Source organism: Acomys minous (genome assembly GCF_964271855.1).
Source record: "Acomys minous genome assembly, chromosome: 12".
Taxonomy (NCBI): domain Eukaryota; kingdom Metazoa; phylum Chordata; class Mammalia; order Rodentia; family Muridae; genus Acomys; species Acomys minous.
Genome location: NC_140493.1, coordinates 17,065,138 through 17,187,033, shown reverse-complemented (window position 1 = coordinate 17,187,033; position 121,896 = coordinate 17,065,138). Strand labels below are relative to the sequence as shown.

Sequence of the window (121,896 nt, the reverse complement as noted above, 5' to 3'; positions counted from 1 at the left end):
TCTCCGATCCTTTCTTCTAAAAGCCTCCTTGTTTGGATGGCAAATATTTGTTGAATTGACATGTGGGGCAGTGGCTGCTTCCTGCTCCTTCTGCCTTTCTTCCTCATTTCATCAGGTGTAAGGTGCCTCTGTCACTTCCTTCCCTCCTTCACAGGCCCTTCCCCAGGTTCCCTCCTCCATCCCTTCAGGTCTCTAATCTTCCCTCCCTCTCCCACCCTCCTGGATCTGTAACCCTCCCTTCCCAACAGAGCTCATCTGGCCAGGGCCCTGGGGTCACCAGAGGGTCGGGCCTGGTGGAGCCAAGAGCTACAGTGTGAGAAGACCTGAGTCCAGTGGACCCTCCTCCTATTGCCTGCCTGTTGGAGGGCCACACAGATGAACCCCCAGCTTCCCAAGCCTTGGTCCTATTTCATCTCTTCCTGGATGGATCCCCCAGGGTCTAGTCGTAGTTTGGAACCAGAGTTGCTTGGAGAACAGCTCGTCTAGGCTTCTGGCTGTGGACAAGGCTATCAGACCGTGATGAGTAGTGGGTAGGGCCCATGGCAGCCTATCTATACTCTAAGGAGTACCTAAGACTTGTTGAAGTTGAAAGACAGGAGACCAAAGTGACAGGGAGGGAGGGAGGGAGGGAGGGAGGGAGGGAGGGAGGCCCGGACCTCTGGAGAGAGGTGTAAGGAGGGGGAGGAGGGGCCTGGACTGGCCAGACCTCCTCAGAGAAGGGAACCGCAGCTTCTTGTAAAAACTGACGAAAAGCTGCCTCTGAACCGGTTTGGCCAGTTTTAATGTCCTGGGGAACCTGAGTTCTTTCCACCTGACAGATGACTATCCTGGGCCTACTGTGTGCCACCTTGCCGCCCTTGTGGGGAGGAGTAAGGGAACTCTATTTTGGGCTACATCTCTGCAGCCACTGAAAGCCCTGTGTCCAGTGTCCTGAGATCTGGCCTGGACCTAACCTCTGGAGACAGAAACCAAGAGCGTCCCTAGCTCCCTGTCCCTTACCCATCAGAGGATCTGGTTTAGCCTCACTGTGCTGGTGAGAGATGCGTAGCTTTCTCCTGGTCAAGGGAATGGATATTCTGGGAGGGACTTGAAGGAGCAGAGGACCAGTCTGTCCCATCTGAGTGAACCCCCTCCACTCCTACCATCCCCCACCCCGAACCCATCCCCAGTACAGGAGCCATTCATGGCTTACCGTTGCCCAGAATCCAAATTCCCATGTCTCGAGCTTACAACATCTGATCTCTTAAACTTGTGTGCGTGTGTGTGCGTGTGTGTGTGTGTGTGTGTGTGTGTGTGTGTGTGTGTGTGTGTGTGTACATGAGTTCAGATATCCACAGAGGCCATAAGAAGGCATTGAGTCACCAGGAACAGGAGTTGCAGGCAGTGGTGAGCCTGTGGGGATAGTTCATATCCAAATCCCACCCCTCCTACATGGGTGCTAGGAAGTGAACTAGGTCCTCTGTAATAACAGTACATGCTTTTAGCCACTGAGCCATCTCTCCAGCCCCCATCCTTTCTGCCCTCTGATAGTTTCTTTTGTTGTTGTTGTTGTTGTTGTTGTTGTTATAATAAAATACCACCCACAAGTAACTTAAAAGAAGAAAGGCTTATTCCAGCTCATGGTTTCAGAGGATCTTATCCACAGCTGCTTGGCCCCGTGCCCTTGGGCAAACATCATGGCTGCAGCAGCTTGTGGCCAATGGGGCTGTCTACCGCATGGTGAACAGGAAGCAGAAAGCAGAACAGACCTTGTGTAACCTTTGAAGGCAGCCCCCGACCTCGTGACCAGTGGTTGGGACCAAGCCTCCAACGTGAGTCTGTAGGGATGTTTCCTATCCAAGTCACACCCCCTCCTCTAGCCCAGTGCCTCAGCTCTAGGCTGACCAAGGTCCTTTCTTGAAGGATAGGAGCTCTTGATTCTGGGGTGGTCAGGCTAGCATGAGATATGTCTGCTCAGTAGACTCCTGTCTAGAGATAAGGATGGCAGGTGATCTGAGCGCTTGCTTCTGGGGGAGCCCAGGCTGTGAGGTGGGGCCCTGCATTCACTCCCTTCCCCAATCATCTCTGATAGCATGGCCTGGCCAACTTCTCCTTCAAGGTTGTTACCTATATCCACCCCAGGGTTGGCAACAAGATGGCCCTGCATACACCACTGGCAAATATTATAGGCAAAACGCTGGGGAGGTTCAGTGTAGGGCAGACAGAAGAGATCCCATTTCTCCACTGCCCCGGATCAAAATCCCTAGTGGATGCAATGGCCGGGTCTGATGCACCTGAGCCACATAGGCCTGCCCTAGGGGTGATATAGACAGGCTGGTGATGTAATGACTCAACAGGGTAGGCCAGGCAGGGTCACGGGGATATTTCCTATTTTGAATGACTTCTGCATACTCTTCAACGCAGGGGATTCAGTTGCTGGGACAGAGGTGCAAGGTCAGTGCAGTGCAGGGGTGACATCTGGGAAGTCAGTAGGGACTCATAGGCCGGTTCAGGCTGGGTCTCTGCTACCCCTGAGGGTAGCTACCCTGCTACTCTGCTACCCTGGCTGAGAGTCTAGCCAGGGAAGGTGTGTGCGCACATGCGCGCGCGCGCGCACGCGCGCGCACGCACACACACACACACACACACACACACACATATGCATGCACGCACATGCACACATGCAAACATTTGGGCTATACAGCCACATTTTAGTCAGTGGCCAGCTGCATATGTAACAAGCTTCCCCAAGACTGGGATAAAGTGGGAAATTCCTGTCATTTAGTGATGTCACTGTAGCTATCATGATGTCATAGCTCAGTAGATCCCTCAGTGTTTGGGGCAACACCATACAAACAAGTCCTGTGCTGTCACTGGGATAAAAGCTCAGTGTGTGTGTGTGTGTATGTGTATGTGCGCGCGTGCGCTCTGCTCAGTGGTAGTTGCACACCAGGCTGTTGTATGTTCCTGTCTCACTGAGCTAAAGACAACCCTCATCAGGCTTGTGTTTACAGCACCTCTGGGTGGCATCGAAAGTCCATGTGGAGTGACAGAATGACCTAGTGCCATCTAGGCCAGTGGGAGATGTCTGCTTCAGGGCTCACAGCCACCAGGCCTGATGGAAAGGTTCACGTTCAAGCCACAGCAAGATACCCTCAGTTCTGCCCTGTCAAGGGCATGCATTCACCTGGCCCTGGAACAAGCCTCATTCAAAGGGGAGGAGCGGACCTGTCCTCTCCGCCTGACCCCGCTGCTGCCCAGGAGCAGAGGCCCCCTGGGGCCTAGAAAGGATGTTGGGGAGTTCAAGGCTGCAGGGAGCTATAGGCAGAGGCCCTCCAACCACACTTTTAAAAAAATGGTGTTGACAGTTTCTCATAGCTATCTAGAGGTGGTGGGGCTACACAGAGAAGCCCAGTCTTGAAAAACAAAACAAATCAAAAATGACTTCCTAGAAAGAACTGAACATAAGGCATTAAGAACAGGGGAAGTGATGCTGGGACTTGCTATTGGGATTCCAGGTGAGAGAGTTAAGGGAGAATGGGGAAATAGTATGACCCAGAGGGTCCAGGAACCCTACAAGACCATCACAACTTGCAGATCTGGACCCGGGGAAGGAGGGGTCTGCTCAAACTACTGTTCCAACCAAGGACAACACATGCAGTAAACCTAGACAGATCTAGGCAATAGACAGTGCATTCTCCACAGTTGTGTAGAGAGCAGGGACTGACTCTGACATGAACACTGGTGCCCCATATTTGACCACCTCCCCTTGGTCGGAAGGCCTGGTGGCACTCAGAGGAAAGGTAAGCAGGCTATCCAGATGAGACCTGATAGGCTGTGATCATATGGTGTGGGGGGGGGGGGAAGGTCCATTTCTGTCACAGACCTAGGGGAGGGGAACAGGGTGAAAGAGGGAGGGAGCGGGGAATGGGAAGATACAAGTGAGGCGATAACAATCGAGATGTAATGTGAATAAATTATTTAAATAAAAAATTAAAAAAGAACAGGGGATATTGGGGGTATTTTGGGACTCTGCTTTCTTCTCATCCTCTCTGCAAAGTCAAGGCTACTCTAAGGAGAAGTTGGCTTTAAAAAGTAAAAAAAACTTGAGATTTATCTGCCACAGAACAGCATGAAGGACCCACACAGGTGCCATACCTGGCAACACCGATAGACATTCCTGAGATGGGGTGCATGGGTCCAGGGGGAGGTAGGAAGGCAGTGGCAGATGAAAAGGAGGCCATTTCAGGCATGACAAGGGGTCAGTGGCCAGAGAGTATATAGGCTTTGGGTGCTGTCCACTTTCCGGGTGGATGCTAACACAGAAGATCTGGTTTCTGAAATCTCTTTGGGCTGTCCACTGTGTTCACTTCCCTGTGGGTTCCATGACCTTAAAAACATATAGGAAAAAATAGGGTTGGTGGAAGAAAACTGGAGATTTCAGACAGGACAAGACGGCTTGCCTCATCTGTGTGTTCCTCACTAAAGAGGACTTTGTCCCCTACTACTGGGGCCCAACTGCAGATGATGACCTGAGTCTGGCTGGGGGGAAGGGTCTCTATGCTCACAAAGATAGCTGACTTTGGGGTCCGCAACTCTCCAAGGATGAATCACAGTGTCTCCGATGGTCGCCTTCTGATTCAGGAAACACCCCCTCCACGCAGTCTCAGCCCAGCCCAGAAGGCAGGGAGATGTCACCCCTGCTGTACACCAAAATGAATGGCCTCAGCTAATAGGAGGGCCAGGGGCGAGCACCTGAATTCTTCCTGAGCACCTCTTCCGGGCAGCTCTGAGCTCCCCCCCAAGACATGCTGTATTCCCTCCCTGGTGGTGACAGGGCTGGGGCTGGGCCAGGCCAGGGCAGAGCCGGTGACATCATAAAAAGAGCTTTGCCAGTACTTTCCCGACCTCGGAAACCCCAGCATCCCGCTCCAGGAACTGGCCTGCGGCACTGGCTTTGGCTGGCTGCCCCAGGAGTGTGGCAGGGAGGCCCGGAGGCACACCCCCCTGCCCTTGGTGCAGTGTCTGCTCCTGAGGTCTCTTCCTTTCCAGGGCCTTCCAGGGATCCTGGGCCAGTGTGAGAACCAGCAGGGTCATCGGCTCTTCCATCCCACCCTTGCCCTCTCCTTTACAGCAAGAAAAATAAACAGCTGTCCTGCCTCTGAGACTGGAAACCCCGCCACAGTGTGGCCTCCGCTGAGCCCAGCTGTGGGCTGACTCATAGCCTGCCTGGGTGGGGGCAGCACACCAGGACCCAGGGCTGCCCCAGGAGCCCCCAGTGGAGACCTTGGGCCAGGCCCATGCCTCTCCGAGCCCCACAATCTTGCCTATGCCTGGCAGGCAAGAGGATGTGTCCATTCCAGGACACCTGGGCTGAACCACACACATTTTGTGTCCTCTCCCGCCAGGCTCTGACCTCTTCTTTCTCCAGTGGCATCCTGGGATGAAGCCAGAGGCCGGTGCTACACCTCTGACTGTCTATGGTGTGGTCAGGAAGGAAAGCTGGAAGAAGGGGAGGGCTGGTGTGGTTCAAGGTCTCCTGAAGGCCACAGCCGAGCCTCACATGGGACAGGAAAACAAATGAGACATAACGCTGGTTAGCGAGGGTGGGAACGGAGCCAGAGCTGTGGGGAAGCCCTGAGTATCCACCATCAGGTCATGCTCTCTATTCGTTGCTCAGATCAGCAGTCTCTCTCCAGCCTTTCCTCCTACCTTCCTGCCTTCCTCTCCTTTACTGTAACCTTTAGTCTCTCTAGCTAGCAAGATGCAATGGCAGCTTGTGCCACCTCTCTCGGGGCAACTCTTGTCTCTCAAATCACCGGGAGAACTCTTGACCCTCAAGTCAGTGGTCAGCCAACCCATGTGCCCACTATGCATTATGGGAGAAAGAGGAGGAGAAGGAGACATGTTCTGCATCTGAGAGAGAGGAGAGAGAGAGAGAGAGAGAGAGAGAGAGAGAGAGAGAGAGAGAGAGAAGAAGAAGAAGAAGAAGAAGAAGAAGAAGAAGAAGAAGAAGAAGAGGAGGAGGAGGAGGAGGAGGAGGAGGAGGAGGAGGAGGAGGAGGAGGACGAGGAGGAGGAGGAGGAGGAGGAGGAGAGGGAAAGAGGGGGTGGGGGCTTGGCAGGCAGTGATGCCAAGCACAGAAGAGCATGCCTCCTTGGGACAATGCTGTTACTGCTGTCCTGAGGGGGGGACCTGTGGAGAGCTCCAGGGCTCCCCCAGCTGATGGAGGAGCTGGAGGCTCAGCAGAGGGCCTAGTGGGGCAGGGGCCCCCGGAGCAGAGGGCGACCGAAGCTCCCCGCTGGGTTCCCACGCTGGACAGCAGGGCAGGTGTGGCCTCGGGGTCATCGAACGGCAGGAGGCGCGGGAAAGCCCGGTGTCTGGCCTGGCGGGCAGGAACGTCAACCAATTAACCTGTAATCGCCCAGGGAGAAGCTAAGAGGATTTGCCTTTTGTCTGGCTAATTATTCTGCACCAACACTTTCCCTTTCCTGGGAGCTCCGGCCCCTTTTCAGAACTTTAATTAAAAAGAAGCCGCTTTCTCAATGGCTCCCGGGGCAGAGCTGCCCGCCTCCAGCTTTTGCGGATGGTCTGGGCACCTTCTCTTAGGCCCCGCCCCCAGGACCCTCTTGCCTACCCCAACCCTTCCCCCACCCTCACGCCCGCCCTTGTGCTTTCAGACCCTTTAGGTCCTCTCTAGCCTTATAGCTCCCAGAGTGGAACTCATCCACTAATGGCTGTGTGATCTGATGAGGAGATGGGATCTTAAGGCATCTCCTGGGTCCCCACGCTCCCTGACAGCAGGACCCCTGCTTCCCGGGCACCTGGAGTTTAACAAATGATGCTGAGGTCTATGCATGGTCCCAGACCTGAGCAGACCCCATAAGCCCTCACCCCCCACCAGTCCCCAGTCCTGCTGAACACCCAGAGGATTGAAGGTCCATCGCCCCCAGAGGGATGGCACACACTTTGCTCCCTGTGAGCAAGGCTGCGCTGGGTTCCCAAGCCTCAGGACCTCCTGCAACCCCGAAGATACCCCAAAAAGGAGAGGCATAAGCACTTGTGCCCCACTTAGGAAAAGACAAGTCCTCGTCAGTATAAGCCTGTTTCTCAATGTGTCTGCATGTGTACCTCATGAGGGTTAATTTGTTTGGGAGATAACCCCACCTTATAGATGAAGAAACATAACATAATGTATGTTTATATTATATATAAATAATGTATTATTATTTGTGCCTCTGTGTGTATGTACATGGGTACTTGTGCCACAGGGAGGCCAAAGGAAGATGTGGAATCTCTGGTTCTATTCCTTTCTGTCTTCTTCTTTTGAGACGACTGAACCTGAAGCTAAGAGGGTCACCAGCCTCCGTGACCGCCCCGTCTCCCTTCCAGACAGTGCTGAGGTTACTGACATGCACACATCACATCTGGCTTTTAATTTAGGTTCTGAGCATCCATTGCTTACACAACAAGCATTCCTACTGGCTGAGACATTGCTTTAGGCCATTGGTGGTTGCTGTTTTTTTGAGACAGGCTGTAGCTACGAAATCCAGGTTGGCCTTGAACTCTTGGTGATCTTTCCTGCCTCAGCCTCCCGAGTGCCAGGCTTAGAGGTGGGCACCCATGCCTGGCTCATCCTTTCATTCACTGGGAGGCCTGGGGTATTTGCTGCTGTGACCTTCTAGGAGAGACCTTCCCACAAAGGAAGCCATGAGTGGTTCTTCTTGAGGTTTAGTTTGCCGTTAGATACATTTGCTTTCCGGGATCCACAGTTGAACCAATGTGTGGAAAACACCGTGCATTGCCTCAATATCCCACATTCCTGCTGTGCCTTACACTTGATCCTGGCCAACAGTGATGATGAACCAGCCACCAGCCCCAGCCCCAGCCCATCAGAGATGATGGCTTTGGGAGAGGCCTGTGGAGAAAGAGGACAGCTACAGAAGGAGAGTCCCAGGCAGAGGGTGAGGTAGACAGGCCAGAAAAAAAAGAGTCTTGTCCAGTGGCAACTGAAAGGGGCAGAGGGTAAGTACAGGCCTGAAGGTGTCAGGACTCAAGGTGGTGGCTCGGCCCCAGCTTCTACGTTCTTGTGGTCTTCCTGAGTGGCAGCAGGGACAGGGTGGGATGAAGTGCAGAGACTAGGGACAGCTGATGGCATTTGGGTGGCAGAGATGGGAGCAACTGTGCCTCGATTCTTTCCAGGGAATAGCATGAGAGGTAATCACAACCTCCCCTGCTCCATGGGTTAGTAAGGATGGAGGACTAGTAGCAGTCCTTGATGGAGGTCAGACAGTCTTCCTGCAGGAGAGTAGGACAGAGCCACTATTTATTGGCCACACCCATGATAAAGGCGACTTGGCTTACAGCTGCACCATTCGCTAGCCTAAAGGCCCAGCACTGTTCGTCCAGCTCCACCCTTCCTTCAGTGTGACAGGCTCTATTTAGCCTCATCAAACCCCTGCCATCCCATTTGCCAGGCTGCGAGGCTCGGCCGTGAGCCTTAATTTCCTCCCAAACCCCAAACTGTGGAGGAAGGAACCACTAGTGATTGACAGACACTCTAAGCCATTAGAGAAGGGAGAACCCAGGTGTAGGAAGCCTTGGAAAGTCTGTAGGAAGCCGAAAGTCACAGCCTTCAGAGACGCACTGGGCCTGAGCCCCTGGATGGTACATGCGGTTCTGTTCAGGATGCCGAGAGAATTATCCTGCATTTCCTATGTGGTTCCTGTTGTGATCTTATGGACTCCTAGGAGGAAGACCAGGGACAAGCTCAGGACAGGACAAGCAATGGCAGAAGCAGCCATGTAGGGGGATAAAGGGATGAGTGTAGATGTCCTTTGAAGATTGCACCAGTGCAGCCACAGCCAGGGACCTTAGTTCCGGAGCTAGACAGGGTTGACACACCGTTAGAGCGATGGATTTCTTGACATCTTGACATCATGCGTCTGTCCCTAGAGGAACAACTGGTGCTTTGAGACCCTGAATTGTCGTCATTTATCCCAGGGCTCCAGGGAGCAAAGGCTTTGTCCTGGAAGTGGTCCTTACGTGGGTCTGCATTGTTCTCCTATATGGAGGCTCATCTAAACTTCTCACACCCTCCCCAAAGCCAGAGCTCCTTGACATCCCGGTCTGGACTGGATCCTAGAAAAGATACAGGGCGATCCTCATTATCAACACTCATCTGACCCTCATTTTCCTCAACTATAGCTCAGGGGCAGTGGGACAACATGCCCCCTGGATGCAGCATGCAGAAAGGATGTCTGCATTCCTGTAATGCACAATAGCCCTGCACTGTAGGATGCTCCCAAAAGGCAGGCTCTACAGAGGATGCCTGGTCAACTTCGGGACACAACCAGAGGAAGAAGAGGTGCTGGAGCAGGAGGGGCAGGGCCGAGGGAAGGTGGAGAGCAAGCTGCCTGACTGCTTTAGGAAAAATTGGCCCTCCAGTGGTCCTCCCTGGCCTCCCTGAAATGAGGCTATGCCAGGCAGGCAGCGTTGGGTAAAGTGAGGCTTCTTCTGAGTCCCTGTATTCAAGTAGGGACTCCCATCAGTCCCCAAACGAGCCATCTGCCATCCAAACCCTTTTAAGAATAAAAACAAATATTTGTTAGGCGTGTTGTATGTACTGGGGTTGAGTTTTTCTTTTCTTTTCTTTTTTTTCTTGAGGCTAAAAATAGAAGCGTCTTGGGTCCCATCCCTGTGGGGAGCCCTCCCAACCCGCTGCCTGGTGCAAGGTCTGGTTTTGCCTCTGTAGCATGCCAAGCTTTGACTTCACTGTCAGTTGGGGGAGGAGAGGTTTTGGAAAATGGTGACAGTCTGAGGTTGCCCATCTGGATGGGTCACAGGGGAGATTTAGTTCTACAGGGCTGTGCACACCCAAATGTGTAAAGGGCAGAGGGGCCCAGGGAAAGGCTTGGATACCGTCTCCCAACATCCCTAGCAAGGCTAGAAGGATGAGCTGGTGAAGAGGAGCGGCTCAGAGGGTGCAGCAAAAGCTATCAGTCACGCTAGGCTGGTGTGCGTCCTCAGCACACAAAGCCTGGGGAGAAATTGGGATGCTGTGGCCCAGTTGCCTAGAAGGGTCTGGCCCTACGTCCTCAGGTTGGACCCAGTGGCTCTGGCACACAGTCCAGAGACTACACAGAGGTCCTGTGAGGGTGGGGTGTCTTAGGAAGTGGCCCCAGGGAGTCCCCTTAGTGGAAGGGGCTTGAGCTTGCTGTTTTAAAGAGGCACTGTGGTATACTGGGGACGCAAAGCCTTAAGGGGGTTAGACAAGAGCCAAAAGGACACGTGTAAACTATAAAGTTCTAGGGACACACTCTCAGCTGCTCATCTTCCAGCCATCCCCACTGCCGCCCCAGCCGCAGGGTCTCCAGAGACAGCGCGGCCCTCACTCGGACACCATCCCAGGTCACGTCCCTCCACCATGACCTCGGCCTGAAGAAGACATGCTAACAGAAGAGGAAGCTGAGGCAAAGTGGCGCCAGTGCCACATAGCCAGCCAACATGAAGCCTGACTCAAAGCTCCATCCAACTCAGTCCCAGGCTCAATCTGTCTCCAAGGCCAAGGCAGGCCCTCTCCCCGAAGATCTCAGTGGTTGAAAGAGGTCACGCGTCTCCAGGCCCAAGCCTATCTCTGAGCCCTCACCCTGGCTCTTCTGCATCCCCGGAAGATGATACACATGTCTGAGGGACGTCTGGGGAGCCAGCCTAGGGCAGGTTTACCATCAGCCTCCCCTGACCTTGTCCTCTCTTGGACTCTTCCAGAGCCTGCCTACACTGCTCTTGGAAATTGCTCCGCCTGCAAAATATGCATGGAATCCCGCCGAATCCCCTGTGGCCGCACCGCACCTGAAAGCCATTGCAGAAGACTCTACTCTCTCGCTGCTGTCTCACCACTCCCTTAGACCCTTCCTGAAGAAAAGCTAGAGGGTCTCACAGGTCACTTTCTTGCCCTTCTAGTCCAGCCACTAGGAGGAAAAAAAAGCCAAGCCTTGAGCTGGAACCTCCTGCCATCTAACTGCACGTCTACCAGCCCCCTTCCCCAGGCCTGCCTGGTCCCTCTGCCTGGTATGCCATCCACTCCCTCCCCCACCTCATTTCCTCCAAGCATGTGCTCCGCCAAAGGCTTGCAGCCTGTCCCCAGCCCTCCCAGGTCTACATAATCTGTCTACACATTCATCCCCTAGGCCCCTGGCAATGCTGAACTGCATTGACTACCTGTGAGTTCATGGGTAAGGAAGGGGAAGGCATGGAGCTTCTGCTGCAGAGAAACCTTGCCAGGTCAGAGGCAGGGGCCATGGTCAGACTGATCTCCCCAGGGCCTCTCAGCACTGTCTTCCTGACCTAGCCCTTTTATGCCTCACAGGAATGAGATTGCCAGTGCCTTGTGTCTGAGCACGTAGCCTCACAGGACCTCAGAACCATACGATCAGAACATCTCTCTCCTTTCCTATAGAGGTCAAACTATACTTGAATTCCTCTAGTGGCAGGGAGTGTATTCCTTCAAGCTCAGCAGACCTGGGAATTGTGGCTTGAGGTCATCCCCAGGCCCTGACTAGACCCCCTGGTCCATCCTAAGGTCTCCAAATTGAGAGGGGGATCCTACAAACCCTGATGTCACAATCCTTCCCAGTAGAATGGGACCTTAACATGGGGGAGTGCCACTCCTTGCAGAAGCATGCCCTGTTCCAATGATGTCCCAGTGACTCAGATGTCCCTGCGGCTGCCATCCCCTCCACAGTATTTGTCATTGAGATGGAATAGATCCCTGTTTTCTGGGAACCAGGGAGGGGACATGGGAGTGGGTCACCCCTTTTGTGTCAGAGACACTGGTGGGTTGGCAGGTACCATTCCATCCTTCAGCTTGGTTCACGAAGAGGTCACAGCCTTTGACAGTGGCCTTGTTAGTGTAAAGGGGCACAAAGGGCCAGCCAGGGCAGGCTGCTCAGTGCTCTACCAGGTTCAGAGAGTCCTATGGGTTAAGGAGATACCCAGGGCAAGCAAAGGCCCCCTTGGTCAGAAAATTGAGGCATAAGGAGCAGCATGAAGGCTATTTCTTTATGGTCCATGGGAGCTTGTGGAGCACTCTGTATGAAAAAACATAACAGAACAAACAACAACAACAAAAAACAAAACACACACACACACACACACACACACACACACACACAAACAAAAAACAAAAGCCCACAATACTCTAGGCCACCCTGCAGCCCAGGAGCCTTCACCCTCAAAGTCTGGTGGCTCTTGGCCTGTGGACCCCATTCTCGGTCATGATGGAAGTCCATGGGCAGCCTGGGGTATAGGGCAGTGAGAAACTGGCCCTTTGTCCAGAGGCTCACCAAGCTGCAAGCTACCAGGGGATGCAGCAAGCCTTTCTGCCGAATCTTACTTCATGGGGCTCAAAAAGCTAGGTTCTCTTCTATACTTATGGAACTTTCTAGAACTTCATCAGCTCAGAGTGTCTCTATAACTCTCCAAATTCCAGTCCCTTCACCGCACTGATTCCCAGTTCACTTCAGCTCTTTCTCCCTGCCCCTATGCTTCCCTCTTTCCACTTTTGCTTCTGGCCTCAGCTTCCACGCCCCCGCCCCGCCGCCCCCCCCCCACGCCCATGCTCCACAGTCTTCCTGCTGCTGTGGAAGGCTCTTCACTCTCAGGGACCACAGGAACAACACTCTTGCCTACCTCTCCCCAGCCTGAGGTTCTCTGAGGGAACATGCCCACCTCAGACTCAGCTCTGAGCCCTCACTCACAGAGACCCACTGAGCTCCAGGTACCAAAGACGTCACTGACAGGCAAATGAAGGCATGAAAGACTTGAGACCTCACGGATACTGAGTCCCATGCCTCTCAGAACCAGAAGCCAGGCAGGGCTCCTAGCCTGCTCTTCGGTCCGCACTGAGGAAACTGGCAGAACATCCAACAAAACGCAGCTTCTGCAGGGAGAACTATTGCCAAGGGACTTCCAGAGAGTTCAGCAAAGGCTCTTTACAGGGCTCATCACAAAAGATCAGGGTCCTTAGGTCACCCTTGGACCTCAGGTGGACAGGCTGCTCACCCAAGAGGGACCAGCTCTTTAGGCAGGACATCTGTTTCTGACCCCTGGAGGTGAGCCAGCCCTGCTGCCCTGCTGCTGAACCTCTGCCTGTAGGTGGAGTGAGAGAGCTCCCAATCCCCCACCTGCAGCCTTCTCGCAAAGGCCACGTGGGGCTCCCGTAATGCTCACAAAGGTAAGGGCCCAACAAAAGAGGACACTAGGCAGCTTCCCCAACATAGGCTCCTTGTGTCCAGAGGTAGGGTAGGGCAGTCTCCAGCTTAGCTCCTCATCAGTGTCTTCTTCAGACAACATGCCTCCAGGCCCTTTCCTGGCCATTGCTGTGGCATCAAGCCTATGGCCCCCTGGGGCTCTGGACTCGAGTTCTGTCCTGAAATACCCAGTTCAGTGGCCCTCAGTCACGGGGTCCTTCAAGTTGAAGGACTTGATTGACAGACAGGTCCGGTCGCAGTGGTAGACTAAGGAGGAGAGAGGTATCCGCTCCTCTACCGCTCTGCTCAGGCACTCCTGATAACAGAGACACATTTCCACTCACCTCTCTCATTGCCTTCCCCTCTGCCCGCTCGCCACTCCAGGCCCTAGACCACAGCCCTACCCACCCACTCACCCAGACTACCTCTTCTTCCTCCCTTCATTAGAGACGGTGACCCACAGCTGCTCCCTCTTGAGTTCACTGAGAACTCTAACCCAGATCTCCCCTGCTGCTCCTTAACCTGGTCTTTATTGCTCTGCTCTTAGAGATGACGTTATTGGTATCTCCTCTGAGACCTGCCTCAGCCATTTCCTTCCCATTGTTTGGTCTTAGAGGAAGTCTTTGACCTTGCATTTCCCCGGTTGGGAGAATATGAGTCAGAAAGACAGAAGACCCCAGAAGACCCGAGTTTAAATCCTGGCTCTGGCTTTCACTGAGATGTCTCCCCATAATTCCTTGGTTAACCCATTTGCAAATGAGAGCTTGCACGGGAAGGGGTATTGTAAAGATCAAGGGTAACAGCAGACCACCCAAGAAAGGCCTAGCCTGGGAGATGCGTTCCATCTTCCATGGACTACTTGGCTTAGGGGGGGGGCTTGGTACCCCCTTTTACCCACCATGGGACAAGAGTGAAGACAAGGAATTGAGCTTGCTTGGGTGACCTGGAAAGGAAGCTTTGGGTGTAAGATGGGAGAAAACTAGGAGTAAGAATGTCCCGGTGCAACACAGTGGGGGAGAAGGAAGTGTGCAGGCAGCCCTGAGCTGGCAGGGCCACCGTGCCCATGGCCAGGGTGTCCTCAGAGGGAGGAAGAAAGAGCATGGCAGTTGGTGCTGTGGAACATTTGTCCTCTGACGCCCGAGTAGGGGAGCTCTCTCAGGTTTCTTCTCTCTGCAGGCTGCCTCCACTAGCTGTGAGCACCTCTTCTGGGGCTTCCTCCTGCCCTGGAATTGTGGGTACCACCTGGAGTGGATAATGGGGTACCCCCTCCCCCATGGCTGGAATCCTATGTCAGAGCTCATCCTTGCCAGGGCAGGACTGCAGGTGTGAGGGAGCAGAGGTAATGAAGGGCGGGGAGTGGGCTGACTTTTCCCACAACTCCAGTCTCCCAAAATCCCTTCTGGGGTCCACGCGATTCCTGTTGCCTGGGAGACTCCATGTTCTTGGGGTACAGAAGGCAGGCCATTCTAGGAAGGGAAGTGTTAGGCACGCAGAGAAGAAAGGCCCCTGGAGTGAGCAGTACCCAACAAGGCACAGGATTGGATAGAGCTCAGGGAAGGGGGGGGTGTCACTTGAAGGGTAACAAAAAGCCACTGGGGGACACCTGGGCTGGCCCAGGTGAATGCTCTCACAGTGCCTTAAGGTAAGGCCTGGGGCCAGGCCAGGCAATGAGGACTCCACGCCTCAGGCAGGGCCCCCAAGGATGCGTGCCCTGGCCCTGGGAGGCCGGGCTGGGATTGAATCACAGCCAAGAAATAAGTACAGTCTGGGCACTGGGGCTGGGGCATTCTCAGGGCTCTTTCCTCATTCCTGGCCCTGTGGGAGTAGCCGGACCCTGAGCTCCACTGCAGCCGCCACTGAGGATTTGATGACTGCCTCATGGGGACCCAGGGCCTCCTGCCAGCCTGCCCAGCCCTAGCCCGGGCCCCAGGCATGCAGATCACCAAGCCCCAGCTTTGGACTACCACTTTTCTTGCTCTCGGTCAGGGAGACTGAGACCATGCCATGGGGAGGATCATCTCAAGGTTTTCCATGGGTCAGGAAGGGACAAGGATCAGATGCAGGGTCCTGCCTGTCCCTAGAGGGGTGAACCCCTTTTTGAAAAGCACAGCTGGAGGCCTCCTGCAGGAGACTCTGATCTAAGGCATGTTCTGTGGGTGCCTAGCAGAGAGCTAGATGTTGGATCAGCAGTTCCAGCTGATGCCAGGCTTCCCCAGGACAGCGGGCAGTGGCCAAACCAGCCCCGCCACATGCCTTCTGACCCTGGGTTACGAATGCCATCGTAGGCAGTGCATGGTCACTACAGGTTGTGGCCAGGCAAGCAGTCGGGGTTGCCAATGCCCCACCTCCACCCTGGGGACTCTGGGCTCAGGCCCGGTGAAAATAAGAGAGGCCCTAGAAGTTTGTCACAAACAGTTGGGGTGGGGGGAGGAGGAGACCCAAATCCTCAGGCCTAGGAATATGAAGTCAGAGGGGAGGGGAGGCAGAGACAGGGCCTTCTATCCCGCTTCCAGCTGAGGGCACATTGAACCCTGACCTGTGGTTAGTTCCTGGGTACCAGACCATTAGGCCTTGTGTCCCTGCAGCCTGAACCCCGTATTATCCAGAGAAGCACACACGCAGGGACTCTTGCTGCCCGTTAAAGGCAGGCAAGCCTGATGATCCCAGTGGGGCCTGACCAAGGGCCTCAGCAGAGGAAGTGAAGGAAGTGGAAAAGACCAAAGGCCTCGGCCTCAGTAGGCAAGTGTGTGTCCCCACCCTCAGGGCACAGGGGTGTCCCATGGAGACTCTAGACACACACACACACACACTCTTTTCTGATTCCAGCTTTTATTGGGGCCAAGTGCTCCCCTCCAGAGGAGGCAAGAACACAGCCCATCAGAAGTAGGGCACTTCAAGGACATGTGGTGCCCGGCCACCTCCACCCCAGCACACAGCATTGGGACAGCCAGTGCCTTGCCTGGGTCCACTAACCACCTCTCTCCCCCAAGGCAAGGTCTGCGGCTGACCTAGTGCAGGCGCAGGTGCCTGGCAGCCCAGGGACAGTGCGAATTGCCTCAGTGGCATCAGGGGCCCCCCCCCCGAGGGTCCATTTCAAGCAGACGGAGGAGCCTGGCTTGGGAAGGCAGCAGCAGAAGCCATCCCCCATCCCCTCCGGTACCCAGTGTAGGTCACAATAACTTAAGAGACATGACAGACGGGGACGCTATATAACAATATAAGTTAACCAGGCTCCTAACAGGGACACTGGGCTATGGACTTGGGCATCCCAGGACTTGGGGCGAGATGGGGCCAGGATCAGGGTGGGATGTCTCCAGTGGCCCAGAGGCTTGGAACATCCTGATATGACAGGGACACACAGCTGGATGCAAGGCAAGGGTAAACAGGGGTCATTTTCCCCAGGTCAATGTCCAGGCCACCTGGCATGTGGCCACCAAACCTCTCATTCCCATAGACTTCTGCTGTGAATCACCACCTTAGTGTGGGGAAGGCTGTAGGCAGTGGTGTTATCAGCCCTGGCAATTCCTTACCCCTGCCATGTCTTGGGGGGGGGAGGGAGGGTGGGATATGTCCAGGCCTGAGCTCTTATGTCCCCATCTGGAAGGTCCTGAGGAAATAGGACGTCAAGCCTCCCACAGACCCCTGCTAGAGGGTCCCATGTCCTCATGATATAAGGACCCTCTAGCAGGTGTCAGTGGACAGTGGGCAGGTGGCCTGGCAGATACAGCCCTACATTCTGGATGCCAGTTCTATGGCATCAGGGTCAGAGTAGAAGGACATTGAGAAGGGGATGCCACCTCCCCATCGCCCTGGCTACTTCCGGATTTGGGCTGCATGGGGGCCGTGGCGGTATATAGTTCACAGAGCCATGGGGTCTCCAGTAAATCTCCAGATTGCCCTGTGTCCATCTGTCATGCGGGGCAACTGTTGCTGACTTCTGAACCTTTGGGGGGGGGCAGTCCTGGGGGGGGTGTCAGGTTGGCTCCAGAATAGAAGGGGATTTGTAAACTGGAGGTGTAAGGCTGGGAGCAGGCTGGGAAGGGATGAAGGCCCAGGAGGAGGAAGAGGCATGCCTGGAACCTGCCTGGAACAAGCCACATTCGATTTGCATGACAGTTTCCAAGTGGAATGCAATATGTCCTCTGAGGCAATCCCTGGCCTTGTTGGGCCACCAAGTCCCTCTCAGGGTGCTGTGCTAGGAGTCGCCCTTCATACCCCACCACCACCAGCCAGCCTTCGTGCCCACTCTGACATCCCTGGGTTCGGCAGGGACCCTCGAGGAAGGGGCCAGGAGAAGTGAGGGGAAAGAGATGGAGGTGGGGGGGGCAACCTCGAATAGGGTTAGGTCTGGCTACCCGGTCGTTAGTACTGAGTCCTCATCTGTTGCTAAGAAAACATAAATAATTTTGTCAACATCCATCCACACTACCCCGGGGCCGGCAGGACACAGCCCAGGAAAACGATTTTGAGTGTGACTGGTGGGTGTGGCCTTTCTGTGTCCGGCCACCAGGCATGGAGGTGACCCTCAGTGTCTCGTGGTCTCTTTGAGGTTCACTTTCTTAAAAAAAAAAAAAAAGTAAAGGAATTTGTCTCCATTGGGTACCAGACCACTGCATCGGCCTTGGATGCCGGGCGGGTTAGGTCACAGCTGTGCCTCTGGTCAGGACAGAGCAGGTAGGAAGGAGCCTGGACTGTCCTGAGCTCCCGACTCCCGTCTCCACCCTGCTGTGACGGCAGCTGGCAGCTCCTGAAGCAAAAAAAAAAAAAAAAAAAAAAAAAGGATGTGCAAAATGGCTAGGGCCGCAGGGTAGGCAGGCGCCCTGTGCGCCTGTGCCATAGCCTCACTTGCAGGTGAAGACCTCGGTGCGCTCGCTGCACGTGTTGCACTTGACAAAGCAACACCAGTGGAATTTGCAGTTGCACTGCCACACCTTGGTGTACTGGTGCGTGTTGTAGCCCCGGCCGCAGCACATGGTGTCACAGCCGTCGGCACCCGGCGAGGTGCGGTTGCACAGGCGGCCCTGCGTGCCTACGCTGCCTGTGGCGGCGTCCTCTTCGCAGTAGTTGGGCGACTTCTCGATGTACACCAGGTCCGTCTCCATGGGCTTCTGGTAGCTGCGCAGCTGCTTGATGCGCAGAAAGGTGGGCTGGCGCAGGCGGCTGGCACGCACCACCTCCACCTGCACGGCTGCGTTGTACTTCTCTTTGAGCAGGTGGCCAACCTCACGGAACTTGGGCAGCGTGGTCCAGCAGGTTTTGGTGGTACACGAGCCTGACACACCGTGACACTTACATTCCAGCTTCATGCGGTCCTCCAGAACCTACAGGAGACAGAGTAGAGGCTCAGCAGGGAATGGAGGAGGCAGGGTGCCATCCGGAGTTCCCTGTGTTTCCTCTCTGAGCTCATTCGTGTAAGCTGCTAAGGATGGGTTGTCATGCGCGCACTCTGGTAGAGTGTGGTGTATTTGATCAGACTTGGTTAAATCCAGCCCCAATTGGGGGCCACTTGCAGGGGCAGCAGGTAGTGATGCTGTGCTGGGAGAGAGAGGCCCAGCACCAGCAGGTGATTAATAAGCACAGGGTGTCCATGTCTCCGTCTCCCAGAGACTGCCTTCATGCCTGGTGCAGGGCCTGGCATGCAGTCAGAGCTTAACAGCCAGCTGCTTAATGACAGCCTGGCGTGCCAGTGATGGAGGGAACAGGGAGGGTGAGGGCACGGGTCAGCGAGGCCCAGTCGTGCCATCCTCTGGGAAGCGGACAGCCAGGCCCAGCCGGTTGTTGTTCTTTCTCTCTGCTGCATGTGGGCCCTGGATGGGTGCGACCCTGTGTTTTCCTTGGGCCTCCCTCTCGCCTGGGAAGGCCAGTTCCCAGAGCCAGCCCTGACCCCAGGTACTCATTTACCCAGATCGAAAGAGCCCTGCCAGCCGGCCTCATGAAAGATGGGGAGTTACTGTTAGCCGCCGTCCTGTGGCTGCTGAGGGGCCATTCGTCAGCTGTCCTGGCTTTACCGGCCTCACCTCCATAGCCTGGGACTTCCGGCATTTGGCCTGTTCCTCCACCCTCAGGCTAGAACCCACTGTCAAGGACACCTGTTGTCAGCCCCCAGCTCTGCTTTAGATAAGAAGCCTCAGCCAAGTGAGTGAATGAATGAATGAATGAATGAATGAGTGAATGAATGAATGAGTGAATGAGTGAATGAATGAAGAATGAATAAATGAATGAATACAAGAGTCAACTGCCTCTGCCTCAGCACCTTCCCTGGAGCTCACAGAGGACCCTACAGGGCACATGGTCCAGTGTAAGAAACAGGAAGAGCCAGGTGTGGTGGCACCCACCTTTAATCCCAGCACTTGGGAGGCAGTTGGCAGGTGGATTTCTGAGTTCAAGTCCTGCCTGGTCTATAGAGCAAGTTCCAGAACAGCCAGGGCTACACAGAAAAGCCCTGTCTTGAAGCAACAAACAAAAACAAGAAAAAAGGAAAGAAACAGAAAAAGAAAGAAAGAAAGAAAGAAAGAAAGGAAGAAAGAAAAAGAAACAGACATGCTGTAATTCCCAGGGCCTGTGGGAGCTCACAGCTTGTCAAGGGTGATGAGACCTGTGAGGGCTTCCTGGAGAAGGTGATACTTATGGCGGGAATTGATGGAGGGGTAGGAGCTCACCAGATAAGCGCAGGAGCATCCCAAGAGGGCCTACCAAAAGACACGACAGCACCATCGGCCATTCAGGGGAAGATGGGCTGTATGCCCCTCATGGCCGCCGGGTGGACCCTGGGCAGGTGTCCCTGTTATGGTTTTCCGGCTATGTGAATGGTGGCAAGGACTAGAGAAGCGGGTAGCCTAGAAAGGCCTGAGCGTTGGGCCAGAGTGGTCTCAGGCATACTTGGACCTGTTCCCTGCATCCCTATGCCTCACCCATCCTTGTGACTCTCCTGGCCCTGGTTCAGCTTTGTTTGGCCATATCCCCTTCTACCAGTCTTCATTGAGCTTGGAAAGTTCCCTGTTCTGGCTAACCTGCTTGGCAGATAGCTAGACTGGCCTTTCTGGGCCCCAGGCAGGAACAGCTGGTCACCCAGGGCCTGGCTGACAACTCTGCTGAGATCAGTGAGGCCCAGGTTGGGGCCATTACAGGCCAGTAGTCAGCTACCAGTGTCACTGTGGCCTGCTGGACACCTTTCACCCAGGCTGTAGCTCCTGGGCCTCCTCTGTAGCCTGCTGCGCTCGCGCTCTCTCTCTCTCTCTCTCTCTCTCTCTCTCTCTCTCTCTCTCTCTCTCTCTCTCTCTCTCTCTCTCTCTCTCTTCTACCCGATCCTGCCTGAGGACATCAGATCCCGGGCAGCCCTGCCGGTGACAAGGGCATGATGAAGTTGATTGGGCAGGTGTTTGCAGAGTGAGGGGCTGAATCCTCGCTTGGCTGGGTCCCCTGAGCTGGAGCCTCGCCGCCGGGAAGTGATCACAGAACTCAAGAATGTGCCGGTTCCTTCTCCAGAGCCCTCGCCCCCGTCAGAGCGACAGCAGCCGTGGCGCCAGGGGCAGCCAGGAGCGTGGGGCACTGAGACCAGCCCAGGCACCCAGGAGACACCTGGGAGGTTTGCAGAATGGTGCCTCCTGCCTGAGGGGCTGGGGCTGAGGCTGTGGGCCCTGCAGGCCTGGTTCCCTCCAACACACAGGTGCATGGTGTCAAAACGCACCCAAGGGACGGGCTAACATGGAGGGTCCAGGACCTTTTGGGCCAGGTCAGGGGTGTCATTAGACTGGGGACCAAAGCCTTTCAGAAGAAGGTTAGGTAAGCCCAGGGGAGTCTGGTATCCCTCTAATCTACCAGGGCAGAAATGGGTGGGGAAGCGGCTGAGGTCTTGGAGAAAGGCTCCGTGGACTCTCAGGCCCTTAGCTTCCTGAGCCTGCAGGTGGCCTGGCCTCTGCAGGGACCTGGGAGCCGCTGGGAACATCGCCTCTGCTTGCAGCTCTTTCTGACTCTGGGTCCAGGAATGGCTGTGGGTCTTTCTGGTCTCAGGACAGCCCCCACAGTCTGGGCTCCATATGGGTTTCCCTCCCAGAGCCATACAAGGAGAATAATAAGACCCCCCCAAATGTCACTGTCAGGAATCCTTGGTCAGGACACAGCTTGCAGCTGGCTGATAGGGTGCCACCTCCCACCCCCCACCCCAAGCTCCCAGCAACATCTTCCAGCCTGGTGAGTATCCGTAGGAGGACCTGAGCACAGCACCCGATCCTCTCATAGGAACAGCCCTAGTTATCACTATGTCTGGATAGAAGACATTAAATATCCCACCAGATTGGGCATCCATCCCATCTGCCTATTGCCCACGTTCCACACTGTGGTGGGGGACCACAAAGGGACAGAACTGTCCGCCAGGCTCCTTCCTGTCTGAGTACTCTTTGGAATAGGTCTCTTTCTGCCCAGACACTAGAGGGCACCACTCTCTAATGATGAGCACAGCCCATGAAGTGTCTGGGGGGAAGTGAAGCAGGGCTGGGTTGGTGGCCATGGTAAGCTCTTGGCCTCTGGGCTCTGAGCTCAGCCCACCTCACCTCAGTTCATCCAGGATGCCTGTCTGCGAGCATAGCACCGAGGAGAAAGACTGGAAAGTGAGGCAGCTGGAGGCTGCTGCCTATGACTCACGTCACTGAAAAAAATCTCAGAAGTGGACCTCACTGGGACGAGATGAAGGTAAAATGGGACCGTGTCCATCTGGAATAGGGTGGGCCACAAGCCACTGAGTGCCTCATATGAGACAGAAGAAACAACAGCCCAGTAGAGACCACACAGTCAGCAGCAAGGGCTGGGACAACATAGACACAGGCAACAAATGCTGGGGACTCTAGAAACTGGTCAAGGCAAGTAGGGCCCCCGCCCCATACTCCACCTCCCACGGCCTCACCACAGCTTGGCGCCAGGTTCCAATGCTGTGGGAGAACATGTGTCTGCCTTGTTTGTGCTGGGCATCTGAGGTGCTCTGCTGAGGCATCTGTCTGAATGCCCAGGGTAACAGCAGACGGAGAGCGGGAGCCGCGTGGTAACCTCAGGCTCTCGGCCCATCACCAAAACTAGTTCTAGCACCGAGCTGTGTGAAAGAAAAGGCCCACAGGCAGCCGCCAGCTGGCTTTCAGGGGTTCAGGCCTAAGTGTGCTCACAGCTTCAAGGGGGTAGGGCTACTAGAGGCAAAGCGTCTATTGGGCAGGTGGGGGAGACTGAGGCTCAGCAGAGGGACAGGGTCAACTCCCACACAACTGAGGCCAGAGCTGGTCTGAGGGCATTGACCTTTAGTTGCTGTTTTCTTTCGGTGGAGCGAGGCAGGGTCTTACTGGGTAGCCCTGGCTGGCCTGGAACTTACTCTGTAGGCCAGGTTAGCTTCAAGATCCCAGAGATCTGTCTGCCTCTGCCTATTGAGTGCTGGGATTAAAGGCATGCACCACCATGTCTGGCTCTTTCTCTTTCTTTCTTTCTTTCTTTTTCTTTTTTTAAGAGTTATTTATTATGTATACAGATCTCAATATAGATGGTTGTGAGTCAACATATGGTTGCTGGGATTTGAACTCATGACCTTTGGAAGAGCAGTCAGTGCTCCTAACCTCTGAGCCATCTCTCCAGCCCCCTCTTTCTCTTTCTGAGACAGGGTCTTGTTATGTAGCTCAGGCTACCCTAAACCTCACAACCCATGTCTGCCTCAGTGAACGTGCTGCTGTGCCTCGTTACAACTGACTCTTTAACAACCCTTTCCTATGGCTCCTGGCCAGCCTCCACATATCCTACTTTCCCATAGTCTGTTCTCCATCGTGGCTCACGGTGCTGCTTTCTTTCAAACCCCTAGCATGGTGTCTGGGCTCTTTGTACACCCTCACCCCCTCAGCCAACAGCTGCCATGACTCACCCCTTATCCTTTATTTTGCTCCCTAGTCCCATTACCAGCCTCTATGTTCCCATATCCCCAGGGAGCAATCCTGCCTTAACCCTTTATACCAGATCTTTACCAGATCAATCCCAGACCTAAACTGGAGATAAGCCTAACTGGTTCTCGGATGGCCCTTTGCCTGGAATCCTCCCCTTAATGAACAGCGACCAGAACTCAGGCCTGAAGGGATCACTTAGCCAGCTCTGCAGCAGCTCGCCCTGGGGCTCACTGTTCTTATCAGCAAACTGGGATCAGCGAAATCTTCCTTTCAAAAGTGAAAAAAAAAATCTGTTAAAAAACAAGCCACAGGCCAGGTGTGGTGGCGCACGCCTTTAATCCCAGCACTCTGAAGGCAGAGGCAGGTGGATCATTGTGAGTTCGAGGCTAGCCTGGTCTACAAAGCGAATCCACTACAGCCAAGGCTACACAGAGAAACCTTGTCTCTAAAAACCCAAAAACAAAACAAACAAACAAACAAAAAGCCACTGAAGGGACTCCTGTGAGGGTCCAGCCTTGTCTATCCTCCACGTCAGTGGGTCTTCTCTTTGGCCTCCCTGGCAAGTGAGCTATAATCATGTGCTATGAATTGGTCTTTGCCTGGAGATGTGGGGCTCTATGTGAGCCCAGTGGAGGCCATACGATCACTATTTCCTCATGTTTGCCACCATACTCTAACAGTCCCCTTTAGGGGACACCCCATACCAAGTTAACTCTCCTGTTTTGTGCCAGCTCCTGCTTCCTTGGGCCTGACCCATCGACTTCTCCTTACTCCTAATAGCTGGAATTGCTTGCAGCCATTCCCCAGCATCAGCCTTCTCAACCTTTCCCTGCATGTCCTTCCAGACCCTCCTCCTATACCACCTCCTCCAGGAAGCTCCTCTGCTTTTCCTCTGGGCTCCTATGCCCTTTTATACCCTTTGGTGATATCCCAGAACCCCCTAGCCAAGTTAGACTCCTTCTCTACGGCCTGGCACAGGGGGAAAAAAAAAAGGCAGAGTGTTAACTGAATAAATGAATAAGATACTGGTCTTGGCCATATTCCCTGAGGTGCAGAGATTCATTTGGTGCTTCTTTGCCTGGAAAGGCAGTTCATTGCAGGCCCAAGAAGCCCCCAGGCCCTGCAGGCATGGGTGCAGCTCTTAGGGCCGAGGAGCCAGATCCAGCCCGTGTTCTGCTCGGCTGGCTGCCCTATCTCGGGCCATCTTGCCGCCGTGGCAGCCGCTCCTCCTAGCACAGTATCTGGGGCCCTCATCTCCCTGTGGTGGCCGGGCTCACCCTGACTTCTTCCCTAGTGTGTCCTGACCTGATTTCCCTCCATTACAGCCCTCACGCTATCCCACCCAGATGCAAACCTGGCTATCCCTCGAGCTGACTGGACCTGCCCATCTCGAGACAATAAATCTCCCTTCTATCTCGCTCCTTGGCTGAGTGTTTTCCTTGGCTGGTTGGTTGTGCTACCTTCCTGCCTGCCTCGTTGTTGTGAAGGTTCATGAGGCGCCTGGCGTTCTTCTTGATCTCACGAGCATCCACGAAGCGCCGGGAAAAGTCGATGCCATAGCGCACGTCGGCTGAGCAGCCTCCCCACTTCCAGCCCTCTGCCTGGTTGTAGTAGCCTTGTTTCTCACGGTCGCAGCCACAGTTGCTCAGGTTGCCCTGGCTGCAGGCAGCGGTGACGGCGTGTGCCACGCCTGCCGCGGTGATGGCGTAGGTGAAGGCGGCCTCACGACTCCCTGTGGAGAGAGACGATAGGTATGGGTGCTGAGGCCTTCAGTTTCTCACGGGGGGGGGGGGGGGAGGGGGGAGGGCGACTGGGATGTCGTCCACCTGCTGAGGGGACCCGGGCCTCCTCACCTGCCCTCTCTGAACTTGCAACTTACTAAAGTGAGGTGTGGGGCTGACGAACCCCACTGTGAAGGGATATAGCAAGGACATTTGAGTGTCATTTGTGTACACTGTGACCTAACAGCACATACTACTGTCTCTGTGTTCCCAAGGGACAGGCCATCTGTGATCTGGGCAGAAGGTGTGTTCCGGGTCATGAGGAAGTCCAGAGGCACTGTACCCAAGTCAGGAACCCACGCAGCTCAGAAGCCTTCCTCCCTCTCTATTCGCCTTCAGTCCGTTTCAGGCCTTGGGCACCCAGGTGTCTCCTTCCTTCCAACCTCTGGGCAGCACGTACCCATCACTAGTCTCCACCCAGGTCTTCCCAAATGTAGTCTAGGCAGGGCACCCGTCCACCCCAGCATGTTCCCTGGCTCTCCTCTTCTGCAGAGCCAAGCCTACGGCCAACCGACAGAGCTGGACAGGGAAGCCATCCCCCACCTCACTCTGCTGACACTCTGCCTGGCTACCTCAGCCCTCTCCCCATCCTCTGTCAGGGATGATGACTCAAGCCTCCTGGGTGTGGCTCACACCCCTTGTAGATTTACAGGTCTTTAGGGTAAGTTCCCGTCCCCTTCTTGGGCCTGTCCCTAATGGCTCCTTCTTTAGGCAGCTTTCTTATTACTCCGATGGGGACCCTGTCCACCAGGTTAGCCCTACAAGGGGCTCCCTAAGTTCTTCTGGTCCAAAGGCTCCTCAAGTGGGTAAGACCTGTTCTGTTTTCTTCTCTATCTGCCACAGCCTCGGGCTGGGCCGTGCAAGCTTTGCATTTTCAATGCATCTATCTCTTGGGTCCCTCCCTGCTCACCCACTGTCTGTTTCCTTCAGGACTCCAGCTCATGTCAGTGTGTGGGTGCCCAGAAGGCTCATGAAGGGACACCCCAGGAACCTAGGGTGAGCTGTAGTCATGGGTGGCTCCTTACCAGCTCATCTGTGGACAATAGGGCCTGTGGTCAGATGTGGCTACAGTGGTGGGAAACACAAGACCTAGCCTTAGCAAGGCCCCATGCCAGCACCTTCCTGTCCCAGCCTGTCCTGGGTACCTGGCTGCAGGCCCTACTGTTGGAGCCTGTATCTGCTGTGACCCACCACTACAGAATAATGGTTCAGAGTCAAGCCAGGGCCATAAACCATGCCAAGAATCAACTCTATGCCTGGCCTAAGCCTACCTATCTACTTACCTACTAACTAGCTAGGGTGTACTGGAGGGCGTCTTAGTTCCTAGGGAGAGATTAATTACTGGGGGACCCTCTCACCTCAAGGGGGAGAACAAGTGTCTCATGGCTACAGCAGCCTCCACCTCACCCTGCTGCCCCACTGGGCCACCCTCACCCACACCAGCACCTCTCTTGCCACAATACAGTGTCAGAGTCTTTGGGCTCTGGGGGTCCATGTATGACAGGAGATAGGAGAGAAGGGAGACAGCCCCTAAGCCCCGTGGACTCTGCACAGAGTATGTGGCCAGCATTGTTCTCAGAGGACCCAGAGCATAGGCCAACTCCTGGTGTGTGCTGAGGTGGGAACGGCATGGAAGCTGTGGGGTGTGTGGGGATCAGGCGAGTGTGCAGTGCTGTGAGTATGTGATATGGGTCGGGGTGTGAGGTGTGGCGTGCATGCTGTGGTGTGGGTGTGTGTGTGTGTGTGTGTGTGTGTGTGTGTGTGTGTGTGTGTGCGCGCTCACGCATGCGCACTCGCCTTCCAATGGAACACAGCAGCTGTCAAGACACCATGAGACACAGCAGAGGTCACTGTGACCACACAAGTGACAGGATGTTTTGTTGTTGTTGTTGTTGTTGGGTTTTGTTGTTGTTGTTGTTGGTGGTGGTTTTTTGAGTTTTGTTTTGTGTGTGTGTGTGTGTGTGTGTATGTGTGTGTGTGTGTGTGTGTGTGTGTGTGTGTGTGTGTGTGTGACAGGATTCTGAACCCTTCAAAAGCAGCTCAGTGTCTTCATCACTGCCAGCACTCACCATGCACCCAGCTCCTTTCCGACCATTCCTTGTTCTCACAGACCTCTCCTGACAGTGAGATGAGGCTGGTTTTACTCACATTTTCCAGAGGAGACTGAGGCATGAGGAGAGTATAAAATTGGGCATTAGTAACTGAGATGGGATTTGAATGTGGCCATGGATGCAAAGCCCGGAAAGGCTAGGAAGGGGCTGAGGTCCCGAACATAAGGTCTCAGGGACCCATTCTGCCCCAGTTTGGCTTGTATATAGCCTGTGGCTGTGGGAGAAGAAAGAAGAACGGAAAAAATCCTAGTACCCTGTGGAGGTGCCTTTGGCTGAACTGTGGGTCTTAAGGTGCAAGGGGACTAGACAGCCACTGACCCCTGAATGGGGGCTCCTTGGATGCCAAGCGACTTCGTAGCGAACACAGGTTGCAAGCACCCAATGCAGGGGTCTAGAAAACTAAAATAACTGTGCAGTTCTGCAATAGGGGCAGACGGCTTAGGTGTCATCCACCACCCACCACCCACCACCCACCACCACGCAGGCCAAGGCAGCCACCGGAGACTGTTCAACCTCTTCCAGTCTGACCAGGGATCCTATCTGGAAGCCCCAGGCAAGGAGGCAGGTGCCCTGGCCGGCAGGTGTGTTTCAGGACGACCCGAGGCATCTCACACGCATCCCGCTTCGGGCCTCAGCTCTCACCTGCTTATGCCCACACTTGCTCTGACTCAGTTAGTCAGCAGTTACTCATCAGGCTGCCACTCCTGCTAGGGCCGTTTTTTATTTGGTTTTAATGAGCCAAGCCCTCCGTCTGTTGCCATAGAGACGGGGGGCGGGGGGGGGGGGGGGAGGCCGACAAGAGGTAAGGGGTAGTTTGTGGAGAAGAACAACCCATGTAAGGTCAAACGAGAGGGGTAAGGGTCATGGGCTGAGGGTCCCTGCCACTAGCACAGTACATTTGTTCTCTTAGATGTCCTGAAAATGTCCTGGATGCTGGCTCTGTGGGCTTGGTCATTCGGCCCAGGCTATGACATGCCTAGGTGTTGAGTGGGGAGGGAGGAGTGAGCCTTCCCCGTCCTTCCTGCAGCCTTGGCTGGGGCTGCCCAAGGCCCTACTTTGCTCCCTCCAGGAGAGAACGAGAGAGAACTGACTCAGAAGAGCTTATCCTTTGCAGATGCAGACAGTGTGGGCTCAAGGACCTAGTTCAACAACCACCGATGGCTCCCAAGATCTCCGACATGGATTCCAGTGTCCTGCCCTGGTCTCCAAAGTCTCCGAGGCCTGAAAGCCTAGCCCCCTCCCACCATGAACTGCAGACTAACAAGGCCAGGGTGAATGGTGGCTCGTCTGCTGATAAGTATAGTCCCCTTCAGTGCAGAGGGACTCTGTGTAAAGAAAGGAGCCCTCCCCCCTCCCCCAGTTCCCTGCCTCCTGCCTGGCAGGCAGTTGACAACTCTTATCCTTAATGACTCTCAGTTGTCCCCATGTCACAGGCTCTGGATGCAGCTAGGACTCCTCCTGTCCCAGAGTGTGTCCTCTGGGCAACATTGAGGTCAGTTTTTTCATGCATCCCATAACCAAGGCCCAAATCCTCAGACATGGGTGAATCCGGGCACTTAAGTTTATCTTCCCAGAATTCCCAAGAATGGATCATTTAATTTCTTACATAGGAAAACCAGGCCTCCTGGTGTTAAACTATTTGCTCCAGACAGTGGCTGCTGCCTGGGCTCTGGCTGTTCCAGGTGGTGGTGGTGGCAGGGAGGGAGACAAAGGGAATTGTGACAGCATGCTCGGGTCTGTACAGGCACCAGCTGTGCTGAGAGGACACTTGGCTCACATAGACCTAGAAGTTCTTTGGGACCTGAGACTTAGTCCCACGCGGGTCTGTGACATTAAGCACTGGAGGCCCTGCCTTCCTGGAAAACACCAGAAACGAGTGGAGAGTAGGGTTTACAGTGGCCACTCCTTCTTCCTGGCTCCCCAGGGTCCCTGGATGGGTTTCTGAGTCTTGATGGTCCTCGGGGGATCAGTTTGATACACATCCCCCTGTCTATACCATTTCGATACACAAAAGCGAGCACCATTAGCTAAGGGGCCCTGGCCAATAAAGGGAAAAGCAGAGAGGGGCATGCAGAGAGGCTTGGAGCAGTGAAGGCAAGAACACTAGGCTTGAAGTTACTGGTGGGGGTGGGGGGGGTGAGGGTGGGGTAGGCAAACCACAGCCCCTCTAGAAGCCTGCATCCTCATTTGCCATGTGGGAGCACAGTGCTCCCCGGCCCCTTGGCCAGGAACCAGCTCTGGGAGCAAACACAACCAGCCACGCTAGCCCATCAATAAGAAGGAGAAAGAATGGCTAAGGCTGACTAGTAGCGGGACCACAGGATGGCCAGGCACTTCTCAGGGTTCACTGAGGCTGGCCTGGAACACTCTTCCCCCAAGACTGGCACTTTCAGCATTGCCGGAAGTCTCCCCTGTCTTCATCCTAAGTAGGCTGATTAGAGGAGCAGATTCTGAGACCACAGCTGTAGAGCTGAGGCTAGCCCAGCCATAGGGGGATGGCCCAGGTCAGTGATCTCCTTGGGTCATTCAATTTTTCCTCTTCACCGAGCCCGTGGGCTCCCCACCCAGCTGGGCTCACGGGACAACAGATACAGCCCCTGCCTGCCCCGTGCCTACAGTGTCAGACTAGAGCTGAGTCTCAACTGCCTGCGGCCCCCTCACACTGACCCCAAGAGAACCCCACTGGGCAGAGCCAATGGGCCTGCCGCCCAAAGCAGAGGCAGGACAGCACCACCACCCTCCTACGCACCTCAGGGCAGAGTTGGGACTAAGCCTACCCCGAGACCTATCACTCAACTACCTGCCATTTCCTGACATCTACATGGGGCCACCCACTATTTTTAGAATACTATAAAAGCCTGAATTGAGCTCACCGTGACCCCATGAGCTACACTGGGGAGGGAAGGCTACAAAAGCCATTGCCTGTCTCTCAGAAGAGGAACTGGAGACCACAAACTTGGTTCTGGGGAGGGCCTTGAGGACTTCCTGGTGACATACCTTAAGCAAGGAGACCCAGTGTGGCCCAGAAAAGGATAGCCTACTGCCCAATATCACACAGCCACTCAGGACATGGTGGAGCCAGGGCTCACAGGCCAAAGTCACTGAGGTCAGAGGTCAGAGGACAGAGGTCTGGAGTCACCCAGGGCCTAGAGTCATTCTACAATCCTAAAATCGGTTACTTGGATGATGATGGCCTAGCCAAGGACCCTTCCTGTGTCCCTGTGACCACACGCAGACCCTCGGATAGGCTGGCCTAAGCTTCATACCTACATATGGTACATACATGAGGTCACTTGTGGTATGCGCATGCTTAAGCAGCCGTGTGTGTGTGTGTGTGTGTGTGTGTGTGTGTGTGTGTGTGTGTGCATACGATGTGTCGACACACATGGATTTGGGTGTTCATGGGTTTCTGTTTGAACTCAGCACCTGGGAGTGTGCATGAGGCAGGAGCCTGTGTAACATGCGCTCAGAACCAAGGCAGGCTCTCCCACCTCCTCACTGTCTTCAAGTTGCTAAAAAAAAAAAAAAAAAAAAGCAACTACAGAGCCGGGCATGATGGCACACACCTTTAATCCCAGCACTCTGAAAGGCAAGCTGATTACTGTGAGTTCGAGGCCAGCCTGGTCTACAAAGCAAGTCCAGGACAGCCAACGCTAACACAGAGAGACCTTGTCTTGAAAAAAAAAAGGCAACCAACCAATTAAACACAGGAGGCAGTGGGCATGGCCCAGTGGCAGAGCACTTGCCTAGCCTGCAGGCCTTGGTTTCATCCCCAGGCCTGAAAAAAAAAAAAAGGCAGTGATAATGGGGCATGGCCACACTGAGGAGACTCCAGACCTGTGCACCATGCACAGTACTAAATGGCTGCAGCCTGCTAGAAAAATGCAGCATTTGAAAGTCTAACACACAGCCTGTCCTGCTCAGTGTGAGTCCTCATGGGACTCTATCAGCCCCAGCTAGGTCCCCAGGAAGCTGAAAAGAAGCCAGTGACTAGCCCGAGGCCACAGAGCAGGGGAGCCACTGGACTGGAGTCTGACTCGGGAACCCTGAGTCTCACTGCCCCTGAGGCCTAAGTGCCAGACTGGAAAACCCGCACATTCTATCTCTTGCCTCAGACCAGGGACCCCGTCTTCCTATGTCGGTCCAACATCTCTCCCTCATATACTTCGTCACGGCCTGTGTGTCCTGTGCCACCGAGGTCAGCCCTGCTCCTGGCCAGACCACGGAGAGCTCTGAGGAGACAGCTATATGTCCCCTACCTGGCAAAACTTTCAAAAAGCCAGGCACACCTCGGGACAGCATAGCGGCAGGGGATGCAGATCCAGGGCAGACAGGTTAGACGGGGCTCCTAGCTGCTGAGGCAGAGGGCGGTGGTCAGATGGTGCAGGGGTCAGCTAGAGGGCCAGCAGTGGAGGGGCTGGGAGAGATAAGTCCTAAATGGTAGGGAAGGAAGGTGAGCAAAAACACAGAGAACTCTGTTTCAGGCAGGGGGACCATCCGGGCCGAAGTCCTGAGGAGAAATGACTAGACTGCCTAAAGTTTATCCCAAGAAAGCAGTGATGGTCCTCAGGGGCCCTTACTATCATTCCTGGAAGAGAGTGGGGGAAGATTCAGGGCTTTCTTCTGAGAAGAGATGACATCCTTGGAGGTGTGGCTCTGACCTAAGATGAGGGAACCCTCAGGCCAACTGTAGGGGTTTGGAGGCAGCAAGGAAAGGCAGGTGCAAGGGTCCCTGTGAGTGAGCCAATGAGATCAGCACTGGGCGGGGGGCGGGGGGGGGGGTGAGGGGAGCCGTAGACAATTCCAGAAGGCCTCCTATGTGGTACTGGAGCCGCTGGTGGAGGACATCACCAAGGGAGAGATGAAGCCTTGGGGAATCAAAGGACACCTTACCTGTGGGGAGTTTAAGGGGTCTGAAGACAGGAAGGGAAGAAGGACAAACAGCACACAGGCTTAGTCCCAAGACAGATCCCGCTGTGCCCACCACCAAAGCCAACCCCAGGGAGCATTGGGTCTGTGCTATGTGGCCCTGTCCAGGCCTGTCACTCTTAGACTTCAGTGTTCCCGGGTGCAAGGGGTCCCCTTTAAAATCTCCTTCAAACATGTAGCTGTATTCTTCTGGCAGGGACTTGAGACAGTGGGCCTGGACCGGGGGCATGGCTGATGATCTCCCTGTTCCCTGTTCACCCAGGAGCCCTTCCCCAACCCCAGTCCCTAGATTCCTCTTAAGTCTAGAACTGAGCAGGGAGTTACTGTCTCCAGCAGGATTAACTGAGAAATTTAGACTCAGAGATAATGACATCACTGGACCTGTGAGTAGCTCTCGATGTCCCTGGCCAATAGGTGTAGTGCTTACATCCAGGGGGACTTCAGTCTGGACAGGGCTCTGAGTGGCTACTGGGCACAGACGTTGGGAAGGGGAAGGCTAGGGAGCCAGAGCAGTGCCCAGTATGTCTCTTATGGCAGCCCATGATCCAGCCTGGACATTCAGCCCCAGAGTGGACTCAGTCACCAGGGACGAGGGGCAAACCTTGCCTAAGCAGATCTTGGGCCTGCATCCCAACACACGGAGCCTCAGGCTAGGGGAAATCTGTGTGCAGCAGGGGGCAGGTGGGAGACAGGGAAGTGAGGTGGGCCAACACAGAGATAACTCTGACCCCATGGGGAATCTCCAGGATCTGCCCAGGACAGGTTAGGCAGGCTGCCTCGCAGTGTGCCTACTTCTACCCCAGTAAAGTGAAGTGGTACCAAACACCCCTTGAAAAGGCTTCAGCTAGCAAAGTAGTGCTGGGGAGACATCACATGTGCCGGGACTTGAGTTCCATGTAGGAAACAGGTGACATACTCCATGTACTGCAGGTACCATGACCCTGGGCCTGCATAGGTACTGTGTATCCCATGTGTGAGTGAGAAGCATGCATGTGTGTGTATGTGTGTACATGTGCGTGTGTATGTGTGCCACATGTGCATGTGTACACACTTGTATATATGTAAACAAATAATTATTAAGATCCTGTGTGCATACATGTGTACAAAGGTGTATAGCTGAATCTGTGTGTTTGTACATGTATACATCTATGAACATATACAGATGCATTTGTATAGACATGTATGATGTGTGTGTGTGTGTGTGCGCGTGCATGTGTGTGTGCGCGCGTTTCCATGTGCCTATCTGTCCTTCTCTATCTCTCTGTGTCCCTCTGTCCCCTCTGGCTCCCACCCCACCCGGCCCCACCCGGCTTGGCTGAGTCAGTGTCTCCACTCTAAGCTCTTCCCTGCCGTTGTCATAAACAGAGCACCAGGGAAAGGCCTGCCAGGTCCGAACATGCAGGCCCGCCTGCGCCCCAGGCTTTTGTTCCGATCCAGGGTGGCCCGCACATGCTGCTGTGCAGCCCTGTAGATAGTGCCCCAATTGGGGGCATTGAGCCCAGAGGACAGGATCTGGCTATACGACAAGGGAACATAAGGGCCTGTATCTCCTTTGGGTCCTGTAGAGATTCTGAGGGAAGACAGAAGGCCCTTGGACAGCCAGGTCCGCGGGTCCATGCTGCCTTGGGATAGGGCTGGCCGCCCTCCATTTCTTCTTCCCTCAGGGCTGCTGACAAAAATCACCTCTAGGAGAAGTGGGGTTTTAGCTTCAGCCTCTTCTGGAACAGGAGGGAAAACTGTAGCCCTAAGGACACAAGGACACAAGGTCACTTAGGTGAGCTAGACCACTGGCCCGGGAGAGATCTCCTCTTCTAGGCCTTACCCTGACCATATTCCTGACAAGGCCTGCCAATGAAGTAAAAATTCCAGTTCTGGACAAGTTCCAGGTGGCCTCTGAGGGGTTGAAGGATGGCCCAGGCCACCACACCCAGCCACTAGAGGCTGTGGAGCTCAGCGACAGTGACAGAGCGGTCTTCGGGGAACTGCCCTCCCATCTGCCAGCTGCCTTCCAAGAAGGGATAGAGTCCAGGCTGTAGCCTGGGGCTTCACCACATCCCAAGCCAGCAACTGACTTTCAAGGTCCCAACAGTCCCTAGAGCCCTGGCAACCGGGACCCTGGGCATAAGAAATGTCTGCTCTGCTGCCTTGGCTGGCCCTGGTGACAGGGTCCATGGGACAGTAATATGAGATGCTCAATCCAGGAGTCTGAAAACCTCAAGGCTAGGGTCCCTTTAGCACTGCCACCTCTGGCCATCCACCCCAGTTCACTTGGGGTGGCCTGGGCAGAGCCCTGGCCTAGAGTACGGTAGGTATTGGATGCTAATACATGGTACTACCACAGGGCCTGATAATAGCAGCCAGTGCCCTTCACGCTGCCCCTCACACTGTACTCTGGGAAAGGATCATCAGTTCTAAGTTCAAATGTTCCTTTTGCCCTGGCCAGGTAGGCCAGGTCACTCTCATCCCTTCTGAGAACGGTGACACACAACAGAAATCTCAAGCAAGCCACAGGAGTCTCCTGAGGGGTTCCAATGGTCACATTAAGAAAAAAAAATGCGGGAGGCAGAGGCAGGCGGATCGCTGTGAGTTCGAGGCCCGCCTGGTCTACAGAGTGAGTCCAGGACAGCCAAGGCTACACAGAGAAACCCTGTCTCAAAAGACCAAAAAAAAAAAAAAAAAAAAAAAAGGAAATAACATGGGGTGTGACCAAGGGTGATGTTTTATGTAGCCAATATTTCAAAATAGTACATTCTAATATACGGCAGGACAAAGAGATACTTGTTTCCGGGGTCTGAGACCTGGTGTGCCTAATACTACTGTTCACTTGGTGGAAGCACAGCTGCCGGCAGAGGCCTACAGCCACCAAGAAGTTAGGGTGGCCAGTGTCCTTCTAAGGACAATGCTCCCTGCCCCACAGGGGCCTGCTTGCAAAAGTCCTGGTAGTAATGCCCAGTAAATGTGATGAGGAGCCACCCTCCCTCCCCAAGGGCCCTTGATTCTCAGATGACCTAAAACAAAAAACAAAAAACAAAACAAAACAAAAAAAAAAACACGGGTCAATCTACGCCCTTCCAGGGGGCCTCAGCAGCCCCACTGCTGTTAATGCAAGTGTGTCTGGCTATAGGGCTGCTGTTTCCTGTAGCAAAGCTTACTGGTAAAGCCAGCAGGAGTAAACCTTGGTCGGCTCACGTGAGCTCAGATTAGGGGTAGCCATTATGCTTGGTCATGTCTGAGACCAGCACATGATGGGCAGGACTCTGCATTCTGGAGCTCAGGACTGTACAAACCGCAGGCCAGGCCAGGTGAGTGGGTCAGAGGCTCCGGGCTCAGGAGAGGAACTGGGGTTCATGCATGCTCAAGGGGAGACCCTGCCTGCTCGGGATCTTCTGGATGCTCTGAGCTCTTTGGAGGCTCGCGGCATCCTATCAGTGTCTTTACCTCCAACCTCCACTCTCCTACACCGATCCTCCCCGAGCTCGCACCTCAAAGCATCGCCCTTCAAGAAAACCACTTCCTGCTTCCTGGCCTCAGGTCCTTGGCACATTCTGTCCTCTGGCTATCCTTCCCCGGGCTCCGCTCACGGGAAGACTTTGCTGAAAGTCCAAGCTTGGTTATGGTGGCTGTTAGCAGCTCCCCCACTTTGCAACGGAACTCAAATTTCTCTCAGGCTTCCCTGGAATATACGGGTATCTCCACACATAGACTCTCACGCCTCACCTCTGTCCCTCCCCCATCTCAGGGCAGAGATGGGATGCACTTACAATGGATGCAACACCCCACCCCCCAGTTCATTCTCCATCAATGGAAGAGACTAGCTAAAAGAGCTCTGGACCGCCTCTCTCAGTGGAGCCTTGTGGAAACAGTACTGGACAGGCTAGAGAGTAGAGTTCCACGCACGGACTACAACATCAGCTTGGGAAAAATCTATAGACTGTCTTGACCTTTTCCAAAGAACGGAGCCACCATCACTCTCAGTGTGCCAGACAAGGCTGGTGTGGTGGTCATCATGGGAATACTGCCCACGTCATGCCTGGAAGTATACGAGCACCTGCCAGGGTGTTGAAGGAGTGCAGCTTTGCAGAGGGGCTTTATTGTCTTAAGGAGGTTTCCCTTTAACATTTACATTTTAGGATTGGTCCAAGGTCACAGGCAAGGCCTAAAGGGGGGCTGTCCCACTACCCAGAGCATTGCCCCTCTCGGGGACAATCATTAATTGGCCCCGCTTGAAAGGCTGCTCCCAGGAGAGCACCCCGGCTGCCTGCCAGCTCGCAGACGGGCTTCCGGGCATGTTCAGGCATCCAGGAAGCCTCTCAAAGTGGCCAGCTCACAGTACAGCCTGCCTGCTGCTTCTGACTCCCAGCCACTGAGAAAGGAGAAGGAGCCTTCTCATACAGGCAAAAGCCCCTGCGGTTCCTGCCCTTGCTCCATCAGCTCGGCCTGTGGCCAGAGCTTCCCTGCTTGAGTGCAGCAGGAAGCCACAGGAGGCGAAGGCAGGGCAGCAAGACCCAGGCTGGGCTCCAGAAAGCCTGCCCATCCCGGGGCCAGGGAGGGCTAGGGACAGGCACAGACTGACCCAGCTTGAGGGTGTGGAACCCCCCTCCGCCCCCCGCCCCGGGGGAAGGGGGGATAAGCTGTAGAGGGGTATAGCAAAGGGGAGAGGCCTCTCCGGTTGAGAAATGAGGCTTAGGCAGACAGATGTGGCTAGGGGCTGGTTGGAGGGAGGCAAGGTGAGGGGCTCAAGGCCAAGAAGTTAACCTGACCATAAGGCAGTAGAGAGCTACTGCAAAGATTACATGTTGCTGGGTTTTGTAGTCTCAGATAGACTAGGTGGGCCAGTGGCTGGCAAAGGTGGGGATGACAGGCCTCAACTGCAGCACCGTGGTTTTAGGAGGTGCTGGGGAATCAAACCCAAATCCTTTGTTGTACTAGGCTGAATGTGTCTACCTGTAGAACAGAAAGGAAAGGGTATAGGGTGGCTTCTGTCTGACGCAGTAACCGGGGCTGTGGAGGGCAGGAGGCATTCAAAGCTTCCAGGGGAGGGACCAGAGGGAGAAGCAGCAGCCCTGGCTAGCATCAAGGCGTAGAGTAGAGGGATAGAGAGCGGAAAGGACACCAAATGGTCAGGTGGGTCGGGGGAGCTGGGGACAGCGCATCTGAGAAGCCAAATGCCATGCAGAAAAGCCAAGGTGTGTGTGGGGGTCAGTGAGAATCAACATCAGGTGACAATGAGCTGTCAGCTAGGTTTCTGTGGAAAGAGTCGCCCATGTGTGCCTGGGGATAGGGCATGCCTTACCTGGGGCTAAGCAAAGAGCAGCTATAGACAGAAAAGAACCCAAGTCGCTGAGTCAAGATGGAAGCCAGGGAGTGGGGACAAGCAGCAACATCAAGGCCACTAATGACCTGGACAAGAAGCTATTTGGAGCGGACAGTTAAGAAGCCTGCCAAGGGCCCTGACATGTTCTTGAAGTGCCAGGTTCTCCCCAGGAGGAGCACCTGAGGCAAGAACAGTTCACTCAAGAGCAGGGGCCGCAAACAAGAGGAAACACAAACTGTTGAGCAGCATCCATGTTAGCGCGGTCTGGTCCCCAAGGGAGCCAAGGGGCAGGAAGGGTACACAGGGTAGCCCTGCCTCAGTGGCCTCCTTATTGTGAGCAGAGCTGTGGCCCTCCCAAGCTGCTGGTGAGCCCACGGCCATTTCCCAAGGACTATCAATGATGTTCTTTGAAAGGTGACTCTGTGAGGTAAGGGGACAACTGTGGGGCCAGCACTGCTCCTGAGAGGAGAGTCTGTAGAAAGTCACTGGGACACTGGGGAGTCTCAAGGCTGTCACATGTCCCTCCCCTTATGTCTTGTGTTCCCAAAGTTCAAGCTCCTACTTCTCTGAAGCTGAAGCTGGTTGCCAGATGAGGTGACAGGCTCTGGGTTGACACCCTGAGCAGCTGACCTTGCAACACCTTATAACATCAGTTTCTTCACTGTGGGTCTGATACTCACAGATGCCTCCAAACATGGCACCTGGGGAGTGGGTGGGAAGCCACACAAGGCGGATACCTCTGCCCACTACTGCCCTCCCCACCATCCCCCCCCCAGCTGGCACCTGGAGGGAGCAATCTGCACTTGGGTGGCACAGCCCCGGGGAGGGGGCGGTGCCACGCTCCTGGCTGCACTAGGTGCCACCCACAGGCTGCTCACCGCAAAGGGGCCCATGAGAGTTTTCCTCTACACCATCGCCAGCCTTACAGTGTTTGCAGCCCTGTAAAGCCAGCTCTGCCCTGAGTCTTGTGGCAACTGCAGCCCCCTGGAGTACGGGGGTGAGGGGGGGACCCCATGCACCTGAAGACTAGGCAGCTAGCAAGCCTTGCACTGTTCCCCTATCTTACCTAGAAAAGGCAGCCAGAGTCACTATCTCTGCCCACATGTAGCCCACAGCATTTGTTGACGACCTGTGATCTCTGGTGTTGAGCCTTGGACAGGAGCCTACTGGCTCAGAGCTCACACCACAAATAGGGAAACCAAGGCTCAGAGTAGCCCTGAGGGACACAGCCAAGTTCACACAGCTGGATTCAGATGCAGATTCTTTCTGGAAGTTTCCTTTAAGCCTCTTTCTAGCCCTAAATAGGGTCTTCCCTGGGCTTTGCTCTTGAACTGTTGTGAACTGGGCACCGTGTGGGCCACGCTTCAAGGGCTAGCTTCACCGCGCATCCCCCAAGGGCTGTGCCATCAGCAGCCACCCCCACACACACACACATGGCCTGTTCTAGTTACTGACCACTGTCCTCAAATGGAAGCCCACCCCTGCTTCGCCCAGATCCACCCCTGCACACGGCATCCTTCTTGCAGGGTCAGAGTCATCACATCTGAGCGCCCTACAGCCTCTGTCTGCCAGGATCCCTCAACAAGAAGCAGGTGGCATGGTCTCATAGTCTCCTCTGGGTGAGCTACAGCTCCCATGCCATGTCCAAAGCCTCACACATTCCCCCTGCTTCCCAAATGACAGCCACAGAAAGTGGAGCAGGGGCCTAGCTGCCTGAAGCTATAGAGTAGGCCCACCCACCTCACAGCCCAGAGCTAGCTAGGACACTCATCCATACACACAGGCTGTGTGGGCTGTCTGTCCCGGACAAGGGCTGGCTGGTGGGTAACCTGGCTCCCAGCCCACAGGCCCAGAGACGCCCTTACCTACTCGGAGCTCTTGCCCGAAGACGGTCTTCTCGCCCAGGGCGGAGCAGTTCCATCGGCCGAATCGGAACTGGTGCTGGCACTCATCAATGCCCATCTGCGCCCCCTCCCCGATCACAATGATGGCATCGGGTCGGCTCTGGCAGATGGCACGCTGCCGTGGGGCCAGGCCAGGAATCTTGTTGCAGATGATGTTGGCTCCTAGGGCCACCACGGATGACAGTGCTCTACAGGGGCAGAGAGAAGGGAAGTGTTGAGAACCCCTCAGGCAGCCTGCTGTCCCCCACTGGCACCAAACACCTCCCTCTACTGATCCTTACCAGCTCTGAAAGTGTTAGAACCACAGATCAGTTCACACCTACAGGACCCCCCCCCCCTATCCCCAGGCCTGAGTCAGACACACAGATCACAGATCAGTGTCCCACCTGGGATCTGACAGTCTTGGCACAGTGTGACCACTGGGAGTCCCTAGCTCCTCCTTCTGAGCTCAGAGGACGTGTCCTCCAGCTCACCTTGACAAGACACTCTGAGCCTGTTTCACATTCAGGGAATGGGTATTGATGCCTGCTGCCCCCAGGATGCAAGCACAGACACACACCTGAAACAGCCCCCTCATGTCTAGATTAGTGGGTGCACTGGGAGGGGACAGCAGCGGACCCGAGGTAAGCACCTACTGTGTGCTGGGCTGGGCCCCCTGAGCCCGTGGTTGCCTTTGTAATGACTCCTGGCAACTCCCAGGGAGGAAGCTTCTTGCCAAGTTCACTCCGAGCTTGGAGTATTATCAACACAGTTGTTTGTTTTTGTAATGAGGGGAAATTCGCATAACATAACATTAACCATTTTTAAATGCACAGCCCCCGTGGCCTTTAGCACACACACAGTATTGTGCTGCCTCCGCCTCTATCAAGTTCCAAGCTTTTCTCAACATCCCAAAAGGAAACCCTGTACCCATGAGCAGGCACTCCCAGCCCCTGGCAGCCACTAATCTGCCTCTGTTCCCACGGGGCTGCCGCTCGCTCAGACAGTCTGTGGAATCTTACAATACGTGTGCTCTTTGGGGCCAGATTCCTTCCACTCAGTGAAATGCTTTCAAAGTTTATCCGAGCCGCAGCATGCACCAGTGCCTCCTTCCTTTTAAAGGCTGAATAATATTCCATTTGCACAGCGGGCCCTCGCTTGTTGATCCACTCTCCGTGGATGGACACCTGGCCCCGCCTCTCAGCTGTGACCATGAAAGTGCGTATGCCTGTCATTGTCTGAGTCCCTGTTTTCAATCTTCCGAGCACCCACTGTTGGGGATGGATTTCCAGAGTCATCTGGTGACTCTTTGAGCCCCTGAAGTGTTGCTAAAAGGTTTTGTACGGACATTGTACTGATCTTTTGGTTCTAGGCAATCAGAGAGCAGAGAGCCAGTTTCCAGGTTAATGGCCCCAGCTTGGGTTCAGTTGGTGGAAATCTGGCCTTCCATACAAAGCCCTAGGCTTAATACATAGCAACATATAAACTATATTTGGTGGCCAGTGCCTGTCATCTCAACACACCAGAAGTGGAGGCGGGAGAATCAGGAGTTCAAGGTCATTCTCAGCTACTTAAAGTTTGAAGTCAGTCTGGGCTATAGGAGATTCAGCCGCAAAAACAACAGTCTCTGGCTTTAAAACAACAGACTAAGCCAGGTGGGCCAGTGGTGGTGTCAAGCCTTTAATCCCAGCACTCGGGAGACAGAGAGAGGCAGGTGGATCTCTGAGCTTGCGGCCAGCCTGGTCTACAAGAATGAATTCCAGGACAGCGAGGGCTACACAGAGAAACCTTTCTTGAAATAAAACCAATCATCATCATCATCTTCTTCTTTATCATCTTCAGCATCATCATAGGTTTGCTTAGCAAGGGCGCATCAGTGAAGAGGACCTGCCAGAGGTCCCCAAAGCTGATAATTAAGCCTGTGGCAGTTCTTTGAGAATTCTGTGTTTTTCCAGGCCATCCTACTCCCCAGGCAGCTGGGCAGTCTCCATGTGGCCTGAGCCCCCAGCATGTGCTGCAGCCTTGTGACACTCAATCTCTGCGGGCCCGCCTGCCTGCTCTACCTGCTAATCTGGCCAAGACACCCCCTGCGTCTCCCATGACACAATGGGGGTGAACACGCCCCAGGCTGGCGTTGAGGAAGGGCATCTGGGCGGGTGGGGCTGGGAGCGGACTGGAATCTGGGGAATCCAGCCCAAAGTAACTGTAGAATCCTCAGAAACCGAGCTGGGGGAAACAAGATGGATGGGAACACTACCGGGCACTACCACCACAGCGAAGCAGTCACTTTCCTACCCAGACCTCAAGGCCTCTCCCTGCTCCCAAGTTCCTCCAATGGGCTTGGACCTCATAGCTCAACTGCCTACCTGGGAAAGCACACAGACCAACAGGCTAAACTGTGGGGACCATAATAGGACACAGGGTGAACTGGGGACAGCCAGAAATCATTGCAGTGGCTCCCGGGCCCCCTCTCTCCCATCTGTAGACAGCTACAGCTCCCTCTACCACCCAGATGGGACCCAGTCACTCCCCTGCTCAGAAGTCACCCACAGCTCCCCATTTCCCTCTGCCTAGAAACAGAAGCCTCGGGGACTAGCTCTGAGGACCACTTCCCTTCTCCCTCCACTGTCCATGTTGACTGTGTCCATAGATGCCTCTGTTAGCCTGCTGTTCCTCCTCTCTGGCTCCGTCTGGAAAACTCTACCCTTCCAGGCTCATCCCTTCCAGAAGCCCTGGCATGGAGAAAAGGAGCCCCGAGCGTCCGTTCTGAGAGTCTAACCTCATCCCTTGGTACCCTGCCGTTACTGTCTTTATGCCATCTCTGAATGGTAGGTGCCCCAAGAGCAGTGCCAAGTCCAAGCTAAGTTTGGGGCCCAAGAGTGGCTGTGTAGGGGAAGAGTCCTCTCCGGCTCCCATAGAATGAATCAAGCACACAGAAAACCCCTGTTGGATGTCAATGATCAGACAGCAACCCAATTGTGTAGAGGATTCCCTGAAGACAGGGGAAAAGCTGCAAGTAGCTCGTGCGGTGAGGCGTGACCCGACCCATCCTTCCAGGAACACAAACTACCCGCACACCCCACCAGGACCCCTGTGAGCAAAACTGAGAAGCTGTAAAACACCAAGTGTGGGTGGGGAGGCAGGGGAGCAGAGTCCTCCCTCACCACAGCCACTGTGGGCAGCAGCTTGGCAGAGAGTTAAAAGTCACACACAAAGCTGCCCGGAAATTCCATTTCTTGGCATAGATCCAAGAGAACTGAAGACAGGTGTTGAAACAAAACCTTCTGTACAAATGCTCCCAGCAACACTATTCACAGTAGCCAGAGGATGGAAATAACCCAATTCTCCATCGACGGATGAGTGGCTGAAAACAAAATGTGGTATGTCCACGCCATGGAATATTATTCAGCCATTAAAAAGGAAGGAAGCATGCATTCATGGCCCAGTATGGAAAAAGCTCAAAAAGATTATGCCATGAGAAAGAAGGCAAACACAGAATCCCAGATGTCACCTGAATCCATTTAAAGGTAATGTCCAGAATGGGCAAATCCACTGAGACAGAAGAAAGAAGACATGTGAGGAGGAGGGGACGGTGACTGACTGACTGTTAAATTCCCATCTGGGTGATGGAGCTATGTAAGCTGACGGCCCTGTGTGCTGTTATGAAAACACAAAATGGCACCGCCTTGTGCTTTAAGATGGACAGAGCAGTAAATTTCATTTTATGTGCCTTTCAACCACTTTAAAAAAAAAAAACAACTCCAATTCACAGGACTCTATACACCTCAGTGTAAGAGATCCATCAGAAGTAGGCTTTCACTAAATGCGGGTGTTGGTGCTGCTAAGACCAGAATTCTGTTCCCCCGCAGCCAAGTGGCTGAGGCTACAAGAGACACATGCAAAGTGACCAGGTACAGTCACCAATTTGAAGATGACATCACACTTGTCTTCCTTTGCACTAGAGGGAATCTCCCTGACAGTACTCAACACTCCCCTCTGAGGCCGGCCTAGGTGGGGTCTCCCTTCACCCCAACCCTGCAAGGACTCTGCTCTGTAGGGATGTGGGGCAGCTGGGTGGGGGGTGAGAACTCAGGGAGGCTGGGGCGGGGGCGGGGGGGGGCTTGGTAGGCCTAGAGTTCCATTAGAGCCAGCACTTCACTGTCCAAGCCCAGGGGTGGAGGCTGAGCTGTGCTTTGGGAAAGCGGGAAGAGCTGGTAAGCCCAGAGAGAGGTGGTGGGGTGAGGGGTGGGGCCGGAGTGGGGGGGGGGGAGCAGGGGTTAGTCCTTCCGCCTTTCTTCTTTTAAAGGATGTATTTATTCATTTATTATTTACTTAGCATGTGCATATGTGTGGGGGCGCCAATGCACTGACCCACGATTTCCACGTGCTTTTCTTTTTTTCTTTTATTTCTTTCTCTTTTTTTTTTGGGCAGGGTCTTACTCTGTAACCCAAGCTGACCTTGAACTCACTCTATAATCCTGCCTCAACCTCCTTCAGTTGGGATTGTTGGAGCGTAAACTATCCCAATTAGACTAGGACTGTTTGGGTTTTGTTTTGTTGTATTCAAAACCCAATCTCAGTCACTTCCTTGCTGAGAAGCATTCATTCATTCATTCATTCGTTCGTTCGTTCGTTCGTTCATCTGGGCTTACAGTGTAGAGGTCTGGTTGCAGTTCTCTATATGCTAACTCTCAGACACCAATCTCCTAGATCAGGCTAGACCACGACCAACCCAAGCCTTTGGGACAGGGGAGTGGACTGAACACAGAGCCTGTGAGCAGGAGAAAGGGTTAAAATTCTAAAATCTAAGTAACTGTGCCAGCAGGAGGCTGGTGGCATGTGGGGCCTTGCCGGGGTTGTTGGCACTAGGATGGGAGCACGCCTGGCACCCTCATCAGGCCACCCTGCAGGTGGGCCCCGGCTCTCATCCCACATAGGGAAAACCCTCTTCCTAGCCAGCAGCTGCCTGTTCAGGTGTCCAAGTGACCAGACCAGGGAGGTCTATGAGCAGAGAAGCCTGGTAGGGGTGTGTGCCTTTGTGGCTGACTTTTTTTTCCGTGGAAAAATTCTGTTCTGGGCTTGTCCCTCAAACTGTTCAGGGGCCCTAGGACATGGGCAAAGTGCCAGGAACAGTGGGCTATGCTGTGAACCTACACAGCCTCCTAACCTCTGGCCTAGATCAGGCTCCTAAACAGATCTCAGAGGGGCTGGGGCTGTGGACAAGACTTCCTGGCTCACACCAGAGGCCAGCAGAGACCAGAGGCACCTGAATCTTGTGATACTCAGCTCTGGGTTTAGGCTGGGCACTGCAACAGTGGGGGTGGGGGGCGGGCGGGCAGGGGGACGGGACCTCTCTGGATAGCAAGAAGATCTTTCTACCTACCAGAAGCTTAAGGGAATGGGTCTCCCTTCATGACGAGAGGTATGAGGAGGGAGTGAAGGCCAGAGGAGAACATCTCAGCCTTGCTGGTACTGCCCAGTGGTACATACCAGGCCCTCTAATGCAGTGGCTAGGGCCACAAATCCAGGTGCTGGCAAGCTCCATGGGCACCCTGAACATGCCTCTTGACGGCTGAGTGGGGAAGCCTCAGGCACATACCCTAACCTCTCTGTGCTTCGGTTTCCTCCTCCCTAAAAGGGGTGTGAAAGTATCTTGGACAAATGACAGAGTTTACAGCAGGAGGTGACTCACAGTGGCACATATGCATTTCCATCAGAGCTAGCGTGAGGTGACATTTTGTGTGTGAGGACCAGCTCTAGCCTCCAGGCCTGGAGGCTGGGCTCACTCTGGTCCTGCATTCATTGGGCACACATGGTTGCTGCCCTCTTGGCTCCACCCCACCCCCACCCCCACCCCTGGAACCAGTAAGGCATCATGCCTACAGTGGGACTCTGAGCCAGTGAGTGCCCACTGCCATCTCCATGCCTACCCAAGGGGCTTGGTCTCTTCCTCCCTCCAACCTAGCCAACTCTGGGTCTGAGAAACAAAGGAAAATAGTATTAGTGACCCCAGCCAGTACAGTATCCAACCACCAGCTGAGCTGTGGGGCTTCAGGCCAGGCCTCACCCTGGGATCTCCTCCAAGTAACCCCCCGCCACCCAATCTCCAACATCTTTGGGGAGCACCAGGTCATGTGAAAGCCTGGCAGAAGAGAGTTCCCTATGTCCAGGACTGAGGTTGTCCTAGCTTTACTTGGGATGGAGGACACTCTTACTTCCTTCAGGAAGTAAGCCCTCCAAAGCCTGCCCTGAGGGGATAGGAATCTAACCTAAGTCCTTCATGCTGCTAGTGTTTCCAGGGCTTGAGTCAGAGAAAACCTGCTGTGTGTTAGGCTGAGCTCAAGGTCCACATAATGTCCTTATGTGAAAATGTGTGATAAGAATTATTATTCTAAGCCAGGTGTGGTGGTGCACTTGGGGAGGTAGAGGCAGATGGATCTCTGTGAGTTCGAGGCCAGCCTGGTCTACAAAAAGTCCAGGACAGCCAAAGCCATACAGAGAAGCCCTGTCTTGAAAAACAAACAAACAAAGAAGAAGTGTTATTCCTCTCCACAGAGGCCCTGAGAGGCTTGGCTGCCTAGGGTTGACAAGTAGGCAAGGAGCAGAGACTGCAGCCCACTGTGCCACCCCTCCTTGGGTGAACAAATGGAGGCCCCTAGTCAGGAAGCTCAGACTCACTGAAACAGAGCAGAAGAGATCCCTCACAGGACACATGACCAGGCTCTAGGCTCACATGCCCAGCGAGCAAAACCCAGGCACCTTCAAGGTAGTAGCACAGCAGGTTTCTTCTCTTCATCCTGGGTGACAGGTCAGTGAAAATCATGTCAGGTGTCTTGTCCTTTTCCACTTAAATGGCCAGTGAGAGATGCTGTCATTGCTGGCTGCAGAGGTGACCAGTGGAGCAGTCTCTCCCACCCAGAGGAAGCCCCCAGCTGCCTCAAAATGCACATATGTGTCCTATGGCCACAGAGCCAAGCATCTGCACCCCAATATTCTCTTTAAATCTCTATCCACAAGAGCAAATGGCCCCAGAATAGCACTGGCCTCTGCCAGCTCTTTTCTCTGGCCTGAGCCCTTTGCATGTGGCACCAGGCTGCCCCCAGGCTGCTGGGTTGGGACAAACACATGTGAGAGGAGTCTGCAAAGACTAGGACAGGAGCCAAAGACTGTTTCGAACTAGAACTGAGCTCATCCTGGCCTGGAAGCAGATTCAGGGACACGAGCCGTCCTCTGAAAAGCAGGTTCCAACCGGGCGTGGTGGCGCACGCCTTTAATCCCAGTACTCGGGAGGCAGAGGCAGGCGGATTGCTGTGAGTTCGAGGCCAGCCTGGTCTACAAAGAGAGTCCAGGACAGCCAAGGCAACACAGAGAAACCCTGTCTCGAAAAAAAAAAAAGAAAGAAAGAAAGAAAGAAAAGAAAAGAAAAGCAGGTTCCTCTCAAGAAGCCTTTCCCCAGGATGGATCCTTTAGCCCTCTGCTCCCACCACCGTACCTGCTCCAGCTCCTGGCCTAGCTGCACCCCCTGCAGAAGGGGGGCAGTCTGCACTGCACCCAGCCTGCCCCACCTCAGGGTGTGCCCTAGCCCTCCCAGCCTCAGATGCAACCTCTTGAACAGCCATCTTTGCAACGTCCTACCTAACCCTACCCCGTAGCAGCAGGATTATGCCTTTCTCTCTCTTCTCCTTCCTGTGCTCTGCCCTAAGATCTGCTCTCCCACTGTAGATACACCTCCTCAGAGGGACTGGCTTTCCCAGCCCTCTTGGAGGCCCCGGACTCAGTGTGTGACCCTCAGTCCTATCCAAAGGCCTTTTGCAGTAGGCTTTGCCTCTCGCTGCAGCGGACTCCACAGGGTAAAGAGTCCCTAATCATTGCTAGGTAACTGACTAGTCCTAAAAATGGCACAGGGTCTCCTGCCCCAGTTCCAGCTCTGGAAGGTGAGGACAGGCTGGCCTAGGCTTCGCTCTGGGCCCCCCAGCCTTGGCCCCGGCCAGCTACCCAGCTGCCCAACAACTCCAGCCCACGCTCCTGGCCCAAGGCGCTTTGTAATTCTTCCTTCTTGGGCATCCTCCGGCAAAATATTTGAAGAATGTTCTAATTATCTATGATCGGCCAGGAAGGCGGCCTGGGTCCACTCATCCAGGAAGTAACTCAGCAAATCCCCTGGAGGGTGGCGCTGAGCTCTCCCTCGGGTGGGCAGGTGTGTCCAGGACTTTTCCAGTCACTGGGGGCCCCAAGGGCTCTTCCCAGGCACTGGAGCGCAATGGGGGCACTCGGGGTGGGCGGTGGGAGACAGGACTAGACGAACCTCAATGTTCTTGCCAGGTTAGTGGGGATAGAAATGTCTCCGCAGTGCAGACTGGCCTGCGCCTCCAGATCACAGTCCCCCCACTCCCCGACTCCCACACACAGACATTAGCTACACTCTGAATTAGGTAAGACTGACCCGAGGAGAGCTCAGCCAGGCCAGAACTGAACACAGCAGGTCCACTTGGCAAGTTGGTGGAACAGAACTGGTCAGAGTGGAACGCCCCTCCCCTCGGGCTACCTGTCCTCCCCTTGGTCCTCCTTTAGACTTCTTCCCTCTGCTGGTAACCCCAACTCAGAAACATGGGCAGAGCACAGCACCTCTAGAGCTGTGTTTTATTTCCATCCCTCCCTCCCTCCCTCCCTCCCTCCCTCCCTCCCTCCCTCCCTCTTTCAGGGTCTCATGTAGCCCAGGCTAATCCCAAAACTACTAAGTAGCCAAGGATGACGATGAACTGATCCTCCCGCTCAGACCTCAGAGTGCTGGCACTGCAGGTGTCCGTCACCTGGACAGTAAGTACCTGGACTCAGGTGAGGCCCTTGGAGGGCCTATCCAGCCTGGCCATCCAACTTGCCCTTTAGCATGCCTGACACAGCACCATAGACAAAGAGCCAAAGGGGCCACCTAGTTTAGTTCCCTCCTGCTCTACCCATCCCCACAGTGGCTGCTCATGGTGGACCTTGAAGCCTAAACTTACAAAGGGGAAAAGAGACTAAGAGATACCTGAAAGGGTCTAGAGGCATCCAGGAGATGGAGAGGGCTGAGGGTGGGCACCTCTAGGGCTCCCTCCCTGATCTGCTTGGGACTCAGTTTTCCATTTGACTATTAAAGGGCTGAGATGAAAGTCTGGGTACCGAAGGCTAGACCCTAAAGAGGGCCTCTGTGGCTGTGGGGACTAGACTCAGGTTCTGCTCAGTCTGACTCTTTCTAACCAACCTGGGCCTCAGTCTACCCATCTGTCCCTAGGGAGAACATTCTGCCCATGGCTGGGTCTCCTATCTTGCTCCCATCTTTCCAGGCCACTGCTCCCTTCAGCTGCTCCTGGTGTTCCCAAGCAAGAGAGTAGAGATTCTGCTAAAGGCTTTCCCACCCTTCCACATAGCTGGCATTCCAGCCAGGCATCCCAGGACCCCACCCTGGAGAGAAAGAAGGCGGCGGTGTGGGAGAAAGCAGGCGGAGAGCAGCAGGCCTGGGTAGGCTGGGGTTGCTGAAGATGGAAAAAAAAATCACAGCCTCAGAGTGACACGTGGAGGCATGGGTGAAGAGTTTAAGTGGGCTAATGGATTCCCTACGTCCACACAGGGTCACTGTAGTTCCACTGACCTCCAACTTCAGAAACTTCAGGACCTCTCCTGGCATGCTGGACCCAACATAACGTGGCAAGTCCTGGCCTCAGTGGATTGTGATTTTGCCCTGGGAAGGGTAGTCTGTCCCTCCAGCAGTCAAACAGGACTCCATACTTGACTCAGTGCCTCCACCTCCAGGAAGCCTGCCTGACCCTGTTTTGTTCTCACTGCTAGGACAACCGTGGCACAGGGGCTGAGGTGTCTCTGGCCTTACCCATGGCTTTTCTCTTTACTTCCCACAGTACAGATGGAGGCCGCCACACCCACAGATGCTAGCCCCCCTGAGGCTGTGAGGATGACTGAAGCCAAATTGGGGCTGGGACCCTCCCGCCCCACCCCCCAGCCTAGCATGTCAGTTACTATACAACCTATGTGATATGGAGTGCCCTGAAGGCATGGCTGGCCACGACACCAACCTGAGACCTAGCAACAGAAGAAGGGCAAGTGGGTGTAAAAGGTGGGAGGGAGTTGGCAGGCCCGACTGGCCTACTGCCAGTTTGGGAGTCTAAACACTGGATGGCTAAGCCAGCACTTCCTGGGACACTCTGAGAGTATTCTGAGCTGTGAGTTTGGGTCCCACACACAGACAACAGCAAGTCACCATCTCTCTACTGACTGACCCAAAGGCAAGGCAGTTCTTAACCCAGAATCAGGTGGGAGAGGGTGTAGCCTGCCTGGCCACACAGCATCCAGGGCAGTATGAGCCCCACCCAGGGGCCAGACCCACTCTTGCCATCTGCTGTCATGGTAGCTGGAGACCTGTCAAAAGCCCCATGGGTACTGCTCCCTGGTCCCTCACCATAATGGCTCTCTTCATGATCTCCATGGTTTTCCCAGGCAACTGCCTCAGACTGAATGCCCTAGAAAAAGGGCCACTCAATCCCAGTGGCCAGCCTGGCCACTTCCCAGACGAGGCTCAAGAAGGGCAGTGTTTTGTCTAAGGCTGAACAGCAGCTTGATGGTGATAGAGCCAGGTGGTGGAGATAGAGCCAGGTGGTGGAGATAGAGCCAGGTGGTAGTGATAGAGCCAGGTGGTGGAGATAGAGCCAGGTGGTAGTGATAGAGCCAGGTGGTGGAGATAGAGCCAGGTGGTGGAGATAGAGCCAGGTGATGGTGATAGAGCCAGGTAGTGGAGATAGAGCCAGGTGGTGGAGATAGAGCCAGGTGGTGGAGATAGAGCCAGGTGGTAGTGATAGAGCCAGGTGGTGGAGATAGAGCCAGGTGATGGTGATAGAGCCAGGTAGTGGAGATAGAGCCAGGTGGTGGAAATAGAGCCAGGTGGTGGAGATAGAGCCAGGTGGTAGAGATAGAGCCAGGTGGTGGAGATAGAGCCAGGTGGTGGAGATAGAGCCAGGTGATGGTGATAGAGCCAGGTAGTGGAGATAGAGCCAGGTGGTGGAGATAGAGCCAGGTGGTGGAGATAGAGCCAGGTGGTAGTGATAGAGCCAGGTGGTGGAGATAGAGCCAGGTGGTAGTGATAGAGCCAGGTGCTTTCTCTTTGCCTCCTTGGTACCCTCCTACTGTAGCTGTGGCTCCGCAGTCCTTCTCGATACAGGAATCCCAACATTGGAAAGGGTCAGTTCTGGGCTTGTAGACCTCACTGCACACCCTGTGCCCAAACTGCTCTGTGAAGGGTCTGGAAAGAATCCCTTGACCCACAAGCTGCCCGCCTATGCTGCTTCTGGAGCACGGCTATCACACAAAACCAGACCTTCCCCTCAGGTGGAGCCATCACCACATACACTATACTGTAAAGATGCCAAAAAGGAATCACAGAAACTCAGGCAAGGCCTGGAGCCCCCCCCCCCCCCAATGCTACAGCCTGAAGGGGAAGCTGTTCAGCCCTAGGACCTCCCCCTCTGCAAGAGGACAGAATGGAAGTTTAAGCACTCTTGTTTGTGGCCATCTTAAGGGTTGTGTCTGTAGGGTTGGTCCCTCGTGCCATGCATCCTTGGTCCCAGAGTCCCGGCAGGGTAAGAAGCCGCTAGAATTGTTAGTCCGTGGCTAGCATTCTCTCCACACCAGCCCCAGGGCCTCTCACTGCACAGTGCTATGGCCGTGGTGCATCTCAGCCGTTGGCCCAAAGTTCAAAAGGTCACTCAGGGAGGCTGGCATGCTTAACCTGGTGCTCCACCCTGTGGCAGGGCCACCAAAGGGAATGTCAGCCCTACTTGGTCCACAGGAATGCCACACCAGCACTTCGGCCCACAGGAGTATATATGGTGGCTTAAATTCAGCTCTCCCCACAGGCCAACCTGGTCTACAGGGACTTAGCCTGTCTCTCAAACACAGACATGATGGAGATAGCAGGGTGGTGAATCTGGCTCCCGGGGAGGATCAGCAGCCCTTGGAAAGTCTCGGCCAGAGGTGAATTCACCCCTCCCCCCCAGGACACCTGAGCCGCATCCCGGGAGGTGCTCAGCCTCAGCCTGGCCCTCAGTCCCTGCTTGACCCTGTGCCCCTGAGGCTGGTAGAGATGAGCTTCTCGGGCCACCCTACATTAGAAGTCTTTCCTGGTTCACTCTCACAGTGGGCGGTCTGGGTCCCTGCTGTGGCAGTTGCAGGGCTCTGTGTGAACTTGGAGGAAGGTGGGCAGGAGGGCTGCGATAAATTAAGGGGGTGTGAAGAGTCAATTGAATGCGGTGGGACTAGCTGGAAGGGTTCTAGAGCCTCCCTAGATGGAAACACATGATCTAGAGAAGGCAAGGGTACCCGGAGTCCAGGCAGAGCCACACCTGAGAGCATGTCATCAGGCACAACCCGGTCACAGTACTACGTACAGGTCACAAGCTGGCTTGCGGTACCTATCTTCCTCCTTGTTTACAGCCAGCCTCACAGCTGCTGGAGCAGAGCTGAGATAGGCAGGGCCATCTCTACATCCTCCAAGAGTATTACATCTCTGTCCCCCAGGGCTAAAGTAAAAGCTAGACCCCCCCCCCATAGTTGCCTAGGAAACCTTTGCTCAGGACCTCCTGGTCCACAGACAATTGCAACATATTGTCCTAGTTAGGTTTTCAAGCCGTATACAATGTAACGACTGTGAGAGAGGCAATAGTGTTGGTTAGAAGCTGCGACCCAGCCTGGACCTCAAAGTCATACAGACCTGAGTTCGAATCCAGCCTCAGATGCCTTGACCTGACACCTGGGCCTGACCTTCCCACTCTCTCATTCCTACGCAGGAGATGGCTTGGCTTGGCCCCTGTGCCAGCAGCCAGGGAGGAAAGAGACTCAACAGGAGACTCCAGATAGGCTGAGCATGCCAGGCCCACAGGACAGGTCCTTCTGGAAAGGATCCCTGGGGCCCATGTTCCTAGTCTAGAGTCAACAAGACAGTTGGCCAATTCTCATTCTAAAGGCTTTCATTTGAGCTAGACCTCAGCACGTGTCCCAGGTTGGCTTTAAACTCTTGATCCTCCTGCCTCAGCCTTGAGTGCTAGAATAAAGCTTTTTTTTTTCTTTTAAAGACAGGGTTCCTCTGTGTCTGTGTGTAGTCTTGGCTGTCTTGAACTCACTTTGTAGGCCAGGCTGGCTTCGAATTTACAGAGATCCTCCTGCCTCTGCCTCCCAGAGTACTGGGATTAAAGGCATGTGCCACCACCACGCCCAGCTAAGACAAAGGCTTTTAAATCTATTTTACACCCAGTGGCCTCCTGCTGGGGGGTAATATGAAATCTCACCTGTCCTCTTCGTTCCAGGGACCTGACCACAGGTAGCAGTTTCACTTGGGTTTGGTGGTGGGACTTTTGAGCACAAAGAAGGGTAGATCAGGAAGCCGTATTGGAGAGAGTTCTGGAAGGTGATGGAAGTCCTGAAGTGTCAACCGACATGACTCCCAGGGGAGTCCAACCATGCTCCAGCCCCTGGAGGGTTTCACAACCTATAACCGAGGTACTGCCTAATTTATGTCAACTCGATACAGGCTAGGATCATCTGGGAAAAGGGAAGCAATAAAGATTGAGAAAATGCCCCCATAAGACTGGTCTGTAGGCAAGTCTGTGGAGTATTATCTTGATTAAGGATTGATGAAGGAAGACGCATCTCACAGGGAGTGGTGCAACCCCTGGGCTGGTGGTCCTGGGTGCTATAAGAAAGCAGGCTGAACCGGGTATGGTGGCGCATGCCTTTAATCCCAGTAGTTGGGGAGGCAGAGGAAGGTGGATCTCTGTGTGAGTTCCAGGCCAGCCTGGTCTACAAAGTGAGTCCAGGACAGCAAAGGCTACACAGAGAAACTCTGTCTTGGGGGGAGGGGAGGGCAAAAACAAAGAAAGAAGGAAAGAAAAAGAAAGAAAGGAAACAGGCTGAGCAAGCCACAAGGAGCAAGCCAGTAAGCAGCACCCCTCCATAGCCTCTGGTGAGCATAGGTTCTCGCTTTGGTTTTCCTCAATGGGCTAGTCTGGGATATGCAGCCCAAATAAACCTTTTCCTACTCAAGTTACTTTTAGTTATGTATTTAGCATAGCAATATAAAACCTAACTAAGATAGCTGCCATGGCCACTTGGGAGGCCGCTGGCTTCTAGCATCTTCATCTCCTAGTCTCAGCCATGGTTGCGGTACATCTGCACTAAGTAGCCTCAGCCACACACCTAGCTGCTCACAGTGAGTGTGCCCAGAGTGCTGGACCCCCCTGGTCCAGCAGAGCCCTTCTTTGGAATTCCTGATCTCAGGCCGTACATCTGCCTGGATGCCTCCAGGGTCTTCCTGGAAGCTCACTGCCTCCCAGACAGCAGCAAGATTGGCCCAAGTTTGGGGGAATCCACACTCAAGGGCAAGGTGACCCTGGGTGGGTATGGGGCTTGGGGGAGGGGCAGGCTGAGCTGGAAGACAAGGAAAGTGAGGGAGCTGGGAATGCACCTGTACCCACCCCCATCCATCGGCCAGCCTGAGGGGAGGCCCCCAGCCCCACACCAAAGAGGGAGGACAAACAGCCGTTTTGTCCTTGGCCAGCGGGCGGCCTCTATTACACAATGACCCTTTCATCAGGCTCACGGAGCCCTGGGCTGGGGTTTCATCTGACAAGGGAGGGCGCCAGCCTCTTGTCCCCTTGGGAGGGGAGCTGAGCCCTATCCCAGCCGGACTCAGGACTGTGCAAAATGGAGGCGTCCAGGGAGCCTGCTGTAGCTGTTCCACCTGCCTGGGAAATGAAGAGGTTAGTGGGCTGGCTATAGGCTGCACAGAGGGACCCTGCTCTGCACATTTCCCCCTGACCCTCTGCTGACGGATGAGCAGCCTGGACCCAAACCATGCCCTGAACCCTGGCTTAAACCCCAGCAGGGCGTCCATATCCACCAGGACACCTGCAGTGATGTAACCCTGGTCCACCTGCCCCACTAGGCCATCCTGAGGCTTGGAGAGCAAGCAGGAGAGGACAAGGCCAGAGAGACAGAGGCAGGAAGCATCGTTTCTAGACATCTGGTCACCTGCCTCTTTGCACTTGTGACAGCTGGCTGTGCCACTTCTCCCCTCTGGGATGGGTCACCCCAGAGAGAGAGAGAGAGAGAGAGAGCCATGAGAGGGCTAGTGCCAGAAGGACAAGATGATGACTTGGTGTCTGGGTGACCTCATCTCTCAGGACCCCAGTATTGTGTCTGCCTCCCCGTGGTGTCACCTGGGTGGATGTGGATGACGTTGTCTCCCTATTGTGATCCTGTTTAGTTCAGCCAAAACTCTTTCCTCCTTTAAAATCCTGTGGGGAATTCTATGAGAGACCCAAAGAACACTCTAATTCCCTCCTGGGTGACTGTTTCCTCTGGACCGACCTCCCTCGGAGTCACTAAAGGCAAGTTTCCCATCTTCCCTCCTCCTGCTACCCAAGGAGGGCCACCTGTCTCCTGAATTGTGCCTAGCACCAGGTTCTAAACTGAGCACTGGTCCTGAATCTTCTCCAAGTGCTCCAGGTCACCCTGTGAGGCTCTCATGATGTCAGAGAAGTGAACTAGAATCAGGATACAGGCACACCGGAAGAGGCGGTGCTAGGATTTGGCATACCTCTTGGTCTCCTGGACTCCAAGGAAACCAGGTTAGGAAGGCTTCCATCCTCCAGCTTCTCCCACAGTCAAAACTCAAAGGAACACACACACACACACACACACACACACACACACACACACACACAGGGACTGGGAAATGTCCATCCCAGAATATACCTTGCTCCCCTCTCAGCTGGTGAGCCTTACCATACCACAGTGGGTTTGGGGTAGTTTTTCTGTGGTTCCAGGAGCTTCCAGCTGGAAGGTTCCCTGGGAGTTAAGCTATCCTCGGGTGTTCGAGCTCCAACCCTGCTGGGCCAGTATTCTATGAGGTGTCCCACCGCACGTATCCAAACCCAGAGACTCACGGGCCTGGCCAGAGTCTTCTTTCCGCTATGACTGGTGAGGAGACTGAGGTCCAGACAGGCACCACCCTCCAGGTGACCCACACTGCCCCCCTGGACCATGATGCCACAGGAGTGGCCTGATTCAGCGCCCATCTCACCAAGGGTCATGCCCACAGGGCTTTTAGGATTGTGGTCAGCACCACCAGCAAAGCCACAGCAGGAGCCAGGAAGAGGCCTGGCTGGGCCTGGGGAGGATAGTGGTGAGCACCCTCTGCACCCCCAAGCCAGGTGGTCGGTGAGTAACCATCCTGTCACCCATGACTCACTCGGCTCCCCAGAGCAGGCGGTTACCATGACAGGCTCTACCGGAAGACATGGGGGGGGGTCATCACAGCCAACTACCACATCTAGGACAGGGAGACCAAGACCGGAAGGACCAGCCCTTACAGTAGCCCAGACTGGTTCTGGCTCCAGGCTTAGGCCAGGCCCTCATACCAGCTGACCCAGCACTACAAACCCTTCTTGTGGCCTCAGGCCCCATTTGCCTTCCCTTGGTCCCGCGTGGATTCCCCACTGGGCTCCCACTCTGCCACACAGGGGTAGGGGTGATGGGAGCAGCCTCTCACAGCTGGGTCACACTTAGAGTCTGATACAGGCTTAGAGCCCTTCCAGGCCAGCACACCCGTCCAACATGATCAGTGGCAGAGGCCCAGGCATGTGTCTGGGATTCACTGTGTTCGGATGTTCACCCAGCATTGGGAGCTGGGTGAACATCTCAGTTGAAAGGGGCAGGATCAACTGTTGGCCAGTGTCTGTGATCCTAGCAATGCGACCCAGAACTTTCTGGAAAGTTCTCTCTGGAAAGTTCTCTGGAACAGAACAGAGCCTCCACTCAGGGCCCCTCCTTGCTGGGCATATGGAGGGCTGAACCAGCGCATTCTCCCTTCCTGTCATGGCCGAACCAGACACCATTAGTGATGAAGAAGGGACCTGATTCCCCTTGCTACCCTCCAGCTACTACCATCCAGGTTGGCCCCAGCCCTGGCCTGGACACACTTGAAAAGCTGCTCCCATGAAAGAATTTCAGCCCCCCAAACTGGCAGTATAAGTCAGGAACAATGTGGGCACAGACTGTGGAGGTCACCCCACTAAGCTGGAGTGGGCCCTCAGAGGCATACTGGCTACCAATCTGCCAAAGAGCCCTGCAATTGCTGTGGGGCAAACCACTTTCGCAGTCCTCTCCTTTCAGACCCAACTCCTGGCCTCCACCCCTGGACACCTCCCCAAGGCACACCAAACCTCAGCTGCTAGCCTCCCCAAATGATTTCTCAGAGTGAATGCTGGCTCTTCAGCAAGGCTAAAATGCTTAAAGGGGGAGGCCTCAGGAGCTCCAGAACCCCCACGGGAGCCTTGGAGTCCTAGGCCTTGTTGGCAGATCCATTTCAAGTAAGGACGATGGAAGCAGGATTCTTCTCTTTGGCCAGGTCCCCACTGATCAGGCGGTACCCACGAGCCCTGAGCCCTGCCCCGGGAGGCCTGCTACTCCCCACCCCAGGCGATGCCTCCGCAGCCAGGGCTGCCCGCCGGGCCTGGAGCGCTCCCTCTGCCCGGACCTTGTAATTATGTTCCACAGCCGGGGAAACCGCGGGCCTCGCAGCATCTGGCTGCGGTTGCGAACTTTTGTTTCAAGATGCGCGACTATTTATAGAAGGAAAACTGGTAGGATAGTAATTTCCTAGGAGCTGGAGGAGAAATTGGCCGCGTCTTTATTAAAAGGGGGTGGGGGCGGGGCAATTTATCAGGACTGTGGCCGCGGGGCGGGAAGGGGGTGGTGCAGGGAGCGGGAAGGCGGCTGCCGCCTCTGGCCGCGTTAGGCGACCCCGGACGTGGCCCGCGTGTTAAGGAGGGGGCGGGGGAGGGGAGGAGAAGGAGAGGGAGCACTGGCTCTGAGGTTTAATCAGTAGCATCCAGCTTCAATTCCCCCAAACGGCGGTTCCATAAATCAAACTTCTTTTTAAATCGGAGGCCAGAGCATATGCGTCCCATTAGGAATCAGGCGAAGCCACCGCTGTGCGGACGCGCCCCCTCGGCTCGCAGGACCAACTTGGGCCCTGCCCCGCGCTTCCCTTAGCCTGGTGGGCTCTGCCCTACCCCACGCTCGCGCGCCCTGCTCCGCGCACTTCCAGGGCCTTGATACCTGGACCCTGCGTGACCTGAGCGCACAACGTGCGCGCTCTTCTCCTCCTGGAGAGGCGTCTAGCAGAACACAGAGGTCAAGGCCTCCCCGCACTGGCTGGGTAACACAAGGGGCCACAGAGACTTGGGGAGGGGGACGAAAACCTGGGCGCGCTGTCTGGTGGGGCACAGCATGCACGTGCCTGCCAGTGTATGCGCCGGGAAGCGGATGTGTGCACGTAGCTCTCCTTAGTGCGGCACGGCTGTGCGCGTCCCGTGGGCTAGTATAGCCCAGAAAGAGGGTCTCCCGCTGGTCCAGGATCCTGCCCGGTCGGGACTGGCTAGTTCCGGCCTCGCGCTCCGTGCGCATAGCCTACCTAATATGCAGGGGCAGCGGGACCACTCTCCAGCCACCTTTTCTCTGACCCCTAAGCTACAATGTCTCGTTGTCACAACTGTCCCCCAGGTGATCTACCTCAGCGGCTTTGGCTAGCAAACTGCACCAAAGGCCCCCCAGTTTCTGTGCGCGCAGATCACCCAGCACCCCACCAGGACCATATTGCCACCTCCTCCTCCCTCCTTTTTCCAGTAGTGGTGGCCAGGGGCTCCCTCCTGCCCACCCAACCCGCCACCCGCGGCACTCACAGGTAGCTGCCGCTGGACAGAAGGAGAAAGATCTGCGGGCAATAGACGGAGACCAGCGCGCTGCGCGGCGACAGGAGGAGCATGGTGGGTCGGCGCGGCTGGCTGGTCTGGGCAGGCCCCACCCGCAGGGCTCCTGCGCCAACAGAGGCTGGGGTCTCCGCGGCCCTCCCTGATGCAGGGCAGCAGCGCTGGGCGCTAGGGGCCAGGGCTCGGTGGCTGGGGGACAGTAGTCGCCCGTGTCACGCCTCCAGAACCGCGCATCTTGCTGTATCTGGGCCAGCAGCAGACGCTGGGGCTGGAGTTCGGGGCCTGGCGGGGGACAGTGGGCGAGTCTTAGTGGCTGTCTGGTCCTCTGTCCGTCTGTCGGTGCGAACCGGCTCTGTCTCTCACTCTGGCTCAAGTCTCCAAGTCTCCCGAAGCGCGCAGCTGCCATTGGACAGGCCGCCCCTACATCCGCCTCCTCCGCGGGCGGGTTTTTTTTAAAGGGGAGGTTGACCAGAGTGTGCGGCGGGTGCCGCCCCCAGGGTTTGCCCAAGTTGCCTTGGCCGGGATACCCTTGCCACAACCTTTGGCGAGAAACAACACCGCTACTGAGAGCGCATCTCCCGGAGGCACCGCGCGGAGGCGTGTGCGCCTCTTAGGGGCAGTGCTCAGCAGCGTGTGCTCATGTGTGCATGCATGTGCTTGCATGTTCCTGCAGAAGCATGGGCGGCATGGAAGGCCGCAGGTGTGTGTGCACAGATGCTCTGTGTGTGTTGTCCCTCTGCCTGCATGTACCGTGGTTAGGGGTGGCTGGGTGGGGGTCCCTCTCACCGCACCTGGGCCAGGTCTGTTCTTGTGCCTGCACTACCCGCTTCATGCACCTCTTTGGAGAGGCAGCCGGGAAGCGCCCCCCCCACCCCCCACCCCCCGTTGCTGCTCTCATCACACAGGGCCCTCACCTCTGGCTTCTTCGTCTTTTTTTTTTCCTTTGAAGGGTTGGTTGGTGGGTGCAAGGCAGATTCTTCTAAACCACCCCTTACTTTTCTAGTAAATATTTTTTAGAGCCTAGAAACGGACTTGGGGTCCCACCTCCTATTTCTGCTGAGCTCGGCTTTATTGGAATGTCTTTCTATAGAGGTATACGTCAAGAGGAGGGAGAGTCTCGGAGCAGGGAGGACAGCAGGAAAGGGAGGGGGGCCGTGTGTGGTCCTGAAAGTGGATCCCAGCTCCTGGGTTTGGCATGGAAGTTCCTGGGCACCCAGGAGTGAGGAACCTCCCTTACCTCCCGACACCCCCCCCCCCACTTTGGCCCTCTGCTTCTTCTGACAACAAAAGCAGGAACAAGACTAGGGCAAGGCTGGTCCTGGCACCTCAGTGACCTTGGCTGCTCCCAACCCTACCTTGGCCTCCTCCAGTACTGCAGCTCCATGCCTAGAAACCTTAGGTTAGGCATTGCGACTCCCTACTGGTATTGTGCTTGGAAGTTGCTGAGAATCCAAGGCACTTCTGTTCTGCCATTGTGCGCGAGGGCTGAATTCTGGTTCTTGCTTGTATGTGAAGTGTGCAGGTGGGAACGAATGTTCCGGTGGGATCTGGAGGCCCCACTGCACATACCGAAGCGTGCAGCAGAGGCAGGCTCGGAAGCCTCCATCACAAAAAATACCCCCTTCCCAGAATAAGCTATCTGGAGGAATCCCAGAATGGCTCTCACCTTTGATCTCATGATCACTGGTGATAAGAAAGGCCTCGCTGGCCTGGCAGATACCACAATATTCCACCACCATTACTTAAGGCCAGGGCAAAAGCCATCAGGACTAATCCCTCGGCAGCCCCAAGGGGAATACTACCATCACTTCACTATTTTCAGATGAGGGCAAGAGGTTGCTCCAGGGTAAGAGGGTCACTGAGGCGCCTGCCAGAAGTGATGTGGGATGATGTCTCCTTCAAAGAGATCTCGTTCACACCACCTATCCTTTTACGTCTCAGGGGAAGGCCCAGCTACCTTTCCTGCTCACCTGATGGATGCGTGCGAGCAAACACACACACACATACACACACACACACACACACACACACACACACACTCCTTTTGCAGGTCTCAGGGTGGCTTTTCTGGCTGTCATTCAACTTGATCTTTGGATTATTTTTTTTTTTTAACTCAGAAGTGGGCAGCAGTTTCTGGAGGGAGAATAGTTCTTTCTTGGGGCTCCTGGGCAGAAGAAAGCTTGCTCACTGCTAGAAGTAATGTTCACAGGCAACTGGGGACCCTTGGGGTCTAATGCACCCGTTCTCTACTCAGCACCGCCCACCATGCTGTTCAGAACAGCCTGATGCAAAATCCTACTCCCGTAAGGTGACAAAAGAGGTACAGAGACAAAACCTAGGAACCACTCCACGGAGCCCCCCAACGTCGGGAATCCAGGTCCATCTGCTGACCCCTTTTTCCATTTGAGGCCTTTGCTAAGGCCTCTTCTTGAAGAACTGGTACCACGAAGAATGGTCAGCGCTGGAAGCCAGAGTCAGAGCCGGTGGAGTCAAGCCTCAGCTCAAAGGCCTCCGTGCCAGAGTTAGGGAGCTGGGACAGCCTGGAACCTTCTCCCAAAGGGCTGTGGATCCCTTCGCAGGCCCAGGAGAATCATTGCAGGCTGCCTAGAGTCTGGGAAGCAGTGGCCTGCCCACCCCGCCCCCACCCCCAGCAGGCTCAAAGCTTGCACCCCTCACCTTCATAAACAAACACCCAGGGACACAGCCTACTCACACAAACCTACAATAAACACAACCACCAGCAGTCGCAGACACTCACGCCCAGGGCTTCAGGAATAAGGCTAGTACGGGACTTGACTTCCAACCTTGCCTCTGAGGCCACCAGGCTTGGTCCCTGCCCCTCTCTGGGCCTTAATTTCTTCACCTGTAAGATGGCGGAGGTGCAAAGGGCTGGGAAGGGTGCTGATCTTCAGCTACTGTTTCTACCTCTCTCCTGGAAAGCCGGTCTCCCAGGTACCGGAACCCGCCCCTCCTACAGGTCTGGTCACTGGCCTTCCCAGGGCCACGGTAAGACAGGCTTCCAAGCGCCTGGCGGCACATAGTAGGAGCGCGTGGCGCGGGGCGAGCGCAGCTGCCCACAGGTGCTCGGGGTGGGGTTGGGGGTCTGGTCTGGGCCAGGCCGCCAGGAGTGACTAACGTCTGCGAGGTGCACTGAGCTCCGTTCGGTCACACTGCCCCTCCACCCCCAATCCGGGGAGGCCGAGACAGATTCTGTCTAAAAGGAGATCGCGGCTCAACAGGTAAGGACTCGGCTGGGTTCAGGAATGTGGAAATACGACTCGGAGCAGCTACGGCGGCGAGCAGCGAGTGCGGCCCGCCTGGAGCCCGCCCGCCCGGCCGCGCCAGGGGGAGCGCGGCGAGAGGGGGCCGGGCGCTGGGCCCCGGGAGGGCGGGGGTGCGGGCCCGGGACGGAGCCCGAGGCTGCTGCGCCAGCCCCGCGGCCCATCCTGAGCCAGCCGGACGAGTTGTCAAGGTAATTTCAACATGTCCGGGTGATGGATAGAGACGCAGGGCCGCGGCGGGTGCAGGGCCTGCGCGCTCGCGGCGGGTGCGCGCCCCGATCTCCCCCGCCGGGGATGCCCCCCGCCCCCCGCCCCCCGCCCCCCGTCCAGGCGCGCCCTTCGGGCGGCGAGCGCTCGATCCGGGCTCGGCGCCCAGCGCAGCCCGGGGGAGGGAAGGCGCGTCCCATCCCCGGGGCCTGGAGCCCAAACAGGTGAAAGTACGCGCCCGGCACGCTCGCCGCTACCCGCGAGCCTCGCTGCGGCCGTCCACACGCCGCGCTGTCCCTGCTGCGCCCTGGGCTCCGCGCCCCTCTAGAGGATCCCTGGCCCTGGGGACTCAGATAAGTCTCCGTGAGGGGGGCGAGGGCTGGACACACCGGCCAGCCCGGTCACTCAAAGAAACGCCTCCCCCTCCCAACTCGGGTCTCCAGGTCCACTGGAGGAGGCTCTAGAGGCTGCCGGCTCCCCTTCTGCCGCCCCCCACCCACAGGAATACTCACCCGAGCTTCACGTAGAGGACGCCAAAGCAGAGAAACACGTAAAAGATCCACTTTCGAAAGTTTCTGTGCATGATCCAGGGAGGGGGGCTGCGCCATAGACAGCTGCGGCCGGAGGGGACGCGCGGGCGGGCAGGGGCCGGACAGGGGCCAGGGGGCTGCGGGAGGACCACGCTCAGCCGGCGCTTCTGCTCGGGCGGCGGGCGACGCGCGGGCACCCGGCACGCGTTGCCACCATGGTGAGCCCTGGGCGCCGCAGCAGCCGCGTGCGCCCGGAGGGGGGAGTGACCCAGGCCGGGAACCGCGACCTCGGAGCCCAGAGGAGTGACCGTGGGGCTCTGTAAGCGCAGGCCGGAGCTGGGTGCAGCGGTCGGGTGGGTGGGCGGGCGCTGCCTCCACTGGGCTCAGCCGCCTGGGGCCGTGCGCGCCTCACGGTGCGCCGCGGCGGCCAATGTGTCCGCACTTGTCCGCCTCCCCAGGTGACTCGCGGCCCCGGCAAGCGAGCCGCGAGCAGGCGAGCGCGCCCCAGGTAGGAGGATCCGCCTCCCGCCCGCCTTCCTCGCTCTCAGCGCGCTCTCTCGCGCGCGCTCCCTGGCTCTCCCCTCCCTTTACTCCTCCCTCCCCCGTGACACACTAACGCATCTAACCCCGCGCCCCCCCTCCCCAGGCCAGCTCCCTTCCGATCGCCCTCCCAGGACTGCGTGGGAAGGGGGGGGGGAGGGAGAGGAGAGGGTGCGGCTCCAAAGAGACACCTGCGCTCTTCAGAGCCAGTGAGGGTGGGGGTAGGGGCGGGGGCTAAGAAACTACTAGCCCAGGGCCTGGTGGTCACTCGGTTTCCAGTTTCTAGTCGAAGAGGGATAGACCACCCACCGCCAAGTGCAGACATCTTCTTCCTAGACATTGTTCACATGGGGGCTTCCAGGGCCACACCCCCGGATCAGGCATCGCTGCCTGCCCAGCAAACTTCGTGAAAGATCGGTCCAGCACCCAGCGCGCAGACTGTGCAAGCAGTCTTAAAGATTAGCAGACACACTAGTTTACCCACCCTTAAGAGTGGCACCACGACAGAGACTCAGAGAAGGTTATCAGAAGGCGGTCCTGGAAAGCCCCAGTCTGGGGGTTCTCAGTCTCACTCTTCAGGGCTGTCGGATGCGAGACTCAGATCTGATTCACTTTTAACAGCCAGAGTGGGAAGATAGACTCACCTTGGTGCCTGGCACACCCTGTGTGAGTCTGGCTCGATTCTGTCCCGGACAAATGGATGTCAGGGACACTGCGTGCTATAGATAGATCTGTCCTAGCTCAGCAGACCAGACATGTGGTGGTGGGTGGGTGGGTGGGGGGGCGGCGGTCCAAAACAAGTTTTCAATCTCTTCAGCCCTGGACAGCATCAAACAGAGCTATTATGACAAGGGGATGGACTCGTCGTCGTAGTCTTTAAGGACTAGCCAATACCCAATTACCTAGTGTGGAATTGAGGAGGATACGAAGAGGTGTTGTCCTCAGGCCTACCTAGCCCAGCTCATCCAGGAACCTCAAGCTCAGAAGCTACCCTTCCCTGCCCCTAATCCCCTCTTAATCTCTCCAAATCCTCTGAACTTTTGCCACGACCCGGGAGAGAGCTGCTCCTGGGCCGGAGGTTCAGAGGCCCGCAGGTGCAGCTGTGCAGAACGTTTCTTTGGGTTGGAGGACCCCGTAGAAAGGAGACCTTGGATATCGCAAGCAGGCAAACTAAGGCACAGATGTCAAACTGTAGTAGCAGTCCCGCACCACTGTCGCCTGAAACCAAGAACTCTGGACGTCGCATAAGTTGGTGGGCAACAAACTGAACTGGGCCCGGTGGCGGGAGCGAGCGGAACAGCCCCGGAACTTGGCAGGTGGCTGCTGCCACCCCGTGGCGACAGTGAGCGACGCTTGCAGCCGGAGACCGGCTTGAGACTTTCAGGGTGTTCCTCCCCACTCCCCGGGTCGTCGCCGCCAATAGCTTCAGTCTTGGTGTCGGTTAGTGAGACAAAAGATTTGTGTGGCTACAGCGGGGCTGGAGCAGGGAGATCACCCATGTGTCTCCCACCTGGGGCCTTAGGATTCCCACCCCACCTCCAGCCCTGCCAGGTCCCAGAGGCCCAAGATAGGCTTGGTCTTGGGAGTCTCCAGGAGGGTTGTGTGCGCGAAAAGTGGGTGCTCCTGTTTGTAGACGGACTGGACCTGCTTCTATGCCCTTGTTTCCCCAAAACAGAACGCAGGGTTGTCAAACGCAGTTTGCAGGGTCTGCGGCACAGCGTCGTGTCGCCCCCTGCCGGCAGCCGGCGGGAAGCGGCACCGCCCAGGCATCCTAGGGGACCCGTAATCACAGATGGCCTTCTGCTCACCATTTGACCTTGCAGTTTGAAGAAGGTATGATTAAGGCTTGGCTCCAAGGTCCCCCGCATATGTCTGTGGAACAAGGTGGAGGCTTGCTTCCACTGAGGGAGCTTCTCTCCGTAAGGCTGGGATGAGACTGGCGTGAAGAGGACAGAGCCAGGACAGTCTGGTTGTCTTCAGGCTCAGCTATCTTTGCCAGTGTGACTTCAGGCAAAAATTTAGACGTCTCCAGCCTGGAGATCATCATCGCGGCCTTCATCGTCGTCGTCATCGTTGTCATCATCATTATCACTACCACTACCACCATCATTCGTTCCTATACTCCATGGTGTTTTTCCTGTTGTGTCCAACCCCCCAAATGAACATTCAGTGATGGGTGAGTGCATATCTGGATGAACGGGTATGTGGTTAGATGATGCGTGACTAGGTAAGTGATGAACGGATTGGTAGGTGGGCAGGTGAATGGTACACGGGTGCATGGGTAGGTGGGTAGGAGTGACGCGTACATCCGTGAGTGAGTGCTTACTTAGGCGGTGTCTTATACGGGGTTTCTATTGTGATAAAACACTATCACAAAAGCCAACTCGGTGAGGCTTCGTTTCAGTATAGTACTATATTACCGTCAGTCACCAAAGGAAATCAGAGCAAGAATTCAAGGCAGGAACCTGAAGGGGAAGTCCCCAAAGGAATGCCGCTTACTGGCTTGCTCCTCAAGGTTTGCTCAGCCTGCTTTCTTTCTTTTTTCTTTCCTTTTTTAACACATAAAACTGCACAAACGTTTATTGAGGGAGGGGGCGTCAGTCCTTCTTGGCCGCTGCCTTCCTCATGGCTGCCAGCACGTTGCTAAGCTCCTCCCGCTACCTCTTGGCCCGGATGTGCTTGCCCACCCGTTTCTTGATGAACTTGAGCACGCGCTTATCCTTGGACACCTTGAGCAGCTCCATGGCGCGCCACTCGTAGGGCGCGAAGCCGCATACCTCCCTGATCATGTCCCACACGAACTTGGTGTGCTTGGTGAGGCGCCCGCGGCGCCGGCTGTGCCTCGGCTTGCTGACGTTCTTCATCACTTTGTGGCCCTTGTTGAGGCCCACGGCAGGGCCATGGCTGCTGCTCTCCGATGGCGGCCTCGACAGGAAGACAGCCTGCTTTCTTAGGTAGCACCCAGGACCACCATCCCAAGAGTGTACAGACACTACAAACAGTGAGCCAATCTGGTGGGGACCATTTTCCCAATTGAGGTTCTTTTTTTTTTTTTTTTTTTTTTTTTTAGTTTTTCAAGACAGGGTTTCTCTAGGTAGCCCTAGACTTGCTTTGTAGACCAGGCTGGCCTTGAACTCATAGTGATCCACCTGCCTCTACCTCCCAAGTGCTGCGATTAAAGGTGCGCACCACCATGCCTGGTCCAAAATGACTCTTACTTATATCAAGTTAACATAAAACAGGCCGGCACAGTTGGTCCCTTATGAGCTTGGCACACAAACACATTACTTTAACTAGAACTTTTACTTTCTCATTTGTCCTCAAGATGCCTGCCTCTTCTTCCCTGAGTGCTGCGATTACAGGCGTGCACCGCCATGTCTGGTTGACATGATAATATTAATACTACAATATAAGACATCCCAAACTTTATTTTTATTTTCTTTAGACAGGACCTCTCTCTGTAGCCCTGCTGGCCTTGATCTCACAACAATCTGCCTGCCTCTGCATTCTGAGCACTGGGATTAAAGGAATGAGCCACCACGGCTGGAAAACATTCCAATTTTGAAAAGTCCCATATTCCATAAAAACTCAAACACAAGTTTGGTCTTTTAAAAATATCCAAGGTTTCTTTAAAAGTTCAAAGTCTCCGGGCTGGAGAGATGGCTCAGTGGTTTAAGTCTCAGCACCCGCATGGCAGCTCGCAACTGTCTATAAAGCCAAGATCTGACACTCTCACATAGAAAGTTTTGCAGGCAAAACACCAACACACATAAAATAAAGGTCAATACATCTAAAAGAGAAAATATTTTTTTTAAAAATTCAAAGTTTCTCTAAAACATTTAAAGTATCTCTAAAATCCCAAAGTTTCTCTAAAATATTCAAGGTCTCATAGCTGTGGGCTCCTGTAAAATCAAAGCCCAAGCTAAAAGTTTTCTTACTTCAAGAGGGAGGAAGCAGGGCACAGTCACAATCACATCAAAGCGTAGCCAAAGTCCAACCCTGTAAAGGGTTCAGCGCTGGTGATCCTCTGCCCTCTAAAGGCCAGCTGACCCAGGCACTTCTATGGCTCTCCCTTTCACAGCACACACAGCTTGCCTCCTAAACTAAGACTAGCTCCACTCCGCTGCAGTTGCCATCCTTGGTGGTCCTTCTGTGGTACTGACTGACATCTCCAAATGCTGGACCCTCTGCAACTGGGCTGTACCTTTACCGATAGTCTCTCCTGGATCCTCTTCAGGAAGACTGACCCTACCACTTGATGCCAAGCCTTAACTTCTCTCCAAGACCCCTTCAGTCCTGGGGCTTTACTTCAACTGACACGTGCATGGATGGGTGGGTAGATGGATAGATGGATTCATCTATGGATGGATGCATGCATAGATGCATTTATAGCCTCTCATGGTCTCTCATGCTGCCAAGCCTCTTCATGCATTCAAAACCAGTACCACTTGGGAGACTCTTACACATTATCAAGTTCAGCTACCAGCACAAAGTACTCTGGACCACATCATCCATGTACTCACCCCAAGGAAACATCTCCCTGAAGATTTGTACTTAACAATGCCAGTCTCTTAACCACAGCTGATTCTTCAGCTCCGACTGGCCAGCATCAATTGTCCCAGCAAAGGAAAGGTTTCACTTTAGTGGTTCTTAATTCAGAATATCAAATAAATGGCCATGAAATGTCATGAGCCAGGCTTCCATTGTCTGCACTGCTCTCAGTATTATGTTCAAGTAAGCTCTGAGCACTCAATGGCTTTTCCAGCATGAAGTCCCAAACACCTCCACAATCCTTTCCAAAACAACATGCTCATCAGTACCCCACTCCTGGTACCAATTCTGTCTTAGCTAAGGTTTCTATTGGTGTGACAAGACACCATAACCAAAATCAGCTTAAGAAGCAAAGGATTTATTTCAGCTTATAATTTCACATCACAGTTCATCATCAAGGGAAACTGGGGCAGGAATTCAAGGCAGGAACCTGGATTCAGGAACAGAAGAAAGAAGAAGAAGAAGAGGAGGAGGAGGAGGAGAAAGAAGAAGAAGAAGAAGAAGAAGAAGAAGAAGAAGAAGAAGGAAGAAGAAGAAGAAGAAAAGAAAGAAGAAGAAAAAATGAAAGAATGGTACTTACTGGAATGTGCCTCATGGCTTGCTCATCCTACCTTCCTATAGCAACGAGGACCATCAGGGATGGCACAGACCACAGTGATCTGGGTTCTTTATAGTTATTAGTCAAGAAATGCCAATCTGGTGAGGGCGTTTTCTCAATTGAAGTACCTTCCAAACGACTCCAGCTTGTGTCAAATTGGCATAAAAGTCTTATATTTTCCAGTGTATAAGACAACTTTTTTTTTTTTTTTTTTTTTTTGGTTTTTCGAGACAGGGTTTCTCTGTGTAGCCTTGGCCATCCTGGACTCACTTTGTAGACCAGGCTGGCCTCGAACTCACAGCGATCCACCTGCCTCTGCCTCCCGAGTGCTGGGATTAAAGGCGTGCGCCACCACGCCCGGCTATAAGACAACTTTTTAACCCTGAAAATTCTGTGCCAAAGTTGGGGTCATCTTATATGCTGGGTACTTATGTGCAGCATGCTTCATATGTCTGACACACATAGTGGGAGGTGCTGCAGCTGACTCCCCACTCTGTGTGGGGAGTATGAAGCAGGAAGGAGCAAGCTGCACACATCTTCCTGTACCCTGAGGAGGAGAATGTGAGCGTGGATTGGCTCTCCACCAGAACAAGCCCATTAGGCTCAGAGGGCTGCGTTTTTCAGGTTGAGTGTGGAGTGCATCTTAAAGGGGCAGTGTAGGCAGGCACTGACTATCTGCCAGCATTTAATAAAGCACCTGGCTGCTTGTGCCCTGCCTGCAAATAGACACATGCCCAAGTCTTCTGCACAGGGTTTGCGTTGGAAGAGGAGTAGCCTTATACGGCAAGTATATTCCAAATTCTGTATTTTAACTGGAAAAATTGGGGGTTATCTTATATGCTGAAAAATATGGTAGCTAGCACGGATGGGTAGGGGATGGATGGATAAGTAGGTGGGTAGATGGGTGCATGTATGGGTAGATGTATAGAGGGAGGAAATCATACATGGATATGTAGGTGAAACATAGATACATGTGTGCACGCATGGATGAATGAATGGGTGGAGAGGTATGGGTTGAGGAAAGTATGGGTGGGTGGGTGAGTGGGTGGATGAAGGGATGAACTGATGGGCAATGATTATGTGTATGGATAGACACATGGGTGTTATGAGAGGATGCAGCAAGCCATCCTCATGTGGACCAGTGTGGATTATGCAGATTTAATCAAATCTAGGTTCTTTGCCTAGGACATTCCCAGGATTTTTGTTTGTTTGTTTTTCGTCTTTGTTTTGTTTTGGAGACAGGGTCTCTCTACATAGCCCTGGATGTCCTGAAACTCACTATGTAGGTCAGGATAGCCTCAGATTCACAGAGATCTGCCTGCCTCTGCCTCTGCCTCTGCCTGAGTACTGGGATTAAGTGTGTGCACTGGCACACCTGGCAGATAGTTTTAAGCACTGAAAGGGAAGAAACCAGAATCTTCCTCAAGCAAGTGATTTCTCTGGGATGCTGGCAAGTGCCTGTGAATGGCCACACAGGGCTGGGCTGTGGGTGTGGGGAGATATGAAGGGTGAAAAACCTACTCACATTCAGTGGGCCAGCACTGTGTGCCGGGCTCCTTGACTTCACGGGCCCCTCTGAGTCCCCACAGGACCCCCACAAAACAGGTTACCCCTCATCCCCACACTCTGGTGGAGTCATCTGAATTCCATTTCCAAATGTCTAGAGCAGTGGTTCTCAACCTTCCTAATGCTGCACCTCATGCTGTGGTGACCTGCAACCATAAAACTATTCTTACTGCTACTTCATAACTGTAATTGCAACTGTAATTTTGCTACTGTTATGAATCATAATGTAACTATCTATGTTTTCCAATGGTCTTAGGCAACCCCTCTATAAGGGTCATTCATCCCCCTCCAAGGGATTGTGACCCACAGGTTGAGAACCACTGGCCTAGAGAGTCCAGTCTAAGGCACAGACCTGGGACATGAAGGAGCAGATGGACGCTTAGAGTAAATGAATAAAGTAAAAACCTACCTCCATCTTTCTTTCTCAGGTATGGAGATAGGGGTTGAAAAGAAAGAAGGGCGTCCTCACAGATGGTGCAGGTCCGCGCAGCAGGTGCAGGGTTCGAAAGATGAGGTCATCAATGCATTCTGAGGAGGAGGACTGTGTTCCAGAGCTACACAGAAATGTTCACCCCAGAAAGCAGCCTGATTGTGAGGAAATACTTAGCGCAATGTATTAGAAATACCCAAGCCAAGATCATCCAAGATGGTGTCCATCGAACACTGTGTCTGATCCGCGGAACAGCAGTGACTGCACAGCCACCAAAGGACCATACTGAGAGCTCCAAAACACAGTGCTGGTGTTTCCCAGAAAGAAAGAAATCTGTCACGTGGACCATCCATGCCCTCCCACCGCAGGACCATGGGACCACACTCAGGTGAGTTCCCAGGGACCCAGGGCCACCTCCACTGCTGTAACCAAGCACTGGACAAATGTCCTCATTTCTGCCACAGACAGAATTCTGCCTAAAAGTGAGCAAGCGTGGACACAGGTAGAGTTGATAGCCAAACTCTGTAAAAACAGGGTTTCTTAGTAGTTCCTGCTTCACAAATATGTCTGCCAGATATAATTGGTCAGAAGGCTGAAGACAATGCTCCAACATTATAGAGAGTTTTGGGTGACTGTCTGGGAAGTGAACTGTCTCTGTCATTTTCTCATTTTGGAAGCTGCGAAGTTGCACTTCCTCTTTATTCAGATAATTAATTTTATTCCTTCTCACATCTCTGATAGGGTTGAAAACCAGGTAGTTGTTTAGGGGTTAGATGTTTTTAGGTCTAGATAGACGTTTTTAGGTTGATAGAGATGAGATATGAAAGATATTGATTTACATTCAGAATTGTAGACTCACCAAGATAGGAAAGATGTTTTCTCCAAGGTTGCCAAATACAAGTAGGCAAAACGCTGCGAATGTAGCATTTATATAATCCCTAATTGTTTCCTGGTCCTTCTTGCTGTATGTAGTTCATTGCATATATGTGTAATAATATAAATATATATGTAAAAGTTTAAAAAATTAGAAGAAAAGATTTTAATAAAAAAACCCTACCCCCATTTCTCCTGACATCTATGTCCTCTGTGTCACTTAGACACTTGTAGAAGGAATCACCTGTGTCTGTATGGAAACATCTCCTAACGATAAAAAACCAATGGCCTATAGCTGAAGGAAGAACTAGGACGGAGGAGATTCGGTAGGCAGAAAGGATTCTGGGATAGAGCCAGGCATAGGAGGTTCACCTGTGAAGATGTGAGGGGGGGCAGATGCACGGTACCTGAGCAGAGGTAACCAGCCACATGGCAGAATGTAGATTAGTGTAAATGGGTTATTTTTAAGTTATGAGGTAATCAGAGAAGAGCCTATCTACATGGCCTAGGTATTTGTAAATACATTTTGAGTCTCATAAGTCATTATTCTGGGAGCATAGGGCCAGGAGGAAAAACTACCACAACAACTAGTTTGTCCCCCCAAGACCTTTGTACGTGCTGTTTGTTCCAACAGTCTTTCTCTAGCACTGCCTGGCCTCAGCTAAGCATTCCGCATCAGAGGGCCTCCCACGTTCTTCCCCCCAAATATACCATTGGCATTCTTTATTATGGCACTAGCTACTCCTCTTAAGGAAAGATGTCCTTGTTTTATCTGTCTGGCCTCCATTAGGATATAAGCTTTACAGGAACCACTGCAATGTCTATCTTGGTTAGTGCTCTATCCTGGAGGCAGAGAGTAAGTGTTCTATTAAGTAATTATTTAAATGAATTGAGGGGCAAATGAATGATTTTGCAGGAAGCATCAGGCAATGTGTGACCTGCAGTGTTTTGGGTTGGAAAGAGAGGGATCTGATCCAACTCCCCTGAACCTAGAACCTAGAGGTTAAGCACCCCCATCTCCAGCACCAGTCACATCTGGTTGTTGCTGTTCACACACACACACACACACACACACACACACACACACACACACACACACACTGACTCCTGCTGCTTTCGTATGGAATCCTGTGAGTGATGTGTGAGTGATGTGGTCACTGGCATTTCCTGAATCCCAGCAGCTCCAGCCTCAAGTGCCCTGACCATGCACTGGCCCTGGGTGAGCAGCTGGGGACCTCTAAGCTCAGGCAGACACAGGAACAGAAGCCGAGAGCGACAGAAGGGACCAAGATCACATTGCTGGGGTAGTATGCTGGCTTGTTTTATGCCAAGACTATGACACAAGCTAGGGTCATTTTGGAAGAGGGAACGTGAACTGAGAAATTGTCTCCACCTGATTGGCCTGTGGTGCATTTTCTCAATTCATTATTGATGTGGGAAGGCCCAGCTCACTGTGGGCAGTGCTACCCCTGGGCACCTGGTCCCAGATGGTCTAAGAAGCAGGCTGAGGAAGCCATGGGCGAGCAAACCAATAAAGCAATGTTTCTCTACGGCCTCTGCTTCTGTTCCTGCCTTGAGTTCCTGCCCTGACTTCCTTCAGTGATGGATATGATCGGGATGTGTAATTCAAATAAATCCTTTCTTCCTCAAGTTGCTTTTAGTCATGGTGTGTTCACAGCTGCAGGAACTGTTAACTAAGACAAAGAAGTATAGGAGCTCTCACCTGTGCCTGCCAAACAGGGTTAGGCTCTGGATGATGCATCACTCAACCTCTTCATGGGGCAGAAGCAGAGGGGAAGTACCCACAGCCACTGCTGGGAAGCCCCAGGCCGGGGAGGGAAGGGACACCAAGGACGGCCAGAGGTCAGTAGTAAAGTGTTATAAGGGACTAAGTGACCCCCAGAGGCACTGGGGAAGATGAGGGCAGGGGAAAGGGGGAGGTGCCCAGCCCGCAGCCTGGGAGATAGGTGCACTTAAAGTCACAATCTTGTGACACCATCAGGACTTACCCTCGTGGGCTGGGCCTGATTTCCTGAGTTCTCTAAAAGGGGGGTTTTCAGCAGCTGTAGCTGGAGGGCCTGTGAGAGAGACAGACAGGAAGGCTTGACCTCTGCAGTGGCCTTGAGGAGTAGTGGCCTCCTAGGGAGAAGGCTCATGGCCTCTAGGGGTTGGATGCTGTTGGAAACCAGCAGGGAAAGTGGGAGCTTCAGCCCTCCCACAGAGTCCTGTGCCTGCAACCAAGACTAGCCCAGAGGGCCTCAGTCCCTCCCACAGCAATGAACAGGGTCCTGTGCCTGCAACCAGGACTAACCCAGAGGCCCACTCCCGGAGACCTCTAGGTGGCCCCCTACCCATCAAATACCAGCCCCCAGCCATGCCAAGCTGGACTCCCAATGGGTCGGTGGTTAGAAGCCACACACTTAATGGTAAACATAAAACCAGCGTAGCAGAGTTTGGACACACAGAGAAGGAAACAGAAACCCAAACCCCAAGACAGTGTAAGCAATGGCCCCTGGCATGGACAGAGTAAGGGGTGACTCAGGAAAAAGGCAGGACCCCAAACACGGACTGCATGTTAGACTGAGGGCCAGGGGCTTAGTTTTCTGGCACAAGGGAGCTACTGAAGGTTTCTGGGTATCAGTAGTAGGCCCTGGATAAAGTGTTCCCTGCTTGCCTGACCAGCCAGGTCTGGGATCACGCTGAACCGGACTCCTCAGTAGTGGGGGAAGGGGGTTCCCATATGCATGCTGGGAGGTTCTGGAGACAAAATCTGATTAGGAAGGAACCTGGACCATAACTTCTGAGCCACCTTCTAGCTCCTGGCAGCTTGCACAGCTGTCCGGTTCTCGCACCCACCCACACCCTGTGTGTGTGTGTGGGTGTGGGTGTGGGTGTACACCAACCCCTATCAAGTGAAAGGCAGGGCCTCTAGGGAGAAGAAGGGAGTGAGGTTCTCCCCAGTGAAGAAGTGGGAGAGCTTTCACTGGATGGACAGTTATAGGTACTGATTCTTGAGGGATGGTGAGTCTCCCACGGAGCAAACCCAGGAGTTTGACAGGCCAAGAGTGGGAGGGTAGCCTGACCCTGGCCAGGACCATAATCTCCAGGAGCCTGCACTCCTGCACTGTAAGGATGTGGCCATCAGGGGGTGCTCTACAAGGAGAATTCCAGGATAGCCAGGGCTACACAGAGAAACCTTGTCTCGAGAAACCAAAAACCAAACCAAAACTAAACACAACAAAACCCCACCAGATCTATGTTTCCAACAGAAGCCCCTTCTCAGGCCAGGAGGGCAGGCCACAGTCTAGGTGTACCCTCATCTTGAACCCTGATCCAGCTTGACCTGCCATGAACTGAGAGGCAGTGTCCTAGATTGCTTCTCTTCTAGTGTAGAGCAGACCAGAGCACTGGGGTGTCTCTCTGAGTGTGAGGACACAGGGTCCACCAGGCATGGTCTATTTTGATAAGAGAGTATGTTTGTCATGACTCCTTGCTCCTGAGAGTCAGTGATACTCAGTTCATACCTTCAATCCATTATTTCTTTCTCTTTGACAAAGGTGACTAGGTCCCTCCTCCTGCTGGTAATAGGTGCCCTGGAGACTCTGTGTGTGTGTGTGTGTGTGTGTGTGTGTGTGTGTGTGTGTGTGTGTGTGTGTCTGGTTCCAAGGAACAAAAGCTCCTTTCAGTTCACCCTAGAGAACACTTTAAAAAATTTATTTCTTATGTATACAGTGTTCTGCCTTTATGTAATGCCAGCAGGCCAGAAGAAGGCACCGGATCTCATTATAGATGGTTATGAGCCACCATGTGAATCCTGGAAATTGAAATCAGGACCTCTGGAAGAGCAGCCAATGTCCTTAATCTTTGAGCCATCCCTCCAGCCCTGTAGAGAACACTCTTTAAATCTCCTACTGGGCCTCTGGGCTGTTTGTCAACTTGACACAAGCTAGAGGCATCTGGAAAGAGGAAGTCTCAACTGAGAAAATGCCTCCAAATGACTGTGGGTAAGCATGCAGGAAAACTTTTGGTTAATGGTTGCTTTGCAAAGGCCCGGCCCTCTGTGAGCTATGCTCCCTAACCCCCAATGTGTGGTCCTGGGTTGTATTTGAAAACCACGTGGAAAGCTGGATGGTGGTGTTTCACACCTTTAATCCCAGCACTTGGGAGGCAGAGGCAGGTGGATCTCTGTGAGTTCGAGGCAGCCTAGTCTACAGAGTGAGTTCCAGGACAGCCAGGGCTATACAGAGAAATCCTGTCTCAAGAAACAAAAGAAAACAACAACAAGGGGGAAAAAAACTCCAAGTTGAACAAAGCAGTGAGGAACTCCTCACAGCCTATGTTTCATTTTCTGCCTCCAAGTTCTGCCTAGCTTGAGCTCCTGCCCTGATGGGCTGTGACTTGGAAACCAAATGACCCCTTTCCTCCCCAGGTTTGGCCATGGTCTTTATCACAGTAGTAGGAAGCTCTTCAGAGAAAAGAGATGGGTATGGAATGCAAGGCTAGACCTAAGCATTCTGGAGGCCCACCTCCCCCGCAGGTGTCCTCCCCCTAGAACAGGAGACATCCTTTCCCAACAGGTGTCCACTACTGGAAATGCTATCATCCAAAGATCAGTCAAGACCTGAATGCCAAGTGAGTGGGGAAAAGGCTGGGTCCCGGCCAGAGGGCACCCACGCAGCACGCAGCTGCCTATTCAAGATAGATTGCTTACAGCACCCAAACATTTTTTTTTTGCTGGATTGTTCTTTGTAGGAGGATATCTTGTGTCCTGTGTCATTCAACAGAGTCCTTGCCCCCCTCTTACCACACAATTGTAGCCTCTCTTGTGAGTCATGACAACCAAAAGTGTCTGTATACATTGTCAAATGTTTTCCCAGAGGCATAGAACTGGACCATTAAAAGCAGGTGATCTAAGCTATAAAGTATAATGTTTTGGGTTCCTGATGGAGAACCCAGGTCAACTGTGTGTACCCAGTACACAACCTGATAACCAGCTTCATGCTAGGGCTCAGTCATAGCCAAGGAAGCACAGACATCCAAGAAAGCAAATGATACCATCTTGCACCTCTGGCATCCCACTGATGCCAACTTGGTTTGGGCTACACCTAGCTGCAAGGGAGACTGGGAGCCAGAGCCTAAGTTCAGCTGCTGGCTAGGACTTGCTAGTACTAGGTGACTGAAGGAAGAAGTAACAACAGAGTCTAGAGTGTAGTGAGAGTTTTAGTTTCTTTAGAAAGCCAGTTGTGTGGATATGGTTTTGTTTTAATCCCTAGTGTGGGAAATGGGGCTGCTTCAGTTTGTCCATAGCCATTAACTATGATTGTATCGTGCACTGACAGGGGCATGATAATCTAACTCTGGGAACTCTGAGAGGGTATAAATGCCAGAGCCCAGAGAGGGGTGGGGGTGCTCCAAAGAAGAAAAAGGAGGAGGAGGAGGAGAAAGAAGAGGAAGGAAGAGGAGGAGTAAGTAATGGTGGTGGTGGCTGCTGCTCCCCTGCCTCATGCTGCTCCTGGTTGTTGTTGTTGTTGTTGTTGTTGTTGTTGTTGTTGTTGTTGTTATGAGAAGAAGTTGGAGATATCCTGAAAATTAAAACTGGATTTGTCCCAAGGAACCTACTGAGGACCCTACTCAACAGAAAGTAGCCTATAGAGGTCCACACCCCTTTCCCCTCTAACCTTCTGTCTCTCCTACCTCGTGTTAGTGGTGTTGGAAGGGATGGTGGTGGAGAAGGGAGGCAGATACAAGAACCCAATAAAGCAGCATACAACACCAACACCTGAGGATTGCTGGCAGCCTGCCGTCTTCCTCAGATGCAGTCCCCACTGTGGCCCTGCGTACTCCCTGCTGTCACGCTACCCTGCTCTTTATGATGTTCCCACCAGCTCCTCTTATCTCCTGTCTCAGAGTATGTAGTCCCAGCTCCTGCGTGGAGCCGAGGAACTTTGCGGTCCCGTCAGCTCCTGTATTGACTGCCTGGCAGCCATTGTTTCCTCTGATTCGGGCAAACAGTACGCCATTCCCCAAGCCGACAACTCTCTGGCTTCTCTCAAAGTTCCCTTGCTCTCTCCAGTGTTCTTCTCTCTGCCACCTGTGAGTAGGTCCCAGCTCACAGTAGAAAAGTTTGAACAGCGAGCGGGAAGTCTTCTTTCTCATAAGCGAAGTTCAGTCATAGATGAGCCCCAGAGCTGGTATAAGGGCCACCAAGGACTCAGTTGCCATCCTGAGCACGGAGCTAATCATCTCAGAGTTCAAAGGGGCCATAAGGGAATTCTGCTGTCACACCTGCCTTCCAGGATTGTCGGGTGGCATAAGGGCCAAAGAAGATGTGTGGTTGATCTTGGTTGTCAGCCTGATTGGATATAGAATTAATTAACTCAGACGCATGCCTCAGAGTACATCTGGGAGGGTGTTTCCAGGGAGTGTTAACTGAAGGCAGAAGATGCTCCCCAAGAGTGGGCAGCATCTGTGGCAGTGGTCCAAATGTGGAGAGGTCCGAGAGAAAAGCTGTGGTGCCTGCCTGCCTCTGCTTCCTGTGGGTGAGGGCATCTACCTTGCTGCTGTAGCTGAGGCCGCCGTCATTGGCTGTCATCAGAACCCAGTCTCTTTGGCCTGCTAGCGTGAACTGAAGACCAGCAGTTCTCCAGAAAGTTCTCCAGGTTTGTGGCACCACACTGGGTCCCCAGCCTCTCAGGTTGCAGATGGCCACTGATGGGCCCACCCGGGCCCTGCTGCGCATACAAGCCACTCTAATGAGTCTCTTTAACAATGCACATTCCTTCTACCCACTCTGTTCCCCCTAGAGAGCCCCAAGTAAGCAGAGGGGCAGTCTCTCTTCTCTCCTAAGTGTCCCTGACACTTCTTCTATGTCTCAGTGGCCACAAGTCATCCACAGGGCCACATCAAGCTGTAAGCCTCTTCGGAATATGTCATCTTTCAGCAGAGCATGATCGACCCAGCCAAAACTGGAGCTGCTACGAAGGCGGGTGGGAGGCAGATACCAGGGCATGCATGGAAAATCCCTGCTGTGTCCGCGTCTCTGTACCCTACGACTTTGCTTGAAGTCATGGTCCTGGGTCCCAGGAAGCCTGTGGGTGACTTTTCTCAGACTTTCTTGCTGAGGACCCAGAGTTCGCTGCTGAAGCAGTGAGGGAGTAGAGTGGCACCACCCTCCTCTGCCATCCCTGGGGTCAGGGCTGTCAACCGTGGACCTTGCGGATGTGGAGCTGCAACTCGTGGCCCGATGCTAACATCTAATTCCCCGAGGCTTCACTGACTCTCATGTGTTTCTCGCATGTGCATCTCTGCAGTCAAGGGGGCCCCTAGTCCCAGCTTTCCCAGATGGGTGGGCGAGCTGGCTCAGCAGGTAAAGGTGCTTGTAGCCCAAGCCTGACAATCCTCCAGAACCCACATAAAAGTGCAAAGAAAGAGGTTTGGTGGCCCAGAGGGCGCTCACAGGACCTCGTCGCCCTCCCCTGGGGCCAGTGGGTCCCTACAGAGGCTCTGGGTGGATGCTGCAGTGGGAGTGGATGGTGAAGTCTGGCCTCTGTGGAAGTGAATCTACAGGTGCACACCAGTCCTAGCCCTCCAGGCCATGGGAAGCTGCAACCCAGGCACGTCTAGTTATCCTCAGCTGCACCCCATCTCTTCACACACAGGGTACGCTGACCTTCCTCACCAGATAGACAGCGAGACGCACAAGGATCCCTCATGAGCTGAGCTGAGCTACGTAGCTTGGTGGTAGAGCACTCGCCTAGCATGCATGAGGCTCTTGGTTCCATCCCAGTACTGCCGCCCATGCGCACACAAGGAAAGTCAAGTGTGACATACATAGAGCTTTCAGGGCACCTAAGTGGCATTTAGTAGACACGAAATTGAAGTAAATCAAGTAAGTCTTTTTTTTTTTTTTCTATTTTGAGACTGGGTCTCTCTGTGTAGCCTTGGCTGTCCTGAACTCACTTTGTAGACCAGTCTGGCCTCGAAATTCACAGCAATCCATCTGCCCCTGCCTCCCAAGTGCTGGGATTAAAGGCATGCCCCACCATGCCCGGCCAAATCAAGTAAATCTTGATTCCTACAAGCATGGACAGCTGGTGCTGCTGCCTGGCCATTGAACTATCAATGCAAATATGTTGTTCAGGTGTAGGGGGCTGTGGTGTGTGTGTGTGTGTGTGTGTGTGTGTGTGTTATGTGTGTGGTGGGAGGGTATATGTGGTATGTGTGGTGTGTGTGTGGGGTATGTGTATGTGTGTATATATGTATATGTGTGTGGTGTATGTGTCATGTGTGGTGTGTGTGTGTGGCATGTGTGTGCTATGTGTGTGTGTGTGTGTATGTGTGTGTGTGTGTGAGTGTGTGCGCGTGTGTGGTGTAATGTGATATCTGCATATATATCTGTGTACAATGTGCATGCAGTGCCCACAGAGGACAGAAGAGGGCATTGATCTCCAGGGACTGGAGTTACAGATATACAGAGAAGTGAACAGCCAGATGGAAGTTGGGTATTTAACCCAGGTCCCCTGGAAGAGCAACCAGTGTTCTCAACCACAGAGCTATCTCACCAGTCCATAAAAGTGATAAATCTATTGACCGGATCTATTGACAGAGGCAGACTTTGGGGATTTTCCTGACGGATGTTCTGTAATCAGATGCAGACTCCTTGAAGCCCACACTATCCACCATGCCCCTCGCTGGAGGAGACTAGGGAAGGGACTCTCAAAGGCTGTGCTCCCTCCAGTGGAGAGTACGGACAAGCTTCTGGCTTTCCAGGGGAGAGTTCTTACTCATGTGGACCAGAAGCCTGGTCCCAGCCTGTAAGGGGAGAGCCCCGAGTTTATGCTATGGGCCTTGCTGGCTGTGGCCAGAGAATCCAAAGCCATTGCCCTTTGGAGATGCCACGGAAGCTGACAAGAGCTGCAGCACTGTGAGCCCCAAGGAGGTGCAGGTGGCTAGGGACAGGGTATTCGCTCTCCTGTACTGAGCTCTGGAGAATGAGCCAGGCTGACTGACTGACAGAAGCCTTCCTGACGGGGGACAGGATAAAGGTGCTCTTGGCCAATACAGAGGGCATAGGTCTCCGCCTCACTCCAGTGGTGGTGAATGCCTTCCACTGACTTGTAAATGGGTAGCAAAGGCTGCCCTACCCTGTCAGGCCCATGAATATTTCCATGGGGGCTCCCAGAAGTGCAGAACCTCCTATTTGGATCCAGTCTGGTCCTCTCAAGCCATGAAAACATGCCAGGGTCTTCTATTCGTTGTTTCTGCGTTGTCCTGAGCACCCTACCAAATGCACAGAGCAGCTTTTGATGCTCTGCTCGTATCTCCACATTCCATTGCCCTCCTCCTCTATTGTCCTTTCTGCAGCCCCCAGGAAGCCTTAGGGGTGGTGACCATCTATACAATACCTCATGTTGAGTCAGAGAGATGCCTGCCTCCCATGTATGTGGAAGACACAGCATGGCTTCCCAGAGAGTGCTGTGCACTGCCCACTGCCGGCCTCTGGCGGTGGTAATTACAGTAATGAGGATGACATTGCTGGTGGCGATAATGGATGTGGTGGAGGTGAGGGAGATTGTGGAGGAGATATATGGTTGGTAGTGATGATCCAGTTGACAGAGAAGGGACTAAGTGTGATTGTTAATTTTAAATGTCAATTTGACACAACCGAGAGTCACTTGGAGGAGAACCTCAGTGTGGGATCATCTAGATCAGAATTGCCTGTGGGTGTGTCTATGGAGGACTGTTTTGGTTGTTAACTGATGTGGGAGACCCAGCCCACTGTGGGCAGCACCATTCCCTAGGCAAGAGATCTGGCCTGCGTCAGTAGTGCTCAAGGATTCAGAGACACGTGCATTCTCTCTGCTTTTATCTGTGAGTGTGATGTAACCAGCTGCTTCACATGTCTGCTCACGTGACTTCCCTGCAGCCATGGACTGTGGCCTGTAATTGTAATGTGTTTCTCCTATAACTTGCTTTCTGTCAGGACAATTTCTCAGAGCCGCAGAGTTCATGAAATTGGAGCACGGGGGAATGAGAAAAAGTGCATTTCTAGGTGTTTCCAGAAGTGATCAATCTGTGGAGCAGCAATTGAGGGAGAAGTACCTGCCCCGGTGTGGGCAGCACCATCCTGGGTGAATAAAAGTGGAAGTGAGGACGCCAACCAGTGGATCCTCCATTCTTCTTGGGTGAGTGTTTCTTGTGCCTGTCATTGCCCGTGACCTCAGACTCCAGCTTCTTCAGCCATTCAGTACGGTCTCATCCCACTGACTCCAGGGAACTTCCAGATCTTCAGCCTCCATCTGGGACTCTATCATTGGTCCCTCTTGTTCTGAAGATCTCAGCTTCTCGCGCTGAGCAGCTACTGCGGTTTCTGGTTCTCCTAAACACAGATGGCCATTGTTGAACCATCACCCAGGCTCTTTCTTGAAAGTCAATCTAATAAATCCCCTTTATACTCACATGCATGTTTTACCGGTTCTGCTCCTTGTCAGAAGCTTGACTGATCCAACAGTGATGGTGGTGGTGGTAGTCATGGTGATAGAGATGATGGAGGCTGGCGATAGTTGGTGGTGATGGTGTGTGATGGTGATGCTGTGTTCTGGTGATGATGTGCGATGGTGATGATGTGTGGTGGTGATGATGTGTGGTGATGTATAATGTGTGGTGGTGATGATGTGCAATGGTGATGGTGTATGATGGTGATGATGTGTAGTGGTTATGATGTGTTATAGTGATTATAATGATGTGTGATGGTGATGATGTGTGGTGGTGATGATGTGTGGTGGTGATTATGTGTTATAGTGATGGGGGTGATGGTGATGATGTGCGATGGTGATGATGTGTAGTGGTGATGATATGTGATGGTGATGATGTGTGGTAGTGATTATGTGTGATGGTGATGATGTGTTATAGTGATTATAATGATGTGTATAGTGGTGATGATGTGTGTTGGAGATGATGCATTATAGTGATGATGTGTGATGGTGATGATGTGTGGTGGTGATGATGTGTGATGTGATGATGTGTGATGATGTATGATGTGTGCTGGTGATGATATGTGATGGTGATTATGTGTGATGGTGATGATGTGTTATAGTGATTATAATGATGTGTGATGGTGATAGTATATGATGGTGATGATGTGTTATGGTGATGATGTGTGCTGGTGGTGATGTGTGATGGTGATGATGTGTGATGGTGATGATGGTGTGTGATGGTGATGGTGTGTGATGGTGATGGTTGTGATGGTGATGGTGATGATGGTGTGTGATGGTGATGGTGTGTGATGGTGATGGTGTGTGATGGTGATGATGGTGTGTGATGGTGATGATAGTGTGTGATGGTGATGGTGTGTGATGGTGATGGTGTGTGATGGTGATGATGGTGTGTGATGGTGATGGTGTGTGATGGTAATGGTGTGTGATGGTGATGATGGTGTGTGATGGTGATGGTGTGTGATGGTGATGATGTGTGATGGTGATGGTGTGTGATGGTGATGGTGTGTGATGGTGATGATGTGTGATGGTGATGATGGTGTGTGATGGTGATGGTGTGTGATGGTGATGGTGTGTGATGGTGATGGTGTGTGATGGTGATGATGGTGTGTGATGGTGATGGTGTGTGATGGCGATGGTGTGTGATGGTGATGGTGTGTGATGGTGATGGTGTGTGATGGTGATGGTGTGTGATGGTGATGGTGTGTGATGGTGATGATGGTGTGTGATGGTGATGGTGTGTGATGGTGATGATGTGTGATGGTGATAGTGTGTGATGGTGATGATGGTGTGTGATGGTGATGGTGTGTGATGGTGATGATGTGTGATGGTGATGGTGTGTGATGGTGATGGTGTGTGATGGTGATGATGTGTGATGGTGATGATGGTGTGTGATGGTGATGGTGTGTGATGGTGATGGTGTGTGATGGTGATGGTGTGTGATGGTGATGATGGTGTGTGATGGTGATGGTGTGTGATGGCGATGGTGTGTGATGGTGATGGTGTGTGATGGTGATGGTGTGTGATGGTGATGGTGTGTGATGGTGATGGTGTGTGATGGTGATGATGGTGTGTGATGGTGATGATGGTGTGTGATGGTGATGATGGTGTGTGATGGTGATGGTGTGTGATGGTGATGGTGTGTGATGGTGATGGTGTGTGATGGTGATGGTGGGTGATGGTGATGGTGGTTGGTGTTGATGATGGCAGAGTAGGTGATGGTGGAGGTGATGGAAATGTCTTAGTTAGGGTTACTAAGTATTTCTGTGATAAAACACCATGGCCAAAACTTGAGGGAGGAAAAGTTTGTTTCATTCTAATAGTTCATCATCAAAAGCAGTGAGGGCAGGAATACATCCAGGGCAGAAAGCTGGAGGCAAGGAGCTGATGCAGAGGCCATGGAGGGGTGATGGCTTGCTCCCCATGGCTTGCTCAGCCTGCTTTTTTATATAACCCAGGACCACCAGCCCAGGGGTGGCCCCACCCACAGTGAACTGGGCCCTACGTCATCAACCACTATTTAAGAAAATGCCCTAAGGTTTGCCTACAGCCCTTTATGGAGGCAGTTTCTCAGTTAAGGTTCCTTTCTCTATGATGACTCTAGCTTGTCAAGTTGTCACAAAACTAGCCAGCACAGGCAGTGATGGTTATGATGATAGTGATGGTGATGATGATGATTGTGATGCTGATGGTGGTAGTGATGGTGATGCTGATGTTGATGATGGTGGTGATGCTGCTGATGGTGGTGGTGATAGTGATGATTGACATAATGGGGAAGATTGTTGACAGTGGTAGTGCTTTTGAGAATAACATGGATGACAGTGTCTTCTGTGGAGTCCAGTCTGCAAGCGGTATCTGTCCTCACCACATCATAGTCCCTGGGAAAGATACACAGCTTGAATGCATTTGCCATGGAAGTCATGGGGTGGGTTGGTGATCTCAGGCAGCTCCAGCTCCCTGGCCAGTCCCTACCCTGTGGCCCTCTAATGTCCTTGACCTTGCAGAATTGGCCCGGTTCTGGATTCCTTCTCTGTGGCCTGGTAGTTCCAAATATCTCCACAAGAGGGCGCGCTGCAGCCGGGAATCGGCACACTGGAGGGGTTGGCCGCTGCTATTTCCGTTCCAGCACCCTGAACCTCAGGGGTGCTGCCATAGCTTGGAGACCCTTCAGCCCCCAGGACCGTAGCTTCAAGTACTCACCCTACCATTACTCACAGTGATCTAGTCCTGTTCCTGGTACCGCACATTTCTGCTTGAGTCTTTACAGGCCAGCAGGAGCTGTGGAGCTGGAGACCACACTCTTGAGATGGAGGGAGAGTACAGATTCTGGGCTGTCCGTGGCCTGTCTGCCCAAAGGCTGTGTAACCATTAAGACCTTTACCTCTGTGGCATGGTGCCTACCTGAGGGCTCTGGGGATGACTCATGGGAACCAGGCTGATGCTGGCCTGTAAAGACTCAAGAAGAAATGTGTGGTACCAGGAACAAGATTGGATTACCATGAATAATGGTAGGGTGAGTATTTGAAAGTATGGTCCTGGGGGCTAAGGGGTCTCCAAGCAGCGGCATCACCCCTGAGGTTCAGGGTGCTGGAACGGGAATAGGGGCAGCCAACGTGGCCCCCGGGGGCCACGTAGGGACTGCGTAGAGTGGCCACCCATGCACTTGTCTCTGCACATTAGGCTCCCCCAGGCCCCTTTGGCTGCTGTGAGCCCAGCCCCTACTGTCGTTCCTTCAGGACTCAGGTTTATTAGTGGGTTTGCTGGTTACATAGTAGGCTCTGTATTGACCTTTCTGAGGGGCTCGCCAATGTGGCCATGCCACAGCCTTTTGGCCATGTGTAAGGGACACATTACTACCCCCCCCCCCCGCTAGCTTTGTTTCTTTCCTTTATGCTTTATTTTGGTTGTATCGCCGCTATTGTTATTGTAACACTCAAGTGTGTGGAGGTGGTTTGTCACGGTGCTTTACACTGTCGTAAGGCTAGCGTGCGTCCTTTCCTTCAGAGTTCATAGTCCGGGTTTGAAGGAAGACCCTGCAGCCAGCCTCACACTTAAGAAACCAGGGCAAAAACAAAACAAAACAAAACAAAAAGCAGAAATAGACCCCCACTGGGCAGGACAGGCCTGGCAGGGAGAACCCAGCACACTCAGGAATTTATCTAGTAATCTATCAGGCCTCTAAGAGGACCTACTAAGTGCACGGGTTTTATGCCAAGACCGAGCTGGGCAGGTTCTGTCCTTCCGGGCATTTCAGGAGGATGAGGAGACCAACAAACAAGCAAACATTGTGAGGGATGGGGAGTGGGAGCTCAGGAGGCACTGGTGACAGGCAGGTGGCCAGAGACAGGGGAGGGGACGGCTCAGGAGAAGGGACAGACAGCACTTGAATAAGGATGGCCGGACAGAAGAGACTCTGTCAGGAAGGGGAAGAGGGAGCAGGAGAATGAGACAGACCATAGCAGGAGGCCAGTGGAGTAGACATGGATGGGGCAGTCTCAACAGACCTTAATAAAGTGCAAAGGGCACAGCCATGCGGGGGCATTGTGGTAAGAAAGGCTTGCACAGTCTGAGGCCAAGGCTACCAAAAGAAAGGAAAGACAAAGCCAAGATTATCTGACCATCCGTGCTTCCCCTACCCCCCACCCCCCGCCCCCGGCACCGCCCCATCCCCCACCCCTACTCTCTTCCACTCCCCCAGGCAGCGGTCCAGGGTCCTGATGGGTTCAAGGCTGGAGGAAGCAGTTTGAGTCAGCTGCCAGGCTCCTCCTCCTGGAAACCGGAGTTCTAAATCACAGTGCCTGGGCAGTGGGTTCACTCCAGGACACGGTGGCTCCTCTTCTGTGCTCTGTCTTCCTGTGTTGCTGGGGGGGGGGGATGGATGGTCCTGGCCCCGGGCCACCCGCCAACACATTGTCTGCTTGTCTGGCCGGAAGCAGCTGCTGCCCAGGGCGGGTGGGGCCTGCGGAGACCATGAACTGGGAGGCTGCAATGGCCGCCTGAGCCCTGAGTCCTCCCCAGTCATCTAGGGATGGGAGTCTGGGGTGTGAGAGCTGGAATGTGGGGGCGGGGCTGGTCACTGTCCCATCCTTCATCTCCTCACTTGCCAAGTCTCCTGGGGGCCAGCCCATCTCCCAGTAACCAATTTTGGTCACTTCTCAGCCTGGACACAGTAAAGAAGGCCAAGAGGAAGAACTAAGCCAAGCAGAAAAGACTCCAGTCCTGGCCAGCTCCTCACCCTAGAGGAACACGTCCAACTACTGGGCCCACGGGAATTTGGACCCTAGACCCTCGGGTGAGGACGATGGTGTGCAAACATCCAGCCTGGGAACTTACAAGACTCCATGGCCCATGGCTCCTGCCCCGAGCGAGGTCCTTTCTGCCACCCCCAACTCTCATCTTTTCCTCCCTCCTCACCCCATGCATGCAAGCTTCAAAGAGCACTTCCGGTGCGGACAGCTTTAAAGAAAAGTGGTAGGTCTTAGCAGGAAGAAACTGGCTACCTTTGTCTGTCCATGGCTGACTGTTTGACCTTGCTCATAAGGTAAAGTACCGTCCTTGTCCTTAGCACCTACACATGTGTTTGGTCTGGCATCCACCTGTTCTGGCAGGTGTGTGCTGGGATCCCAATTTGGTTACCATGCCTCTTAAAGGGCCAGGACACTCTTGGCTACACACACTGTGGGTGGCCTTCTCCCCTGCCCCTTTGCTGGATCCCACAGAGCACCCACATACTACAGTTCTCGGGCATGAAGTCCTGGCTAGCCCTGTCTGACCCCCAGAATACTACTGTTGTCACCCTAGAGCCCATGCCATGGCTCAGCAGTACCAGGCTAGGCACTGGCTCCTTACCTCCATGCACAGCCATTATTTGGGAGTATGAACTTGTTCTGGTTAGGGACCTCGCTTCTAGAACCTTCTGTTAATTTCCCTTCAATTGCTGTCTTTCTCACTTTTCAACGTACCATTTAGGATTAAAAAACCTGAGTTGGCTGTGGCTGCACATGCCCAGAATCTCAACACTTGGGATCTCAAAGCAGGAAGGTCTAGCCTGAGCTATATAGTCAGAAACTACCTCAAAATGAAATCTTTTAAAAGGCCCAGGGGTGTGCCTCGGTGGCAGAGTACTTGCCTACAGTGTACAAGGTCCTGGGTTCTTTGAAGGAAAAAAACAGACCAAATTCTTTGCTTTGCCTCCCCAAACATGCGGGACTCTGCAGCAAGAGTGTGTAGGGTAGCAGTCTTGGGGACAGAGGCCCATCCTCCACACCAAGTAGTCACACCCACCAGCAAAGAGGCCTTTGGTTCCCTGAATGGTCCCCTGTGTAAGCACTGTGGATACAGTGCTCCCGGCAGGTCCTCCCCTCTAACCTTTTACACTCCTCCTCATCCCCTGAAGGCCTCCCTTCCCCCAGGCCCCCAGCCGGCACAGAGTTCTTCTGCTTTATTCTTTGCCTTCTGCTGCCTTCCCAGGACCAGGAAACCTTTCTCCCTGCCCTCTCAGCCTCCTGCTGCATTAACTCTGTCTCACAGACCCATATGCCAGAGCCTTTCCCAACTCCAGGCCTTCAGAAGTCAAGAAAGCCACTGACAGGCCGGGTGGTGGCGGCGCATGCCTTTAATCCCTGCACTCGAGGAGGCAGAGGCAGGCAGATCCCTGTGAGTTTGAGGCCAGCCTGGTCTACAAAACTAGTCCAGGACAGCCAAGGCTACAAAGAGAAACCCTGTCTTGCAAAAAAAAAAAAAAAAAAAAAAAAAAAAGCAACGAAAAGAAAGAAAGCCTTTGACCTCCTGAAAGTCTCCACCTGCCCTCTGAGAGGCGGGGTCACTGAACATGAAGGTGTATACGGGATCTAGGCTGCTAGAAAGATGAGGTAACTGCCAATGAATAGGGTAAGCCCAGCACTGCGGTATACCTCTGTAATCTCCCTGAGTTCAGGGGTTATCCTCAAATATGCAGCAAGTTTGAGGTCAGCCTGAACTAACATTCAGGACAGTGAAAAAAGATGGGGCATAGCCTACCTTGAACAGGGTCAGGGCCTTCAGACCAAGAAAGGGCTTAGGTGAGGAAGGAAGTGTAAGCTGACAAGTCTCTTTCTGTCCCAAGGAGTTCACGAATCATGGCCGCCACCTGCTGCCGTCAGATCCCAGCCTCCTCAGTAGGGGAATGGCTGTGCCGTCTGTCCCCATGGTCTGGCTGGCTGTGGACTGTTCCTCTGTCCCTGCCACAGGAATGTGGGGCCCTGGAACACATCTTTGTCACCTCTCCAACATCAACCAGATGTCTCCGGAGCTTATGTTGGAGGACTTAGTCCTCTGCCCAGGCACCATAGCCTCTGTCTCCCCCAGCCCCTGCCACAGCCACTCCTATATGTGGCCCTAAACGCCTTGCTCAGTGTGGCTGTCCCTGTCTGGACAGTGACTGGAATGTTACTAGAAGAGCCAATGGCTCAGGCCTCCCTCTCCCGCTGCTGAAGACAAATGGTACCGTTGCATTCCTCCCCTTCCCTTTGACGCTTGTGTCCCTTTCACCATTATCAGGGGTTAGATAGATCCACGCAGGCCAGGAACCAGGTCACTGGCAGCATCAAAGCCAAGGCCACTGAGCTCTGCTTGGAGCATGGCACACAAGCCAGTCTACACACTGTGTCCCTTCAAGTTCAGAGCTCACAGCAACCACACCTCTCTCAGTAGTGCCCAAATGACCTGGGACAAGTCTGCTCCATGGGAATCTGCTCCAGGTACTGTGGCGGCCGTGTAAGAGAGAACCCCTAAATAGTCCCTTACCACAGTCAGGTGTTAGGAGCATGTGGGGGATGCAGGCAAGTGTGTGTGTGTGTGTGTGTGTGTGTGTGTGTGTGTGTGTGTATCAATCCATGTGCTCATGTATATGTAAGCATGTAGAAGCCAGCAGTCAATTTTAGGTGTCATTCCTCAGGAGCCATCCACCTCACTTTTTGAGCACGGGTTAGCCTGGACTCTCCAAGTAGTCAAGGCTGGCTTGCCCCTCGAGCTCCAAGGATCCTTCTGCCTCCACCTCTCCATTGCTGGGATTAGAGGCTTGGGTTACTATGCCTGGCTTTCTACAGAGGTCCTCATATGTGCCAAGCATTTTACTCCATCCCAGCAGCCACATTTTTTAACACTTACGACCCCTTGTGGGTAGCAATGGAAAATACCTAGCTAGCTTCAGGGAGCCTGGTGGCCAGGGCTGGAGTCAGGCTTGGCAAGTTGTGGCCCCTAAGTGGTAACTACATATGAACTGGGTTTCCCACAGTGCCACACTCAAGCCAAAATTCTCACAATCCAGCCCGTGTGGGACTCTCTGTGGCACCATGGAGCCGCCATAGCCCCTCCCTAGGGGCCGGGGCGTAGACACCACCCTTGGTGGTATATGGTCCCGTGTCTGAGCAATCAGAGGATGAAGGGTGAATAATGAAGCAGATCCCCCTGGTGGGACATCAGCAGCGTGGTGCCTTCTGGCTTCTGTGAAGAATAATCCTGATGTTCTCCCTGGGGAGAGGGCCATTCTGGTGGCCAGGCTGGCATCTTCAGGGACCTGGTACCTGCCTCTCTGGGATTTACAGATCCGTTTTCAACCACCTAGGGAGCTCCTGAAGACTGACCTTGGCTGTCCCCAGACAGCAGATTTTTTTGCTTGGTTCTAGCTAGTGGGGTGGGGTGGCAATTCAAGGTTCCTCTGTTAGAGGCTGCCACGCTTGGCCAAGGCCTGTCTCTCTCAGCGCCTCAGCCTCCTGGTGCCTCTGCTCCAGGTCCCCAGTACGTTCTCACCTACAGCTGTGCACTGGCTTGCCCATGATGACTTCTGCAGAACACTGTATCCTCTCAGGAGCAGTCACTGCGTGAGCATGCTCTGTGAGGACGGGAGAAGTGTATGTGTTAACTCCAGAGAGACCAGGTCCCGGTTAGTACTTCGGCGCCAACCCAACAGCTGAACAAACAGTGCCTGTCTTGTTTCCCCAGCACCCTGCAGTCTGGCTGCCCCACAGGACTGGAGGCCACTCAAGGCCAAGGGCAGCCATGTCCCTCTATGAAGATAACAGTCTCCTCCCCCTCAACTCCCCAGTTTTGCTCCTAGGTCCCACGGCTAGAGCCTTTACCGGGCATGCAGCATGCCAGCTGCCCTCGTGGCCTATTCAGATCCAGTTCCAACATTGTTGTCTCAAGATCTTCTCCCTCAGCACCTCAGCCTCCTGGTCCCCCTACACACACACACACACACACACACACACACACACACACACACACACACCTGCCGCCCCAAGTCCCAGTCTCACCTACAGCCGTGCACTGACTTGTCCATAATGACTTTCCTGTCCTTCAGTGTCTTCAATTGTAGAAAAGAGCTGGTAGCACCCATTTTTGTCCTAAGTACGGAGTAGTTGCCAGGAGCTCGGGACCAAGCTAACGGAAGGCCAGAAGTTTCATGAAAGCCTGGCTACACCCATACCCAAGAATTTAAGGACACTCAGGTTAGAGAGACGGCTCAGCAGTTAAGAGCATTTGCTGCTCTTGCAGAGGAGCCAGGTTCAGCTCTCCACACCCAAATGGTGGCTCACAAATGCCTATAACTCCAGTCACCGAAGATCCAACACCCTCTTCTGTGCCCCCTGGGCACCATGCATGCATGTGGTGCACAGACATACATGCAGGCAAAATGCTCACACACATTAAAAAAAAAAAAGACAACACTCGGCAATTTTATTTTAAAAAAAAATAGTTAAAAGAGAATGGGTGTGGTGGCGCACGCCTTTAGTCCTAGCCCTCGGGAGGCAGAGGAGGCAGATCTCTGTGAGTTCGAGGCCAGCCTGGTCTACAAAGTGAGTTCCAGGACAGGCAGGGCTACACAGAGAAACCCCATCTCTTAAAAACTAATAATAGCCGGGCGTGGTGGCACACACCTTTAATCCCAGCACTCGAGAGGCAGAGGCAGGTGGATCTCTGTGAGTTCAAGGCCAGCTTGGTCTACAAAGAGAGTCTAGGACAGCCAACGATACATAGACAAACCCTGTCTCGGGGAAAAAAAAGACTACTACTACTACTACTGATGATGATGATGATGATGATGATGATGATGATGATGATGATAAATATAAAATTAATGAAAGCCTGGGTGGCACATGCCTATAATCCCAGCACCCAGGAGGCAGAGGCAAGCAAATCCCCTGCCCCTCCCCTATATGTGTTAACCCATTGTCCTCTGGGAAGTTGGGACTGTCCTAATGAAGTACAGAGACGTTGAGACTGCTGCCCATTGGTTCACAGCGGAGGCGGGCAGAGGCCTGGAGGGGAGTTGAGCAATTACCTCCATCACTGTGCGCCTTGCCCCCTGGTACACACTGGGTAACCTACCAGGCCGCTGGGGTACCAGTCATGATAGGCTTAATCCTCCTGCTGGTCACACCATGCTGCCTTTCTACACCAGAGCACGCACTTGGGGTCATGGTGCCCCACCCCCAACAGACCTAACTCATGACGCTCTCACTCCCCAAGTACTCTTCCTTTAGAAGGTTGAGCAGAAGGGACACCAGACAGAGGAGTGACACCAGTATCGGAGGCCCCGTCCCCTGGACTCAAACATGGAAAGTTCTGGGTATCCGCCCTGGTCCTTTTTTATATGACCCTGCCTCTCCTACTTCAGGGTGGGAGGCACGGAGGATGCCCCAGGCTGGCGGGGGCCTCAAGCCTCCTACTGAGGATTCAGTGCCACAGTGTCAGTGTCACTCTGGACTGGTGACTACCCCTAGACTCTGTGTCCATCCTATCTCCAGGTCTGTGCCTAGCTAGTCCTGGGCCTTGCTAGTCCACGATTGCAGCCTCAGTTTGCCCACCAGTGTAGTTGATGCGTGATTACCTCCCTAGTTGTAATGTGATGGCATTCTGTGGGAGCCTGGCATTCCCTGGGCCAGGCATCCTGGGAAGAGGCAGGGGTGGGGAAGAAGTTTGGCTGTATGGCCCAGGCAGGATTTTGGGGGTGGGAGTAGAGAAGAAGAAGGGTGCTGGGTAGGGGGGTGCACTCTGGAGAAAAATCTGAGCAGTCCTGCTAAATTTCTTTTAAAGATTTTATTTTGAAAAATTTCTGTGTATAGGTGTTTTGTTTGTACTATGTGTGTTCAGTTCCTGCAGAGGCCAGAAGAGGGCGTCAGATCTCCTGGGACTGCAGTTACCAGTCATAGTGAGCTTCCATGTGGGTGCTGGGAATTGAACCCAGGTCCTCTAGAAGAGGAGCCCTTAACGGCTGAGCTATCTCTCCAGCCTTCTGGTACATCCTAAAGACTGACCAGTCCACCCCTAACCCTGATGATGATATTGGAGGCACTAGGCCCCTAGGAGCCAGGGTAGTTGTCCTCCATTCTGAAAGTCCATTCCTTCATGATCAGGTCAAGGCTAGAGGGTGCCCATCTGTCCTGTGATGCCGCTGATGGCTCCTATGTGTCCCCAGAAACTGGGAATGACCAGTAGACTGAGCCCTTCTCATCACTGTCACTGTTAGGAGTTAAAAGACATAAACCCAAGCCCGGCATGGTGGTGCAAGCCTTTAATCCCAGCACTCGGGAGGCAGAGGCAGGTGGATCGCTGTGAGTTTGAGGCCAGCCTGCTCTACAAAGCGAGTCCAGGACAGAGCCAAGGCTGACACAGAGAAACCCTGTCTTGAAAAACCAAAACCAAACCAACCTAAACCAAAACACAAAACAAAACAACAACAACAACAACAACAAAAAGACATGAACCCCAGCCTCCCCTCCAACAGTACAGCCTGAAGAGCCAAAGGGCTGCTGACTGGTGGGTGAGCACTTTTCTCTCAACCCTGCTCCTGTCTTTGCGTCATTTCCTGCATGCCTTAACCACTCTCGACCCATACTGCACACTCCTCAGACACTGATGGCAGTAACATCTTCCTGTGTGGGGGTGTTACAATCCAGAGTTCCCAGAGAGGGTACCCTAAGCCCACAGGTGCCCAAAGTCCTGCGGGTGGTTTGTGGTTATGAGTGTCAGTGATCCTGCAGGTTCCCAACCCTGGGAGTTTTTGTGGTTTTGGGGGTGTCTGTGCCTCTGGGGGTGTCTGCAGCCCTGTGTGTTCTTGTGATCCTGTGGGTGCCTGGCCTTGTGTCGGGGATGATGGTGCCATGTGGCTCTGGGTGGGTCCAAAGCCCTGATTGAACTGCCATATGTCCTTATAGCCACCAGGGGGCAGAAGAGGGTGCGGGCTCACCTTCCAAGGCAACCTGTCTTTCCTTGTGGAGCCAGGGCTTTGTGCAGGCAAGAGGGATAGGGGGTGGGGGTGAGCAAAGAAGGCTGAGCAAGGTCACTCCAGGCCAGCAGAGAAATCTTGGCTTGGAGCCTGGCTCTGCTGCTACTTCCCACATGACTTCACCAGCCAGGCCCTCATCTGAACATGCAGAGAGCACTGGGCCTGCTTCAGGCATTGCCTCCAACCCGGAAATTAACTTCCTGCCCAGAGAGAGGCTGCGCCCACACAGCTGCAGGTCTGGGGAGCTCTGGAGTCCCGTTGAGGCCTCTCCTGCCCTCCTCCTGTCTGCAGATGGGGGGAACTTGAGATCCAGCCAGGGCGGGGGGCCTTGGATGACATTGCACAATAAATTCAAATCGAGGACGGGACCAGCTGGGCCTGCAGACACTTGGACCTGCCTGCCTCACAGAGTCACCTCCCAGCCTGTAATCTAATCCCACTAAAAGGCTGCAATCCTGCAGGACAGGGGTCCTACAGGACTCAAGAAGACAGCTGCTATCTAGCGCTAAAGGCCTTCCTGGGTCAGCCCCAGGTGCCAGGCACCGTGGCCACCAGCCGCAGAAGTGAGGAGTCTCATATTGTTTTCCAAGCCTGGAGTGTGGGTGCTTCTGGGCTATGTGGGTATTGGGGACCTACTTCATCATCAGGGCAGGGCCTGGCAGGCATGGGGCCCAGAGTGGGTGAGGAAGCAAGCCTCCTCAGGGACACCAGCATGGAGTCTTATCTCTGCAGCTTCTCTCTTCCCCAGGATATAGAGTGGCCACTCCAGCAGCTGTCCTCTAGGCTAGCAGCCACCCAGCTCCAACACAGGAGGATAACAGGCAGGCTTAAATTTGGCCCAAGTTCCAGAGAATGAAGTCTGGCTGGTGGGAACAAGCCCCCTACTACCCCCAAACCAAAGAAGGTGAGGCAGGAAGGCTTTGCTTGCCCCCTTAGAGAGTCAAGTAGGGAGAGCTGTGGATTCTTTCTGGGGCTCTGAATGTGACCCTTTCCCCCATTCAGGCCTCAGTTTCCCCCATGTGTGCAGGGGCTTCTGTGTTCACAGGGCAGCGGGAGGAGCGAGTGAGGCTGCATGCTCAGCCCAGGACTGGAATAGTCTCAGCTCAAGGCCAGGAGATGAAAGAAGGTCTGGAGTCGCAAGCCCCGTCTTCGTTTCAGCCACCCAAAAGGGCTCATTTTGTGCCTTGGGCAGGTCGCCCAGGCAAGGAGGCCACTGACTGCCATTCTCCGGCAGCTCCTCCCGTCTGCAAGATGCATTACCTCATCGGGAAGCCATTCCGGAAGAGAGCCGCAGAGCTCCAAGAGTGGGAAAGAAGAGAGCTCTCCAAGAGCCTCCTGGCCACCCAGGAGCCCAACCAGGGTAGACAGCACATGCCTGGTGCCTGCAAGGAGGTGACAAGCCTGGATTGAACTGAGCAGGCGGGAGGAACTGCCCTGCCTAAAGCCAGCAGCTTCCAGGTAGGCGGAACAGATATTTCAAGAGCTGGAAGGAACCCAAACAGCCAGACATGAGAGAAGCAGGGAACAAATAAATGACGGACAGAATCGCCAAGCCCTGACCCTCTCCAGCCCATATCCCCGCCTGCAAAATACAGAAGCGTTAGGCACAGCAAGCGTGACTGTACTCGCTGCCTAAGGGTACCCACCCAGAAGGCCAGGGCTGTAGCCAACCACGTGATCAGGGCTGGGGAGGGAACTGTAGGGGACAGCTGTGGGAGTGGGGAGGCTAAGCATGACCAGAAGAGCTCCCTTAGCCTCTGGCTTGGAGCCTTGATTTTCTCATCTGGATAATGAAGCGAATAAGCTTCCTGCCCCCAGAAGCTGAAAGGTATTTGAGGACACAGGTGCTGCCAGACCGGTGCTTATGGGGCCACATGGGTGGGTCGCCCCCTGCCTGGGCCAGAGGACTCCTCCTAAGATGAACACACACATACTTCTCTCTTTGCCCCATGGGGATGTGAAACTCTGTCCTCCAACCCCACCCAACCACAGAACGCCCTGCACTCACTACCTTTTCCCAAATCCTACCTGGAGACCGCCTAAGCGCCCTGAAAAAAAAAAAATCTAGAAGAAATTAGTCCTGTCAGGGCTACACTGAGAACCAGTGAGGTGCAGGCAGGGGGAACACGTGGACACAGGTCCAAGGTCAGGCCCATCACACTTGTAGCTGTCCTAGTTACTTATTAGAGAGTACCTTAGGACACACTAGTGGACAGGAAGTGTTGTTAGGGACAAGAATCAGATGTTTTGGGCCTGGGGCTTCAGACTGATCTTAATGAATAGTTGGAGGCTCCAAGAGGACAAGAAAAAAACAAATCAGCTGGGCGTGGTGGAACATGCCTTTAACCTCAGCACTCAGGGAGGCAGAGGCAGGCAGATCACTGTGAGTTCAAGGCCAGCCTGGTCTACAAAGCGAGTCCAGGACAGCCAGGGCTACACAGAGAAATCCTGTCTCAGAGGGTTGGGGGCGAAATCAGAGGCTGGGGCAAAAGGGTTTTTTGTTTGTTTGTTTGATGGATTGATTTTGATGTGTATCTGTGCACCATGTGTGTGCAGTGGCCATAGAGAAAGGGGCATCAGGCACCCCGGGACTGAGTTCATGACCGTTGTGAACTACCATGTAGGGGCTGGGAATTGAACCTGGGTCCTCTGGAACAGCAACCAGTACTCTTAACTCTTGAGTCATCTCTCCAACCCCTGATGCGGCAGTTTTAATGCAGCTGTGGAGCCTTTAATGGACCTCACAGCCTTCCTCCTGAGCACCGGAAGCTTAGTGAATTTCAGGCCTCCAGAGCAGGGCAGGGCTGCCACGTGATGGTGCAGGAGTCAGCTTCAGTGCAGGAGTCCTCAGTCGCTGTGCAGGAAGAAGTCAACCACCGGGTGCCGAGGATGCCCCCAGCTGACCCCAGGATCTGTGTGACCCCAGGGCACCTGAAACCCTTGGCTACCTGTGCACCCAGCCCAGCTAGTGAGGGGGTGGGACTGGGGTGAGGGTGGGCTGGGACAAGGGCAGCTGGGGCAGGGCCAGTGCAGTAGGAGGTCCGGAGAGACTGAGAAAGCAACTGGGCAGAAAGAGGGGCTGGGCAAGACAGGTGGCCTGTGCTGTTTCCATGGCTCCCGGGCCTCTGCCTGCCCTGCTCAGCCTGGGAAAAACAAGCTGGGCACTGAGCAAACAGTGCCTGTGGCTGCTAGGACAAAGACAGGGCTGTTTAGGTGCTCATGGCAGCCAAAGGGCCTCCTTGGCAGAACATCAGTTTAGACTAGGCCAGTCAGGGCTGAGCTGCCACGCCCTGCAGTGGTCTGTCTCTTAACCTCTGGGGTGCAAGCTGAAGCTATGGGCTGGTGGAGGGGAGAAGGGGGGGAAGGCAGGGCCCTAGATCTGGGGGTACTGTCACTGATCTGGCTTTTAAGGGCACCGCAAACAGCAGGGTGTCCCTCTATGTGCCCGGGTGAGGAGCTAGCCATTCCTTGGCAGCACAGGAGTCTCCCACCCCCAAGGGCATCTCACTGAGTGTGGGAAGTGCACTTTTAGCTGCCACTAGGACAGATGTAGCTTTGGCCCCAAGCCAACCGAGTGGAAGTGCCGGCTATAGTGGCAAAGAGCTGGAAGGAACACCCTGAGCCAAGATAGCACTCCCAGCATGCTCTGGTACTGAACCCAGCTGCCCTTGCAGAGATATTGTGCACTGGCTACAGCCTCCCCCCACCTTTTTTTTTTCTGCTTGCTGGAATCCCTTTCCGTGAGAGAGCCTAACTTACATGTGGGCACCCATGTTTCAGGACCAGCTTATAGGAAGACAGAGGCAGGAAGGGGCTCAGTCACAGAAAGGTGGTCTACGGGCCACAAAGGTCTTCCTGGGGTTCAGAAAGCCTGACCCCGTGTCATCTCATCTCAGCAAGAAACATGTGGCTTATGACACTGAGGCCAGGTGGGTCTGGATGATATACAAAGGGGGTAAGGACTGGACTGGGTCTAGACGAAAAAAGAGGCTCTATATTTGAGGAGCTAAGAAGGGCAAACAGAGCAAGGGGTACCATCAGACAGCACCCCTTGCAGCTCATAGGCCCCGTAGAAGGCCTTTTCTGCCCCTTGCCTATGCCCCCACAGGTCCCTAGATTTAAGAGCATCTGGCAGTCTCCCCACTCAGGGCTAAACTACCTTGCAGCAGCTGGCATCACAGCTCATGTGGTCTAGTAACTTCAGGCCTAGTATGACCAAGAAAGCCAATGCATCATGGTTTCCTGAATGGAGAGGTGGCCTGTGCACAGTACCAGGGACAGGAGGGAGCAGAAGGATGGATGCTGGGGTGGACAGTGTAGAACTGACCGTCCAAAACAACCCAGAGCTGTCCTCAGCCCGGTGGAGTGGGCCTGGGCTTGATTCATGTCACATCAGCCACTGGGCAGGCCTGATCCAGGGACGATGGCCTTGTGCCCAGGCCAGCTTCTGCAGCTGGATGACCACCCTGCAGTGTCCACAGTCAGGGCTGTGTGCTGGAGGAAGGCTTGTGGCGTGGGTGGGAGGCTCAGGGTCCTTTGCTGGGACTCCTTTCTGCCCGATGCACCCACTTACTCAGACCCTACTGCAGAGGACCACAACACCCTTCCCTTTCACCCTGGCTTGCTAGAAGCTTCCCTATTTTCATATCCTCACCCTGGCCTTGAGTCTCTCTGTGGTCACCTTGCTCTCTTCCAGTTCAGCCCTAGGTTCTGCTCAGCTCAAGGCTCCGCCCAGTCACGACCCCGCCCACCCCAAAGTCCCGCCCAGCTGTCCCTAGAGTACTGCCTAGGTCAGTCTAGGATTTCCCCAGTTTGGTACTCACCTCTCCACCTACCCTGTTGCCGTTATGTTTGTCACCTTGACTTCGCCGTTCCAGGGCAGGGAGCAGGTGGGGTCCCAGAACGTGCGTGGCATGAGCGTGTGGACGCAGGAATGAGTGAGGTAGCACATGAATGACACAGATGACAGTGAAGATGGAGATGGCCAAGGGGCTCAGTCCAGGCCTTTCTATAGTCTTCCCTTAGCATCCCACAAGGGATGCAGCACTCTGAGGCCGTGGGAGCAGTTCAGAACACCTTAAACCCCTGGAGACAGTCGAGAACCTCCTAAAGTGGTAAGAACCACTCCAGAGCAGACCCAGCAAAAGGAGCCCTCGGGGCGGACCCGGGCAGGTAGCACCCTGCAGGACTCTGCCTGCCTCTAGGAGAGCTCGCCTGAGTCAGCCCTGGCATGCTGTGTTCCCGCCGCCTCCGAGACCAGCAGCCCAGCAGCCACTGCGCCCCCGCTAGGCCAGCAACTCCACTGAGCCCTGTTGAAACCTGTCGTGCGGAGAATTTAGGTGTCCTTCTAGCTGCCTTCCCACGGCTACCACAGCCCATCAGATTGTCACGCAAATGAATGGGGGGGGGGTGTGCCTTGGCCTCAGGCAAGTCACCATGGCTTCTTCCGCTTTTGCCTTCAGTCTCCTAGCACCTGAGGCCACGCCCTCCCCTGTGCGTTCCCACCTGCTCTCAGGACCGCCACTTTCCTTCCCCAGCATCTGCTGCCCCGCCCTTCCTTCTGGCTGCCCCACAAGCCCAAGTCTCCCTAGTAAGGGACACACCCCTGGTGCCTCACCCTACTCCAAACTTAGCCACTTCCCCTGCCGCCACCCAACAGCCAAGAGCCTGGTCTAAGCTACCCCACCCCCAACCTTCATTTCAAGGCCACTTCTGTTTGGGGTTGATCGTGGCCGCTCTCCACGGGGTAGCTCCAGCTAAGGTCAGCCTAAGACCCCAGCCTCACACTTTTCTGTCTCTATACCCCTACTTCTGTCCTTTCTTGAGCCACTCAATCCCAGACTTCAAGGAACACATAGTCCTTGGAGAGCTTGCAGTGATGCTGAACTCTGTACAACTCCAGCCCCAAGTCCCCTGTAATGTGGGGAGTGGACACGGAGAATCACTGGACGTCTGAGCTGCCAGAACCCTGGTTTTGTGAGATACCAAGAGCACCTCAGACTGTTTGGCTTGGGTCTACCCAGTCTCTAGCTCACCGGGGTTGCAGCACTCACACATCTGGCACTGAGAATGTGCACCCCTCCAGCCGTGCCCCAATGTTCCACTCCCTGTCAAGAGAGCTTCTTGGAGTTGAGCTAAGTGACAGAAACTCTGGACTAAGGGTTACCTGCTGATTTCTGGTCTTTGACTCACTTGGTGACATGTGTGGGGGTGCGGGAGAGGCAAGGGGGGGGGGATTCCTGAGTTACAGGCCTAAAAGGAGGGTGTAGGCAATGGCACCCAGGGACATCAATTCCAGATACTCAAGTCACCATCTATCCCCACCTCCCAATCCTCAATCTGCTAATACTCAGACCTGAGCCCCCAGCACCATCTCCTGGCCACTGCCCAATACCCCATGTAGCCTCCTGCACTCCCCCAGACAAGCCTGGGAGAGCCTTCTTAAAATAGAGACAGCTGGGGGAGGGGATTAACTTTGCCCCTTCCACCCTCCCCCAGCCCCTTGGGAGCAGAGACCTAAATCTGAGAGGTAGGGACCTGTGGGAGTGTACCTACCAGTCCTAGTGTTGATTTCACCTTCTCTCCTCATTGGGCAGGCAATTTCTTTTGTTTAGAAACTGGGTTTGTGCTTAATTGGGTTTTTTTTTTTGGTTTTTTTTTTTTTTTTGGCACTTCTGTACCACATACTGTGAATGCAAATTCTTACTGAGTGATTTTTAGAGGTCAAATCGTGAGTCTCATACAAAGAGAAAATAAATCCACCTACGATTTGATTTAATTCATTAATCAATAAGGGATCCAAGAGGATGCTGGAACCAGTTCCTAGGGGCATTGGAAGGACAGTGTGTAGGTGAGTCTGATGTACACACAGAATTGGTTACTGGCCTGTAGGGAGAGAAGGTTTGCACCAACGTGGCTGCCTCAGTCGGTCCTCCACAGCCCCACTCTGTGCAGAGCTGTGAAACTGCTTTGCTAGTGGTGTAGAGTAACAGACACACACATGGAACTGGAGCAATTCCCAGAGGGTCCGCTGGACAGATGTCACTCAGTGCCACCAATAGGACAGCTAGCAAGGCTGCTGCCGAGTCTGTGACATCTCTTCCTCCAGACTTTTGTATGTTTGTCTTTTGTCATGAAGAGATTTTAGTGTCAATCTTTAGCCTAGCTTAATTTTTATCTTTCGAAATTAGACTTTATCATAACTATATTGGCAGTTGGAGTTTTGTCTCTTTACCAGTTTCCTTCCTGCGTCCTTTGAGAACATCCCCCTGGCTAGCAAAGCTATTCTTGCATTTTCAGTCACGTAGTTTCCCCCAGGAGATTGTCTTTTGACTCTGCTTTATACAGTCCTCCCCCAGGGCAAGGGGGGGGGCAAGTCCTCCCCCCCCACATACATACACATGCACAGGCATACATGTATGTGCGCACGTATGCATGGATTTCTTCTATAGACGCTGAATGAGCTTTATTACTTAGCCAGGAATTTCTTGACGCCAACATTTTGCAAATATTTACCTATCTATTTCCCTAGTATATTTATGGCTTTATGTCACACCTTCACTTCCCCTTAGATCTTCATTCTGATTATGGAACCACCTTTCCCAGTGACAACTCAATTATTATATATTTTAAAACATTGCCTTAAAATGTACTTTACTAGCCAGACAGTGGTGGTGCCAGCCTTTAATGCCAGCCGTCAGGAGGCAGAGGCAGAGGTAGGTAGATCTCTGAGTTCAAGGCTGGTCTGATCTACAGAGCAAATACCAGGACAGCCAGAGCTGCACAGAAGAACTCTGCCTCAAAAAACAAAACAACAACAACAAAACCCCTTTACTATTTGGTAGTAAATCGTTTGTGACATGACTGTCTTTCTTGGTCTAATGGTTATCAGGTTCGTCTTCTGCACCTGGAAGGCCGGCAATGAGCCAGGCAGATACCGGAGCTGCTTCTGTGGAATGTATGGTGTGCCCAGACTTCCTTGGCTCGCCCCTTCAAATGCCAGTGAACAGTGAGTGAATATCAGCCAATATTGTGGATGCCGAGGGGTGGGAAGTAAGCCCTGACCTGAGAAACTATGTCCTCACATGAAGGGACTGTTTTAGTTAATTTTTCATTGCATTTATAAAGTCCATGACCAAGGCAACTTATAAAAGAAAGCGTTTAATAGGCCGGGCGTTGGTGATGCACATCTTTAATCCCAGCACTCTGGAGACAGAGGCAGGCGGATCCCTGTGAGTTCAAGGCCAGCCTGGTCTACAAAGTTACAAAGTGAGTCCAGGACAGCCAAGGCTACACAGAAAGACTTGAAAAACCAAAAAAGAAAGAAAGAAAGAAAGAAAGAAAGAAAGAAAGAAAAAAAGAAAGAAAGAAAGAAAGAAAGAAAGCGTTATGATGGTGCTGGGAACAGCCGAAAGCGCACATCTCAAGACCACAAGCAGGAGGCAGACAGTGGAACAACATAATTTTTTGAAATCTCAAAAGCCACCCCAGGGACATACCTCCAACAAGGCCACACCTCTTTTGTTGTTTTGTTTTGTTTTGCAAAACAAGGTTTCTCTGTGTAATAGTTCTAATTCTCCTGGAACTCTCTTTGTAGCCGAGGCTCGGTTTGAACTCACCGACATCCACCTGTCTCTACCTCCCCAAATGCTGGCACAACCAGCCAAGGCCACACCCCTTAATCTTCCCAAAGAGTTCCATCAACTGAGAATCAAGTATCCAAACATATGAGCCTAGGAGGGACTTTCAAATTCAGACCACTCCAAGGACCAAGAGGGACGCTTAGATCTAATAATTATCGCCAGGCGGCTCCTCCCATCCCTACAACTTAGGCTTTGTTGGATGTGAGGTCCCAGCTCTAGCAGGGAGATTCATCTCCCGAGAGGTAGATTACACAGACCACTCATCTGAGACCTCAACTCAAGCTGTGCAGAGGTGTCTCTTACGCTCAATTCCACTAGAGATGACAAGAGATGAGCGTTTGAACTTAGATAACCTTAGGTGCCATGAAGAAAGCACATGCTCTTATGTGAACGGGTGTCCAGTTTACACTGTCTCTTGATCATCCTGGCCTCCTTGTACTTGTAAAGCATGAGGCAGAAAAACAAGTCAACACACAGGACGTTGGTCCTGATTCTAAAGAAGGCCTGGGCTTGTGGGAAGGAAAGGGTCACAGTCTCAGAACCAGGAACTCACACCAGCACTCTTGGTGTTTTCAAGATGGCGCTAGGCATGAGCAGCCAGTGTCAGTGACCATGATCAGTAAAAGTAATGCCACAGAGAGATCAGAATCCCTTAGACAGAGGGCTAGGGGCCCATAGCCCAGTTACCAGACATGATCCCTATATGATCCTGCAACCCAGCCATAAGATTGGATCCTCCTGGGATAAAGGGACAGGCCGCCACAGTCACTCCCCCAGACTAGCTGAGCTGCTTATCTGGAATATGTGATAATGTGGAATATGTGTGTCCATCATGGCCTCTGGTCTGGTGTCATCATGGTAACTGTAGATGCTGGTCATCCTCCCAAGGTAACTCTATGGTACAGTACCTTCCCAAAGGCACAGACAGATAAGGTTGAAGAAGGAAGTGGCCTGCACATTTATCTGGGCTTTTTCCAACTCCAACCCAGCTACAGCCTCCAGACCCATTTCACACTGATGTTGGCCAGCTGAGGACCTGTGCAACTAGACTGTTCCTTCCCTTGGGCACATGGTGGCCATAGCTGGCATCCTGTCCTCAACCAGCTTTGGACTGTAGGGATGTGTGTGTATATGTGTTCATGTGTGTGTTTGTATATATCCATGTGTGTGTTCATGTATGTGACATGATGTCAACATCACATGTATTCTTCAATCTGTCTCTTCCTACTGGCTAGGTGTTTGTCTGTCTGTCTGTTTGTTTGTTTTTCGAGACTGGGTTTCTTTGTGTAGCCTTGGCTGTCCTGAACTCATTTTGTAGACCAAGCTGGCCTTGAACTCACAGTGATCTGCCTGCTTCTGCCTCCCAAGTGCTAGGATTAAAGGCCTGCGGCTACCACGCCAGGCGTTCACCTACTGTTTAGAGACAAGAGTCTCCCACTGAATCTGTAGCTTGTTACTTCAGCCAAATTAACTGGCTAGCAAGTCACTGGTATTCTGTGTCTGACTCTTCCGGGTTAGGATTACAGGCGTGAGCTAACACGCCCCAATGTAGTTTGTTTGTTTCATATGTGAATATATGTGTGTAGTGTCTACAATAGTTAGAAGAAGGTGTCAGACCCCTGAATCTGGGCTTACCATCAGCTGCCAAACATCTAGGTGTTGGGAAGCCGACTTGGCTCCCCGGGGAGAGCCTCTAACTTCTAAGCCGTCTCTCCACCCCCAGATCTGTCCTCGGGCTCTGGGAATCTGAACTAGGGTCAGCCGACATGGTTTCTGAGGTCAGGGCTTTCTTCCCACCCTTCTGTTTCCACAACATTGGCTGGCAGACACTTTGCTGACTGAGCCATCTCTCTAACCTATCAAGTTGCTTCTTGCTGGGTATTTGGCCAGAGAGAGGAGAAAAAGTAACCACTATAACGAGTAATTCTTCTGCCTCAGGGAATGATGTAGTAAAGTAAAGTTGGTTTTCCCTTGAATCTCGTACCTGACCCAAAGCCCAGGGGCCTGTCTCTGTCAGAAGCTCTTCTTTCAAAAACAGAAGTCTAAGGAGTGTGCTGTCCTAGAGAGAAATGACAGGAAATGACCTGGTGAGCTTAGATACCTGTCGTCAGTGGTGTGAAGGAAATGTCTTCGCTCTGTATCCATGACGTCCGCTAGCGTAGCTATGAGCCAGCCACATAGGAGGACTTCCGTGGAATGGCAATTTACATTAAGGTGAAATGAGGGTGGAGGGGAGGGCTCAACAGGAAAGCCCTTGTCACACAAGCCTGATGGCCTGAGACTGATGCCTGGAACCCATGTAAAAAGCTAGATGTCACAGCAGGGCATGCATCTGTAATCCCAGCATCCTGTGGTGAGATGGGATGGAGAGACAGGAGAGTGAACTGGAAGCTCAAGAGCCAGATAGGCAGGAGTATAGGATAGCAGCTCAAGAGCCAGATAGGCAGGAGTATAGGATAGCAGCTGAAAGAACAAGAAGGGGGGGGGCGGGGGGAGGGGAGGGACCCTGCCTCCGTCAACTCCCAAGAGTTGTCTTCTGACTTCTACATGTGCACTGTGGCCCATTCTCTCTGTCTCTCTGTCTGTCTCTGTCTGTCTGTCTGTCTGTCTGTCTCTCTCTCTCTCTCTCATTTTGATTAAAAATGAACTGGAAGAAGACATGAAACTAAGCCAGGAATGGTGGTGCACACCTTTAATCCCAGCATTTGGGAGGAGTTTGAGACCAGCCTGGTCTACAAAGTGAGTCCAGAACAGCAAAGGCTACATAGAGATACCTTAAAAAAGAAAGAAAAAGAAAAGAAAAGAAAAAAGAAAGGAATGAATAAATAAATAAATAAATAAATAAATAAATAAATAAATAAAATTAATTTCCTTGGCCATTCTTTCAAGGGCACAATAGTCATATAAGCTAATAGCAGCTACCCCGGGGGCAGCAAAAAGAGCTTTTGGGTCATCACAGGACACTTTCGGGCAAGTTGCTCTGCACTGTTTGGACTAGCCCTGGCTGCTTCATGCTAGACTCCAAGTACTAGAGTCATTATCTGTCCAGTTCGACTCGGTGTCCCAGCAGGTGGCACAACCACCAGTCAGGAAGTACAGTTAATAGGAAGAAGGAAGGGAAGGGTAGGGAACTGGCATATGGCTGAGGGTCAGGTGGCTGCTGGCATTTGGTGAGCCTGTATGCCTGCTGCCATCCTAGGCCTTTGCCCTGTGTTGCCTACTGATTCCTCGCTATGGCTATTATCTGAGGCTACAGAGGAGTAAAGGGAAGCTGGGGGTGGGGAGGGGGGGGTGGTAAGGCCACTTGCCTAGGGCTAAGCTACCGCAGCATTGGTTTCTTAGTCCTCCTGACAAGGGAAGAAGATTGCTGTGAGCACAGCTGTGTGTCCACACTTCCCGCCTTCTCTCCTGCGTAGGAGAGGCTCCAACAAGGCCTTGCTGCTGCCGCCCCTGAGCTAGATCCCAACCCGATGGTGTGGCAGCTAAGGGAAAAAGGCAAGCCACTGATTCCACACAGGCTCCAACCATGATGTCAGCATCACCGCAGCCCAAAGCATCCTGTGAACTGATGCAGGTGACATATATAACACGGCTCTGTTGTATGAGATCTGCAGGGTTCCCCTACCCCCACCCCAGGTGCTCACAAGGAGCCAGGATGGAAAGATTGAGTCTTCGGAGCAGGAGTGTGGGATGGCTTTTCCATTGCTAATTTCTGAGGAATCTGGTGAAGTAGTGGAAAGACCTAGAAGGGGGGAGGCTTGCTTCTCATGCTAGCCTGCCCTGGCTTTAGACCAGCCCGCTGGGGCCATGGTTGCCACTTCTGTATGCTAGGAACTGGAAGTTACAGTGCCAAGGGTCCGTCCAGTTCTGCCTCCTGAAAAGCCAAGCGTCCTGAGACTTGAAAGCCTGACCCCGGGTCTTCTATGGTTGGCTTATAGTGACTGTCGTAGTGACTTCTGTGGCTACAAATTTCACTTCTATTAAGATAACAAAGATGACTGGAGAATTCGAAAATGACCCACACCCCTCAGCTACCTTGCAGATGAACCACACTGTCAGTACACTGAGGGCTTGACAGGCCAACTCTTTGACCAGGCCTGGGCTATGGTTTTCAGTTCTAGACAGGCTTTACCACACTGGAGCTTCCTGTTTCCTTGGGGCTGTACCTACTGTGAGTACTCAGGCTGGCGCCTGAACTATGTAGGCACCTAGCAGTCTCCTATGCAGAATGTGCCCCCATAACACCAGCTATGCTGGTTGTCACGATTACAGAGTGCTGTGTGACTCGCTGGCCTCCAGCTTTGGGGATCAAAATCATGCTGCCTGTCTCCCAGGAGGCCAACTATTCCTCAAAGCTGATCATCTTTTGTTTGGTTTTAGTTTTCTTTTCTTTCCCTTTTCTTTCTTTATTTTTTAAGATTTATGTATTGGCTGGCCATGGTGGCGCATGCCTTTAATCCCAGCACCCAAGAGGCAGAGGCAGGTGGATCGCTGTGAGTTCAAGGCCAGCCTGGTCTACAAAGCGAGTCCAGGGCAGCCAAAGCTACATAGAGAAACTCTGTCTGGAAAAATAAAAAACAAACAAACAAACAGACAGGGGTTAAAGCCAGTGTTCGGGTCAGGTACAGAGCTTTGTTTTATCCTGCAGTTAACAGTATGCATAGGGTTAGGGCTAGGTTTATGTAATGGCTATGTTAACACTAGGATTAGGGTTATGACTGGGGCCTGGCTTAGGCGTCTGGCTAGGACTACAGTATGGGTAGGTTGTAGGTTTAAGGTAAGGTTAGAGCTAGGGTTAGGGTTAGCATTAGCGCTAAGCCTACACATATAGCTTCATAGAGTTGGGTTTATCATTATGGTCAGAGCCAGGGTTAGACTGGCATTAGGGACAGGGCCTGCTGTAGCATTAGGACATAAGGATCTGATTAGGGTCATTATAGTGTTAGGGTTGGGGCAAAGCTTAGGGTTAGGGTTGTACAGTGTTCCCTTCCCTGGAGATTTCCTTTTCACAAGTACTCCCACTCCTGAAATGCTCTCTGTGCTCCCTGGCAGTTGTCCCGGCGATGGGGTGCTCTTCACTCTCTTGTATCTTGGTAGAATCCACTCACCCTCGCAGAAAACCTTCCTGGATGGACCATTCATCGCTGGCTGTGTCCCCCCACACCTCCCAACTCACTAGGCTCGGTAACCGTCCTCTCTACCTCTTCTGCTTCTTCACAGTCTGAACCCCCCCTGGCCCCCCAAGAGCCAACAGGGTCCATGCAAAGCTTAGGTAGTTTTCCCATAATTCCTAGCTCCAAGGACATCTCAGCAAATCATCCACAGGAATGGCACAGTGCCCTCACCAGGGTGACAGGATACATGAGACCCTGGCTTATCCTTTAGAGAGAGAAAGCCTTCGCTTTCATTTGTCTCCAAGGAAGCTAGTAGGGCCGTGTATAGGCATATATGTGCCTTTAATCCCAGCACTTGTGTGACGACAGAAGCAGGCGGATCTTTGTGAGTTTCAGGCCAGTCTGGTCTACACAGAGATCCTCAGGTCTGTCAGAGCCAGATAGTGAGACTCTGTGTGGCAGTTGGAATGAGAACGGTCCCCATGGGTGTATCTGTTTGAATACTTGGCCCCTAGTTAGTGGAACTCTATGGGAGAAGGCGTGGCCTTGTTGCAAGATGTATGTTAGTGGGGGTGGGCTTAGCTCTTGCCGGTCCCAGTGTGCTCTACGCCTCCTGATTGTGGTTTTGAGATGTGAGCTCTTGGCTGTGCCTATTGCTTTCTCTTCACCCACAATCATGGACTCTAACTCTCTGAAACCAAATAAACTCTTCTGTAAGTCGCTTTGGTCATGCTGTTTCATCATAGCAATTTAAAAAAAAAAAGCAACTCTATATGCCCTGGGGGGAGGAAAAAGAGGGGTTGTTTCTCAGACTTTTTATATAACCTTCACTCAATACCCTGGGGAAACTGAGGCCTGCTCAAGCACAGCTGCTAATCTCTTGCTTCTATTCTGGCCCCTGGCTATGGTAGGCCAGAGCTCCCACAGTGTGAAGGCACACTAAGACCCTCTCTTGTCTCTCTGTGTCTCTCTGTCTCTGTTTCTGTCTCTCTATGTCTCTGTCTGTCTGTCTGTCTGTCTGTCTGTCTGTCTGTCTGTCTCTCTCTCTCTCTCTCTCTCTCTCTCTCTCTCTCTCTCTCTCTCTCTCCTTGCCTGTCCTGGACTCACTTTGTAGACCTGGCTGGACTGGAACTCACAGAGATTCTCCTGCCTCTGCCTCCCTGAGTGCTGGGATTACAGGTGTGCATCACAGCACCTGGCTCAAGACCGTTCTCCAAAAGCAGCCTGGTAGTCCCAGGGAACCTGCCCTCACAGTGTGTGGAAGGTTCACAGCCTGCAAGGCAAGCAGGCAGGGCTCAAAGACCCATACCAGACAAGGACACAGATTCTCTGAGGGACAAGTGGCAGGTCACCTGTCAGTTGCAGGATGAGCTGGACTGAGGCTGTTTCAAATCAATGGAACATGCTAGAATCTCTTGCCAGGAAGGAATATGTGCCTGAACATTAGGGGAGGCTGCCTCCAGTTAGTCATGTGACCACAACAGCCTGCCTGTAGTGCTTACAGGGGACCCTGCTACAACTTCCTGGGTTGTGTACTGCAACTCCTGGTGAGGCCTTTGTCTTTTCTTAGGGCTTTAAGGACTAGGGAGCACCCGTTAACAAGCCTTAACGTCTGTTATGGGAACATCCCATACCACTCCATGTAGAGCCGTGGCACATCCCAACAGAACTTTAACCTGGGCCTCAAATCCAAGATAGTAAATGCAATGAGAGAGGAGGCCCCAAAGAGAAAATATGCTCCAAACCCCACCAAGATTTCCCTGCGTGAGGTGGGTAACAGTCTTTATTTTTCACTTTATTAAGTGCGCGCGCACACAAGGGGGTTCATGGTGTATAGAGCTCAGAGAAGAACTTCCAGAAGCCTTCCCTGTGAATCCTGGGGATCGAACTCAGGTCCCCAGGCCTGGTGGCAAATGTCTTAACCAGTCGAGCCGTCTCTCTGGTCCCAGTCTATTGATCACTGTGGGATGTAAACTATCACTTTTATTAACGGAAAGAGAGGAAGGCAGAAGTGGGACCAGGTCTCAAACCTTTTTGTATCTAATCACGATCTCGCGCAGCTGAGCCGCCTACTGGGTGGAGAGTGGACTCGAGTCCCGGCCCTGAGTCCACGCAGCCGGCCACGCACACGCGGGCACAGAGCAGGTCCGCATCGGCATTCCGCACCGCATAGCCCCCGCCGTTCCCAGCCCGTCGCACGGCGCGGGGACAGCGGCGCATTGTTTCCCGGGACACCCCGGGAGGCGCAGCGCCCTCAGGGCTTGGCGCGGCCCCGCCGCGATTTGCATGCGCTCCAGTCACAAAGGTTCAAGGTCAGGAGCGCGGGGCGGCCAAGCCCCGCCTGGCCCAGGAGCTATTCTTCGCTCCCGCGGCGGGAACCCCTCGCCCGGTCGCCCCAGCGCGTGAATGGCCGAGCGCCGCCGCCGTCTGAGGCGCTTTGTGTCTCGGCCGGGCCAGCTGGGCCCGAGCGGGACGTGCCAGCTCGGCCGGCGGCGCCCCTGCGCCAGCGCCCCTCGCCCATGCTAATCAGCCTGGCAGCGCGTCTGGGCGGGCGGCCCGCCTCTGGGAGCCCCTTGCGTCCCCTGCCAGGCCCCCTCCCCCAGGCTCCCCCTGCTGCCAGGAGCCCCCCGCACCCCTAGCTGCCAGATGCCCTCCACCGCACTCCTCCTCCACTCCTTGTGCCAGGAGACCTCTAGGCTGCCAGGAGTGCCCCGGCCCCGTGGGAAAAGCAGTCCCAGGGCGGGAGAGCGGCTGGCCAGGGAGCAGAGGGGGCCCGCCATCACTCCCAGGGAGCCTGGGACAAATCTTAGCCTCAGTTTCTCTTAAACCGTGAGGCAGCTTGCCCTCCAGTCTCTAGACGAAGTTCTGGATCTAGCCTGCCTCCCAGCAGGCGCCTTCCAGCCAGGAGACCTAGGGACAGGGACAGTAAAATGTGGGTTTGCTGTAGGTGAAGCTGTGTTGTGGTCCTACTGTGCTGACCAAGTGCTTAGGGTGGGGGCGGCCTCAGATTCTTCTGGTAACCACCATCGTTATCCCTTCTGCTCCCAGGGTATTTCCACCATCCCCACCGTCCTGGGATCCTCCCTACCTCCTCCCTGGGGCAGGAACTTGTGATTCCGGGGGGGGGGGGGGCTCCGCAGAATTCAGGACGGAATTACTGACTTCATAATCCGGATGGGTGAATGCCAGCCAGGGCTGGTCATGCCGGGTGGTAGCTGATGGGGACAGGCCATGACATTGGGTGTTTCCAATACTTGGAAAGTGAGACTCAGAGCCTCTGGGGGTGGGGGTGGGGTGAGAGTGGGCATCTTCGTGGAGGGTGCCCCTGGGTCCCCTCTTGCCCTGAAGAAGATGCCCACCTCTGAGCTTCTGGAGGTACCAGGAAACAGAAGTTCTGTGAACGTGTGTGAGTGGTACCCACCCGATCCCAGTGGTCCCAGGTGTCTGCAGCACCTGTCCCTGTGCATTCATGTGAAGACAGTGGTTGGGGGTGGAGGTGGGATGGGGGTTGGGGCGCCATGCCACAGGCACCATGCTCTGAGATGATGCCCATGGACCTGCAGCTACTGCCAGGCCCAGGGCCAGGCTCTAGAAGAAGGATCAAGGTGGGCTGGTGAGAAAGGGCATCACGGAGAGGCCACCCAGGCCCCCAGATCTTTGGGTCAAGTTCTTTCCCAGCAACCCTGCTCCACTCTCTCTGTGCCTTAAGTACGGGGGTCTCCCCTTCCTGGAACCTTGTCCGTGAAGCGCACGTCCTGGAATTTCGTGCTCAATCCATATTTAAATGTCCCTACCTCGTTCCTGGTCCCTGCAGATGGAGTGCCCTTGTATTAGCTACTTTCCTATTGCTATGATAAAACACAATGACCAAAAGCAACTTCTAGAAGAATTTATTTTGGCTTAGGGTTCTAGAAGGATGAGAGCCTATTATGGTGGGGAAGCATGACATGGTGTAAGAGCAGGAAGCAGACAGTTCACATCTCAGTGGTGGGCAGGAAAGAGAGAGATGAGGGGGGAGGGGGAGAGGGGGGGGGGAGGGAGAGAGAGAGACTGGAAGTAGTTTAAGGCTCTTAATCTCAAAACACTCTCCCAGTGACGTGGACCCTCAGCTAGATTGTACCACCCAAACCCTCCTCCAAACAGCCCCACCAATGGGGACCAAGTGTTCAGATACCTGTAACTGTGAAGGAGGGGATCTTTCTTTCTTTCTTTCTTTCTTTTTTCTTTTTGAGGCAGGGTTTCTCTGTATAGCCCTTGACTGTCCTGGATTCACTTTGTAGACCAGGCTGGCCTGGAACTCGCAGCGATCCACCTGCCTCTGCCTCCCTAGTGCTGGGATTATTCAAACTACCACAGCCCTCTGCATGGCTCCCGCCCCACCCCTCTCCAAAGGCTCTCTCTCTCTCCCCGAAGGTAGCAGCCCTCACCCTGTCTTACTCCTCTTATCCTAGACTAAACAGCCACACTAAGGAATTTGGCTCGGAACTCAAGGGCAACAGGGAGCCACCAAAGACTCTAAGACAGGAAGCAGTGACTCCATAGTGTGCTCGTGACAAGTGTCCATCAGAGGGTGGGTCCTTGTGGGGTCTCTTTCTGCCTGGTGTACTGGCTCCCAGGTCCCCAAGAGAGCACGAGACTCTTCCTACTCTCCCCTGGATCCACTGTGCTCTCCAACATGGCCATTGTCAAAGAACAGCCTCGGTGGGCATGTGTGGACATTGTAACTGAACAAGGCTGCAGAGGACATTGGCTTGTTTCGTTTTGTTTTTCCTTTTTTTTTTTCCACTCATTTGTTTGTTTTATTTTTTTGAGACAGGGTTTCTCTATGTATCCTTGGCTGTCTTGGACTCATGTTGTAGTAGACCAGGCTGGCCTCGAACTCACAGCAGTCTGCCTGCCTCTGCCTCCCGAATACTGGGATTAAAGGCCCAGTTGGACACTGGCTTGTTAAGAAGGAAGGTATATGTGAAAACAAGATAGTCAAAGTCAGAATTCATGTGACTTGGCTGTCTATACTGGATGTTAGAAAGATGTATGTGAGTGTCTGTGTGTGTCTGTGTGTGTGTTTCTGTATCCCACATGCTTGTCATGAGCCTGAAGCTCTCCTGTCACAAGCTGGTGGCCTCTGACTGTTAGAAACAAGTATTTTCAAGGAAGCCCATAAAGTAAAAGTAACAGGCAAGGGAATTCTTTTTGTGAACAGGATGTGCCACATCCTAAACCCGGCTCACAAACTCAGTCTCAGAGGGGTGGGGTGATAGGTCAGTCAGTACTTGCCTTGTAAGCACAAGTACATGAATTCCACACCCCAAACCCACATACAAAGCCAGGCATTATCTGAGCACAGGGGCACAGGCCCTACAGCTCCCACATTTAGGCAGAGGGAGGTGGGTCTCTGAGTTTGAGAACAGCCTGGTCTACAAAACTATTTCCAGGCCAACCAGGGCTATATAAGGAGTGAGACCCTGTCCCAAATAAACAAAAGCCCTGAGTGTGACAGGGTCTACCTGTATTCTTAATGCTGGGGAATTGGAGACTAAGCAAATTCGTGGGGCCTGCTGGCCAAGCCATCCTAGCCTATGGTCAATGAGAGACCCTGCCCCCCCCCCCAAATAACAATAAATAAATAAATAAATAGAGAGGGGAGGGGAACGCTGCCTGAGGAGTGACAGCCGACACATATGTACATAATACCTGCCAGGGCATCCCAAATTTCAAGCTGTTGCCAAGTGGCTGTGAGTTTGAAATGAGAAGGTCAGAACCAGTTTGTGAGGCGTATTGCTTTAGCTGTTTGTATTCGGTCACTTGCTTAAGCATACTGGTCCTGGACCACAGCTGGGCACCTACAGTAGGCCTCATGCTGGGCACCAAGGGCATCCCTTGTTCTCAGGTAACTCACAGCCTGGTGGGACTCGATGTAAAGGTAGGCTGTGGCAAAGGCAGAAAGAGCCAGCAATGTTCATGTGGCTTCCCTTGGCTGAGGGATCCATCCTCATTGTCCTGGGAAGCTTTCCAGAGGACATGGTGGCTGAGGGAGAAGCTAACAAGAACAGCCTGAGTTGCTACTGTTAGTCTCAGGAGGAGCTGGGATTATGATTCCCCCCCCCAGGAAGAAAGAGCACCCCCAAAAAGATCAGTAAGGAAAGGCCAGTGGTTCTCTCTAGCAGGGTCTCTGCACTGGGGGAATTGCTGTTGGATAATGGAAAATGGTGGTGGTGAGGAGGCTGGAGGGAGAAGCAGAGATCAGTATGCTTCAAGTCCTAAACTAGAGGATTTTAGGACAAGCAGAGGCCACAAGTTTGGGGGGCCCTTCAGTCTGTTGCTCAGAGGAAGCTGTATAGTGAGAGTGGTGGGTGCCTCAGCAGGGGTGGATGAAGACTACACTTTGTTCATGTTTTCTTTCTTTCTTTCTTTTCTTTTCTTTTCTTTTTTTTTCTTTTTTCTTTTCTTTTTTTTTTTTTTGAGACAGGATTTTTCTGTGTAGGCCTAGCTGTCCTGGACTTGCTCTGTAGACCACACTAGCCTCGAACTCACAGCGATCCACCTGCTTCTGCCTCCCAAGTGCTGGGATTAAAGGTGTGTGCCATCACACCCAGCTCACACTTTGTTCTTAAGGGTTCCCAGGGCCTTGCTCATGGTCAGGTTGGACAGCTGTCACAAGTCAGGCTCACAGGACTCCTTGGTGGTGTTGTGATGAAGAAAGATGAAGATGAAGAAAGTGACCTTCTGGCCACTCCCACTCTTTTAAGGGTCTTACCTGCTGGCCAAGATATAGCCAAGACATGCCTCTGCCACCCTCCACGTGAGAGTAAGAACAAGATGGCCCTGGAGTGTAAGAGAGCATTGCATAAACCAGATCTGAGAACCAGCCTATTACCTGACTGACAGTAATAGGGACAAGCAGTGACAGGCTCAATAGCCTTAGGGGCAGCTAGGAGTGGAACCCAGTCCTTTGAAGCTGGGAGCCTCAATTCTCCCTGGCCACCTGTCTTCAGAATTCCTTGGCCAGGCAAGGGTCCACAGTGGGCCACAGCCTCAGGCAGGACCATTCTCCAACATGCTGTTCCTACTCCCAAAACTCCCTCCACAGTGAGAAGAATTATACACGCTCAGCTGGCATGGAAGCCCAGCACTGAGGAGGCAGAGAAATGGGAATCCCCACGTGGCCAGACTGGTCCATACAGAGCTTTCCAGGTCAACCAAGGCTACATAGCAAGACTCCAAAATGGGCTGGGGAAATGGCTCAGCAGTTAAAGAGCGCTGGCTGCTCTTCCAGGGTAACAGGGTTCGATTCCCAGAACCCACAAGGCAGCTCACAACCACATATAACTCCAAGTACAGGAGGTCCAATAACCTCTTCTGACCTCCATGAGGCATCAGGCACACATGTGGTGTGCAGACATACATACAGGCAAAACAACCAGACACATAAGAAGTTTAAAAAACAAAACGAAATTTCAGGTCACATGCTGTACTGCTAAAACAATTTTTGCCCTTTCCTGGGCATCAACTCATGATGCACTCAAGTGAATTTCCAAATACTCTAGGGATACTTTATGGGAAGCATGAGAGATACATTAAGAATGCTCACTGCAGCCCCTGTGTCAGTCACCCACACAGCCAACAGTGAAGGACAAGGTACGGAAGGTCCATAAGGGGCAGCCGGGGACTGTGCAGCGCGAAGTCACTAAAATGTGCTGCAGAAACACTGAAACACGGGAGTTTTCCCCATGCCTTGGGTAGAGGCAAAGATAAACGCGGCGTGTCATATGGTCATGGTGGTTTAGGTCCGTGTCATGAACAGAGAAGGGGGTCCTCACAAGGGTTGTCTCCAGCTTGAGGTTCCTCCTTTGTTATTTCCTCAGGGTTCCACATTTGCAAAAGCTGCCAGCAGTGGACATGTATGGTGTTTAGAGAAGAAAACGTGTGTGTGTGTGTGTGTGTGTGTGTATGTTGGCGTGTATATGTGCATGTGATCAGACAGAAAAGATAAAGATTGCCAATGATTTATTGCTTTTCCAAAGCAGGCTTCTCTTTCCTGCTTGGAAACTGACACAGAGAAAGCTGAATGAAGCCATCCCCAGCCTCCTGGAGGGGCACCTCGGTGGGCCTGAGATTTTATATACGGGGACTAGCATCTGAGAAAGAGACCCTATCCCTCTCCCCGTGGTATAGCATGTAATCTAGGACTGTGGAGGTAGAGACAGGAAGATTCTTGGGGCTTGCTGGCCAGCCAGTCCCAAAAGGTGAGTTCCGGGTTCAATGAGAGACCCTGCCTTAAAAAGTTACAGAGGGAAAATAATAAGGCAAAGAATAATTGAGGAATGCGCTTGAAGTTTATCTCTGGCCTCCATATATACATAAATATGTGTACGTACACACACACACACACACACACACACACACACACACACACACACACACGGAAAGGAGGTCTTCCCTCCAAAAATATGACTTTAGGGGTATTAAAATATTTGTAACAGTATTATTACAGAGGCTGCCTAAAAAGCTCAGGAGGTAAAGGTGCTTGCCACACTAGCTTGACAACTTGTGTTTGAGCCCCAGAGCCCACATAAAAAAGCCTGCTGTGGTGGTGTGCATCTAATCTCAGCGACCCTACTGTGAGATGGGAGTCAGAAACAGGAGGATCACCCACAATCACATGGGCCAGCTTGCCTGGAGTGCCCTGCGCAGCAGAAATGAGTGGCCCTACCTCAACAAGGTGGAAGAAGAGACTCCTGAAAGTGCGCCTCTGACTTCCTCATGAATATTAATAAGCTTTAAAAAATACTGTTTCCACGGCATTTGGTACACTCACTTTGCTTTGCACCATCCATTCCACATCTTGTCATTATCCCAAGCTCGGACTTGGACCTGCTCAGTAAGAGCTCCACACCCTCCTCTGTCCCCAGAGCTAGTAACCCCATTCTCCCGCTCGCTATCATCCGATCTCATGACTGGATACTTTGTGTCTAGCTTTTTTCACCGAGTTCTGTTTCCGGAGTTCAGTTCTGTTGGAACTGATTGGAGAACTGCATTCCTCTCTAACCCTGATAATGTCCCTTTGCATGTATTTATACATCGGCTTCAGCCTCTCACCCATCCATGACCCTTTGGGGTTGTTTCTCTTTCTACCTTTCATCTTCTCTGAACAGGGTTGCACAGCAGGCTGTCAGTGTTCCTGCTTTCAAGTCTCTGGACATATACTGACAAGCGGAATTGCTGAGTCACATGATAGCTCTAACTTCTCAGGCACTGCCAGAAGGTTTTCCATAGTAGCTATGCCATTTTTCTTTTCTTTCTTATTTTTTTTTTTTTTTAGCTATGCCATTTTTCATTCCTACTAGCAACAGGAAAAGGTTCCAGGGTCTCCACATACTTGCCAACACTTTCTAAACTGTTCCAATTTTTCAAATTGTTTGTGTTCCATATGTTTATATAACTTTTTTTTTGTCATTTTTTTTAAAGCCTCAACTCTTAATTTCTGCACTTGCTACCTTAGTGTGAGACATTGTCTTGTGAATTTGGTTTATTCTTTCCCCAGTTGATTGGCCATAATGAACATCTTGTTGGATCTGAGAGTCTTAGACAGTGATATAGTCTTTGAAAAATCCAAGTCTTTTGTCCATAATTAAATTAGGTATTTCATTGTTGAGTTTTAGTTCTTTAGACAATCTGGACACAAGATATCTATTTTTGGCTACAAGTAACTTATCACTTGTTGAAACATTTGTTACCTTTTAAATGTAGAAAATTCATCCTAAAGGGATGGAAACAAAAAGGCCTAGTGTTTGCATCTTCGACAAGTAAAGTTCCACTTCTAGGCATGTCACAGACTGGAGGACAGGAAGAAATGAAACTGGGAAAGCCAAGGCCCAATAATGAGATGAAGGTTAAATAACAAAGAGGTTCCCACATCTAATGCTGTGTGTGGCCACAAATAGGGAGCCGTGGGACCTTCTCAACAACACCAGCCGCTAGAAGACAAACGGCGAAGCGTTACTTACAGGGTGAACCTATTTTTGTTTCAAATATACATAGAATTGTGAAGATAGAAACTCATGAAGAACGTTAAGACTCATGATCTTAAGTGATCAGTTGTTTTTGTTTTTTATTTTGTTTTGTTTTTCAAGGCAGGGCTTTCTATGTATCCCTGGCTATCCTGAAACTGCTGTAGACCCAGGCTGGCCTTGAACTCAGAGGTCCGCCTGCCTCTACCTCCAGCGTGTTGGGATTAAAGCCATGTGCCACTGCCGACCGGCTTAATGGTCAGGTTTTAAAAATCTCTTCACCTTTATAAATTTTTTTCCGTAACGTGTATTTTTTTTTTTTTTGTAGTTGGAAAATTACCAAGTTTTGTTTGTGTTTGGTACCAGGACGGAGCCCATGATCTCATATATGCTAGGAAAGCACTCTGCCAACTGAGCTACATTCCCTGATCAAGAACTTGGTAGTTTAAAAAGTTTCCACAAGTGTTATTCCAATCACTTAAGAATCTCTATACCGTGTAGACAGTCTCGAATAATCTCCTGAGGTGCTTGGCGTGGGGAGCTCAGAGAGGATTCCCGTTTTCTCCGTCCTTGCCAAGGCTTACAAATTCCAACTATCTAGTGGTTTGGCCGGGTTTCAAAGACGAAGGGCAGAAAAGCTTTCAAAAGAGAAATGTCTAACTTAAATGAAAATCCGATTCAAGTGAAATCCAGCCCTACGGTCAACAGTGCACAGTGACGACATGCATGACCCCACTGGGCTCCGGCCGGCTGCACGCGAGGAAGGAGCCTCGCCGCGAGAAAGACTACGCAAACTCAGTAGGGCCGAGGCCCCGCCTCCCGTCCCGGCCGCCCTTAGATTCGGCAGTTTGCTCCGCTAAGTCCCGCCTACACCCCTCGGCCCCGCCCCATCCACGCGGGCCGCGCCCCCGAGCCGCCTCTTGCCTAGCTCCTGTATTTGCATTCAGAACTGGCTGACCCAGGGCCTGCCCAGCCTATGCTCCATTCTTCCCGCACGGCCTCCATCCCCGGAAATCGGAGACAGTGACCTAGGGACTCCACCTCCACCTATACAGAGGTCCCGCCTCCAGACATGGCCCCGCCCCTCAGTTGCGAGCCGCGGCTGCTAGGCCTGCCGCACCCTGGACTTCATTTCCGGCGCGGGCCGCTTAGAAGTCACGCCCCCAGGCGCGAGAGACCCCGCCCTACGTCTACCGCGAGTCCGCTTCCGGGGTGGGGCGTAAGGCTTACACGCTTTGCCCAAGGACTGTCCGTGTCGTGGGCACACTTCCTTTTCTGCTCCCACTGTGCCCCTCCAAGGTGTGAGCGCGAGGCCTTTCAGGTCCCTAGGGAGGGCAGGCCAGGGCACTGAGATGGCGGCGGAGTTATGGTACTCGGAGCCCGAGGCTTCTCCTAATTCGTGTTGTGCCCTGCCTCTTTTTCGGGGAGCGAGGTGGCCCTGTTGGGTGCTCTCAGCCCAGGTCCAGGAAATGCGGAGCAGAGGCTAGCAGCCCCTCAGGGTGAGCTTCCCTTTCGGAGGTTTCCAGGCCCGGGGATGAGAACAGCTGTTTGTTGACATCCACTCCCCAGGAAGGCCCGCACATACTCCTGTGGTGCTGTCGCTGTGCTCCTCCTAGCAGGTGTGGCCCCCGCACTGTCCCTCCGCAGAAAGCTGGAGCCCTGCTGCTTGGGTGTGACCAACTGGGTTTGAATCTCTGCTTTAAAAACCCGTTGTGCTCAACTGGAGCCTGTAAACATGGTTCCCTAACGTGGTCACGGATAGCTCTGCCCTGTTTATAGCTATTTCATCCCCAGCTGGAAGACCCTCCCTCCTTAAGCACCCTGGAGGTGCCTGATGTCTCCAACCCCACCTGTTCACCAATATCATCAAATACAGATGTCCCTTAACGATGGCTCACACCGACAACTCACTGTGGCTTGAAGACATCATGGGGTCGCTTAATCTAAATGCCCTGGCTTATCAACACAGCACACAGGAGCATGTGGTTTCCCCTGGTGATGGCCTGCGTTGAGAAAGGGTGTTTCTATCGCACTATCACAAGCGTGGGAAAGATCGAATTCAAAATCCCAAGTACTGTTTCTGCTAATGCCTGCCCCATGTGCACCATTGTAAGCTCAACTCCAAAATGAAACATTGTAGGTTGCGCACCATCTGTGCACTGTCTCTCTTTGTACGGAAGTTGGGGAGATGGTCTTTATGAAGCCTTTGAAGAGAGGACATGGAAAAGTAAGTGATTTCCAAGCACTTAGTTTGTTGGACTAAGCCTGCCAAGCCACTCTCACGGACACAATGTGTATGAGAGAGGCCACTCCCCGTGTTCTCATACATAGTTTTGAAGAAACCAGTCATGTGGTGCAGAGGCTGCCTCTCCCGACTGCACTTAAACGGCTGTCCTGAGGTTCCATGGTGTCTTTCCCTGTCTTATGTGCTGAATGTTGGCAGCAGCAGGTACATTGGATGCCTGGCCCAAGGCTTGAGGCTCTACCAAGCTTGTCTACAACAGTTCAGATTTTCTAGACTGAAGTGTGCCTCAGAGAGGCAGCTGTACAGTGGTGTTTTTGTTTGTTTGTTTGTTTGTTTGTTTGTTTTTCCTCTCTGTCTTAAAAAATGAAGTTTGGGAACTGGATGGGCACCAGTAAACAGAAAATACATGGTTTCCAAGAGTTGTTCTGTGGTTTCACCAATTGTGGACAGAGACACACTTCAGTCCAGTAACTCCAAACACAGGGATTCTGGGACTAAGGACTGTCTCAACTGGGAGACCGATGCCCCCCCCCCTTTTTTAAAAATATTTTATTTAATTTTAATTTATGTGCATTGGTGTGAGGGTGTCAGATCTTTGCATTACAGACAGTTTTGAGCTGTCATGTGGGTGCTGGGAATTGAACCCAGGTCCTTTGGAAGAGCAGGCAGTGCTCCTAACCACTGAGCCATCTCTCCAGCCTCTCCCCCCCCCCCCGCCCCTTTTAATGAAAAGGATGAATTGGGATGGATCTAAGGCATGGTCCAAGGAAGAAGGCCTCTTGGACAGGACTTGGTAGAGGGTCTAGACCGCTTCTGTGTCAGAGAATGGTTCTGGGGTCTGGTCCAGGTGTCATTAAGGAACATCTGTATTTGATGATCTTGGCGACTGGGTGCAGATGGGGATATCAGGCACCTCCAAGGTGGTTAAGGAGGGAAGGTCCTCCCCCAAGTGATGAAATATCAACAAAGGGGCAGAACCGGCAGTGACCACAGAAGGGAGCTGTGTTTATGGCTAGTTTAGGGTGAGTAGGTGTCCTTCAGGGCCTGCTAGGCACACATTCGGAGAGACTTCTCTGATTCAGAAGAGATGTTTGCTGCAAAATTGTAAGGAGCAGGTTCCGTGGGAGATCAGACTACTCTGAGGCCTCAGACAAGCCTTCTAGCCTCCCCCTCCCTCCCTCCCTCCCTCCCTCCCTCCCTCCCTCCCTTCCTTCCTCTCTTTCATTCTTTCCTTTTTTGACTTCTCCCTTTCTTGTTAAAGATTTATATTATTATTAATTAATTATGTGTAGATGTGTGTGTGTGTGTGTGTGTGTGTCTGAGTGTGGGTGTGCACATGAGTGTGGGTGTGCACAAGGAGGCCAGAAGCATTGGGTCGCCCAGAACTAGAGTTACACACAATTGTGAGCCACCTGATTTGGGTGCCAAGAAGCAAACTTGGGACTTCTGGGGGGAAAAAAACCACAATGGGCTCGTAACTGCTAAGCCTTCTCTTCACCCTTTAGGTTTTTCTTTGTGTGTGTGTGTGTGTGTGTTTCTGTGCCTCACAAGTGTGGCTGTTCATGGATGTGTGTATGTGGAGAGGTCAGTGTTCAGTACCTTCCTCAATCACTGGTTTTTATTGTTTTTTTTTTTAGGGTTAATTTTTTTTCTTTTATGTGTATGAGTACTTGCCTGTATGTATATACGTATGTATGTATGTATGTATGTATGTATGTATGTATGTATGTACGTATGTGTACTGCATGCATGCGTGGTGGACACAGACATTGGCAATGACCATCAGGTCTTCTAGAACTGGAGTTAGAGATGCCTGTGAGCCATCATGTAGGTTCTAGAAACTGAACCCGAGTCCTCTGCAAGACAAGTGCTCTAAACCACTGAGCCACCTCTCCAGCCCCTCCGCTTTTTGAGGCAGAGTCTCTCATCAAACCCAGAACTTAGAGCTTTGGCTAGGCTGGATAGCCAGCAAGCCCCAGTGAACCTCCCTGCTCCTGGCTTCCCAGGGCTACCATGATGCCCAGCTTCTTTAGATAGGTTCCAGGGACCAAACTCAGGGTTTCATGGTCGCAAACACACGCTTTACTGACTGAGACATCTCCCCGCTCCAGTTTCTTTCTTTCTTTTCTTTTTTCTTTTTTTTAAAGATTTATTTATTACGCATACAGTGCTTCACCTGCTTGTACCCCTATAGGCCAGAAGGGGGCACCAGATCACATTACAGATGGTTGTGAGCCACCATGTGGTTGCTGGGAATTGAACTCAAGACCTTTGGAAGAGCAGGCAGCGCTCTTAACCACTGAGCCATCTCTCCAGCCCCAGCTCCAGTTTCTTAACTTCTCTAAGCATCAGGCTTCTCATCTGCTAAACGTGTAGGACCATATTTGATTGTTTGGAATTAAGTAAGATAAAGGAATAGGACCAAAATACATTGTATACTTGCATGATTTTTTCTTTGCTTTTTTTTTCTTTCTTTCTGTCTTTTTGTTTGTTTGTTTGTTTGTTTGTTTGTTTTTTGTTTTTCCAGACAGGGTTTCTCTGTGTAGCCTTGGCTGTCCTAGACTCACTTTGTAGACCAGGCTGGCCTCGAACTTACAACGATCCACCGGCCTCTGCCTCCCACGTGCTGGGATTAAAGGCGTGCGCCACCACGCCTGGCTGCATGATTTTTTTTCAAAGAATAAATATAAAATGTTATTTTTAAAAGATAAAGGGGGTTCTGGGGAGACGACTTAGCAGTTAAGAGCACTTGCTGTTCTTCCATAGGACTTGAGTACAGTTCTCTGCACCCAAATCCAGCTGCTTACAACTGCCTGTAACTCCAGCTCTCAGGTTGTCTGACACCCTTTCCTGGTCTCCACAGGCATCTGAATGCATGTGCATATACACATATACAAACACAGGCACATACTCACACATATATAATAGATGATAAAGTAAATGTTTAAGATAAAGATACAAGGAGGCTCTATCAGACCCACAACAAAGAGCTAATTAATTCAGGAGCAAAACCAAGCTTGTTCTCAGTTTTAGCGTTGAGTTCTTTTTTGTGCTCCTGAGGAACCCAGGGAACTCTGAA

At 53.1% G+C, this 121,896-nt stretch overlaps 2 protein-coding genes and 1 pseudogene across 4 annotated transcripts; 1 reads left to right on the top strand and 2 right to left on the bottom strand.

The window, feature by feature from the left end:
• Window positions 1-16,047: 16,047 nt before the first annotated feature.
• Window positions 16,048-62,600, bottom strand: WNT7B (Wnt family member 7B). Of its 2 annotated transcripts, none has more exons than XM_084750336.1 (4): window positions 61,968-62,600; window positions 39,138-39,364; window positions 24,598-24,869; window positions 16,048-18,550 (listed from the first exon to the last, which is right to left on the bottom strand). In XM_084750336.1, the coding sequence occupies exons 1-4, from the start codon at window positions 62,036-62,038 to the stop codon at window positions 18,071-18,073; spliced, it is 1,050 nt and encodes a 349-aa protein (XP_084606462.1). In that variant the 5' UTR covers window positions 62,039-62,600; the 3' UTR covers window positions 16,048-18,070. The 2 variants fall into 2 exon arrangements, with proteins under 2 accessions (XP_084606462.1, XP_084606461.1); XM_084750335.1 differs by lacking the exon at window positions 61,968-62,600 and adding an exon at window positions 57,941-58,344.
• A 2,195-nt stretch (window positions 62,601-64,795) lies between these two features.
• Window positions 64,796-65,901, bottom strand: LOC311579589 (large ribosomal subunit protein eL36-like; annotated as a pseudogene). The gene is made up of 2 exons: window positions 65,886-65,901; window positions 64,796-65,517 (listed from the first exon to the last, which is right to left on the bottom strand). The product of its transcript is annotated as a large ribosomal subunit protein eL36-like (transcript).
• Window positions 65,902-91,701: 25,800 nt separating this feature from the next.
• Window positions 91,702-110,557, top strand: LOC311579615 (uncharacterized protein). Its single transcript, XM_084750337.1, has 4 exons — window positions 91,702-94,264; window positions 100,698-100,814; window positions 108,133-108,331; window positions 108,623-110,557. The coding sequence occupies exons 3-4, from the start codon at window positions 108,269-108,271 to the stop codon at window positions 109,199-109,201; spliced, it is 642 nt and encodes a 213-aa protein (XP_084606463.1). The 5' UTR covers window positions 91,702-94,264; window positions 100,698-100,814; window positions 108,133-108,268; the 3' UTR covers window positions 109,202-110,557.
• The last annotated feature ends 11,339 nt before the right edge of the window (window positions 110,558-121,896 follow it).

Coding starts and splice junctions, on each gene's coding strand:
- LOC311579615 (XM_084750337.1), top strand. CDS start 108,269: ATGAGAGAGGAGGCCCCAAAGAGAAAATATGCTCCAAACCCCACCAAG. Junction 108,332..108,622: donor CCAAGATTTCCCTGCGTGAG/GTGGGTAACAGT, acceptor GATCTCGCGCAG/CTGAGCCGCCTACTGGGTGG.
- WNT7B (XM_084750335.1), bottom strand. CDS start 58,023: ATGCTCCTCCTGTCGCCGCGCAGCGCGCTGGTCTCCGTCTATTGCCCG. Junction 39,365..57,940: donor CTGTCCAGCGGCAGCTACCT/GTGAGTGCCGCG, acceptor CTGCCCCTGTAG/AGCACTGTCATCCGTGGTGG. Junction 24,870..39,137: donor CGGGCAAGAGCTCCGAGTAG/GTAAGGGCGTCT, acceptor CTCTCTCCACAG/GGAGTCGTGAGGCCGCCTTC.